At 31.5% G+C, this 112204-nt stretch overlaps 12 protein-coding genes across 21 annotated transcripts; 5 read left to right on the top strand and 7 right to left on the bottom strand.

Moving 5' to 3' along the window:
- The first annotated feature begins 2100 nt into the window (after nucleotides 1-2100).
- Nucleotides 2101-4728, top strand: LOC137821229 (putative receptor protein kinase ZmPK1). Its single transcript, XM_068625725.2, has one exon. It carries the CDS (start codon nucleotides 2198-2200, stop codon nucleotides 4613-4615), a length of 2418 nt encoding a protein of 805 aa, XP_068481826.2. The 5' UTR covers nucleotides 2101-2197; the 3' UTR covers nucleotides 4616-4728.
- An 8415-nt stretch (nucleotides 4729-13143) lies between these two features.
- On the top strand, nucleotides 13144-15810 carry LOC150025182 (putative receptor protein kinase ZmPK1). The gene has a single exon (XM_090295750.1). It carries the CDS (start codon nucleotides 13278-13280, stop codon nucleotides 15684-15686), a length of 2409 nt encoding a protein of 802 aa, XP_090151876.1. The 5' UTR covers nucleotides 13144-13277; the 3' UTR covers nucleotides 15687-15810.
- Nucleotides 15811-23228: 7418 nt separating this feature from the next.
- Nucleotides 23229-25747, bottom strand: LOC137821500 (putative receptor protein kinase ZmPK1). The gene has a single exon (XM_068626119.2). The coding sequence runs from the start codon at nucleotides 25745-25747 to the stop codon at nucleotides 23318-23320; it is 2430 nt and encodes an 809-aa protein (XP_068482220.2). The 3' UTR covers nucleotides 23229-23317.
- Nucleotides 25748-36271: 10524 nt separating this feature from the next.
- LOC137821307 (protein MRG2) lies at nucleotides 36272-41045 on the bottom strand. Of its 6 annotated transcripts, none has more exons than XM_068625827.2 (10): nucleotides 40626-40992; nucleotides 40489-40545; nucleotides 40374-40387; nucleotides 40145-40290; nucleotides 38260-38300; nucleotides 37940-38044; nucleotides 37689-37768; nucleotides 37096-37265; nucleotides 36707-36791; nucleotides 36272-36598 (listed from the first exon to the last, which is right to left on the bottom strand). In XM_068625827.2, exons 1-10 carry the CDS (start codon nucleotides 40836-40838, stop codon nucleotides 36517-36519), a joined length of 993 nt encoding a protein of 330 aa, XP_068481928.2. In that variant the 5' UTR covers nucleotides 40839-40992; the 3' UTR covers nucleotides 36272-36516. The 6 variants fall into 6 exon arrangements, 3 of the variants coding, with proteins under 3 accessions (XP_068481928.2, XP_068481927.2, XP_090151549.1); XM_068625826.2 differs by having other exon boundaries at nucleotides 38260-38309; XR_016515641.1 differs by having other exon boundaries at nucleotides 36360-36598; nucleotides 38260-38347.
- Nucleotides 41046-44159: 3114 nt separating this feature from the next.
- On the bottom strand, nucleotides 44160-45100 carry SLY1 (F-box family protein). The gene has a single exon (XM_068624270.2). It carries the CDS (start codon nucleotides 44905-44907, stop codon nucleotides 44380-44382), a length of 528 nt encoding a protein of 175 aa, XP_068480371.1. The 5' UTR covers nucleotides 44908-45100; the 3' UTR covers nucleotides 44160-44379.
- Nucleotides 45101-65872: 20772 nt separating this feature from the next.
- LOC137821155 (MFP1 attachment factor 1) lies at nucleotides 65873-66620 on the bottom strand. The gene has a single exon (XM_068625619.2). It carries the CDS (start codon nucleotides 66515-66517, stop codon nucleotides 66017-66019), a length of 501 nt encoding a protein of 166 aa, XP_068481720.1. The 5' UTR covers nucleotides 66518-66620; the 3' UTR covers nucleotides 65873-66016.
- Nucleotides 66621-67097: 477 nt separating this feature from the next.
- Nucleotides 67098-76183, top strand: LOC137821286 (WD40 repeat-containing protein HOS15). 3 transcript variants are annotated; one of them, XM_068625801.2, is made up of 14 exons: nucleotides 67098-67326; nucleotides 67800-67945; nucleotides 68080-68443; nucleotides 68551-68645; nucleotides 68725-68771; nucleotides 69530-69680; nucleotides 69988-70051; nucleotides 70175-70333; nucleotides 70429-70550; nucleotides 70733-70807; nucleotides 71421-71474; nucleotides 71554-71627; nucleotides 71962-72036; nucleotides 75780-76183. In XM_068625801.2, exons 1-14 carry the CDS (start codon nucleotides 67266-67268, stop codon nucleotides 75997-75999), a joined length of 1707 nt encoding a protein of 568 aa, XP_068481902.2. In that variant the 5' UTR covers nucleotides 67098-67265; the 3' UTR covers nucleotides 76000-76183. The 3 variants fall into 3 exon arrangements, 2 of the variants coding, with proteins under 2 accessions (XP_068481902.2, XP_068481903.2); XM_068625802.2 differs by having other exon boundaries at nucleotides 67150-67326; nucleotides 68072-68443; XR_016515579.1 differs by having other exon boundaries at nucleotides 67155-67326; nucleotides 69859-70051.
- A 2556-nt stretch (nucleotides 76184-78739) lies between these two features.
- On the top strand, nucleotides 78740-80884 carry LOC137822752 (putative cyclin-A3-1). The gene is made up of 8 exons (XM_068627743.2): nucleotides 78740-79136; nucleotides 79230-79462; nucleotides 79551-79626; nucleotides 79707-79783; nucleotides 79858-79891; nucleotides 79977-80126; nucleotides 80229-80363; nucleotides 80452-80884. The coding sequence occupies exons 1-8, from the start codon at nucleotides 78867-78869 to the stop codon at nucleotides 80515-80517; spliced, it is 1041 nt and encodes a 346-aa protein (XP_068483844.1). The 5' UTR covers nucleotides 78740-78866; the 3' UTR covers nucleotides 80518-80884.
- A 3796-nt stretch (nucleotides 80885-84680) lies between these two features.
- On the bottom strand, nucleotides 84681-86950 carry LOC137822851 (putative cyclin-A3-1). The gene is made up of 9 exons (XM_068627859.2): nucleotides 86512-86950; nucleotides 86208-86434; nucleotides 86037-86112; nucleotides 85866-85942; nucleotides 85748-85781; nucleotides 85502-85651; nucleotides 85284-85418; nucleotides 85040-85197; nucleotides 84681-84913 (listed from the first exon to the last, which is right to left on the bottom strand). The coding sequence occupies exons 1-8, from the start codon at nucleotides 86779-86781 to the stop codon at nucleotides 85135-85137; spliced, it is 1032 nt and encodes a 343-aa protein (XP_068483960.1). The 5' UTR covers nucleotides 86782-86950; the 3' UTR covers nucleotides 84681-84913; nucleotides 85040-85134.
- Nucleotides 86951-89206: 2256 nt separating this feature from the next.
- Nucleotides 89207-91889, bottom strand: LOC137822094 (cyclin-A3-2). Its single transcript, XM_068626998.2, has 8 exons — nucleotides 91352-91889; nucleotides 91015-91247; nucleotides 90846-90921; nucleotides 90659-90735; nucleotides 90546-90579; nucleotides 90306-90455; nucleotides 90086-90220; nucleotides 89207-89997 (listed from the first exon to the last, which is right to left on the bottom strand). Exons 1-8 carry the CDS (start codon nucleotides 91634-91636, stop codon nucleotides 89932-89934), a joined length of 1056 nt encoding a protein of 351 aa, XP_068483099.1. The 5' UTR covers nucleotides 91637-91889; the 3' UTR covers nucleotides 89207-89931.
- A 775-nt stretch (nucleotides 91890-92664) lies between these two features.
- LOC137821011 (DNA-directed RNA polymerases II, IV and V subunit 8B) lies at nucleotides 92665-95487 on the top strand. Of its 3 annotated transcripts, XM_068625399.2 has the most exons (6): nucleotides 92702-92783; nucleotides 93031-93092; nucleotides 93641-93779; nucleotides 94025-94158; nucleotides 94787-94878; nucleotides 95211-95487. In XM_068625399.2, exons 3-6 carry the CDS (start codon nucleotides 93707-93709, stop codon nucleotides 95326-95328), a joined length of 417 nt encoding a protein of 138 aa, XP_068481500.1. In that variant the 5' UTR covers nucleotides 92702-92783; nucleotides 93031-93092; nucleotides 93641-93706; the 3' UTR covers nucleotides 95329-95487. The 3 variants fall into 3 exon arrangements, with proteins under 3 accessions (XP_068481499.1, XP_068481501.1, XP_068481500.1); XM_068625398.2 differs by lacking the exon at nucleotides 93031-93092 and having other exon boundaries at nucleotides 92665-92783; XM_068625400.2 differs by lacking the exon at nucleotides 93031-93092 and having other exon boundaries at nucleotides 92671-92783; nucleotides 93647-93779.
- A 1527-nt stretch (nucleotides 95488-97014) lies between these two features.
- Nucleotides 97015-100535, bottom strand: LOC137821927 (agamous-like MADS-box protein AGL66). Its single transcript, XM_090295657.1, has 9 exons — nucleotides 100351-100535; nucleotides 99953-100006; nucleotides 99629-99644; nucleotides 99459-99520; nucleotides 99307-99337; nucleotides 99156-99217; nucleotides 98924-99023; nucleotides 97308-97444; nucleotides 97015-97228 (listed from the first exon to the last, which is right to left on the bottom strand). The coding sequence occupies exons 1-9, from the start codon at nucleotides 100533-100535 to the stop codon at nucleotides 97015-97017; spliced, it is 861 nt and encodes a 286-aa protein (XP_090151783.1).
- Nucleotides 100536-112204: the final 11669 nt, after the last annotated feature.

The following is a 112204-nucleotide window of genomic DNA, read 5'->3' on the forward strand; positions in this document are numbered from 1 at the left end:
AACTATCGATTTGTATGGTTTTTTTTTATCAGCAACATATATAAAATAAAATAAATAAATAAGAATCACTAAGAAGTGATCCAACTCTTATACAAAATTGCACATAAATAAACAACACTTTTCTTAGAGATTTTGTCACTAACTTCCTACTAGGACAAAAACTAGAACAAAGGCACACAAAGACCGAAAAAACAAGTTCAAGAACAAACTAACACCTCATCCCAACATGTCAAAGGATCAAGACACCAATCTGAATAAGAAAAGCAAACAAAGACAATTTTAGAAGTAACCCAAGACCATACCTTTAGTTGGAGCAAGGTGAAAAATTTAGAATGATCAATTACTACACCTTTAAAAATGACCTTATTCCTTTGACTCTAAATCTCACCAACAACTCCAATTCAGACATTTCATCAAACAACGTTGTATGGGTGGTTGTGACTTGAGTTGTTGTTGTTGTTGGGTAATGCTCATCCATAAAAAACCTAAACCCTAAGTCACAATAAACCTAAGTACAAGTTAGAATTGCTAATATGTTCACTTAAATTATTGAGCATCCACTACAAGAAAATCATTAAATATAAATCAAATTTACAGACAAAAAATAATTAGTCACTATATTAACTAAATTAGATACTAATTTAGAGACTAAAAAAATTATTGGTATCTGAAGTGGTTTCTATTATTAATAAAAATTTATAAAATAGTTTCTAAAAACTAACAGAGACTAATTTAGAATTTAAAGTAGTAATAAGTAGCTAAAGGTTAGATACCAATTTAAAAACTATTTATAAATTTTAATTAATAATAGAAATTACTTTAAAGATACCTATAATTCTTTTAGTTTATAAAATGGTTACTAATTTAGTCAAACAGTAACTAAATATTTTGGTATCTAAAATTAGTTTTTATTTAATGATTTTCTTGTACTGATTTGAGTTTTATATTTTTTGGATGTTGGTTATCACAGTTGTAAATTATCAAGGAAACTAAATATTCTAGACAACTTGTGTTTTTAGTTTTTTTTTGTTAGTTGATGCATGATGATGTGATGTTTTAGACTTTTAGTTATGTTTAAGTCATTTCATTCATACGTTGAATAGTATACATATAAGTTTTTGAGATAATATCTTGTTGGATTATATTTTAGAAACATTTAGTCTTTTTTATGTATATATGTTAGAAATTTTGTAATTGTCTTATTATTTAATGTAATTAGTTATTTGTAGATAAAAAAAATATTGAGCAGTATGCTCGTTTAGTTGTTGCTACTATTTATGTTCCGTCATTTTCATTTCACTACCAACTTCTTTTATAGGTGATGTTAGATATTTTTAATCAATCACCCTTTAAAAAAAAGTATAGTTTTGTCATTTATATAATATTTTGTTGGGAAAATAAGATGCGCATGAATATAAATTGTTCTTATATTTTGATATAATCACAAATGAATTTGATATAATTAATTCTTAAAAGTTATATTATACAAGAAAAAACCTTAACTTTATAACTAAAATCTAAATTTTATCAAATCCTACCTTTCTCAGCCTTGTTCTTTAAGAGAATATTAGATGTATGCAAAACATAGGGTTCATTTTAATACAAACCATACAATGAGTCTTTTTCAATTAGTCATACGTAATTCTTCCTACTCCCGGCATAATAAATTGAATGTATATCAATATCTAATATAGTTGTCAATGATGGAGACAAAAGAAGAGAAGGAAAGAATTTCACTACGTAATTATAAAACTAATATATATATATATATATATATATATATATATATATATATATATATATATAGTCATTAGAATGTTTCATATTTCATAAAAAAATGTGAAAATAAGACTATAAAACTTAAAGAAATATATAAAATAAATCCAATCTTTTACACAAGAATTATAGTTAAAATTCGTAGAAAATGAAAAATTAGAGTAATATATTTTTTATAACTTATGGATATATATTTGCGTACACTCATCAATCTTCTTTTCTCTATTCTTAACATTTGGGCACATGTAAAAAAATTTCCATTAAACAACTAAAATATAAAATAATAATAATAACAATTTTGAAAAATAAACACAATTGGATATTATCATATGTCAATTATTTTGATAAAGTCAACAAGAAAAACAAGGAAAAATAATTGTAGATGTATATAAAAAGGTAATATGTTAGTATGTATTAATTCATGCACCTTATGCTATCTAGAGCAATGCATATAAACCTCTTTCTCCTTCTCCTCTTCATCTCAACTTCATATGCAGCCACAGATACACTTCCAGAAGGCTCCTCACTTTCAGTAGAGAAACAAAGTGACACCCTTCTTTCATCCAATGGCGATTTTTCTGCTGGCTTCTTCCAAGTTGGTGAAAACGCCTTCTGCTTTTCCGTTTGCTTCACGCGCTCCAAAGAGCCCACCGTTTTATGGATGGCCAACCGTGACGAACCCGTCAACGGCAAAGACTCCTTCCTCTCACTCTGGAAAAACGGCAACCTCGTTTTGACGGATGCTGGAGGAACCGTTATCTGGGAAACCGCCACTCTTTCCTCCTCCAAACTTCATGTAAAGCTAAGAAACGATGGAAACCTCCTTCTCCTCACTTCCAAAGGCACCATCATTTGGCAAAGCTTCGATTCCCCAACCGACACCCTTCTTCCAACGCAACCACTCACGGAGCGAGTCGGCCTCGTTTCTTCAAGAAGTGCAACGAACCATTCCACGGGATTCTACAAACTTTACTACGACAACGACAACGTTCTTCGTTTACTCTACAAAGGTCAAACGTTTTCCAGTGTGTACTGGCCTCCATCGTGGCAGCTTCCAATTAACATAGGCAGATCCACCTACAATATAACCAAAACCGCTTTGTTAGATTCCCTTGGACACTTCACTTCCTCTGATGGGTTTCAGTTCCGCTCCACCGATTATCCCAAAAAGGTGTACAGGAGACTCAAGATGGATTCAGATGGTAACCTGCGTTTGTATAGCTTCAACGAGGAGCATAAGATGTGGGAGGTGACGTGGCAAGTTGTTCCCCAACCGTGCATGATTCATGGAATTTGTGGAGCTAACAGCTTGTGCAATCATGATCCTAATATCGGAAGGACTTGCTATTGCTTGAAAGGGTTTAAGATTAAGGATCCTAATGACTGGACTCAGGGGTGTGAGCCTGAGTTTTCTTCTTCTGATATTTCTTGCGGCAGTCGCGAGTCTTTGGGTTTTCTCCATGTTCCAACCGCGGAACTCTATGGCTATGACTGGAACGTGACACGCGTTAAGAGCTTAAAGGAATGCCAGAATATATGTCTGTCACTTTGTGATAAATGTGTAGCTGTTCAATTAAAGTTTAACGAGTTTTCTGACTATAATTGCTACCCGAAAACGATGGCATTCAATGGACGGGATAGTCCTAATTTCGATGGAGAGATCTATCTAAAGTTGCCGAATGCGATTTTGCGCTCGTCCACGAAGATTCTAAAGCATTCCCCGATGAATTGCTCCGTTGGTTTGTCTCAAAAGTTGAACAGGTTTTATCAGCCGCCAGAAAAAAACTCGACGTTGAGTTTCTTGGTTTGGTTCGCTTTCGGGGTCGGGGTGTTTGAGCTTTCCACCAGTTTCCTAGTCTGGTTCTTCTTGTTAAGAACAAGCAAGCACCCTGATACGAAGGATCAACAACACCACCTTCTTTCTGCCACAGGGTTTCAGAGGTTCACCTACGCAGAGCTAAAATCGGCAACAAAAGGGTTCAAAGAAGAGGTTGGGCGAGGAGCAGGAGGGGTTGTTTACAAAGGGACGTTATATGATAACCGTGTTGCCGCTATTAAACGCTTAAACGAAGCTACTCAAGGGGAAGCTGAATTTTTGGCTGAAATAAGCACAATTGGCATGCTGAACCACATGAATTTGATTGACATGTGGGGGTACTGCGTTGATGGGAAGCACAGGCTTTTGGTGTATGAGTACATGGAACATGGATCTTTAGCAGACAATCTCTTTGGCAACGCACTTGATTGGAAGAAAAGGTTCAACGTGGCAGTGGGCACAGCGAAAGGTTTGGCTTACTTACACGAAGAGTGTTTGGAGTGGATTCTTCATTGCGACGTGAAGCCTCAAAACATTCTCCTTGACTCAAATTTCCTACCCAAGGTAGCAGATTTTGGGTTGTCAAAACTTTTAAACAGAGACGAGCGTGGAAATTCTAGTTTCTCACGAATAAGAGGGACTCGAGGTTACATGGCTCCAGAGTGGGTTTACAATCTCCGTATCACTTCTAAGGTGGATGTTTATAGCTATGGGATTGTGGTGTTGGAAATGGTGAGTGGAAGAAGCCCTATGGCAATCCACAGTCTTGAGAACAGTGGGGACATTGAACAGCATCGGTTGGTGACGTGGATAAGGGAGAAGATAAAGCACTCACCCACTTGTGCGTTTTGGATGGAGGAGATAATCGATCCCAATTTGGAAGGAAACTATGACGTTTCAGAAGTAGAGGTTTTGGTCAAAGTGGCTTTGCAGTGCGTGGAAGATGGCATGAATGAAAGACCATCCATGAGTCAAGTTGCAGAGATGCTTCAGGCCAATCAAAATAAACTCCTCCCTCGTTAGTTATATTTCCTCTTTTAATTTTCTTATGCTTCATGTTTTTGTATTTTTGCCACAGCATCACTGCTGCTTCTTCTTTTGAAGGAAAGGATGAATTACAATGTGTTGCATTGCTACTCTTTCTTATTCATTATTATTTAAGTCTAATTATTGGTTGAGTTCTTTAGTCATAGAAATCTATATTTTCGTTATATTACTATTTTAAGATTGATTAATAATATTCATTATATAAATCTGAAGAGTGTTTTTAGATGGAATTTTATTATAATTTGTCACCTAAATACTTATGTAATATTTTGTTCAATAGTTAATTTGTGTAATGTAATACTAAACATCAAATGTGGACAATTTTTAATTTTAAATAGATTAAAACAAAATTGTTTTTAGAGGAAATAAAATCAAAACTTCCAAAATTTAAAAGAATTAATTAAAAATATATTTAAGCAATGTTTGTCCTTTTATTTGAACTTGTAAGACTTTTATGTTTGATTTAGTTCTTCACATAGAAAACTGTTTATGAATTATAGACAATTATTTCTTTGACGAAGGTTAAACAATATTGTTAATATGGAGAAATTAGAAAATAGAGAGATTCTGAATGGGGATTACAGATAAATATGAAAACAGCCAACAATAAACAAATAATATAATTAAAAAAATCCTCAATGGGCAATAAAAAAAGAATTTATTAGAAACGAAACTTCCTTGACAGTTGTAATATTAGAGGGAAGGATTCCACTCTACTATCTTGAGTTTTTATTTTCTTACATAATTTTCTTACTTCCTTTTATACTTACCGTCTTAGCTTAATGTATTTTCACAAATTTTCTCAACCCTGACTTGTTTTTTCAAAGATAATGTTTCTGAACTTGCGTGTGTATATTGCAATTTATCTGATATAAGATTTATTATCTTTGAGTTTCTTTCCTTTTCCAGTTTTCTTATATGAAATGTAAAGAAAAATTAGACAAGAATTATGTGAGTCAAATATTACTCCAATACTTGATGATGAGAAATCCGAGGTCCCACTATTATATGTCAAAGTTGAGTTCCCATTATTAAGCGCCATTTCTGAGTTCCAACCACAAAACTGTGTGATGGCTCATAGAAACGAAGACCATTGAACTAAACATGCACTGACAAATTTGCGTCAATCATGAATGCAAACCTATTTCATTTTCTATTCGTCCTCATATTTGTTTTTTAGTATTTTCAGCCTAATTTTATATAGCCGTCCTGAACTCAACAACCAATACAAATAATCCAATAACGACCTAATTGGCATGCCCTGTAGCAACTTGCCAAATGACAATTATTTATGCTTCAATGGGCGAGGTTGGTGAACTTCTTTTTTGGCTTTGGATAACAACTCGATAAAAAGAATTATAATGAAAGATAAATTTGATAAATTTTTAGTATCTAAAATAATATTTAATTTATTAATTATTTTTTATTTCTTGTTTTTCATGTAGTAGTGATGAGGTGTATTGAACATTATGCATCATATGAAACCATATTAATACATTTTTTTTATTTTCTAATATATTGTTAATCATTAATATTATATTTTATTTTTAAATTCCACATTAAATATATATAAAGTCAAATTATAATATATAAATTGAGTTAACATTCATTTAGGTTGAATTATTAATTAATTTGTTTAAATGGTATCACACTGTGTTTTAGTAAAATTTGTAATTTATAATATATATTAAACATATTCTTATTTTTTATAATAAAGTTAACTACCTAATTTTTACCAATGTTTTTCTGTTTTGAAGTTATGAATCGCCTTAAAATTAGAGATAAAAAAGAGTGTTTAATACAAATAGAAGGACTATAGAAATTTTTAAGCTATAATCATTAAGATACACTAACGGCTAGATGATACTAAAAAGTAAAAAATTAATTAAATTAAATGAAACACTTAATCCTTAAAAAAACACTACATAAAATTTATAAACAATCTGAATATAAATCTCCAGGATGCCTATCAAAAATCCATTTCTACTGCATCTTCCTTCATATAAGATTAATATAAGAAAAACCTCAAAAAAAACCTCCAAAAATTACAAGCCTAAAAATTAACTGTATATTTCCATTAAGATATTTATAGGGAAACCTCCAAAGATATTTCCATATATTTGCCTATTTGTCATTTTCATCCATCTAGTTTTCTACCTTTACCTCTTTTGTAAATTAACTGCAATAAATATTTGGGGACGATCAACAAAAATCTAATAACATAATAATAAACACCATCAAAATAAGTAAGCAAGTCATACTTTTACTACAAGACAGTATTTAAATAATAACCAAAAACAATAATTAAATAATAATCAAATTTAGAAGAAAAAAAATAGTTATTATATTTACTAAATTAGATACTCTTTTAGATACTAAAATCTTTTTGGTATCTAAAATAGTTTCTATTATTAATAAAAATTTATAAAATTATTTATAAATTAATATTTAATTAGTTACAAGGTTTTAGATACTAATATATTAGATTTTAAATTAGTTTATAAATGACTAATAAAGACTAATTTAATATATAAAGTAATTAATAGTTAAAATATTGGTAGTTAATTGTTAGATACCAATTTAGAAACTACTTTATAAAATATTATTATTAATAATATAAACTACTTTAGATATCAATAATTTTTAATTTATAAAACAATATCTAAATTAGTAACTAATTATTTTTTGTCTCTAAAATTAATTTTTACTTAATAATTTTCTTATAGTGAACTTTCTCTACTTTTTATAAAAAGGTTAGATATATTTTTCGTCCATATACTATAACGCGAAATTGTATTTTTTCCTTAATCCAAACTTTAGACCTTTTGAGTATTTATAGTAAAAAAACTATTGAAATGTGTCATTATTTTTTTGCCTGACAACTAGGTTTCCATCATAGATTATATTACAATATTGTAATATTCATGCTAATGACGAGTCAACAATATAGTTTTCTTACTACAAATACTTAGAATGTATAATGATGAGCATATATTTATTCACACTCACTAGCCTTATTCATAGATTATTGGACTATAATAATAAATAAATCCATTGTTTTAATTAATATTCTTATAATTGGGTTTATTTGGGCCTTAACTATTATTATTGTTAATTTTGTCTTTTTAGAGTAAATTATCCAGAGGAAGCATCTACCTTTGTGAATGGGCCAAATATGCAAAAGTCCAAGTTGCTTCTTGAACCAAAACAGAAAAAATATTCTGAGGAGAAGAAAGAGAAAATAAAAGCTACAAGATTCCAGAAACAGAATTGGAAGCAAATCTTCTGCAAAATAAAAAGAATTATGGAAAGTAAAACTGTTTACAAAATCTAAACTGCAATATTTTCCCAAGATCTTTGGAGCAGAAAAGCCTATAAAAGGACACAAGCATCAAGGAGAAAAGAGAGAGCTTCATAGGGTTTTCTTAGTTTATTTTCTTCTTAGTAATTCTTTTGTTTTGCCTCTGCATGGAAGGCTAAACCATTTTGGTTGATTCTTTTGTAATTCCCCATTGAGTTCTGAGGTTTTGTTCAATAAAAGTTTCGATTTTTAATTCTCTAAAGCAGTTGTTTTTATTGTCTAATCTCCTGGAAAACTGGTTTTTGTGAGAGGTTGTACTTGAACGCATGATTGAGAGTCTTCCTTATCTTAAACTTTGGTTTCTTACTTAGTTCGCATTGTTCTAATTAATTTCTTGGGCGCATGATTCAAGGGAGAGGAGGTAAGCATTCCCATGGAGTATATGCATGGAACAAAGTGGGTATTGATTAAACTAGTAGACGCATGCTTTACTGGTGAGTTTCAATTGAATCAGATCGGCGCATGTTCAATCTGGTTTAGCTCTGTTGGAGGATTGGAAAAAGATTAATCTTTAGAGAACCTATGAAGAATTCAATGGTGGAAGAACTTGGGGATCAACCGCTTTTTATTTTCTATTTTAATCTCTTTTATATTTTATGCACAACTATCTCAAACCCCCTTTTTCTCTTTATTGTTATTGCTAACTTTTTATTGCTTGCAGATAGATTTTAAACCCTGGTCAATTGATTTTACTATTGGATTCGTTGGGAGACGACTTGGGGACATTTGTCCACGATTATACTATCATCTCTCTAGTGTTAGACAAGTCTACGCTATAATCATATTAATTTGACAGCAAAACGACAGCTATCATATAAATTTTGGATTGAGAATAAAAAATAATTTAACATTTATAATACATGGACAAAAAATATTTAATTATTTATAAAAAAAATTAATTGTGATAAATAATTAAGAATATTAACATGAATAGAACCATAACATAACAATAAACAACATCAAAATATGTAAGCAAGTCACATTTTCCTTTATGATTGTATACTTTAAAGTGAGAGTAGCTAGTTTACGTGTACAATCATTTAAGAAATCACACTAAATTGTCAAAAGAAGTTTTGTTCTAAATAAAATAAAAACATATTCGTGGAAAAATTTGTAGTTTACGAATATGTATTAGAATTTACTGCTAAAGAAAATACTAAAAAAGAAATAAGATAAATGCTTGGAAAAGTTAGACTTACTTTAGAAATACAAATTAGACTTAAAGTTAGGGGTGACAAAGTCGGACGGTTCGTACAGGTCTGTTCGCGGCCCGCTGAATGAAACGCGGGGTGAGTTGTTTATTTCAACCCGTTGGCCCGCTTAGATCCGTCCTGCATAATTCACAGTCCGCGTGGGTTAAGTGCGGGGCAGGGCAGGTTGACCCGCATAACTTTAAAATATATAATTTTTTTTACACTCCCATATTTTCTTCATGTAGCCTTATATTTTACATTATGAAATTTTTAATAACATCTTACTACACATGTTTCATGAAAATAATATTAGGAGACCATTTACCAAATGCATCTAATAAAAAAATCAATTTTTTTATTTAAAAAATTATTTTTTTTAACAAATATTTCTTATGCAGGCTGACCCACAGACTTGTGGGCCAACCTTTATGCAGGGTGGGTTAGAAAAATCAGTCCGCAAATTTTATGTTGGGTGGGCCTATGCGGAGCGGGCGATTGCCACCCATACTTAAAGTAAGATAATAATGAATTTAGTAGGTTAAAGGCTATTAGAGAGGTACACAAATCAATATTCAAGAAGTTATTTAAACGTTTCGATGCACTCTTTAAGTAGTGAACAACTTTAATCAGAATAACTTTAATTCACAAAACATAAAACGTGTTGTTTTTTTGTCAGCAACAAGAAGAGATTTAACTATAAATATACCTATTAATTTTTTAACTATATATATATACACGAAAAATGAAATTAGATCAGAATTTTTTTAAATAATTAAAATATATTAAATTAATATTAATAATAAGTTATAATGTGATTTCAATAAATATTGTCAAGTTTTCTTTGAAGTTAATAATTAGATGTTAGTTAGATACATTTTTAGAGGTTTTAATAACCTCACCTAGTAAGCCTAGTTAAAAATAAAAATTAGTCTTTTTTTTAGAGTTTTAAGATAAATTATTATTTGTTTACAACTTTTATTTTTTATACCTTATGGTATCATGTATGGTGTGAGTGTCGTAGTGGACTTGGTCATATATTATCCATAAAAGTGATCTTGAATGATTTTTGAATAACTTAAATTGTATATTATCATCTTATATTTATTTATGTAGTTGTGGACAAATCTAAGAAGGTTGAAAGTATGAGATGTTGTTTATAAAGAAAATAAAATATTGACAAAGTAGAAAAAGCAACATATTGTGTATGGCTAGAATGTGCTTAGTACAAAAATGTTTAATCACAACTACGAATAACGACAGTTGATGAAACTGTTGTAGCAAAACGTGTGATAGCAATTTTATAAATAATTTGAATTTTCGGTGTTTTATAATGACAGTTATAACTATAATCATCGTTAATAATGCACATAGGAAGAAATAACGATGGTTCTCCCACCTAATTGTCATTATAAATGATTGTTGGGAAAAATAACAACGGTTCTCCCACTTAACTGTCGTTATACAGGTGATTTAAAACGAAAATTTGCCAGCGCGCTCTCAAACTCACTCTTCTTCTCCAACCCCGCGCCCTCACTTTTATTCTTTTTCTCTAGGGTTGAGGTTTGCACCCACTTATATACAATGAAAGGCTCTAATCTCTAGTCGATGTGGAATCTCCAACACACCCCCCTCACGCCAAGAGTGATAGATAGAAGCTCGTGCGTGGGACTATATATTTTGGGTGGTCCGATAGCGGTCCGATAGCGGGTGGCACGATAGGCCCAACACAAACACTCGCTAGGATAGGCTCGAAATGGCTCTGATACCATATTAAGAAGTGGACTTTAAGCCTAACTCAACCCCATAAAACCGGCTCAATAAGGTGAGGTTTGCACCCATTTATATATTATGAAATGTCCTTATCTCTAGTCGATGTGGGATCTCCAACAGATTTAATGGCTTGAAAATTATGTTTTAGTTAGTTTAAGTCTAATAGATGATGAAACTTGTTAGGAATGTAATTTTGACTAGAAAATAATTAATTATAAGTTTATAGTATTTTTAAATATTTTTTTCATGAAAATTTTATTTTATAGTAATTTTAGATATTTTGAGAAATTAATCTCTTATTTGAAAATTAAAATTTAGGTAGTTGAAGTTTAAATTTGAAATTCCTTTGGAATGTGATCTTGACGAGAAAATAATTAATTCAAGAAGACATTTGAAATCTGTGGCTCAAGTTAGTGTGGATGGATTGATAAGGAGATGATTCAGTTTGACATAGATCCTTAGGCTAAAATGTTGCTTTAACAGTTATCTTCATATTTTATTAGTAAGTTAGAATATTTGAAATTCAACCAATTTTGAGTTTTTTTTTTCTTGTGAAAGAACATTTTTTTTTATATAAAAAAAAGAAAAGTTTTCCTTCTCCTCAATTCTTTTATAGATATTTTTATTGATCAGTAATTTCGAAAAACTTGAAACCAAGTCCCTTAAGTGAATAAAGAAGTTTTAACTACTACACCATCGGACAAGTTCTTTTGTCATATTATGATTTTTATTATACTTATTATTATTAATATTATTAAATATTATTAAATATTATTAATATTATTAATATTGTCAATGTTATTAATATTATAAACACCGTTAATATTATTAATATTATAAAATGTTAATATTATTAATATTATAAATATTATTAATATTATAAACATTATTAATATTATAAATATTATAAACATTATTAATATTATTAATATTATAAATATTATTAAATATTATTATTATTATTACTATTACTAATAATATTATAATAATGATTATTATTATTAATATTTTTATTTTTATTATTATTATTAATATTAATAAAAATATTAATATTATAATTATTTAAAATATTTTGTAGGTAATACTTATATATTTGTATGTAATTATACTCGCTTCAAGGCGTCAAAATTACATATTAATTAAACTCGTGTGTAAATATTTGTATGTAATCATTTTTTGCTCACATACGAAAAAATCCGTATGTAATCATTTTTATTCTTATATATGGAAAAATCTATATGTAATACTTTTGTTCGTACATACGAAACAATCCGTATGTAATGTCTATTTACATACTGAATTAAATTCGTATGTAAATATCTGTATGTAATGCTCACTTTACATATGGATTTAGATCCATATGTAATAATCGGTATGTAAATATTTTTTGTAGTGAATTTTTTGTCACCTTCTTTTAAATTATTGTTTTTTATAAAAAAATTTCATGTTAGACATTACTATGCTACTTGATATTTCAGTTAGGCTGACACTTCAAGTAACAACAATCATTTGTCATCACATGAAAAATATATTATTATCTTGTAGTGTTTTTTTTTTAACAAATGTTTTTTAATTTTATCTTTATTAATATATCTTATTTTATTATTTTATTTTTAAAATTTAAAATTATGAGCAAAACATTTTGTCATTTCATATGAATCACTTAAAAATAAATTTATTTTTTAAATTATTGTTAATATGTAGTTTTTATGTACAAAGTCTTTCTTTTTCAATTACTCAAGCAAATACTAAAAAAATATTAATAAATATTAATAGAGATTTATTTTTACATTATCAAATATTAAAACTTCATTTAAGTTATTTATTCAATGTTGTGGTTTTCCTAATCAAACCATCCGTTAGGAACATGTTTAGTGAGTTTTTTTAAAATACCAAGAAAAACCAATATTTAATGGAAAATTTTCAAGAACCTTATAAAATTCCATCAATTTTATAATCTTTGTAAAATACAGTTTCAGAACTTATTTAAGAATTTCAAAACCCATGATATTAAAATAATTCTTTCTATTCTCCACATGATAAATAAAATGTGTATAGTATTGGTAATTCTGGTTTCGCACTATATTTTTTAGTATCTAAATTACAATTTTATAAATTATTATTTATTATAATTTTTATTATAAAATTCAGTTGTTAAGTTAATATAGATGAAATTGAAAATGTAAAAAGGACATTGTTCAAGATTGTGGGCCGAGGTTGTACAATTATTTTGATAAAGTGAACAAGGAAAAAACTCATTTTGTAGATGTATATAAACAGCTAACAGGTTAGTATGTATTAATTCAAGCCCTTTATGCTATCTAGAGATATGCATATAAACCTCTTTCTCCTTCTCCTCTTCATCTCAACTTCATATGCAGCCACAGATACACTTCCAGAAGGTTCCTCACTTTCAGTAGAGAAACAAAGTCACACCCTTCTTTCATCCAATGGCGTTTTTTCCGCCGGCTTCTTCCAAGTTGGTGAAAACGCCTTCTGCTTCTCCGTTTGCTTCACGCGCTCAAAACAACCCACCGTTTTATGGATGGCCAACCGTGACGAACCCGTCAACGGCAAAGGCTCCTTCCTCTCACTCTGGAAAAACGGCAACCTCGTTTTGACGGATGCTGGAGGAACCGTTATCTGGGCAACCGCCACTGTTTCCTCCTCCAAACTTCATGTAAAGCTAAGAAACGATGGAAACCTCCTTCTCCTCACTTCCAAAGGCACCATCATTTGGCAAAGCTTCGATTCCCCAACCGACACCCTTCTTCCAACGCAACCACTCACGGAGCGAGTCGGCCTCGTTTCTTCAAGAAGTGCAACGAACCATTCCACGGGATTCTACAAACTTTACTACGACAACGACAACGTTCTTCGTTTACTCTACAAAGGTCAAACGTTTTCCAGTGTGTACTGGCCTCCATCGTGGCAGCTTCCATTTAACATAGGCAGATCCACCTACAATATAACCAAAACCGCTTCGCTAGATTCCTTTGGATTCTTCACTTCCACTGATGGGTTTCAATTCCGCTCCACCGATTATCCCAAAGCAGTGTACAGGAGACTCAAGATGGATTCTGATGGTAACCTGCGTATGTATAGCTTCAACGAGGAGCATAAGACGTGGGAGATGACGTGGCAAGTTATTGCCCAACCGTGTACCATTCATGGAATTTGTGGACCTAACGGCTTGTGCAATCATGATCCTAATATCGGAAGGACTTGCTATTGCTTGAAAGGGTTTAAGATTAAGGATCCTAATGACTGGACTCAGGGGTGTGAGCCTGAGATTTCTCCTTCTGATTTTTCTTGCAAGAGTCGCGAGTCTTTGGGTTTTCTCCATCTTCCAAGGACGGAATTTTATGGCTATGACTGGGACAGGGAAGTCGTTTCCAGCATAAAGGAATGCCAGAATATATGTCTGGCACTTTGTGATAAATGTTTTGCTGTTCAATTCCAGTTTAACGAGTTTGGTACCTATAATTGTTACCCGAAAACGAAGGCATTCTATGGAGGGGATAGTCCTAATTTCTATGGAGAGGTCTATCTAAAGTTGCCGAATGCGATTTTGCGCTCGTCCACGAAGATTCTAAAGCATTCCCCGATGAATTGCTCCGTTGGTTTGTCTCAAAAGTTGAACAGGATTTATCAACAGCCAGAAAAAAGCTCGACGTTGAGTTTCTTGGTTAGGTTCGCTTTCGGGGTCGGGGTGTTTGAGTTTTCCACCATTTTCCTTGTGTGGTTCTTCTTGTTCAGAACAAGCAAGCACCCTGACACGCAGGATCAACAACAACAACTTTTTTCTGCCACAGGGTTTCAGAGGTTCACCTACGCAGAGCTAAAATCGGCAACAAAAGGGTTCAAAGAAGAGGTTGGGCGAGGAGCAGGAGGGGTTGTTTACAAAGGGACTTTATATGATAACCGTGTTGCGGCTATTAAACGCTTAAACGAAGCTACTCAAGGGGAAGCTGAATTTCTGGCAGAAATAAGCACAATTGGCATGCTGAACCACATGAATTTGATTGACATGTGGGGGTACTGCGTTGAAGGGAAGCACAGGCTTTTGGTGTATGAGTATATGGAACATGGATCTTTAGCAGACAATCTCTTTGGCAACGCACTTGATTGGAAGAAAAGGTTCAACGTGGCAGTGGGCACAGCGAAAGGTTTGGCTTACTTACACGAAGAGTGTTTGGAGTGGATTCTTCATTGCGACGTGAAGCCTCAAAACATTCTCCTTGACTCAGATTTCCTACCCAAGGTAGCAGATTTTGGGTTGTCAAAACTTTTAAACAGAGACGGGCGTGGAAATTCTAGTTTTTCACGAATAAGAGGGACTCGAGGGTATATGGCTCCAGAGTGGATTTACAATCGGCGTATCACTTCTAAGGTGGATGTTTATAGCTATGGGATTGTGGTGTTGGAAATGGTGAGTGGAAGAAACCCTATGGCAATCCACAGTCTTGAGAACAGCGGGGACATGGAGCAGCAGCGGTTGGTGACATTGATAAGGGAGAAGATAAAGCACTCACCAACTTGTGCGTTTTGGATGGAGGAGATAATTGATCCCAACTTGGAAGGAAACTATGATGTTTCAGAAGTAGAAGTTTTGGTTAAAGTGGCTTTGCAGTGCGTGGAAGATGACATGAATGAAAGACCATCCATGAGCCAAGTTGCAGAGATGCTTCAGGCCAATCAAAATAAACTCCTCCCTCGTTAATTATATTTACTCTTTTAATTTTCTAACTCTTCTTGTTTTTGCATTTTACCCACTGCATCACTACTTCCTCTTCTTTTGAAGGAAAGGATGAATTACTAAACAATAAAGTTTTGTTTATGCTTCATTGCTACCGTTTCTTATGCAATATTATTTAGGCCTAATTATTGGTTGAGTTATTTAGTCATAAAAATCTATATTTATTATTTTCGTTATAATACTATTTTAAGATATAGATTAAATAGAATTTCTAATCATGAACTACATACCTATTTTAGATTCAAAGTGACAGTATAACCAAATTATTAAATAACCATTAATTTTAAAAATAAAAAATAATTAATTATTATATTAACTAAATTATATATTATTTTATAAACTAAAAAAATATTGATATATATATATATATTTTATTATTAATAAAATATTATAAACTAATTTCTAATTTTAGCTATTAACGATTTTTGGTTCTAAATTATCTTTTATAAAGACTAATTTAGAATCTAAATTAATTAGTAGTTAAAATTTTGATAATTAATGTTAAATAGTATAAACTACTTTATAAATTTTTATTAATAAAGTGTCTACAACCACGTGCAAAACCTCTTTCGATGCAAAGGCTTTTTTCACGTGAACATTGACGAAAGCTTCTTCACCTTGCTCACTCAGTTCGAGACTAGGAGATTGTGTACTATTTGCGTTATATCCGTTGTATGACTGGTATGATCTTAATCGAATATAAATCCGATGTGAGATAATATTTGTTGTTAATGGTTGTTATGTTTTAGCTCGGTATATTCAACAGAGAAGCGAGTTTCTACTCCTTGTTTACTTTCTAGAATTTTTTTGAGATGTCAGAGATTCTTTATTTTATAGTTACATGGAGAAACTAACGAAATATTAATAAATGAGTGTATTTTATTTAGATGATTTTTATTTCTTATAAAATCATAAATTGATACATGAAAATTAAATATATGATTGTTACTGTTTGAATTTGTTGTGATATTATTTTGATGATAAATGATAAAATGAGAAGAGAAGAATCAATAAAACTATATAAATAGAATTTGGCCCCCATAAAATAATACAAATATTGGTTTAAGTAATTTATATTACACTAAATTTTATGTTTTTATTGACTTGATTGTAAGAGTATTGTCAACACGTGGAGCCTCTCTCATCTCATTGTGACTTACAAACATCCTGGAGTTACGACTACAATAAAAAATCATCTCAAATACCAACTCAAAACTTCGGACATTCAACTTAGTGAGAACACTATATAACTTACTCAATATAGTAATTAATTATTTTTTATATTTAAATTTAATTTTTACTTAATAATATTTTAATTTGAGTTGAGTGTCGAAATACATGTCAAGAAAACCAAAAAATAAAATCTGACTAGTTCACAAAGAAAAAACTTCTCGCAAAAAACTCGAGATGAAGAATTAATAATGCTCATTATATAAATCTTATGCTATATGAGGGATAGAGACATAGAGTGGATAACAATGATACTAAAAATGAGGTCCAGGGAATCTTAAGTATGTGAAATAAAGATTATTTTACATGTGAGAGTTACATCACTAACAAAGGATTCTTAGCTGTATATCTAATTTTAGTTTCGTCACTCTAAAAATAATTTACGATGTATATTATTCATAATATTTTTTACATACTTTATTACGGCTGCAAAGAAGAAAATCTGTGTTAAACAGCATAACTATGTTTTCCATCACGCCCAACTAACTCACCAAACTTAAATCAGAACTGACACCTCCTAAACTCTACTTTTTAATAAAATATTGTTTATAAAAATATAAAGGATAATTACTTCTTTAAACGAAGGTTCAGTAATGTTAATATGAGTAAAAAGTATATATAGAAATTAAAAGAGTCGCATATAACGATGAAAACAGTCAAGTAAACTAATAAAAAAACTTTTATACAAATGTTTTTAATAAAACTTCGTCAAAAGATTCCGAGTCAATATTTAGAGTTTACTCTCATTTGATCGGTGATATTAGATCAATGCACTGTGTATGAAAGAGTTTTTTTTTCCATTTCTTGCAGGTTGAAGACAAAAAGAAATTTTAGACATGTGGATAACTACAGTTGCAGAAATTTGGAAATAAAAAAATTATATTGTTTCTAAGAATATTAAATTCGTTTGAAAATTTTACACTTGCTTAACTAAGAGCTTAGTCATAATTAATTAATAAGGTAATATTTGTTGTGTTTTTATATTTTGATTGAGTTTTAGATTCATAACTTACTATTTTAGAAGGTGACTTATGATTAAGATATGTTGTTATTATATGGCATACATGTTATGAGCTCTTTAAGGACAAAATTGGAAAATCCATTCTAAATAATTTGGTATAGTACTTAAAAATGTAAAGAAAAGTAAGAGAGGAAATGGTGTGAGCAGAAGATTATTAGGAGTGAAAGTTGAGTTCCACTGCAAAGTTTTTGGGTCAATTTAAGGCAGCTGTGAGTTTGTTATAATAATGATAATTTAGAAATGGATTCTGTATTTGGTCTTCTACCTCATCATAGGAGTCAAACAACCAATATAATATGCACTTCTATTTTTAGCTATACTTGGCCCCTGCCTATAGCAACTTGCCAAATGACACTTATTTTAAGCTTCAATTAGTAGTGGGTTGCTGAAGTAGAAGTTTGTTTCTGCATACGTTCGCATGCCACGCCAACCATTTCTCCATTATTCGTTATTTTATTATTCTTGTTTTACGACAACTTGTCATTTTTGGTCAGACAGTGGCGTCTGGTACCATGTCTGTCACAGCACTTACAGCGTTCCTTCCTCTCTCTCCTTTTTTTTCCATATAGTCATTATGCTTAATTATAAAAAAAAACAATATTATTTTCTTACAATTTTTAAATGAAATCTTTACTGTTGAATAAAAATTACTACTTAAAAGTTTCACTAAACGAGAATTGAATTTATAGCTAGTTCATCATAACAGGAGGACTAAGATTCCGAATCCCGTTGCGGGAGTTATCCAAATTTAATGTTTAATCATGTCTGAGTCTACCAGTGGAAACAAACTTAAAAAATAAAAATAGAAGTTGTTATTTAATAAAATCTAGATAAATTTGATAAAATATACACCTTATATTTAGTTTTTTTCTCCGTAAGGAACCATGATTGCGCAAATTTTATCTCACTAATTAATTATACCAATAGTTTACAAAATTTCTTTTGCACTGGAGATTCAAAGTAAGTGATAAGGAATATCTAAAAAAAATACATTGTATAATTGAAATATAAAACATAATAGGCATGATTAAAGTGGTTTGGTAAAAGGTCTTGAGGCTAGAAAGGAGCATAGGCATGATTTTTTACTTTTTACTGGACAAGTGGCATGGGAAAAATTTGGCTAAGTCTTTTAAAAAATTGTAACAAAATTTGGAATAAAGACAGATAAAAATTATTACACTTAATAAACATGAATATTTATTTTTTATGTAATGCATTGATGGAGTGCGCAATTAAAAAAAAGTTTTGATGAATTTTAATTACAAATAAAAAAGACAATGAATCAAACGTAAAAAAAGAAAAAAAAATATATATAAAAAAAATTCTTATTTATTTATGTATTTAAAAGTAAAATACATTATGTATATATATAAAAAAATTAAAACTTAACTAAAAAAAAAGTTGAATCAAACAAATAAAATTCAATAAATTAAAACAGAAAAATTAAATATATTAAAAAAATGAAAAAAAAAATACGTGAGAATTGAGGTTTGTATGTTATAGGTACTTTTTGTTTAGGAGCAAAACTATTTTAACATGTATCTCTTGCTACAAAAGTGTAAAGCTACACATAAAAGCAGGTGGAAGGATAAAAATTCTTCAAGATTATTATTATTTTTTTACTTGGAGATTATTTACAAAAAGGTTGCATAACCTTAAGAGAATAAATGTGGTGTAAGGAAATGATGAAGTTGCTTTTATTTTACTTTAAATAAAACGAATTAACCTAACATATGTTTTTCATATGCATAAGGTTAATATTAATACGGAAATGTTCACGAAGACGGTGGACATCTTCACAGTAAAAGTCGAGAGACAAAGAAGATAATACCTGCACGAGAGAAAAAACCCAGAGAATCCCAAAACCTAGGATAAAAGAATGAGTAAGAACGAATGTAGAAAAGAGAAAAGGTGCAAGGAAGAAAACATCATCTACAAGATTCATTAGTAAGTGTTAGATGTTCACCAGACAAACACCTAGATAAAAGGGGAAATGCAAAACAAAAAAAGGGCCATAAGAATTCAAAGAGGCCCAAACAAAAAACCCAAAACAAACAAACAAACATAACAGGGGTACAGATAGAAGATAAAAAAAGAAAGCTAACAGGCTCAAAACAAACAGTTTATCAGATATCACCTTCGGATAAATGTTATAGGACTGTTTCTTCCTGCACCTCCATATCTTCTTCTGCCATCTCCATACACAAATTGAAAATATATTTTTATCCCTCTTATGTCACCCCATATAATAGTTTCCAGATTATGTAATTCAGAAACTAATTAAAAATTTGAAAAATGAATTCTGAATTATGTAATCTGAAATAGCATAGAGGGGCATTTTTGGAAATTTGAAAATATATGGAGGTAAGAGAAGAAGATATGGAGGTGCAGGAAGAAACAGTCATGTTATAGTTGAGCTAATGTTAAAACAATGTTATTGTTATTTTTTTTAAGTGATCATCAGTGTTGCTCTCATGTTTTATTTGAGGCTACTTCTTCTTGCACCCCTACATTTTCCTTCCTGCACCCCCACAAGGTTGCGCAAAGACAAATCTGTCCCTATATAAAATTGTAAATTTATTTTTTTGCATTCCGGATTATGAAATCCGGTAAATTTTCAGATTGACACTTCCAGTAAATTTTAAGATTGGCACGTCTGTTAATTTCTCGGATCAGTGTTTCCAGTAATACATGAATGACAATGTTAATCCAAAATAAAAAGAAATGAAAAACATCCATAATTGAAAAAACCATTCCAGATCCGCCAATTTGTAATTCAAAATATGCATTTTGGATTCAGAAAACCATAATTGAAAAAAATCATTATGGATTCACCAATCCATAATAGGAATTAGGCTTCTAGATTCAGCAATCCGGAAATCAATAATTTATGTAAATTTTGCTTCTGGAACACCCCCTCATCCAGAAAGCAACATGATTCACTTCCGGATTGATAAATCCGTAGCACACTCCCAGATCCCGAATTCAAATAAGTGACGAAGGTCAGTTTCAGGATTTACAAAATTGTGGGGATGCAGGAAGAAAAATGTAGGGGTGCAGGAAGAAACTGCCTTTATTTGATAATGCTGCTGACATACATGATTTTCAAGATATGGGCTTATGAAATAAGCTATTGGGCCTTAAGTTCTTCATTATCTGGTGACGCATTTTGAAAATTACTTCCCACAACTCTGCATTTTCTTCGTGCACTTCCTGCTTATAGTATATGACAAGAACAACTTCTTGAAATCCTTATATTTTCTCAAAAACATAATTTAAATATATTAAAATTTTCTGAATTACAGTTCCGAAAACATTCGAAAAATCGTGAGTTCTAAACTCTAATTAATTTAATGTTTAGATATATTAAATATATAAATTTAAATAGGTATGCAGAAATGATGGAACCTGTGTGGTAAAGATTTACCACAACAAATATTGAATGGGCCTTCATAGTGGAAGGTATCATTGCTACCTAAATTGATTAATAATCACAATTGATATCAACTTTGATTTGAAACAAGATTGAATGTTGTTCTGGACTGAAGAGGAGAATTGAAATTTGTCACGTGGGGAGATTTGAAGGTGATTTTAAAAATTTATAAATTAGTATATAAATTAACCACCAAAATTTTAACGGTTAATATTTTATATTATAAATTAATCCTTAAAATAAAAACTAATTTAAAATACAATATAGTAATTAAAATCGATTAGATATTAATTTAAAAAATATTTTATAATTTTTTATTAATAATAAAAATTATTTTAGATATCAATAATTTTTTAATTTATAAATTGATCTCTAATTTAATTAAATAAAAATTAATTATTTTGAATTCTAAAATTAGTTTTTTTTTTTATATGTTTTTTTATGCAATGTTAAAGTTGATAGTTTATGCTAGTCAAGATTTTTTTTACGACTATAAGATCTTATGTTAAGATTAATTATAGATCAATATTAATCAAAACTAATATTAAGAAAAATATTTTTTGGTAGTTTTAATTAAGGTTTTTTAGTCAGTGTGTAATGAAAATTATTTTTCTATTAACTATGTTGAGATTATTTATCTATTAATACACGATGAGTATGATTTTAGTTGACATTTTTCGTTAATGTTTAACAAGTTCTATTGAAGTCCTTAAATTTTTATCCATGTTTATATGAATTATTTTTTAATTAAAGTGACTTTATTTAGTTATAAGTTTAATATTTGATGACAATTGAAGCATTCCATCTAAATAAGAAAATTAAAATTCAATAAATTCAAATTATATGTTATCCAAATAAAATATTTGAAAATTAAGTAATTTGAAATAAAAATAACTCAAATTTAATATATTTAAATTTCTTATTCAAACACAAAATTAAAATATTTTGAAAGAAAAATTATTATAAGAGTTTGACTATTTTAAGGTGTATGTCATAAATAAATATTGTAACTTTATTGATAAGGGAACTCAGCTGATAAATTTACATTTGGTATTTAGGACTTAAAATTATTATTCTTGTGTGAATGAATACTACAATAAAATCATGAAATATAAACTAATTTGTAGAAATCAAAATAATTCATTGCAATAGTAACTAAATTAGAGATATTTTAGAAACTAAAAAGAAATTTGGTTTTTAAATTAGAATAATAAACAATAATAGAAACTAATTTTTTTTTTTAGTTTCTAAAATGCTCTTTATTTTAGTTTTTATTGTAACTAATTATTTTAGTCTCTAAAAATTAGTTTCTATTTCATGATTTTCTTGTAGTGGAACCATTCTCGTGAAATTTATTGAAATTTTTATAATTGTTTCTTTTCGCTATTTTCTTATCTTAATTATCATATAAAAATTATTTAGTCTATTTTGTTTTTCTTAACCTTATACGTAGACATTTTACTCTTTTGTATCCTTATCAACATAACAAACTTTATTGATTTAATCACTAGTAAGAAATTAACCCATCATAAAAAATTACAAGTGTTTCTATTGTGTAATTTTAATATTATAAAAATAGTAAAAAAAACTTATTTTTTGTAATTATTTGTTTAATATAATTTTTTATAACTTCAATATAAACTTAATAACAATTTTTTTACTTAAATAATTATTATGATAGTTAATTTTTTAATTATATGTTTTTATTCATCATTAAAAAGAAGATGGATACACATGGAAACACAACACCAGTTTCAAAATAAACAGAAGTGAAGACATGTATCTTAACCATCTAACACAATTTATACAATCACATCAAACTCTTAAACATTATTTTCCTGTACACAAACAATCTCCTTCACTTATTAAAATGACTTAGGTTCTGTGTAATCTGAGCATGGATACGATGAATTATGAGACGACACTGATTTGTGATGATCGTAGATAATCATATTGGCGGCTACATTTCTGAAGCGTTTCTAATACTTGACTCATTGTGGGTCTCTTCTCCTTTTCTTCCTCAACGCATTGCAGAGCCACTCTCACCAAAGCTTCCATCTTCTCTTCCTCATAAACTCCTTTTACATTGGGTTTCAAGACTTCACTAACCCAACCACATTCACTTTTCTTTTTATCTTTAAGCCACCCCACCATGCTGAGATGCTGTTTCTCCACTCCATTATCCCTGTCAACAACGTCCTTTGTTGCACTCTTTCCAGTTACCATTTCCAAAACAACAATTCCATAGCTATAAACATCAACTTTGGACGTGATTCGTTGGTTTAAAACCCACTCAGGAGCCATGTACCCTCTTGTTCCTCGTATCCGTGAAAAACTGGAGTATGTACTAGTATCATTTCTGTTTCGGAGCTTGGACAGCCCAAAATCCGCTACCTTTGGATGATAGTTAGAATCAAGAAGAATGTTTTGGGGCTTTACATCACAGTGTAGGATCCACTCCAAACATTCCCCGTGAACATAAGCCAACCCTCTTGCTGTACCTAGCGCAATGTCAAACCTTTTGGTCCAGTCCAATTCATCGGACTCCATATTTTGTGCTAGAGACCCATTTTCCATGTACTCATACACCAATAGTCTATGTTTTCCCTCAGCGCAATACCCCCACATCTCGATCAAATTCATATGGTTAAGCCTTCCAATGCTGCTTACTTCTGCGAGGAAATCTTCTTCTCCTTCGTTAGCATCCTTGAGTCTCTTCACAGCCGCAACTCTTTGATCCAACAACACACCTTTGAATACAACCCCTCCTGCACCCCTTCCTATCTCCTCGCGAAACCCTTTGGTGGCTTGTTTCAGTTCAGAATAACTGAACTTTCTGAAACCAGTCATTGCCAAATGATAGACTCCTCTATCCACACCAGAGTATTTTCGCTCCCTTGTTCTCACCACAAAAAAACAAATAACAAATATGCACAAAACTTCAAAAGCCCCCACTCCTCCTACAAACCAAAGCAAGAACTTAACGTATCTGTTTTCATGACTCATGACATAAGCTCTCTCAAGCTGCATCGTCCTCGAACTCGAAGAACAATCAAGACTGTGGTCATCTGTGGATCCTTCAAAAGAATATGAACTATTTGCTGGCAGTTTCAAGTACAAATCAGCGTTGAAATACGGTGTCCGATACGCATTCCGCAACTGCAACTTCGGGTAACAAGTATAAGTGCCACTGCCAGAGACATATGTATACTGAATACCTTTACAGTTGCATAATTGAAGGCATAAATCCTGACACTGACGGAGAGTGTAATTTGTCATAATCCCAGACTCATAGCCATATAACTCCACGTTGCTTATATACAAAAACCGAGACTCGTCTTTGTTGCAAAGCGTAGAGAATTTCGGTTCACATCCATAAGACCAATCGTGATCATTCCTCCACTGATACCCGGGAAGGCAAGAGCACTTCACACTAGAATTTTGATGATAAGAGCACAAACTGTTAGGGCCACAAATACCATGAATAGAACACGGTCTTGCTTTGGCTTGCCACGTAGTAGACCATTTTTCTCCACCGTGTCTGCGACTATAAACACGAATGTTTCCATCATGATCAAGCACTAATCTTCTTTGGATCACAGTGCCAAAATCAGATGTCACAAAAGATAAATCATCTGAAGAACTAAAATTGCCGAGTGTGTCCATAACCGCAACTCGACTGTTGTTGAAAGTGGAACGTCCAGCGTCCCAAGTGGCCAACCATGGATCTGGCCAGTAAAGGCCGGAAACTTCAGGACCATCGTAAAGAAGACGAAGAATGTTGTCGTTGTCGAAGAAGAAGGTGTAGAAACCGGAGGACTTGTTGGTCTCGCTCGTAGAAGAGACCAGTTTGGCATTTCTCGTGAACACTTGTTGAGGCAAAAGCGTGTCCGTAGGGAAATCAAAGCTCTGCCAGATGACGACACCGCCAGCCTTGGTTTCACGCAGAACGAGGTTGCCAGTGTCGTCGAGAAACAGTTGCACAGACGACAGTGAAACGGTGTTTGTGGACCAAACGTGGGATTCGTCAGCGTCCTTTAAGGCAAGGTTGCCGTTGTTAAGAAGGGAAAGCTTCGAGCCCTTGCCGTTTACGGGGTAGTCACGGTTCGCCATCCATACGACGGTTGCATTCCGGGTTTGGCAGTTGGGTTGGGAGAACCAAACTGCGAAGGAATATGCGTTTTGGCCAACGGCATAGAAACCGCCACAGAAGATTGCATTTGGTGAGAGCATAACATCATTGGGGTCCTCCACTGAGAGGGATGAACCTTGGTGCAGGATTTGTACTGCTAAAGATGAAAGTTGCAGAGACATAATAAGAGGGAGAAAGATGAACCACATGGTAACAACTTAGTGAAAAGTAATAATTCACCTTCATCACTCTCAATGTATATATATATTTCTTCTGCTTGCAATGCTGTCTATAACAGTCCCTTTCATCTGATGAGTTGACTATTTATTTAGCTTCATATATAAATAGTTGCTTCCTGGTTTTGGCATTGGCTTGGTTCTACTTCCCTGCGCAGTCTCTTTGACAAGGACATTTATATTCTCATTAAAGGAATCATAGGATATGTTCAGAATCAGTTTCAAAACTTACTCTTAATCAACAAAAAGAATATAATCCAGAACACATCATATTCTAACCGTCACACATAAAATATATCATCATGTTTAACGTTTTATTATTTTTGTCATACATATCACTGTCTTCTTTTCAAGACAACCATCAAGGAATCTTTTATTCTGGAATAGTCTCATGAACATGATCATACATAATCGCAAGTGAATGTATAATAATTAGAATAAATAGTTTGTACGATAGTGTAAGAATTTTACACTCTTATTCAAATAATGAACTGAAACAAATTTATTGACTTGACATTGATAATAATGATAATAACTGTTTTAAAGATTATACAAACCACAAATTTTAATTGACGACTTTTGATACCATGAAATTAGAGAGTATTCCATTACGTGAGAAAGACAAGGTGAAAAGAGGACAATGGACAGTTGAGGAAGATAACAAACTCTCCTTTGCAAACGGTGTCTCATCATCCCAAGAATGTTGGTGAGTCCCCCTTTAGATATTAAATTTTATTAATTTAACTTTAATATCATAGCAAGTTTTGGATAAATTAAACAGAATAATTTTATTAATTAATATAAAATATCGCATTTTTATTTATAGAAATATGTTTTGGTCTGCTTAGTAAAAGCTTATAATCTGCCTTTTGGGTTTTCCATGTTAAATATAAAATTATTCTAATTTAATTTTTGAATTATCTAAATTTAATATATAGTCATTGAATAAAACAACTCAAAAAGATTTTAAATTACTCTAATTAGAACACTGTTTAGATGATATTTTTTTCTATCAAGAGGATATTGTTGTGAAATATTTATCAGTAAGTCGTAGAGTTGAACTCAGATACTATTTTCTAACATAATTTATTTATATTCAAAGTTTAATGATTAAGATTTAAATACTATACATCATAAAAAGATTTAATAATAATAATAATAATCTACTTCATGACTACATTTAATAATAATAATCATCTTATTAAGATTAAAATACTTCATAGTTCAATAACAGTGAGGAATAATTGGGAGACGTGATAACCATATTCATGGTGATTTGTGATCAATTATTATGATCACGACATTTTTTAAAGAAATCTAGGTGAATGATTTCATAGTTTAGTTTAAATTTGTAAGTTTGTTAATCTCCATTTTCTATGTACAAATTCTCATATTGCATTCCATCAATTTAAATAAGCATTAATTTTCGAAAATAACTTTAATAACTCTTTTTCATTCAAACACAGGCTTAGTCACTTCAAAGACCAGAAACTTTGATATCAATATCATGAACTTTATTCTAGACAGTATCCAAAGGCGAATATACTTCGATCCGTGGGGGCCAATATGATTTTCATTCATATAAATAAATTTTATATATATATATATATATATATATATTAGATAATAAAGTATAATTGATATCATATGATATAATGATTAGTTATATGATAATTATTTTTTTAAAAATAATATGCTTTTCCTTTATAGTTTATATAAAAATAATAGCCTTCTTTTATATTTTAAACAAATATTTTTGTTTTATATTTTTTTGTAAAGACAATTTGTTCTTTCATTTTTTTTATTAACTATTTGAGAATTACTTATATTTTTTACGGTATTTTAAAAAAATAGTTATTACTATTTTAAATGTTATAAATTATTGCATGCGTGATTAAACACTTTACCTTTTTGTTTTATTTTGATCATATTTTAAAAAAAAACATCATAAAAAATATCATCTATCAACTATTTTGATTATATGTTACAGTTTAGACATAGTTAGGAATATTATATAGGAGATTAACAATTTGAATTATGATACACACCCACAATTATTATACACTCCTAGATGATGCATAAATTCAGATATGTTGCATGTAACTTTAGGTGAAATAAACCTATTAAAATTCGAAAAAAATATTTTCAAGGCAATGATAGCTTTTTTTTTTTTCTTATTTTCAACCATAAAGTGGAAAATTCTTCTTACATGGTTAATGATTAACATTATCATAAAGTATGAAATGATAATTAATTTAATATATTTTTTTAAACATAATTATTAGAATTCTTTTAGAGAGAAAAAGTTATTGGTAGCATAGAACACTAATTAGTAATGTTTATAATATTATTTTTAATATTTAATCTTATTAATAAATATACTTATTTTAATAAATTAATAATATAATTTATGTTTAATTATATTTATAAAAAAAATTATATATAATAAATTATTTTTATTTATTTTTGGTTACCCCATCTATTATATAGTCTGATACCCCTGGGTGGAAAGAAATGTTTGACTTACTAAACTTTCTCATTTTATGAGATCCCTAGAAGATATGGAATCGGGATTCTGTTTATAACACTTTCTCACTTTTCTTATCTCAGAAGAGGACATTACTTTTCCAATTACAAAAAAAAATGACTTTCTTTTTCATTTTGTTCTGAACGAAAACCCACGAATAGATAACTTATAACTTGGATTTTAATAAACTAAACTAAGGAAATTCTACTTACCCTTTTTTATCATACAAAATAACTATATACGAATATTTAAAAAATCTAAATTTTCAAATCTAATTCTTAATTATCCAAATTCATACTTTGGATTTTAAATTCAATTCATTCAAATGTACAATGGATTTGGATTAGGGTTTTTTCTTCCTGCACTCCCACAACTTTCTAAATCCCAAAACTGACCTTGACCTTTTATTTGAAAAAGGACACCATGGTTATCAAAAATCAGGATATGGGAGTGTGCTACAAATTCATCAATCCAGAACTCAATCATTTTTTTTTTCCAAATGAGGGGTGTAATGGAAGTAATTTTTGCATAAATTATTGATTTCTAGATTGCTGAATCCGGAAGCCTAATTTTGTTATGGATTAGTGAATCCAAAATGTTTATTTTTAATTATGGATTTCTGAATTCATAATGCATATTTCTGTTACGGATTGGTGGATCCAGAGTGTTTTTTGAAAGATGAATTTTTGAATGTAAAATGCATATTTGGAATTACGGATTGGTGAATCCAAATTTTTTCTGGATTCCATAATCCAAAATGCAAAAAAATAAATATAGTTCAAGTGCATTTTAGGGTTTTTAAAACATAATAGGGAGAGTTTGGTGTTTGCATAACATTGTGGGAGTGCAGGAAGAAACTGTTTAAGATTGAATGCATTTTTGGATTATCCAAAATAGATTAAGTCGACCCGGACTTACGTTGAGCTTAGTCAATCAAGGCCCAAATCGAGTTAAGTCGGCCCAAGCCCAAGTCTGGTCCACATTGAGCCAAGATGACATAGGACCAGGATCCATGTCGACCCGAGTCGGCCTGAAACCAGGTAGAAACTATTTAGCTCGTGCCCAGGTCCAGCCAAGTCAAGCCGACCTAGGTGGAGTAGATTTTGGTGTGTCGAGGTCAACCCTACTCAGCCCAAGCCCATAACAACCCGAGTTAGCCCAGGTCCTGGTGGAGCCGAGTCCACCCAGACCTATGTCGAGCCGAGTTTGTCCAGGCCCAAGTCAAATCGTCCTAGGCCCAACTCAAGTTACGCAGGCCTATGTCTAGGTCGAGCCGAGTTGGCAAAGACCCAGGTCGAGTCAGTCTAAATACATGTTAAGTCGATCAAATTGACTTGTGCCCAGGTCAAGCTAAGTTGGTCTGAGCCTAGATTAAGTCACTCAGGTCCAAGTCAAGTAGAGTCGGCCCGAGTCCAGGTCAAGTTGAGTCAGCTTGATCTAGGTCAAGCCAAGTCGACTTGAGATGTGTCGAGCCGAATCGGCCTAGTACCAGGTCAAGCCGTGTCAGACCCAGGTTTAACTCGAGCCGAGTTGTCCCGAGCCTAGGTCAAGACTAGTATGGCCAGGACAACCCAAGTCGCCCAAGGTTCTGGTGGAGTTGAGTCGACTTGGATCCATGTTGAGCCGAGTCTGTCCAGAACCAAGTCAAGTCATGTCGATCTAGGCCCATGTCAAGTCGTTTCAGCTTGGGCCCAATTCGAACCAGTCAACTCAAGCCCAGATCAAGCAAAATCAGCTTGTGCCCCAGTCAAGCTAAATTGGCCTAAGCCTATGTTAAGTCACTCGGATCCAGTTCAAGCTAAGTGGGCCCGGATCCAAGTCAAGTCGAGTCGGCCTAGTTCAAGTCAAGCCGAGTCGACTTAGTCCAGGTAACGCCGAGTCATCCTAGGTTGTGTCAAACCAAGTCGATTGGGGGCCATGTCAAGTCGAAACGGTCTAAGACCAAGTCAAGTCGTGTCAGGTTTGGGTTAAGGTCGAGTCGAGTCAGCTTAAACCTAGGTTAAGACTAGACGACCGGAGCCCGGGTCAAGTTGGCCTGGGCCCATGTCGTGTTGATTTGACCTGGACCCATGTTGAGCTAAATCTACCCAGGTTAAGCTAAATTAGGTAGGGCCCAGGTCGAGCCAAGTCGACTCGAGTCCATGTGGATGTGAGTAATCAGTTCGGGCCAAGGTCGAGTTAGTCTGGGCCCACATCAAGCCGAATTGACCTAGTACCAGGTTAATCAGTGACACACCCAGGTTTTGGTCGAGCCGAGTTAGCCCGAACCCAGATCGAGCTAAAGTGGGTAGGGCCTAGGTCATGTCGGTCAAGGTCCAAGTTGAGCTGAGTCGGATGGGATCCAAGTTGAGCAGAGTCAGCCCAAATCCAAGTTAAACTGAGTCAACCAAGGACCAGGTCGACCTAAATCGGCCTGGGCCTAAGTTGAGGTGGCTCGAGTCCAAATCGAGCCGAGTTGACCCGAGTCTAAGTCGAGCCAAGTTAGCCATAACGAACACAACTTCATGATCTTCCAAGTTCATCCTCATATACTTACAAAAAAAATTTCCAAGTTCAACATTGGAGTAAGAGTCATTTTGCAACTACCCACCATTCACAATATCGGTCATTTGTCGACCAGGTCTAGGTCAAGCCTAGTCAGTCTAGTCCATGTTAAGTCGAGTCAGCCTAGTCCAGATTAAGTCGAGTCGGCCTAGAACCGCTAAGCTCGACATCGACCCGGGACCGCTAAGCTCGACAATGGCCCCAGCCCGCACCAAATCAATATCGACTCAACATCAGCATGGCCCACTTGGCTCGACATCGTCCCGGGCTCGCTCGCCCCGATATCGGCACGGGTTCGCTAAGCTCGACATCAGCCCCAGCCCGCACGAATCAATATCGACCCAGGCCCAAATGACTCGACATCAGCCCTGATCGTAATAACTTGACATCGGTAGGGACCCGAACAACTCAAAATTGTCTCGAGCCCGCACGACATTGGCCTCAGCCTGCACGACTCGACATTGGACAAGGCCCGCTTGTCTAGACATCATCCCGAGTCCGCTCGGCTCGACATCAGCCTAGGCAACTCGACATCGGCCTGAGCTCGCTCGACTCGACATCGGTCTGGGCCCGCTCGACTCGACATCGGTATGGGCTCGCTCGACTTGACAATCGCCAGGGTCTAAACGCCTCAAAATTGTCCCAGGCCTGCACGACAGAACATCGTCCTAGGCCCACACAACTTGACATCAGCCCCAGCCCGCATGACTCAACAACAGTCGGGCCTGAACGACTCAACATCGGTATGGGCCCACTTGGCTCGACATCGGCCACGGCATGAACGATTCAACATCGGTCCGAGCCTGCACAGTTCGACATCGGCCCGGACCCGCACGACTAGACATCGATCTAGGCTCGAACGACTCAAAATTGTCCAAGGGCCGCACGACATTGGCTCGGGCCCGCTCGACTTGACATCGACCTGGGTGCACTTGGCTCGTCATCGGCTCGGTCCTGCTTGCCTCGACAACTGTCTGAGCCCACTCGGCTCAACATCGGCCCAGGCCCGCTTGTCTCGACATCAAACCGGGTCCGCTCGACATGTCATCGACCTGGGCAACTAGACATCGGCTTGGGCCCGGACGACTAAACATCGTCCTAGCCTTGCTCGACTTGACTTTGGCGCAAGCCTGCTTGGCTCGACATGGGCCTTACACTACTCAAAATTTCCCCAGGCCTGCACAAGTGAACATCGGCCCGGGCGCGCAAGACTCGACATCGGCCCGGTTCTGCTCTGCTCGACATCAGCCTTAGCCCGCACGAACCAATATCAACTCGACATCTGTCTGGGCCCACTTGGCTCAACAACGGCCCAGTCCCGCTTGGCTCTACATCGTCCAGACCCGCTCGGCTCGACATCGGCCCAGGCCCGCTAAACTCAACATCAATATGAGCCCGAATGACTCAAAAATTGTCTTAGGCCTGCGTGACTGAACATCAGCCCGGGCCAACACTATTTGACATCGGCCCCAGCCCGCACGACTCGACAACGATCGGTCCTAAACGACTCGACATCAACCCGGGCCCCCTCAACTCGACATTGGCCTTAACGACTCGACATCGACCCGGGCTCGCTCGACTCAACATCGGCTTGGGCCCACTTGGCTCGACAACCGCCCCGTCCCGCTTGGCTCTACATTGTTCGGCCCAAACGACTCGACATCGGCCCAGGCCCGAACGACTCGACATCGGTCAGGTGCCTGAATGACTTGACATCGGCCCAGGCCCACTCGACTCGACATCGGTCTGGGCCCGAACGACTCAAAATTGTCCTGAGTTCGCACGACTGAACATTGCCCCAGGCTCGCACAACTCGACATCGGCCTGTGCCCGCTCGACTTGACATTCGCCCGAGCATGAACGACTCAAAATTGTCCCAGACTTGCACGACTGAACATCGACCCGGGCCCACACGACTCTACATCAGCCCCAGCCCGCATGACTCAACAGCAGTCGGGCCTGAACGACTCGACATCGGTCTGGGCCCACTTGGCTCGACATCGACCCGGTTCCGCTCGGCTTGACATCGGCTACGACATGAACGATTCAACATCAACCCGAGCCCGCACAGTTTGACATCGGCCCGGGCCCGCACGACTAGACATCGATCTGGGCCCGAATGACTCAAAATTGTCCCAGGTCCGCACGACATTGGCTCAGGCCCGCTCGACTCGACATCGACCTGGGCGCACTTGGCTCGTAATCGGCTCGACAACTGTCTGAGCCCACTAGGCTCAACATCGGCCCAGGCCCGCTTGTCTCGACATCAACCCGGGTCCGCTCGACACGTCATCGACCTGGGCAACTAGACATCGGCTTGGGCCCGGACGACTAAACATCGTCCTAGCCTTGCTCGACTTGACTTTGGCGCGAGCCTACTTGGCTCGACATGGGCCTTAGACAACTCAAAATTGCCCCAGACCTGCACGACTCGACATCGGCCCGGGCTCGCAAGACTCAACATCGGCCTGATTTCGCTCTACTCGACATCGACTCAAGATTGCTAAGCTCGCCATCGGCCTTAGCCCGCACGAATCAATATTGACTCGACATCTGTCTGGGCCCACTTGGCTCTACATTATCCAAGCCCGCTCGTCTCGACATCAACCCGGGCCCACTAAACTCGACATCAATATGGGCTCGAACGACTCAAAATTGTCTTAAGCCTGCACGACTGAACATCAGCCCGGGCCCACACTATTTGACATCGGCTTCAGCCCGCACGACTCGACAACGGTCGGTCCTGAACGACTCGACATTGGCCTTGGCCTGAACAATTCGACATCGACCCCAGCCTGAACGACTTGACATCGACCCGGGCCCACTCGACTTGACATCGACCCAGGCCCGCTCGACTCGACATTGGCTTGGGCCCGCTCGACTCGACATCGATCTGGGCCCGAACGACTCAAAATTGTCCCAAGCCTGCACGACTGAACATCGAACCGGGCCTGCACGACTCTACATTGGCCCGGGCCCGCTCGACTCGACACCGGTCTGGGCGCACTTGGCTTAACATCAGCCTGGTACCGCTCGGCTCGAGATCACTAAACTCGACATTAGCCTTAGCCCACACGAATCAATATTGACTCGACATCGGCCTGGGCCCACTTGGCTCGACAACGGCCAGGTCCCACTTGACTCTACATCGTCTGAGCCCGCTCAGCTCGACTCGACATCGGTCTGGTCCCGAACAACTCGAAATTGTCCCAGGCCTGCACGACTGAACATTAGCTTGGGCTCGCACTATTCGACATCGGCCTCAGCCCGCACGACTCAACACCGGTCTGGTTCCGCTCGGCTCGACATCGGCTCGAGATCGCTAAGCTCGACATCGGCCTTAGCCTGCACGAATCAATATCGACTCGACATCAACCTAAGCCCACTTGGTTGTACATCGTTCGGGCCCGCTCGGCTCGACATCAACCCCATCTCGCAAGAATCAAAATCAAAATCAACCAGGGCCCAAACGACTCGACATCGGCCCAGGCCCGAACGACTCGACATCGGTCGGGTGCCTGAATGACTCGACATCGGCCTGGGCCAGCTCGACTCGACATCGGTCTGGGCCTGAACGACTCAAAATTGTCCTGAGTTCGCACGACTCGACATTGGCCCTAGACCGCACGACTCGACATCGATCGGCCCGAACGACTCGACATCAGCTCGGGCCCAAACGACTCGACATCGGCTCGAGCCCAAACGACTCAACATTGGCTCGGGCCCGCTTGACTCGACATCGGGTTGGGCCTACTTGGCTCGACATCGGCCCGATCCCACTTGGCTCGACATCGGTCCGAGCCCGCTCGGTTTGACATCGGCCCAGGCCCGCTTGTCTCTACATCCCGAGTCTGCTCGGCTCAACATCGGCCTGGGACTGGACGACTGGACATTGTCCTAGCCTTGCTCGACTTGACTTAGGCCCGAGCCTGCTTGGCTCGACATGGGCCTGGGCCCAAACGACTCAACATGGGCTCGGGCCCAAACGGATCGACATCGACCTGGGCCCACGCGACTCAACATTCGCCCGAGCCTGCTCAGCTCGACATTGTCCCGAGCTCGCTCGACTTAGTATCAGCCTTGGCCCGCCCAGCTCGACAACAACCTGGACCTCCACTTGCTCGGCTCGACATCGGCCTAGGCCAGCTCGACTCGACATTAGCCTGGCCCGATCGTCTAGATATCAGCCCGAGCACGCTTGACTAAATATCGAACCCGAAAGACTCAGCTCGACATGGGCGTGGACTGGCTCGACTAGACATTGGCATGGGCCAACTCGGGTCGACTCAATATCGGCCACTCAGCTCGACTTGGTCCAGGGTTGACTCGGCTCGACTTTGACCCGAAATAACTTGGCTCACCTTTGGCTCATACCGACTCAATTCGACTTGGGCTCAAGTCAAAATCCAACCCAAAATGCAATTTGGATAATTCAAAAATGTATCCAATCCATATCCAATTAAATGGATTGGATTTAAAATCCAAAAATATGAATTTGGATTTGAGATAAATTCATTTGAATGGATTAAAACTAATATGGATTTGGATAATATCCAATTAAATGGATTGGACTTAAAATCCGAAAAGATGGATTTGGATTTGAGATAAATCCATTTGAATGAATTAAAACTAATATGAATCCACGATTGACTCGGCTCGACTTTGACCCGAAATAACTTGGCTCACCTTTGGCTCATACCGACTCAATTCGACTTGGGCAAGTCAAAATCCAACCCAAAATGCAATTTGGATAATTCAAAAATGTATCCAATTAAGTGGATTGGATTTAAAATCCAAAAATATGAATTTGGATTTGAGATAAATTCATTTGAATGGATTAAAACTAATATGGATTTGGATAATATCCAATTAAATGGATTGGACTTAAAATCCGAAAAGATGGATTTGGATTTGAGATAAATCCATTTGAATGAATTAAAACTAATATGAATCCACGATTGACTCGGCTCGACTTTGACCCGAAATGACTTAGCTCAACTTTGGCTCATACCGACTCAATTCGACTTGGGCCCAAGTCAAAATCCAACCCAAAATGCAATTTGGATAATCCAAAAATGTATCTAATCCATATCCAATTAAATGGATTGGATTTAAAATCCAAAAATATGGATTTGGATTTGAGATAAATTCATTTGAATGGATTAAAACTAATATGAATTTGGATAATATCCAATTAAATGGATTGGATTTAAAATCCAAAAAGATGGATTTGGATTTGAGATAAATCCATTTGAATGAATTAAAACTAATATGAATTTGGATAATTATGGATTAGATTTTGTAATTTGGATTTTTTATCCACCCTTATTAGGAAGTTAGGAAAGTACAATTTGATTTTTAAGAGCATGGATTGAACTTTGAACCTACGGCCATTATTTGGAAAACATTAAAATCTGAAACAAAACTCAGAAAATCAACTGGTGTTTAAAATTAAGGATCAGTTAGCATTTTCCTTCCACGATTAGTACACCCTCCTACCCTCTAACAACACGATTTCCCAAAACAAGGTTTATACTTACCAAATCAAATTTCACATCATATTGGTAGAAATAAAGGCAAAGTGCAATTGTCAGAAACATTCTATACCAGCAGCAGCTCTGTGAAACTATGTACAAAGCAAAATCAATTGCTGCCGACAAGCCTAATCACCTTATTTGTTGGAGCTGATCTTAATATCTTCAGCAACATGATAAGTAGAAAGGAAAAATGTGCTCTGGTTTTTTTGCAAGAACCTGCAAACATAAAGTGGATACTTATGCATTAAAATTTGTTAGTAAGATGTCAACTCAGTCAACGGAGTTATTTTCTCGTTTAAATATATTAGGAAAGAACATTGGAACCTGAGAAAGTCAAGTAATTGTGCCTGAAGCCCTATCAACGTCTCCTCTTCAATGCTAGCGTGGAACAATAACTCGGGCAACTTAACTTCAAAATTCAATTTCAGAAAAAATGAGGCACCAATAATTAGAATCGTTAAGCATAATAATAATAATAACAACAACAACAATAAACATAATAAAGATCTACAAGATGCAGGTTTGACAGAAACATAAGCACATAGAAATAAACTTGTGTAAGGCTGAACCAAAACGGGCAGCATTTTGCTGTCCACTCAGAGCAGAATAACCACATCACCGTCTGTATTTCCATTACAACTTGATGAAACAATAAGCTAAACTTGAAACCCGTCATATAGTAAGTTTGTCTGGTGGCAGACAATCGAGCATACCAAAGAGGCGTAACAAATGCTCGGCCCCATATATAGCAGAAGGAAAGACATTGGCTGGACAAGCTTCTTGGTACTGTTGGCGCTCGGTCTTGTACAACAGCATCACTGGCAGTGCTTTATCAAAGTAACTACACAATCCTTTCATGATTTCTTCAACTGAATCAGCCATCCTATTTCAAATAGTAGCGATAAGAACAGTGAGTAAAAAATATAGATTGTAGTTGTACAAAAAAACAGAGAGCTGGAGTAGTAATGAAATTCAAGAAGCTAAAAAATTACAGTGCTTAAGAAGCAGATTGCCCACAGACTAATCAAACTGAAACCTTCCACTTCAATATGCATTGACCGGCCCAAAAATCAAAATTGTATTCCAAAAGAATACTTAAAAATAAGTGTAAATGATTAGTGAATAGGCTATGAGGAAGGGGGTTTATTCTAAATAATAGTAACTTAAAATATTGCTGGCTCCAGGTTTCCGTTCAAACTTGTTTACTGTTTGAAATAATTTTGCACACACTTCACTTCCCAAAATAGAAAAAAGATATTTCTACATCAAGCTTAAAGAATGGAGGGGTGTGTCAGCATAAACTTACGAGCCACATTTCTTCAATCTGTAATCAAAATAATTTTTCAATATGTCTTTCACATTAGGAGAACGAGGAAGTTTAACGAGCTGCATAGGAAAAAACATACATTCAACAATTTGAAATTGACTTCTCGAAAATAAAACTGTGTTCTGCAACTATTAACAAACTAAATATGCATATCCACTTGCTCCTAGAGAAAATGAAGCACTCAGTAATCGTCATAAATTATATTAATATATTCAAGATGATCTCGCTACCTTGCCGAGATGGGTAATAAACTCGCTATCATCAACTAATTGTTTCTTCAGTGTTGGAGGAATTTGAATGCTGACAAGCTTGTCAGGATCAAGAGCAGGTTTTAGCTACAAATAATCAAGCAATAAAATCAACTAAACTGATACTTCTAGGAAAAAATAATTGTGGAGAATCATCGCCTTACCTCCTCACGGGACAAAACATCAATAAAAAAGGTTTGCAATGAATAACACACGAATTCCAACTAATCTGACTAACAATTTGCATTGATGTTGAAGAGTTACGTAAACTTTATAAATTAAAATTTACAATGGGAGAGTACCTTGATGACAGATTCATTCCGTCGCTTCCTGCCTCTTGAAACTGCATTTTCTTTTCCCGAAACATCTCAGAAGTATTAGGAACACAGACTAAGTAAAAGTTTAATTTTACATATTGCATCAGGTCACAAACCATAAAAGTCCTTTTAATTTACAGCATAAACTACAATAATAACTAAATGCAAACAAGGAATGCAATGAGTATTACATCAAATGACAACCAACTTTTAAGTAAAGAGAAGATCTTAACACAGACACGAGGCGTTGCACATGGCCAGATCTATGTTGAGTTGTCTGTGTGATGGTCCAAACAAGCACAATGATTTGTTGTCATTGGCCCCAATATTTGCTTACAAATTCCTCATGGAATGCAATATTGTTAAAGATAAGTCATTATATTTTACATATTACCTAATTAGACGGGTAATATAAATTGTGTTATTTTGGAGATCACCCCACCAAATAAAGTGGCAGTGGTAACTATTAATGAAAATTCAAGAGAATTACTTTTCACAAATTCTTAGACATAGACTGCTTGGATGTTGCTTGTAGTAGTTTATTGAAAAAGGGCCTAAAATTATTTATTGTAATTAGTGAAAGTAAAGAGTCTAAGTGTTAGGATATAGGTATGGAACTTGAGACTTAATTGAAAGTATGGGATTCTAAAGTGGGGTTTACAAGGTCTTGAGCTCTCCAACTACAACAGTTAGCTTTTGTGGTGTGGTTCTCCCAATATTATTTTCAGTATGGTGTGATCCATAAGAAATAAGCTCATCGCTCTTCTATGCCCTTATTAACTCACCTTTATTGGGTATTGTGACTAATTCAAAACAACAAAGCCTTATATCTCTAACATGAGATTGACTAAATGAATCATACGATGTCATTCAATATATTACTTATCATGAGATTCCACAGGAAGACTTCGTCCATGTCCTTGGTATCTCTTTCCTCTTCACAGGACCACAAATCATACAATCAACTTTTCTCACCAGTATCTCTCGTGGCCCTCTTTGTATGTGTCTAAACTACCTTAACCAATATACTGACATTAAAAAAAGTCAAAGGGAAATAATATTTTCCTCATAGCAGAAATCTTTTTGGTTCAACTAGGATACTATAAAAAGTTAACTTATATGTGGGTGTAATTATGTATATAGATTGAGAAAAGAACAACCAGTTTGATGACAACCCCCAACTGCTCATGTTACCATCAAGTAATGTCAATTAATCCCCAATTCCCCACAGGCCCAAACATGAGAGGTTCCCAATTCCTGAACATGGTGAAGGTCCTCAACAAACTCTTTCTTACCATGCATATTGATTATTGTGTATAGAAATGCCTCTGTAGAAACGAATTAGAGAGCATCATTCAAGAACTACTTCGCTTCTAATCCTACAAAAAAAATGCATAAACTCGAAAAATCCTCATCATCAGCCTCATCCCAGTTAGAGAAATTAGTTGGTGGTTCTAGACTACTGAAGTTCCCGTTAATCTTTACAAGATACATAATCAAGTGTTATTAATTCTTTCTCATAAATTATAAAATTGAATATATACACAGACATTAGTTGGTACCATGAACAAGTGGTGTTCCAAACAACCAAATAATTTCTCCCTCGGCATACACAAAAGACATTGAGTAACCTGCAACTCATACTGCGCCAAGAAAACTATGATGAACCTTTTGGTAGGATTCCTAAATGGCAAGTCAGACAACATCAACCTCTGCACTCTCCTGCTGAGACAGCACATGCATAATCTAATTATAGTGCTATGTCTCTAATTAAGTTGACTTTTACACAGTCGCAACCTACACTAGAGACAAGAAACATGGGAAGTCATTGGGATTGAAGCAATAAAAGTGCAGAAGAGAACTGTCTGACCGTTAGTACTCTTGGATTTAGCCAGAGGACCACGTGGGGCTTTCGGATTCTTATCAATGCCATGCTTCTCATCAAGGGCATGTTTTTTGCGCATATTTTCCTCGGTGTGCTTCATCAAACGATCCATTCCAACCCATTCATCCCAACTGCAGCAAAAAATAAACACTTGAGAACCAAGCCAGAACCTCCCAATAGAACGTTGAACAAGACAATATATATTCACGCTCACCTTTTTTTCCAACCCTGAAAATAAAAAAGAAAAAAAAAATACAATTTAAGAGAAGAAATAAGATTGAGAAAATGTTAAGGGAAGAGTAAAGAGAGAGAAACATTGAGAAGATTACGAGATAATGAACGAGGAACTGCCATCCTTCAGTGTTGTTGTACTCAACTTGCCTAACCTTTTAAACAAGGCAAAGACTTGGGTTTCAAGAATGATACTTTTGAAATTTGGGGTAAAAGAGAAAAAGAAGAAGGAAACCTTGGCTATATAAAGATAATTAGAGTGAGTGGCTAAGAGCTTCTCTCCTTCGGCGTAGGGAGCAGGAAGGGAGATATGGTTGTCAGTTTCAGTCTGAGTGCTGCTGCTGCTATTGCTATGGCTGCTGTTGCTATTGCTATTGCTGCTATCGCTATTGCTGCTATCGCTATTGTCGGTAACCTCAGTGCTTGTCTTGGAAATCCCCATTTTCATTACTTCCTCTTTCGATCAGATTCAATGCTTTTCTTTCTCTCTTCTTCCCTTCCCAAAGAAAAAAGAATCAATTTCTTACTTTCTTTCCTTCCCCCTCCTTAAACCCAAACCCAAACCCAAAACCAACCAAGATATATTTTCTTTCTATTGGGTCAACTACGCCACACTTTATCTCAATCCAAATAAATTCAATGTTTTACCGTTGTTAACCTAAAATTAATCACAATTTGATTTAAATGCATTCTCTCCCATTTATTAAGCCCCACATATTTTATCTTTTGTTGCTATCAATTCATATATTCTCATTAGCAATTTTTTTTATAAAAACATTTTACCTTCAGCTGTTAACAACTTCCGCACACACATTAACTCATTTAATAAAATCTACACATTTAAGGTATTTTTTTTTATAGTAACTTGGTTTAAATATGTTTTATAACTTTAAATTTAAGCTTGTTTTTATCTTTGTATCTATAATTTGAAACGATCTATTTTAAGACAAATATATATATATGGTTGGTGTTATTATTTCATCCAAATTTAAAAATTTTACTTTAATAATATTAATAAAATGTATTGCATATGGCCAGATGAAATTAAAATATGATTAAAGATTAAACTAGTTCGTAGTAACTGAAGTTTTCTAAACAAACAACAATGTTGTGCTTTTGAAAAGGATTCAGTTACGTTGTTTAACGTAACTCAAATGCAAACATGTTTTTAGTCTTTCCCATAAACTCTTCTGAAAAAAAACAGCATGTGATAATATTTTAATGAATTAAATATGTTTTTCTTAATGTACTATAACCAATTTGATTTTCGTTTTTTATTTAAACTTTAAATTATTTAAATACTTGTAGTATAAAAATGATATAAAAAAACAACAAATTTCCAAAAAAAATTGATAATCTTTAAAAAATTAATAATCATTTTACACTGACTTATTTCAATTATTTTTATATTAATAAAATCAAATTTTATATTGGACGAAAAACATTATAAGAAATTTTATTATAATAATAAAAAATAAAAAAATTCTCATGTAAAGGGTACTTGCGGTCTGATTTAGTTCAAAATTTTATTAAAAAACCATTTGAAAAAACACATAAATCTGTGATTTAATTTTAATTTAATAAAGTCTTAATCAAAATATTATTTTATGAATTGATTGGATAATATCTATGATTTGATTGGATAATATCTATGATTTTTGTAATAAGAAATAGTTTTTAAAATTACTATAAAATTATCAAGAATTTTACAATAAAAAATTATTAAATAAAAAGATCTATCATAAATTTTATTTTATTTTTATATAACCATTATTCATATTCATAATTTCAACTTTAATTTATTAATAAATTACATAATCTTATACTTAAACATTACAATATAATTTTACTATAATGATTTAATGAAAATAAATAAACTACAATTCCAGTACCATCAAATCTTAAAACAACTGTCAATAATCACTTCCATGAATATTTGTTAATTGGGCCACAATAGAATTTTTGTTTTAGAGCATAGTTTTATTGAAATATATAATTCAGAAGGTATAATTTTTAGATAATTTGAATAATTTGTTTTAATATAACAAAAATTATACACTTATGTTATGAAAGAGAAAAGATGTAAAAATTGGTAATATTAGTTTTTAAGATATATAGTTAATATGTCTATTACATTCATTGTCGTCCAATTGATTTTAGAATGAGATGTGTTATTCCGAAGGTCTAAAACTAAATATTTTTTTTTCATGAATTTGCTAACTCTATTTACGGCTTTCGATTTGATCTCTCGGTCTGAGCTTTCAGTTTAGACTTGGTTAACTGTATTTCTTAATTCTCAGTTTTACAAGGCAATGTTAAAGTCAGAATCAATTTTAGATAATTATCCGATAAAATCACTCTACTTACCTCTTGGTTTGGTTATCTATTTATAATGCTCTCTTTATTGAGATTAAAACCTATTTGAATTTTTTCTTTTTGTACTTAATATTTATTAAACACATACTTATACTTTCGTTACAAGATGAATATTAAGTTATTTGCATCAGTTAATTTTATATTTAAACTAATTAACAATTACTGGGACATAAGAAAAAGTGAGTGAAACATAATTTGATAACTGAAAAATAGTTTATATGTTGAAAAAATAACATCTCCCAAAATAAAGTCATGAATCTGTGGAGAAGGTGTGGGTAATCCGTTGTTTCTTTCTTGTTGGAGCAAGTTCCCATGTTCGCATTCCCGGGTTCACCACATGGAAGTCATTACTTGGGTCTTTCTTCATGAGAACTGAGTGCAAAGTAAGCAAGTCCTGCACGCTGTTGGGTGACTTTCAGGCTGCTTCTGAAAGCTGGTGTCGGTTAACAGAGTCATTTGTTTTTTCATCTACTATTTCCAATTTCAATTGCGAAGTGCGTTCGGTTTTTTGCAACAATACAATCTAAACGATGTTTGAGCCAACATTAAACCAATTTTCCTTTTACTCTTTCATAGTTTTTTCCATCGTAAAAGATCATCATTACCGCTGTAAATTTTAGGAAAAAATATCTATGTGAACCTGTTAGGACACGGAATGATTCTGTTGCTATTGCCTAATGAGAAAGGAACATGGTTGTTCCTGGATAGTAATATTACCTAGTTGACCAAATTGTAGCACTCCTCCAACAAAACCGGTTTCATGATTTAGATTCTTGACCTTCCCAAATTCCGAATCTAATTCACTTGTTTAGTGGAAAAGTTTTCGTAAAGAGTGTAACTTAAACGTCCTTGTAAGAATGAAAAAAGCAAAGGTAAAAGTGGAGGAAAAAACAATATATTCGTCCAAGAGAGTCTGTCCGTGTTCAGTTCAGTGATCTAATACTACAATATTGGTACAGCATGAAAAAATACAGTGGGGGAAACAAATAATAGGGATCCCCGTAGCGACAAATATCGTCCCTCAAGAAAATTTTGGCTTTTGCAGAAGCAATAGAAGTGCAAACTCATTCGTGTGTCATTTACCCATTGGGCCGAAGTAAGAGCCAGAAAACATAGGCAGTAGCAGACATTTATTACAGAACAAGAAGACCTCAGCCTCTGTCTCCTTGTGCCTATTCGGAAAAAACACCCTCAGGACCGCCAATCACTCCTCCTTCCACTCCTTTCGGCAATTCCACCCCACCACACCCAATTTCTTATTCCGTACACTCCCAAATCCCCCTCTTTCCCCTCAGATCCAAACCCTAATCTATTCTTCCAACCCCCAAAACAAGAACTTTAAAACATCATCGTAATGATAACACTTCGGAGATACACATACATACTAATATTCATATATATATATATAATATATTATTAATGGAATCAAAGTACATACATACAGGTTACAAAACACATCCAGCTTAGACTAATTGCCTGAATTAAAAGCAGATCTGGCAACTGAAATCTAAAAATCGCACCAAATAAAAAAAAGGGTCGAAAGCCGAAATTAGGTTTAGAAAAAACAACACGTCGAATGGATTATGGATTATGGATAATGGAATAATGAGCAATCATCTGGTTCGGTTATTGAAATTCATCTTCTCGTAGTAGCGAATGGAGAGAAGTGAAAGAGAGAGGTGAACCTCGTCCTTCCCCAAACGCAGAGGCTTCGATCGAATGACCTGGGGGATGGTAGGGCCCCACGGCGAGGAGGAGGAGGACGAGGAGGAGGATGATGTCTGAGGCTTGGAGAGAGGGAAGAGATAAAGCGCGTGAAGGCGGCGGAAGCCACCGAGGGCAAGGACCACCGATCGCAGCTGTTGCTCCCCGCATCCAGTGTTGGCCCACTGCTTCGTGCAGATCAGTTCCCAGAGCCTCTCGTCCTGCGCCGTCTTGTGCCACTGCTTGTTCACACACCCCGCCATCGCCAGCGTACGCGCGTCCACGTGCTTCAACACCTCGAACAGCAGGTTGTCGTCGAAACGCCCCAACCCCTCCACGCGCTCCACCACGTCCTCCTCCTCAAGTAGCACCGCCTTGGCCTTCTTCATCTTGGTCTCCTCCTGGCGGGAGGTGGCGGAGGGAAGTGGACGCTTCATCGGTGTGAAAGGGAAAGAGGGTTTGCGGTTTGTCTGTGGCGGTGACAGAAAGTTAGGCGCTTGATGAAGGAAGAGGAAAGGGGTGCTAGAGAGGGAGAATAAATAAATAAAAGGGGTGAGAAGATAACGGTAACGGAATTGAGAGAGTTGGGATTTAGTGGGAAAGGATGGGGTAATGGGGCAGGTGAAGTAAAGGTTAAGGTTAGGGGGGTGCACCTGCTTTTGATGGTTTTCGAAGACGACAAAGAGAGAAATGAATGCGTTTCGATTCTTTTATGTGATGGACACTTTTGTCCTCATCCTTCTGGCTTTGTCTTTATGTTCCTATTCGCCTTCTAACCGGGGGAATCGATGAATTAATGAAAAGATAGTGGTGCTGTGGTGCTGTGCTTCTGCTGGTCGTGGTGGGTGGGTTTCAACTGTGAAGGTTAATGTGAATCTGAATCAACTATCATCTTCTCTCTACACTCTACACTCTTCCTCTTCCTAACCAACCACCCCCACACTTTCCTCTCAATTTCAACCTCCTAATAATATCTCCCTAATCTATACAAAATCTTATCCACAAAATTAACATCTTCTTTTACTCCAAAATATATATATATATACTCTTTCATTTAGTATATACAAGTCGTACGCAAAATTTGCATATCAAAAATAAATCCAGCAAAACTAATAAATAATGGAAAGAGACTTACTATTACTAAACGCGTTATATTTTTAGTTTATATGTAAATTATATTATTTATGATAAAACAGAAAAAATAATCTAAAAAAATGACCCAGGATCCAATTTGAAATAAAAGATATAACATAATGCTAGAAAACACATACGTGGTTCATTCAAAATTAAAAAACACATACCCGGTCTTCATTACTTAAAACAAATCATATAATGCTAGAAATGATTGAACATTAACATAAAAAAATAAGGTTCTTAGTCACAAATCCAAAAAATAATAACAATAATAAAAAGAAAGAAAGCATATAACACTATAAATAATTTGATTATTTCTCTTCATTTCATGTTTAAAAGGTCTTACTCGGTTAAATCTATTTGTGATATTAGGGAGAACTTATGAATATCATGATAGTTACCTTCTTCCCATAACAAGCAGGTGGAAAACACGAATTCGTTAGTTGTCAGCACATTTATTTTCTGCTAATGGTGAATTTTATCTACCGTCATCTATAAGAGCATTTTTTTGTTATTTTTAAAATTAACCCTATGTTTGACATAGTCTAATATTAATATTCATGAATTTGTTTAAGAAAAATTAAACGTTATTTATAATTACTTGATAGTACATGAAATCTACTTCGATATATCATTTGACTTTTCAAAATAGTACGTGGCATATGTGCATATTGCTTAATTTTCCGCTCCATAGTATAAAAAATAATTACTATTATATTATTAGTTAAGTTGTTCACCTTCTGTCCCATGTGGGTTTTCGTTAACATCACCCACAGATATCGTGGTGGATGAAAAAAGTTTTTGATATTTTAAGTGTCTTTATGCTTCCATATACTGATTAATAATTATCACAATGCGTTTGAATATTATCTTTTTTAATTTTGATAGACGAATTCATGATATATAATGATCGTATTCGAAGGATTATATGTTTTTAATTTCAAATTTTGTCATGATTTTAATCTTATAAAATATATCAAAGAATTAAAGAATAATAATTTAAATTAATTTGGTATAAACTCGTAAACAAAACCTCTAATCAAAGTCTAAGAGGAATGAGACTTCATTTTGAGAACCTTTCTCAATCTGTACAATAACTCAATTTATCTTGATGATTCCCTTTAAAGTAAGTTGGATTAAAAAATATGCTCAATTAAATCCAATTTTTATATTTAAGATTAATTCAAAGACAAGCCACAATAAATTGAACCATTTTACTACTTCTAATATAAATTAACCTACGATATAACATTAAGCAAAGACAAACTATATACATGCCACTTCCCAACATGTTAAATATAATTCCTACTAATATATCGGCAAATTTTCAAATTATAGTTATTGAGACTTATTTATAATTATTATTTTAATTTACATAGACAAAATTAGAGTTAAAAAATCATTTTAAAAAATCGTATTAAATAAAGCGTAATTTGAGTTTAAAAAATAGAGGCTTGGTTTATTTAATTAATTGTGTATACCAAATTTAATGAATCTAAAGTGGCCTTTTTTATTGAAAAAGTTTTTGGTCTAACCCTTTTGATCTTATTGGTCGAACTCGGGTAATTTTGACGCGCTTTCACTTCTTTCACTTTCAACTTATTTTGGGCACTACAGAGAGGAGCAAATGCAAATTATGTGGTTAGGACCAACTCCACGTTGGTAGGAACGTGCTTACCCTCATGCAATGGTTTAACAATGGCTCGCAAATCCCTACAAAAGTTTCAATTAATATTTAGAGAATCGCTTTTGAAAATGACTTCTTTGGCATTTTCTCAACAGCGTTCATTTCAACTTCATCTTCACTCGCTTCGCTCTTTCGGTTTAAATCTTTATATAGTTAAGATACCCATGTCATGCATCAGTTTTCTTTTCTTTTCTTTTCTATATTTAATTAATACTTTTTTGTTATAATAAATTCAGGACATAGAGTAACAACGTAAGTCAGAAAGCAAGACACTTTTGGACATTCATATACATTATGTAAGATATATATTTCTTTTATATTAATTGAATATTATAATAAATAAAAAATATAAATACATAAATTATATTTTTAATTTATATTGAAATACATGGTTGCTTATAATTATTGATGTTTTTAATAGAAATTATTAAAATTTAACGTAGAGGTATAAACAAGGATTTTAGTTTGATTAAGATAAAAAAAAAAAAGTAGTTTTATAGCGTTGATATATAAAAACATTATTGATGAGAGTGTAGTGTATGAAATACACATAAGAAAAAAAATACAGAAATATATAATTATGAGAATAAGTTTTCATTCTCCCCATTGTTTATTCAAATATATTTACACAGAGGGTTTGATTGTTTGATGATAATACTTAAAGAGAGATTCACCCTACTACAAAAACAAGTTAGATGACTTACTTTCAATCTTAAAATTAGTGTAATAGAGATATTTTATGTTTGTTTTATTTTATTTTAGAGATTTACCTCTCTTAACAATCTCATGTGAATAAAGGTAAAGTAATTTAAAGTAAATCTTTGACATCAAAACTTATATTTTAGATTAGATTAGAACATGGTTTGATGTAAAGTTGTAATAAAAAAATAAATTAAAAAGTTCAATATTTACGTTGGACCATGCACTGTTTGACTTCAATTTCTTTCATAAGTCTGATGTATATTTACGTCATAATTCAATTTAAATTCTGGACTTTCTTTTAATAAAATTGATTTTGATTTCATGTAATATTAATAATAATAATAATATTTTGGATTTTTATTTTATAATGTTTTGAATTTCAATTTGTAAACCAGTAAAAACTACTTAGATTTGAGAACATGTTGGAGAATGGAAAAAGTAAAAAGGTATTGTATATTTGAAATCTGAAAGCATTTTTTATTTTTTATTTTTTTAAGTTTTTTTTTAATTTTACCAATTGATTAATTAAATGTGATTTAAAATATCCACAATTTTTAAAAAGTAACCATGTTTTAATAATCATTCTCTATATTAAAGAGAACTTTAATTAAATACGATTTAAAATGTTTAGGGTCATACATTTTATTATTTAAGGTCATACTTTTTTAATGTGGTTTATTTTTTAAAAAAATATAATGATTTATATGCCATAATTACAAAAGTATTGTCTTTTTCCACTTTTAGGTCATATTTATATGTGTGTGACCACTTTTAAGTCACATTGTTATTGTTTAATCCACAACACTTAAAAAATGTGGTATAAATAATCAATAATTTTACAAACGTGGTATTTGGAAATCCTTCAACCACACTAGTAAAATTGTTGAATTTTCTATATGTAGGAAACGGTTATATAAGTGTGATCTAGTTTTATGTTGTCTAAAGTAAAAAATAAATACTAAACTTCAATATATAGAGGCAAATAAATGTGTTTGTAAAAGTCACTTAGGGCTTGTTTGTATCCAAGTGCGGAAAAGCAAAGAAAGAAAGAGACGAATGAAAGTTGGAAAAACGAGGATAAAAACATGAAAAACGATAAGATATTTTTGTTCAAAATTTTCTTTTCTCTCATGAATTGCAGAGAAAGAGAATTATATATTATTTTTTTCAAAAAGTTAATAAAATATATACTGATTATATATAAATTAAATTTTAATATATATATTTAACCTTTATAATTTATTTATTAATTATTAGTATTAACTTTCATATTATAATAAAATAAATAAAAAATTAATTTTAATTATTAATACGTATTTTATTAATATTTAATATTTATTTTTTAATTTTGAATTTATTTTAATTCTAATCTATATTTATAAATTCTTTTGTATTAATTTCTTAAATTTGTATACATTTTAAAAAATTTAAAAATCTTTCACAACATCACATCACTTCCAAACTTCAATAAACTTTCCTCACAAATCTACTTTAACATACCCCAATCCAAACAACCTCACTCTCCTCTCAAATCACTCTAAATCCACACCCTCAAATCTCCTCTCCAATCTAAACACACTCTTAATCATGTTTGCATGTATTGTTGGATCTAAATTTTTGTGTTTCCATATTTTTTGATGTATTGAGGCTTAAGAAATCCATATATTTCTTATTTGTCTTGGTCCACGCTTAATTATCCATATACCTAACACAATGAATTTAAGTTAAATGTAATTATTATAATATGAAAAACATAAACAACATTAAATTACTTATATGACCCTTAGTTGTATCACTAAAATGTTTAATATGAATATTTCCCCCAACAACCTCTAATAAAAGGAAAAACAATATTATTGATGTCAAATACTATGTTGTTCCAATGTAGTTGTAGTGGTTTCCTCCTCAACCTCGGTAGTATGGTTAAAAGTTGAGATATTGAATAATCTTCAACTTTTACCATGTAATCATCATCAGTAGATGGTGCTACCATGACCTGCTTATCATGTCAAATATGATCATAAACAAAGACAAAATATTACTTCAATATTGACCAACATCGTATCAGTAACAAGTAAATAGAAAAAACATAATATAATACATGTGGTCGTAATGATACTGACTTGACAATAAATGTAGGTCATGCCAAAAACACGTCTAAAGTCTCTCCCACCAATTGGACCTCTGTGTTGGATAAAGTCACTTGAGAAACAACATCTCCTACTTCATCAACCACCACTACCACTCAGTTGGATTGTAGAGATACCACTCAGTTGGATTGTAGAGAAATACCATAGATTATTAATTTTTCCTTTTTTGTCCAAATGCGAATAAACAAGGATGATTATATTCAACATATAACTCACATTGGTTTGATACATCAGTGTGAACATGATCCACAAGGAATTTACAATAGTAGCAACACAAATCCCTTTCGTGCTCACTCAAACAACCTCGGGAAATGTAGGTGTTCCTCGAGTCTATTGTTAATGATGAAGGAACTTTAACTTCTCATTGAACTTTCACTACAAGGATTCTCGAGTTTTTTTATCCAGATTCTCTTCAAATTGCATTTTCATCCTTTGCGAGACATTCTAATTACAAGAGTTGATAGTTGTCCATGATGGTGGACCAAAATATTTTTGAAGTCACCATAAACAACTAGTACCGCACACACGTTATAAGTGTTATAGTCTTTAAATGATCACCATTAAAATATCATCATTTCGATTACAGAAAACAAATGAATAGTGTATTTCCTACTCTACTAAGAAATCTTACAACATATAAATAATAATTAAACATAAACAATATCACTTCACCTATAAAAAAGCATAAATAATAATGATTTATATTTACAATTTTGTGTGTACAATTATATGAGTATAAGATTCTATTTTATTAGGTCAAATTAAGTTGGTAATATACACTTTTAATTCTCTATTAAAAGAAAATATCAGTATCTTTATGCAATGTATTTGTTATAATATTCTCTTTATTCTTCATTAATATGTATTTATCAATGAAATAATTATTTCATTATAATGAAGAGAATATTATAAAAATGTTTCTTGATAAAAAATTTACACTTTAGACAAAGATTCATTTTTTAAAAAGACCTTCCTTTTTCTTATACACTTACATTTTTATTAAATATAGTTACATTATAATTATTTTAAAATTTAACTATAATAACATTATAATTAGTGGATTTACAATAATTAAATTAAATATGAAAGTTTAATATAATATTATCAGTTTATTAAAATTGTTAAGGTATGTAATATTAATTTACGTTTTAATTGTTTTTTTTTTAATAAGCTAAACCTTAACTCTTTAAAACATTAATTAATATTTTTAGATAGAATATAATAAATAATGAAACATACATTTATATAAATTGTGTATTTAATTATTTTACAAGTATAATAATCTTTTACAAAAAATTATAAATAAAAATATTATATTTATTAATTATTAAAAATATCAATAAAATAATAATACCTTATATTTTCAATTAAAATAAATGAAAAATTAAACATATTCCTATTCAACTAGAATAAATAAAAATTAAACAATTATCTATTATAATTTTTTATGGTATAAAAAAAATATTAAAAAATTATATTTTGGTTAAAATTACATTTAAAAAAATATAGTTATATTATTAAGAATACATGTTGCATAGAAATTAAAATTAGGCATTTAAAAAATAATGATATAAATATATGTTTTACTATTTATTATATAGCTATCTATAAAAATTAATTATACTTGAAAGAATTAAAAATTATATTAAAAAAGATTAAATTTTGGATTATTAGAAAATTTAATTAAATATAAATAAATATTACAAAAGTTAATAATTTTAATAAACTCATAGTGTGATATTTGATTATTATAAACAGTATCTGTTATAATTTTAATGTTATAAATAGGTATATCCAAATATAGTTAATTGCAATATTATTATAATTAAATTTAAAATAGTTATAATGTAATTAAATTTAATATATATATATATATATATATGTATTTATAAAATAAAGTAAGCTCTCTTATAAAAATATTTGTTTGTATGGAGTGACCATCTTTTTAATAAGAAATATTTGAAGAAAGAGAGAGAATTTACAAAAAAAAGATATTAATGATTTTTTTTAAAGAATTTAATGCATCTATTATTCAGTTAATCTGAACAGTTAATTTAAAACAAAATAGAATGTTAAGATTAAGAGTAAGTAATTCCATTTATTCTGAGCATGTGAATCCCTACTTATATATATATATATATATATATATATATATATATATATATATATATATGAATATGATATTCAATTAAGAAAGAGATCAGCTTTTATTAATTTAAAATTTAGCACTTTTTAACAGCATTGTATAACATGCATCAATTTAAATCATTAAATTATATCTTTTAATTATTTTTATTGCTTATACATTTTGAGTGTAAAATAAATTGGTTGTCTAATGCCAATATTTTATATCAAGAGAAATTGAGTGACAAAAATCAAAATCATACAATGTTATGCATCAAATTTCAAATATTTTACTCACTTTAAAGAGATTAGTGAGAATACTTGCTTTCGCACGTATATGCATCTATATTTTTTATTTATTTATTTTATTATTATTATTATTATATATATATATTATATTTATTTAAATAAAACATGAATTCATGTGTATCTGAATGTATACATAGAATATGAGAGTTATGTTATTGGATTTAAGAAAAAAATTGATGAAAGAAAAATATAAAGTGAGAAAAAGAAAAAAAAAAGAATAATAAAATTCCAAAATTCAAAATGAAAAAAAGTAAACGATCGTAAAAATCAAATAAATAAAGATATATTTCAAAAAATTAAATTAAAAAGCCTGTTTTATACTTAAAATTGTTTTGATAAGTGTTTTAATATATTTTAAAAAAATAAAAATAACGTAGTGCCATAATATAATAATAAAATTAAATATTATTATAATAATATTTTTTTTTATATATAAGTATAGATAAAATTGTCCTATTTTTTTAAAATCTATTAGACTCTTTGATTTTACATTAAATTAAGTTGAACGTGGAACCATAATTTTTATTTCAGCTGAATTTTTTAATGATTTTAATTTTTCACATCGATACTACGAGACTCTAAATATCAAACTGAACATATATTAAAACACCTCTAAGTAATTGTTTTCATATTTTTTTTTTTAATTTAGTTAATGAAGTCGGTTAAAAAAACAAGAGAGAATCCAACATGAATATTGTTACTTTTTTTTATTTTAAAAAAGTATTATCCAGTTAAATACGATAATTAATATTTTTGGGAGTTTGAGAAACATGAAATAAATAAAAATATCTGATTCAATGTTAATTTTGTATATTTTGAAGAATTAGAAATTACACTTCAGTCATTTTTGTTATTCACTTTAACTTTTAGTTAAACTGTGTTTCTGTTTACTTTTTCTTCAAGCATCGACCCGACCCGTTCCGCGCACCATAAATCAAGTGAAAGATGCAACATACTGTGGTATTAAATATAAGTTGTTTAGTAGGTTACTAAACACATAAAATAAGACAATTCTCCACCAAATTATAATGGGATTTTTTTTTTAAATGGAACAATTTTGAAGATACTTTAACTGTTAAATAGAGTCTACATATTAAGAAATAACCAAATAAAATAATATTTTATTTTATTTATTTAATTTAATATAGTATTATATTATTAAAATGAGTTGGAAAATGAGTTGTAAAATGAGTGTTATTACGGTGTCATAGGATTTTTTTTTGTTTTAAAATTACATTCAACAAATCACAATTGTAAATTTCTATTAAATAAATACTATGTCTATTTGCTTAGAGTGCAATTCCCCCAACTGTTTGTGTTTTTTCTTACTTGGAATGGATCATAAAGCATGTTTCATTTCTTATAACATGGCCCAAATATTTTAGTCTTCTACCACTGACTCACGCAAAAATCAACAAATAGTGGCATAAAGTGATGTTATGATAATTATTATCCCACCACGATATTTCTTTTTAATAATTATTGTTGTAACTATTATTTATTTGACTATATATTTAATGTTTTTTGAAAATTATTTCTGAGCAGTTATTTTATGCAATGAATTGTTAGGGCCTGGGCCGTCCAAGATTCAAACACTTGGACTGGGATCCAAACTAAAATAACATAATAATTTTTTATCCGAAACTTACTATGTTTAAAGAACGAAATAAAAATATACATCTGATTATTTTAAGATAATGTAATATATGCACCCTATATTTTATTGAAAAATAGGAAGTAATTAAAAAAAAAATCATTTATGAACTTATTTTAAATGAAGTTTTCTCCCTCATCATTACCTTTTTGTGACGTGAAGGGTATATACTAGTGAACTATGTTTTGGGGCCCTTAAAAAGTCATACTAAGATTGGAACAACTGTGTTAATTAAGAACGGAGTTAGTTATGTGATTGCTCTAAACAACGATCCAATTATGATCTTATGAGAATCAAATTCGGCGCAGTATATATATTTGAGGGCCTTTTGGGATTTTAAATCTTTATTTTAAAAACCAAGCGAGAAGGAACAGGCAAGTGGCTGCACGCTTTCTTTTGTGGGGGCAGGGAAGGAGTTTTCCTTAAATTTTCTTAGCATTTGTAATCATGCAAAGTTTAGCCTTTTCCAAATTGGAATTCAATATATAAAAATAACTTTGAAAGAAATTAACTTCCTTTTTTTAATTGTAAGAGTGTATTTTGTAGGAGCTTCTCCATAAAATAAAATAAAAAATATAGAGAATTAGGAAGAAGAAAGAAGTGAAATTAAATTCGTCATAAATTACAAGATAAATATATATTCACAACTCTAATATACCAATCCATCTCTCTGTCTAAAATTTCAATTAGTATTTTTTTATATATCATTTCTCAAATTACAATTATTTTTTATATAAATTAACTTATAGGACTTTTTTTATATTATTTTTAATTTTTAATTTATATACATGAATTTTAACTTATGAAAAAAAGACCAGTTCACTTTTTATGTATTTTGTTTAAATTTTGTGTGAATAAACTTATTGAAACAAGTCATAATATCAGAAATAGCCTTTTTGTTCAACTAAGCAATTTGCCATTTATTTTTTGTTTCTCTATAAAAAAAAAGGTGTTTCAACAAAAGTTATTGTATAAACAGTTAGGTAGACTAAGGACAAAAACCAGAATGTAGCTATGAGATGGAGAAGAAAAACAAGCCGAAAATGCAGCATCAGATGGGTCCAGGGCAAATGGGGGGTGGGGGGAAGAAGATAAGAATCCGTGCATGATTTTCTACATTGATTATATATGCTTGTTTTTTATACAACAGCAACAAAATTTTGAACTTAAAACTTCTTACAAATATATTGGTTATAGATGATTTAGAAAATTGTACAGCAGACCTAATTTCAAAAACAAATGGTATTGCGTGTTTTCTTCTAAATCAGTTAAATTAATTATCACTTAATGTTGATGTGAAATTATGTATCACTAACCCTAACCCTTATTACATCAATGGGTTAAATAGTATGGGCCACATACATACAGCACCGTCCTGAACTTGAACTCAGAAAAGGCGACAGTTCAACGAAAGGAACACTGTTTTTTCCTAATTGACAGGTGGACAATAAATTTCAAAGGACATGTTCTTAGTTGTTAACTAGTGTGTGTAGCATGCAAAAAGGTACATAAATGTTTAAAAAATGAAATATGAACCCAACATGCACCGCGTAACAGATTGATTAGTTGCCAACACAACCAGGAGTCAAAACCCAGTGTGAAACTAATGGGTTGAACGTGATCATGCAAAAGCATACCCACGTAGACTACACACTTTACAAGTTAACCTTATTTTGCATTCTTTCGTTGTCACTGTTTTTTATTATTATCCTTCTCGAGCTGGGATGTGGACTAGTATGAGTAATTGTTGGTGAAAACTTAATGTTTGTATTTATTACAAGGTCAAATTTTGGAAAGGTTGAAGAAATTCAAAGCAAGTGAGAAAGCATAATCCCCACACGGGCACCACCAAAATCTTCAAGTGATGTCACCGGAAAGAAATAGCACAGCGTAGAATCAAAAGTCAAATAAGAATGCAACTCTTAAGGGCCCACGTGGAAAGCGCTTCACCGTCCTCACCACAAAATTTTCTGTATATAAACCAAGCATGGCTCTTGGTTTAGACCAAAACATACAATAGCTGGAAATACCAAAAAAAAAAACAAATAGGAAGAGGCCCTTGAAAATAAGGAATATTATTATTTTTCAAAGGGTTTGTTTCGTGAACAACGATGCTGATGAAGAAGAGCCTTTGCATTTCGTTGGTTACCGTAATGCTCGTGTTGTCATCACAGCTATGGTTGGTGCATAGCCGAGTTCTTCGATCGAAGGAGTTAACAGAGGTAGCTGGTCACAGTGTAGAGTTGAAAGGATCAGGTTCTTCTCTGTGGAAAGGGTTCTTTGCTGTTTCTTCCAACAATTCAACCACTCGTGTTTCCAAACGCAGCTTGGCTTTTAGACTAGCTTCTGGACCCAGCAAAAAAGGACCTGGACATTAACTAACTACATTAAATCAGTCATTACATTTTTTTTTTCTTTCGATTTTGGTTTTTACACTGTTTTTCCCCATGTTGTTACGATGTTTTTTTTTTTCAGAAGAAAAACTTCTCGCAGAGACACTGATCTGATACGTTTATGTAGTCTGTAGTTTGTAGAGTGTTTGGTGGTTGTAAAAACAAGGCGTGACAGAATACATGTTTGATGTTTTTAATGACTGTATATGCAAATTGTATCTTGAGTATTCGAGTTATTAGAATAAAAAGAGTATTTATATTTCTTTAGATTGGCTATTTAAGTGGTCTATGTGCCTGCACGGTTCTTATCATCATCAACTTATTCATTGTAAACAGGAGAGGAAGATGCGTTATGAATCTTAGAGTGCATTTTGAAAGGTGGTTGAGTTACTAAAAGTTTGTTTGCATTTTTAAAAGCACAAAAGGAAAAATAATATAAGTTTTTTTCATAAAAAAATATGCAATTTTGCCAAAAATTTATCAAAATGAACAATTTTAAAAAAAAATTACCATATGAGAAGAAGTCGTGCATATATCACGTCTTTGGTTATGTGAAAGTAAATTCACACTAATGTGGATTGATAGATGTTAATATTTTTATTTTACTTTAAAAGTTTTGGCACCACTTTAACAATTTTTAAATTAAACTAAAATCGTGTATCTTTAAACTAATATATAATTGTTTTATTAAGAAAAAATAACAAGAATCTCCTAATTACCAGCAAATATAAATGAGACTTGATGCGATAAACAATTAAATTAACTAAATGATAGTGTGATTGTGGATAATTTCAAGCTCTTCGATTGCTTTATTCTCGTATAATTGTTGTTTGTTTGTTTTGTCATTTACATCTAACGACATTTGTTTGTTCATTATACAGTTTTCATATATATTTATGAGGTCCAATTTCATCTACTTTGAAATGATGAGAATTATTGGTCTACTTACATAAGACCTAATTTAACACCTGAAACTAGATGTGAAAGATCAAATACCCAACGTTTTCATAACATATAACAGATGAACCAATTTCAAACAAAATGAAAAAAAAAAGTTAATATTCTTAGAACAAATGTAAAAGCATTATCCATATAATCAAAAATAATATTAAAATTAACTTTTAATTTATATATATATATATATATCATTATAACCTCATTTTTTCGCAGTATCACACAAAGTAATCAAATTATAATATATAATTGCACAAACTAAAAACCTAATTTCCATGTTATCTTAATCACTATCTTTATAATAATTTCTATAAACCATATGTATTAATATAAATTTTAAGATAAATAAAAAAACAATTCATGATCGTATAAAAGATATACAACTTCAATTTAATTTAAAAGCTAGTAAAGTCGTGTCAGCATCGATTAGTATTAATAAAAATAGTGTATATCTAAAACGACTTCATTCATTCGTACTAATTTACATTGGTGTTGATATATTAACACCTTTAATAATAAAAACATACGCTTCACATCTTAATAAATTAATATTTTATTTTACTTTATTTTTTAATTTAAAAATATTATTATATTATAATAAACATTATCAAATATATATTATTTACTGTTCACATTGTCAACAAAACTTTTTTTATTTACTTTATAAAATCAAAATTGTGTCATGCATGATGTCATGTTATGTTAACCCAACATATCAACATATCTATATAGGTGTTTTTTTAAAAAAATCCATCTATTTGATTTGTAAAGTTACACCATTTTGAAAAAAAAAACAGCATTGTTGGATAAAAAAAAAAGAAGAAAAAAAAACGTGGAAGTGATTCCCAAATACAAATCTTATTACCAAATCTCCTGAATTAAAGTCAAAGAAAAGGTGATGTTTGAATGAGAGGCAGTGCCTCAAAACTTGACCTTGTCTATCTGTCTGTATATACAGCATTACACTGCCCATCATGTATTATTTCATTTTTCTACACACACTTCTTTAAGATATCAATGTCCTATTTCACAAAAGGGAGGAGGGAAAAATATATTTAAGTTTTGATTTGAGATTATATTGTAACACTCTAAGACAGTCGTTCTAATAAGAGTTATTGTCAGATATTTATGTAAAGGGTTTAAAAATCCGAAGTAGTCTTTATTTATTTATTTATTTATTTTATTGTTAATAAAAAAAACATTCTCTTCCCACTCAATACAAATATTATTGACAATTTTATTTTAACAATTTAATAATATTTATCAATAATTTAATTAAAATAAAAAAATATTAAAAATATTAATATAATGGATTGTCATTGTTATTTTGTATGCGGCTCATAAAAATAAACTCAGCGTACTTTTGGGACTCGCAATGTGTCAAACTAGCAAATTCAGATTGAATAGAAACACAAATAATAAGTTCACTGAACATTTGGGTATTGTGGAATGTGACTTTTTTTAGCATTATTATGCATACTCAAATATAAAATATACCTTTTTACTGTTCAGCATTCCCTTTTTTTTTCTTAGAAAAATGTGTTTAGAATTTCGGATTTCACCACCCGAATTCTGAACCTTTTTCTTAATTTTCATTTTCTATTAACTTTTTAGATAGTTATAGTTATTTAGGGAACGTATATATTTTATTTTCAATAAATTTTTTTTTACTACCAAGACCGAGAAACTGAGAGAATATACCGAGAAGTTATGTCGAGAACTATATATATAAAGAATAAAATAAATATATATATAATCACCGGAACAAGACCCAAATTAATAAAGTGTCCAAATTAATGGGTGTGTATAAAATAATAAAGAGGTGCAGAAAGAAAGGCCCACACAATGTATAAGTCCAATAATCATCAACCCAAGAGGTAAGACAATATGATTTTTATCTTATGTAAAACTATTTATGACTTTGGCATCGGAGCGCCTTGCAGTATACACACATCTATGAGGAGAAACCGAAAGTCTAATTTGTGAGGAGAAGTCAAAAACCCAATCTGGAGAGAAGCTGGAAGCCCAAATCCGAGAGATCAACTAGAAAAATCTGAATTGTTAGCTTGTTTGAGTGTTTTCGGTCCTTTTTGTAAGAACAATTTTTTGTATGTAGTACAATTAAATATGCACTTTTTTGTTTTATTTTATTTTATTAATTATTATTTTGTGTTTCCAAAATAAAATATATTTATTTCATTTTCAGATAATAATTTAAATGTATTATTTAATATTTTTATTAAAATGAGATTATCTTAATCAAATATTACAAGTAAGTACTATATTTTAATTTATTTGTTTTATTAACTTTTTTAAGTATACCCAAAATCCAAAATAATACATTTGAATACAGTTAGTTAATTACACATAACTAAATCATTGTAAATAATATATGTTAGGAAAACTTTTCATTGATACTACAAATAGTAAAAAACAAACACTTGACAGTTTGTTATAATAATATAATAATATTTTAAATTAAAAAATAAAATAAAAATAGTAAAAATAATAATTTATTAGAATGTTAGGTTTATGTTTTCACTATACATAATATCAATATACCAGCTTCCTATATCTTAATACTCCTTTCGGTCCTTGACATAAGTCGTAGCTTTACATGTTTGATTTTATAAGACATTTATACTTTGTGAAACATTACTTATTTTTCCTATCAAATATTATAAATATGTTTTATTATTATTAAATATTTGTTTAGTACATTGATAACGTCATTATTATAAATTAAAAAGTTTAATTGAATTAATTTTACCATTTCTCCATATTATTTTTCCTATTACTTGTTCAACATTTAATTTCCTTAACGAAAATTTATTTCGCTACAAATTACTTCCAATGATTAAGGAGTCTTTCTCAGAATTTAAACACTTTATGAGCTTTATAAAACAACATTGCTTAATACTAAGGGAGGATTTTGGAGAATTAATTGAAAAAAAATAAAGAATAAGAAAAGAATGTTAATTCATCAAACAGTGCAATTTTATATAAAATTTACTAAAATAAAATAATTTTTTTAAATTTTTATGAAAACAGATAAATCGTGTTTGAAAATAAGAATTTGAATAGTATTTTCAAACACAACTTTTGTTTCCTTAATTTTTAAGATTTTAATTTAATTTTTTGATTATTTTTATGAAAATAATGCTTTTAAAAACGGAAGGAATTAAGAAAAGAGAAAACTTTTGAACTGATATATTCATTTTAATTTATTTCAATAATATATAATAAAATATGAATTAATAAAAAAAAAATATGATTTCCTATATAAATATACTTTATTTTCTGTGATATTTTTGACTTTTTTTATTAAGTCATGGAGCACGACTTTAACATATATATATTTTTTTTTATTTTTTTTTAGTTTCTTGAATTTTTTTTATTGAAATAGTTAGTTGTAACACGACTTTATTATAATATATTTTAGACATATTTTACTGAATTGGACTAAGTTAAATTCAAAAATTTTGTTTATACTATCAAATAAAATCACAAACACGTTGTATATTAGAAGAATGAAAAAACATATATTTGTACTCCACATGAAGGGCTATTTTATCCCTTGAACAAAACAAAATTTTCAATTTTTTAAAATTAGATATCGTTAATCAGAACGAACAAATGAAATAAGTATGTGACTTTCCTTAAGATCTATCATCACTGCGTTTATATATAATTTTTTTCTCTTAATCATGTATCAAACAATTATATTTGCTATTTTTTTTTCTGTCTTTGTTTCCAAAGTTTTTGACTAAAAATCAATGTATTTTGTTTGCCATTTCTGCGGCTCAACTAACTTAAACATCTCTCACTCTCACTTTCTTTGATTTGTTTTGGCTTACAATCAAATCCTTCCTTTTTCTTTGTGAATGTTGTTCCAAAACTCCAAACATCTCTCTCTCGCACCCTCCATCACCTCCGATTCCCCAAAATCTATTGTCCATTGTCCGATTCACACTTGGTGATGCCGTGGTATTATTGCGCTCGATGTTGAATTCAATCACCAGATAACTCTTCCTTCTGTTATGTCTATTCAGATTACTCTTTTTCCAAACCAACATGGATGGAAGAAACGACTAAACAAAATTTAAAAAAGGAGAAAGTCGTGCTTGTAGTGATAATTTTAGAAAAAAAATATTTTTATATAAAATCATGCTTTTAACACAATTTGCATTAAAATAATAAAAAGTAAGATAAAATATATTCTGACAAATTGATAAAACAAATGTGTTTAAAAGCACAACTTTTCATTTCAAAGTTCGTAAGAATTAATCCATAAATTTCAACAAAATTGCACCGTTTCAGTAAATTAGTCGAAAAGAATTGAAGCAGGATGATGGAGTAAAAACAAATCAATAGTAAAGAGAAAAAATCAAGTTAGGGAATAGGGTGAAAATTTACACAACTCATTGTCTTAATTCCCCAGTTGTATGATATTTTTTTAGAATAGAAATTTGTAAGTTTTACACCAATCACAAGTGATTGCGAATCAAAATCACAAGCGATTCTAAGTCAAAATGTCCAGTTAGAATATAACAAAAACGAAAACAATTCAGTCACCGAGAAAAAACTCACAATTCATAAATCACAATTTTCTTTTGAAAAATTATAGCTGACAACTTATGAAGTAAGAGTTGCAGACCATTTTTATTAGTTTAAATAAACTACTAATATCTCTCTTTTGTGCACACACATAAATGTAAACACACGTACCAGTTGAGGGGTTGACATCTTTCATCTGAAAATCCACATAAATGTAAATATCAGAGGGAAAAGAAAGTTATATTTATTTGGAAGCTTATTTCATATTCATGGCCATGGAATACAGATAACTGCATTTGTTAAGTACTGAACTGCATATCACCACAAACTGAAATAAAGAAGGGCAAATAACCTTCAGTAAACATAGGGCACTCAAAAGATTGACCTATCATCGAATGAATTGGTTTTTTAATGTAACAGCATTATTGGTTGTTGATTTCAAAATAGTTAAGAATCACATCATGTTAAACTCTCATGGTCAAAAGACAACCTCTACATAGAATTACCCAAAGCCAACAAAATATGCAATGCACTGTCAGTGACTCGAGGGAAGGAGGAACGGAATCACAATTCAAACAAAGCAAGTAGCACAAGATTAAGAGTTTTCATTCAGGGTTCTGATACTATTTTTCTCAGCTTTTCAGAGGAGAAAGTATAAGTAACTGTACTAAGCAATGCAATAAGGACACGAACGCCCGCCATTCTGCAAATTTGTGGGTAAGAGAACAACCATGACAAACCAACCCTTCCTCCACCATAAATCCGTGCTCATCTAAGAATATATAAAGATTTTTTTTTACAAGAGAAGCTGATAGAATAGAACATTATGCCCTCAAATTTTCTCTTTTTGCACATAACGATCCTAAGATTCCATTATATACAGCCGTGTTACATAGGACATCAAACAAGGAGGCCTATGCTATGATGTTCTAACAACAAACACAAAGCAGGGTATAATGAATGCCTTGCATCACTTGCATGGGAACCAGTGAGCTGCTCCTTATGACTACTCCAAAACTATATTTCATAATAGAAAAATAATAATGAAACAATTCAAGATACGAAGCATTATCAACTGAAGAGTCAATAATGAAACAATAAAGGATACACGATTGCTCTTATACTAAGTCATTATATACATTCTACTATTTAAGATCGACTATTTTCTCCATAAAATAGTAAAATACATGCAGTCTTATAAGAAAAAAGTTCAGTTTAGAATGATTATTCATTAGTTATATCCTTTTTCAACTAAATATAATCCCACAGGGTAAGTTCATATTTCTACGGAAAGTATAAGCTCAGAATGCAATGACTAGCAAGAGTAAGCAGTTAGTACAAAATGTGTTCATAACCAGCAGACATCATAGATAATACAGAAAATAGACTCTCTACAACTCCAAGAGAGATTATTAAAATATGAGATGCCTTCTCTAGTTCAGACTACCCAAGCTACAGGTGCACGATAGCATATAAAGCTCCTAATGAAAAATTAACCAAGGTAAAGTGTTATCTGAATCCACATAACAGTACTATGTTGTCCCAGAAAATTGCTCTAATCATTGAGCACACACAGAAATATATTAGTTCAATGGGTTCATCATCAAATTCATGAATCATAATTGCAACATCATATGGTACAGACAACTCCAACATACAACAAATACAGTCATTGAAGCACAAGAGATAATGATAGGCTCTCTCTACAACTCCATAAAAGATTATCATAATACGAGATGCCTTCTCTAGTTCAGACCACCCTAAGCTACTGGTGCATGATAATTTAAAAAGCTCCTGATGACATATTAACCAAGTATAGTTTGAATACACGGAATAGTACCATGTCCCAGCAAATTGCTCTGATCATTGAGCACAAATGGAAATATATTAGCCTAACAGGTTCATCATCAAATTGACGAGTCATAATTAGACAACTTCAATATACAACAAATAAACAGTCATTAAAGCATAGAGGGTAAATAGTTAGTTCAATACGATAAGTATTTGCATAACTTGTTTTTAGTACAATAAGAAAAAAAAATAGTCTTAGTACAAAAACTTTTTAATTTTGTTTGAACTCCGTTAATGGATGATGTAATTGAGCACATATTTGGTCTTTAGTAATTACCACATGTGTTTATTAAAGAAAGAATTAACATTAATATGCAATTAACCTTGAAGAGTCTTACAATTATTAAAGACCAAACATGTGCTCAATTATTTTATCTCTAATTCAAACAAAACTAATGAAATTAAAGTTATTGTACTAAGATTTTTTTTTCTTATTGTACTAAAAATGAAATATGTCAATACTTGTGGTACTGAGTTGACTATTTACCCAAACATATATAAAAAACTTTTAAGCTGCTCAAATCACAAATATAGCAAAGCATGCATGGGTCACAACATGATACATAGACTTAGCAGAAAAAAAGAAAGTAGAAGATTGACGCTCCAACTAATAGAAACAAAAGAGAATTTGTTTCTGAGAAACAAATGATAATTTAAAATTGAAACGACGTAAGTAGACTCAATCCAAAATTTGATGAATAGGACCATGAAATTAGAAATCAACACGACAATATAGTCACAGCACCTGAAAAAAGATGATACAAATATAACTGTGGGTTAAAGCACAATGAGAAATATTAATTATACAAGAAGTCATTAAAGAGTCATCATTCTATGTGTAGAAAAGTTTAATCTCAAGATTGTGGTTTTAGTGTCTAATAAATTGTCAGAAATGACAAAAGTTTATGCTCTTAGGAAATACTATTATGTTCATGATTAAATGGATTTAGTGTTTAGGGATCTGCACTAAATTAATATTAGCCTATGAAATAAGCTCTACTAAGCTACGTTGGCCCTAGTTGTACTAAATTCAATCTTTTAAAACAATGTCTCAAGATTGAAGGGGAGACTCCTCTAATGGTGACTAGTCAAGTTCCCTTAAGAAAATTAGAAATCGCAAAGACAGTAGATACTTCTTATCAAAATAAGAATCTATATATATGAATGATATGCAGACCTATGAACTACATTCTCTTAGAACATGGCAATTTCTGGGGTCCTATAATTATGTGTTCTAAAGTAAGTTTCATCAAAATAGTGAAGCCTTACCATTTATGAGTTAATCTTAATTATTCCTAAAGAAGGGCTGAAGGATACACCCTTCCCATCTGGGACTAGATAGAAATCCTGAAGTCTTTTCAGATTTTGATCTAAGGAAGTCCCTCCCACCCACACCCACACACACACCTCCAAACCCATGATCCCTTTCCAATAATACCACATTTCACTTTAAACCCCAGGTCTACATCACACATGCTTTGCTGTAACCTGCCACACAAGAATATAGAATTCGATTCAGTGGTAACTCTAACTTCCAGGAAATTTATCCTTTTTATAAATAAAACATCAGCATTGATTACTCATTACTCGCAGGTCACAGTTAACAACTCTGAACTACATTCCCTCGTTGTATATCTAATTCCAAATCACTACCAATATAAATAAGAAAACAATAAGCAAGCTAAAAAACAAAAAAACCATAGATGCATATGAGAGGAAAATACTGAAGCAGTTAAGTAACAAAGTTTAAGCATCCATAAACAGTTTCATGACTTGCATTGCAGGTGTACCAAACCAATGGAAGACGAGAATTAGCAACAACAATAAATACGCACCGAAGACAGAGACACACAGTAATGTTTGGAGGAGACAAAGAAAATCCAAAGATGTTCAAGGGAATATATATGATGAAAATTGGCTGCACGACAAATAAACTTAGTTTTACAGATAGAACATCATCAGAGTATATAACAATAAAATATAAACCCTCAGCAAGGGAACCCTAAGATAATATTCTATAATCCCGAATGATCAGGTTTCGGACTCAGCAGCAGCGACAGAATCGCCCTCCGCGGCGGGGGTAGGAGCAACTTCGGAGGTAAGAGTCTGAGCAACGCCGTTATCGACGGTGGGAGAGCCGGCGGTGGCTTTGGACTTGACGGTGTCGAGCATCCGTTTGCTGATCTCCTTGGAATAAACCTGGAGGATCTCGATCCCGTCGCTATCGGAGGTGGAGGAGCCGCCAGCGACGGCGAAGGCCTCGTCCTCGATCTGGTGCGCTGCAGCGGAAGCCTCGTCGGGAGGCATTGTCCCGTAGCGCTTGGAGAGGACGGAGGGGGAGGATAGGGTTTCGATTAGGCGGTCGATGACGGCTTTGCGCGTGCGCCCAGTGGGAGGCCATATGGTGAAGGAGACGCTGGCGGGGCCGAGCTTGGCAGCGGCGGCGAGGGGTTGGTCTTGGTCGAGCAACTGCGGCGTCGGGCTGGAGTCTTGCTCCGATTGGGGCGCGGGTGCGTTTACCGGGTCGGACATTTTGAGAGGAGAGGAGAGGGAAACAGTGGTATTGGATTGGAGGTCAGGCCTACTACTTGCGAAACTATTGGCTTTCTGGAAAGGACTTATTATTCATTCACCCAGCAAAAAAAAATCATCACAAATTAATCAACAATACAAAAACATTTCGTATTTCTCGTTTTAAAATATACAAAAGCTAAAATAAATCATTTTTAGGAGTAGAAATAAAAAAGTAAAGTTTGCACAACTAAGAAAATAAATAATGTTATCTAACTAATTGTTTTTTAAAACAAGCTTAATTAATTGTGTATTAAAGTCACGGTGACGAATTTTAGGACGTCTGATTGAAAAAATTATTGAGCTCATTTCGAATTATACCTTCTAAAATAAAATAAAACAAAAATAATTACTTTTAGTAATATAATAGATACTATAAAATTATGAAAAATATAAGTATTAAAAAACACTCTACAACACGTAATAAAAAACATTATATTCAGAATTTTACAACAGTTCAGACCACTTTGAAATAATGTTAGAAAGTTAAATTTAATATTTAAAAAATATAGAAAAGGAAAACGATGGGATGCCAGAAAAAGAAGCCCAAAGTTTAATGGTAAGAAATAGAAAAGCCCAAACGTGATTGCGACCCGGTATCCACCCAAACCCCAACCCACCAGCACCACCTCTTCTTCGACCATTTTCTCTGCATTTAACACTTGAGCCACTCAAGCTATTCCCTTAAACAAACTGATCCCCAATCACAATGATCTCAATCACTTCCACTGAATTGAACTACTTAGTCTTCCGTTACCTTCACGAATCAGGCTCGTCCTTTTCCTAATCTATTTCGTTTTTCTTTTAACTTTTTCGCTTTTTTCTCGCACATTACAAACTCATCAATATCAACATCTATCACGGAAACTTAGTTAGGAGGAACTCTTCCATTTTAGCTTCCATTCTCTTTGCTTCACTTTTGTGAACCGAAAACTTTTTATCATTACTTTTGTCAACCAGTTTAAATGAAGAGTCGTTTTAAATTCTCATTTGATATAATTTATTATTCGAAACCATGGTTTCTAGAAAGTTAGTGGATTCGGTTATGTTTGTGACATTAGGGTAATTATTATTTTACTATCGTGTCATCTCCGTAATTGCCGTTATTTCATAGTTACATATCATATCATTTTTCCTGTACTATGATTTGTTAACGAGGAAAAATATAATGAAGATAACGTGTCTCTCTCCCCCTCCCCCCCTGTTGAATCTTCTCATATTTTCTGCGGCTGCTCTGTTTCAGGTTTTACTCATTCTGCATTTGCATTCGGGTATGAAGCGGGGATTGATAGATGCAAAAATGATGATAATGTGGTTCCACCGGGTGCTCTTGTTACATTCATACAGAAAGGCATTCAATATCTTGAGCTGGAAGCCAACCTGAGTGGTGTAAGCATTTTTAATTTTTGCTGTTCATCTTAGTGATATGTTATTGTATGTTCAAGTCATTGTTACTAACATGAACATAGTGAATGCATTGCTCGAGGACCTTAAGCTGATTGGTGTTTGTGTTAGGTCTCCAGAGTGATGCTGACATGGATGAGGATTTTTCGTTTCTACAACCTCTGGATCTTATCACAAAGGAGCCCAATGAGCTGCACAATATAGTAAAAGCCAAAAAAGAAAATCTACGTCAACATAAATCCGAATCGAATAAAATAGTGAATGGCTCGACTCACGACAACGCAAGGAGGGAACATGTTCAGGAAAAAGAGAAGGAGAGGAAAGAAAAGGAAAATGAACAGAGACTGGAAAAAATAAGGTTAGAGAAAGAGAAGGAGCAACCAAAGGATGATTATAAAGAAACACAACATACCGATCAAAACCTTACAGAGAAACAGGAAGATAAGATTACTGTTGAAAATCTAAACAATAGAGCACATGGAGGTAAATATTGATGTATAATGTTTTATTTAGTTTTCTTCCCATCAGCTATCAATCTTTATCAATATATTATATTAGACAAGGGAAAAAGTAAAGCTTTTATGGCACAGGGCCTGAGCCAATGGAGATTTCACAGAGCCCCATGTCGTCGCCTAATGATACTCCATGTGATGATGTAAAAATTTTGAAAGGCCATACATCAGAGGTTTGTACTTATCTGTTTTCTTATCTTCCGTTTCTCCTCCCATTGTGAGGCTTATTGAAAGTTATTTCATTCCTGGCAGGTTTTTGCCTGTGCTTGGAATCCATCAGCTCCGCTTCTTGCGTCTGGGTGAGTACAAGCCACTTTGTAAAGAAAACACATTTTGTTCTCAAAAGTATCTTTTCCCTGTTAATCCATTCTATTTTGAAGACAATAGCTCTTCTTCTTTCTCTTCCTTTTGTTGCCTGCCCTCTATTCTTATATTCATGAATTGCTGGTTGTTTCCAAGTTTGAAACAGTGCTTTATAAGTTCCATATGACAACCTTCGTAATAGGATACATAATAATACTGTCTAGCTATCACGAATTTAAGATTTAGTTTCTTAATGTTTATAAGTCGAAGGAACTAGTGATGTATCAGTATACAATTGGACAGTTTGCTTGTTATGACAACCATTCTCTTGATTTTTAAGTTTTGACCATGGGTTTGTACTTCAGATTGATTGAAATTCGCAAATTCTCAAATTTTAATACTTTGATCCAGTGTTGAATTTGAGTCATATTTCATTTCTTTCCTAACATAAAAATAGGATATCTTATTTATACATTCAATAATACTATAACTTAAACCTACTTAAGAAACACAGAGTATGACAGTGTGATTTGGCCAGCAGCAACAATACAAGCTGTTTTCTATCATAAATTAATTTTGAAGTAAATATTTTATGTATTAAAATAATCTAAATGATGAAGTGGCTCAGTTTATGATGGTAATTATGCAGGATCAACACTTAGCAAACAGTATGAACAGCTATCCCTTTTTTCCTCTTATCAAATTTAGTTAAAATTAGCCAATATGTCAATGTTTGTTTGATTAACTATTCCAGATCTGGAGATTCAACAGCTCGAATTTGGAAAATTGCTGATGGACCTTGTGACTCTGGTGTGCAAAATGAACCAGTAAATGTTGTGGTGCTGCAGCACTTTAAAGAAAGCACCAATGAAAAAAGCAAGGATGTTACAACACTTGATTGGAATGTAAGTCTTTGTAGCATTATTGTGGTTGCATACTTACCGTGAAAATCTTTGTAGAATTAATTTTAGCTTTTCTGGGTCTTCCATCCCACCTTAGTTGAACACTATTAATTTTGTCTTCCACTTGTCTTTCAATTTTATTCCTCAGCTAATATCTTTCGCTATGCTTTTTATTACAAAGGGGGATTTCAACACTATTGGCAACTGGTTCCTATGATGGCCAAGCAAGAATACTATGAATTTCGTCTTCCACTTGTGTTTCAATTTTATTCCCCAGCTAATATCTTTTGCTATGGTTTTTATTACAAAGGGAGATGGAACACTATTGGCAACTGGTTCCTATGATGGCCAAGCAAGAATATGGAGTAGAGATGGTGAGCTGTTAGATATTTTATTTTATGAATATGCATTTCTTGGCATGATATTTGCATTATATGTGACCCTCGGTCTTGTACTCTTTGCTGTTAACTGACCTCTTGCTTTTTGAGGTTCATTAGGGGAGTTGAATAGCACACTAAACAAGCACAAAGGTCCAATATTTTCCTTGAAGTGGAACAAGAAGGGGGATTATCTTCTTAGTGGAAGTGTGGATAAGACTGCTATAGTGTGGAATATAAAGACTGGGGAATGGAAACAACTATTTGAATTTCACACTGGTAAGTTTGTTTTTTTGCTTATCTTCTGGTGAATAAAACTTTTGATTTCTTGTATGACTTTCCTTGTAATCTTAACTACTATCAAATTGGATCAGGCCCAACTCTTGATGTTGATTGGCGAAACAATGTTACATTTGCTACATGCTCCACTGATAAAATGATACATGTTTGCAAAATTGGGGAGAGTAGACCAATCAAAACTTTCTCTGGGCATCAGGTATCTCTTCCTAGTCAACCAGTCCACTGATAGATTTATTTTGTTAAACTACTAACTTTTAAATTTAAAAGACAGTGATTTTCCATCAAAAAATAGAATGATATGCTCATTGTATTAATCTATGAGCATATTCAGTTATGGTTATAATCTTTCCTCAGACATTCTGTAATCCTATGTTTCAGGATGAAGTTAATGCCATTAAATGGGATCCAACAGGTTCTTTGCTGGCTTCCTGCTCCGATGATCACACTGCAAAAGTAATCAACAGAAAACTATCACTTTGGTTCACTTGGTATTTATATAAGTCATAGATACATCAGTGAAGTGCAGATATACATTTTATTTTAAAAGAATTTATTATAAGGGTATAATATAGATAACGGTTGTGATGAAAAAAAATTGGAGTGGTTGTGCATAGATGCTTTTTGTTTTCATATTCATTTTATATTATAATAGTTTGGTATCAAGGCCTCTACTTCGTTTGAAACATCAATGCAAATTTTAGAATACTTATAGTAGAATATAAGATGGTCATTGGAGTATGCAAATGGAAAACTTCTTATGAGGAATATTAGAAACTATGTCGAGTGAGCAAGGGAAATGATACTGGGGCAAAGTAGAAGAATGATGAGATAAAATTGAAGGCCCTAAAAGTGAAGAACTCTCTATCTAGATTGATCTAAATATTTATGAAATTTAGTTTTTTTATAGAAATATATAACAAGCATCTCTAGGAAATGTCTTTTTTATTGCATTTTAGGACAAGAAACATGGCTAGAGAACTGTTTCTGGAAGGGTAAACATCATTGTCACTAATTATTTAAGTATTTGTCAGCACCCAATTGACTGTTTCATGAAACTATATTTCAGATATGGAGTTTAAAGCAGGATAACTTTTTGCATGATTTAAAGGAACATGTCAAGGTTTGGAGAGATGTTTCTTTGTGTGCCTTTTTCTTTCTGATCCCTTTATTCTCTTTCTAATAAAGCAATGCTCCTTTAGGGGATATATACAATTCGATGGAGCCCTACAGGCCCTGGTACCAACAGTCCCAATCAGCAGTTAGTGCTAGCAAGGTAAATATGCTTTCAATATCATGTAAAATCAGCAATAGTAGCAAGATATGAAACTGTATCTTTTTGAAAAAACTTTTGTTTTGAAAAAATGGTTTTGTTAACTTGTGTCCTGAGAGTGGAGGTTAAAAATTAAAAATATATACTATTAAATGAGAAGTACAAGCATTTAATATCTAAAATATCAATACTTTTTTTTATCTTTAACTCCTTAATGCGCATAATAAATGTTACTTGTCCTCTACCTATGTACACATAATCAAGACCATTAAAATAAACAAAAAATCTCATTATTTTGTATTCCCCTAATAATTTCGCTTATTGTTCTCTCAAACAGTGCCTCATTTGACTCAACGATAAAGCTATGGGATGTGGAACTAGGGAGTGTACTCTACAGCTTAAATGGCCACAGGTGAAGAAACTATAAACATGCTTCACAAGCAAAATACACACACAAGCACTCATGCATATGCATATGTATGAATTAATGGATGCAATTTTTATCCAGGCTAATGCATAATATACTATTAATAGGTAATGACCCAACTGAAGAATTGGAGATGATTTATAGGCATTTGCTAACAAATAGGAAATATTAAGCTATAGAGAGAAACCAAGAGGTCTATAAATTCAAATGTTTTGGCAGGTAATGAAGAACCAACGATAACTGAATAATCATAATCTGACTTTCACAAACTGTAATAACATATTGGATGTTTTTATACTCCCCTACATGGTTGGACTGTGGGGGAAGATTTCAAGGAATCCTGCATTGGACATAAGTGGCCTGGGCAAATTTATTACCTGAGCTTTGATGAGGGTATCTTCTTATTGGTGTTGGGATTTGGTCTGAACTATAGGAATCTATAGTAAACATGTTCCCAGATTAAATGGCAGTTAATATCTGTGTTTTGAGCTCTGATTGTGGTTATCATAGAAATCCATGACCATATCAAGAACTAACAACGACCTATTAGCTTCTTTGGTTATAATGTACTGGTAACACCCACCAAGCTCAGTACTTGGCTTTTGCTGAAAAGTGAAACACCATGGGTTACTTTTTCCAATTTGCAAGAGATCCATGCCTCTCAAAGAAAAATGCAGTATCTTCTATCAATAACTAACTTAAATGATATAAGTTACTTCTTTGGTTATAGCTTACTGGTAACATACACCAAGCTCTGTACTCGGCTTTGGCTGAAGAATGAAACACCATGGGTTACTTTTTTCAATTTCCAAGTGATCCATGCCCTCAGAAAAATGCAGTATCTTGTTGATTTCTTGGTCATTGAGCAACTAACGCAGTGCACATCTGCTGATGCAGGTAACTTTAGTGATAAACTGGCTTGGAAAAACTAACCTTGGTCTGGGACATTCTTTTAATTTTGTAGAAGGTGGCGGGCTATATTATTTGACATAAATTGGCTCAGCCTATTGACATCATACCTGATATAAGGTCTGAAGATGGTGAGGTACATTAAAAAGCCAATCAAGTGTTTGTACGTGGATATGTCAGTAACAGTGAGTTTGAGGTTGGGGTCCATGGAAAGAGGTAGTCTGAGAAGTAACTGAGGTGTGTATTTCGTTTGAGATAGGTGGATACTTTTGGATGACTCTGCAATTTCCAGTCCAAAGAAATATTTTAATTACGTATAACTTTCAACTTGAAAAGTTGTTGCAACAAGGACATCATGCTCTGATGAAATGAGGATTCAGGTTGCCAAGATTATGTCATCAGCATACAAGAGTAAGATGAAGAATAATAATCACTATTGGATTGAATGAGGCATGCAAACTAAGTTATAAAGGATACCTAAATGGGGTGGCCATATAGGCTTCCTCAAAAAGATCATTTAGAAAAACATTGGTGCCCCCATGGACCAGTGTTTGACAACAGTAATGAAGGGAAGGACTCCAATTGTAATTTTACAGCCAGGGAAAAGATGTAGTGTAGGGAAAGTCAATTCCTTCCTGTTCTATATATGGCTTTTGGCTATCAACCTGGCCTTATATCTGTGCAAGGATCCATGAACTTTGACATTAGCATTATTAATCCTTCTGCATCAGATTGCACTTATTGAATGTAACAGACAATGTAGTAGTAGGAACTAGGACTTTCAACTTAAAAAAATAACCTTTCACATAAACCATCATTTCCAATCATCCTTGGTTGTTCCAGGTCCTGAATGGCGAAAGTATGTGGGTTAAATGGTATAGAAAGTGAAGAATGCTACAATGCAGCAGTAACTGACAAGATGTATAGCAGAAAATTTGATGGGTAAAGTGAGTACATTTGGCAATATTAGATTAGGTGCAAATTTTTCAGTTTCAATTGCTTAAACTGTGACTTGGACTGGTTTTTTTAGAGAAGTGACAAATTTGTTTGATAAAGCAAGGTAGTCAAAATAAGATTATGGTTGAGATTGTGGAAGACTCACAAGATTACGTAAATATAATATATATTCTCATGCAAATAACAATCATAAAAAAATGTTGATCAGTTGGAGAACTAAAAATACTGCACTGGTTCTACTACATAATCCCTACTCCATTAAAACTTAGAAAATTGTAAAGACAGGAAAAATCAAGAAGACATACTGTCGCTGCTGTTTTGGAGAAAATGTTTGACTCAATAGGCAAGCTCTCAATGATCCGGAGCAAAAAACTATTCTTCTCTAAAATACGTAAAATCTATAACTACAGAGACCAGAAATTAAAGTTCATATATCTCCTTTCATAGGTAATAGATTACATTTATATAACCTAAAAACATACTAACTAAATAATAATTATTCTACAAATGTCATCATGTTAGGAAATTAAAGATATAAACTAATTATTTTAAATATTATTTTTAATATTTTAAGACTATCCTATAAAATTCTTGAACCTTTTTTTTTTTCTTTTGGGCGACTCCATGCCCATCCTATCACTCAATGTGGTTTATTGCGCAACTAATTTTATGAGAATGGAAGGTTTGTGCTTAGAGTAGAAGACGATTAAGTTTTTCAGGTATTACATCAGTGTAATGCATTATTCATCGAGAAATTGAGGTGACAGAGTGTCTTTCATGTTTTCATGATTTTTGGACATTGGGTTTTTAAAAAATTGCTTTGGGTGTTGGGCTTTTATGTTTTAACCTTTCAGAAGCCTCAAAAAGAGAAAATATATATGTCAATTTTACCCATGAAATAAAAACGCAGTGCTTGATTTCATGCTACGATTATACAGCTCCTGTTTTCTTTCCAATTCTGTGTAGGGACGAAATCCTTCTAGTGACAAATGAGAAGTGAAAAGATCTAGGGGGCATATACATGTGCACAGTTGCATGTGAATCTATAATCTAAGAACTAGGATTATTTTAAAATGATGTGTTTGTTGAGAAATGTACTAAGAACCAAAGCTTATGTAACTTGAGTCTGTAGCTGTTGCTGTAATAATTGATGATGTTTTTGAGTCAGCTGTAGAGAGAACTATTGGTGGATTATGAAACACATGATTAGAGACTGGATGAACTGCCTTTGTGCTGGTGGGAAAGACCCGCTATGTCTTTTTGTAACCAGGGAAAAGGCCATGGAGTTTATGGAACTTCTCCTTTCCATGGTCGAGAATCCTCCACATGCATATAAGAGACTGTCTTTTCCTTTTTTGAAATAATTGGGATCAATATTGCAAAGTGATGAAAAATTATTAAGAATGTCACACACAAGATACAAGTAAGATGGCTAAAATGATCAAAAGTGTTGGAAGCTAGTTCTGACCACAAAATACTGCTAAATTTAAGAGTAATTTTTATCAATTTGTTTATGATCATACACGTGCTCTGAAGATTTGGTCTTTGATAGAGTCGAATGGTAGTGTGATCCATGTATATGACACCTCTTAACGAGATCAGGCTTTTGTTGTTGGATAATCAACTTGCTGCTTTGGATCCATTAACAGGATATGTCCTCAGATTTAGAAAAAAGACACATTCACAATTTAGAAGAGTTCCATTAAAAAATATGACATGTTTATAATGGAAGTGATCAAGGATTCTAACAGTGACAAACAGATACACTAAAAAATATAGAAATGGGTGTAATTGTGAAATCATCAATGTTCCTGCATATTACATTTTTAGCATTTTAATTAATCCACTGTTTTCTGTTTCAGGGATCCTGTGTATTCCGTTGCATTCAGCCCTAATGGGGAGTATCTGGCCAGTGGCTCCATGGATAGATACGTGCATATATGGTCCGTGAAGGAAGGCAAGATTGTAAAAACATACACTGGAAAAGGTGGAATATTTGAAGTTAATTGGAGCAAAGATGGTGATAAAGTTGCTGCTTGTTTTTCAAACAATATAGTTTGTGTTTTGGATTTCCGAATGTAAAGTATAGGGGACATACTTCTAGGACTCTAATATTAATTTCCTGTGCTAGTTGTAACAGCATTTTTGTACAGGGTCATTTGCTACATTTCCCTACTTCCACTTTACTCGTATTTACTTGTTAGCCTTATTTACTGGATAGGTATTTTATTTCAAAATTATTAAAATGCTGCAAGATTTTAGTCAAGTTGAAATAGAGTTAGTACTTACTTACACTTGTAATTTCTGTCAAAATTTCTAAACTAAAATAGTGAGGTTTCATAGTGTCAATAATTGCAAGGTTTCAGAAAAATTTGATTACAACAATCGAAAATATTCTATTGCCAATGACGTAATCAAGTATTCAATCATGAAATATAATGTAAAAATTCAGAAATGTAGATTGAATATGGTATATTTTGGTTTTGTTTTCTAAAATATTTTATTTGACTTTTTTCTGTGAGTATTTTACCTTTTTTCTTGTTATTTTATTTTTATTTTGTTCTTTATAATACTTTATTGATTTTGAATTACTCTTTTTAAAAATAATTTAAATGGATTGAAACTAAATCATCTATATATATTATAAAAGTTTAAAAAGTAGTAAAACAACAAAAATAAAAGAAAAAAAACTATTTAATATTCTGCATTTTTTCTTACAAGCATTAAAAGTTAATAAAATGTTGAATTGAGTTATTTAATTAAATTATCAAATAAGAAGTTAATAAAAGTGGTTGTAGGATGGAAATATAAATTTTGAAAGCTTTCAACTTACCACATCCCAAAATAAAATAATAAGAATATAAGTTTTATAAAAAAATACAAAAACTAAGTCAAAATTGCTTAAGAAAAAAAAATAGATACTAAAAATAAATATAACTATATTTCAAGATCTAAAATCATCTTTAATTTTTTAGATATGAAAAATAAATCAATGAATATTATGGCTATTTAACGGAGAAAAATATAAAAACAAATAGTTTATGTGCATATTATTTTATATTTTAGTAAATTTTTATGATTGAAATATGGTGTATTTTGATTTTTTTTCCTAAAAAGATTTTATTTGACATTTTTCTGTTAGTATTTTACCTTTTTTCTTGTTATTTTATTTTTTATTTTGTTCTTTATAATACTTTATTGATTTTGAATTACTCTTTTTAAAAATAATTTAAATGGATTCAAACTAAATCATCTCTCTTTATATATATATATATATATATATATATATAATAAAAGTTTTAAAAGTAGTAAAACAACTAAAATAAAAGGAAAAGACTATTTAATATTCTGTATTTTTTCTTACAAGCATTAAAAGTTAATTAAACATTGAATTAAGTTATTTAATTAAGTTATCAAACAAAATTTAATAAAAGTGGTTGTAGGATTGAAATATAAATTTGGAAAGCTTTCAACTTATCACTTTCCAAAATAAAATAATAAGAATATAAATTTTATAAAAATTACAAAGAACTCAGTGAAAATTGCTTAAGAAACAAAAAAAAAAATATAACTATATTTCAAGAACTAAAATCATCTTTAATTTTTTATATATTAAAAATAAATTAATGAATATTATAGCTATTTTACATTAAAAAAAAAACAAGTACAAAAACGAATAGTTTTATGTGCATATTATTTTTATATTTAGTAAATTTTTATGAATGAAATATGGTGTATTTTTATTTTGTTTTCTAAAAAGATTTTATTTGACTTTTTTCTGTGAGTATTTTACCTTTTTTCTTGTTACTTTAATTTTAATTTTTTTTCTTTATAATACGGTTATTGATTTTGAATTACTCTTTTTAAAAATAATTAAAATGGATTTAAATTAAATCATATATATATATATATATATTATAAAAGTTTTAAAAGTAGTGAAACAACTAAAAGAAAAGGAAAAAAAACTATTTAATATTCTATTTTTTTCTTACAAACATTAAAAGTTAATAAAATATTGAATTGAGTTATTTAATTAAATTATCAAATAAAAATTTAATAAAACTGGTTGTAGGATGGAATATTTTTTTTTGAAAGGTTTCAACTTATCACATCCCAAAAGAAAGTAATAAGAATATAAAATTTATAAAAATTACCAAATCTAAGTTAAAATTGTTTAAGAAAAAAAATAGATAAAAAAACTAAATATAACCATATTTCAAGAACTAAAATCATCTTTAAATTTGTAGATATAAAAAATAAATTAATGAATATTATAGCTATTTTACGAAAATAAAAAACAAGTATAAAAACGAATAGTTTTATGTGCATATTATTTTATGTGCATAGTAAAAGTGGTTGTATGATGGAATATAAATTTTGAAAGGTTTCAATATATTACATCCCAAAATAAAATATAAAAAATATAAATTTTATAAAAATTACAAAAACTAAGTGAAAAAAAAAATTGTTTAGGAAAACAAAAAAAATATATAACAAAAATTAATATAACTATATTTCAAGAACGAAAGTCAAATTTATTTTTTTAAATATAAAAAATAAATTAGTGAATATTATAGCTATTTTACGTAAAATAAAAATAAAAATATATAAAACATTTGTCAGTTTCCACATGAGATTACAGCAGAAGGCGGAAAAGAAGCGCGCCCTTCCCGCCATATGAAAATTCTCTTTTATTCCTAAACAAACCCTAAACCACACTATACCTTTTGAATTTGGAACCAAAACGAAAATGTGAAATTTTCAGTCACTCCAAATCTCGAAATTTTCAGATACACTAATTCATTTTCGAAACCCTTTTTTTTTTTTTTCTACCCAATCTACATAAACATGGCAACAATCTCTCTTCCTCACCCAACACTCCAATCCCATCTTCTTCCATTGATCTGTTCTTTCCCTCACTTCCAAATTCACCTGACACAAGGAGCAAGATGGAAACTCGTGCAGCCGCAAAGAGAAAGGCAAATGGTGTGGTCTTGGTTCAAAAACAACACCCCAAAAGGCATAGGGTTGCCTTGGCTGAACTCCCCAATTTACCAAATCTTCTTGTCCCGGGATCTCAAAACACTACCAAAGAAAAATTGCATGGTGTGAAGAATCCCAATGTGAAGAAGCCATCTTCCACAATCAACCTCTCTTCTTACCCCCATATTGATGAATCTTTTGTTTTTGACATCTATGAGTATCTTCATGAGATGGAGGTAATCTTGATTTCTTGACATTAACAAATTCTTCATTTTGTCCTTTGAGAATATCAGGCATCTCAATTTTAATTTCGGTCTTTTTTTTCTCAGATGCAGAAAAAGAGGAGACCAATGGTTGATTACATTGAGAAAGTTCAGAAAGTAGTTACACCAACCATGAGAGCAATGTTGGTGGACTGGTTAGTAGAAGTAGCTGAGGAATACAAGCTTCTCCCCGACACTCTTCATCTCTCTGTTTCATACATTGATAGGGTTTTGTCGGTTAATCCTGTCACTAAATCGAGACTTCAGTTGCTGGGTGTTTCATCCATGTTCATTGCATCGTAAGGCCTATATTTTGTTTTTAAGTATTTCAATCTTTATTCTCTTTAATATGCTTCAAAATTAAAATTGCGTCTTTTTAATACGTAGCAAATACGAGGAAATAGACCCACCTGGTGCGGAAGATTTTTGCAATATCACTGATAACTCATATGACAAGGCAGAGGTAATGATCTTTGTTTGTGATTTGTCTTTTGTTTAACAATTTGGTTTTCATGGTTACTAATTATATATATAAATATGCAGGTTGTTGAGATGGAAGCTGACATACTAAAGTTCCTAAAGTTTGAAATGGGAAATCCTACTGTCAACACCTTTCTCAGGTAAGGGCTGAATATTGTGAATATGAATATTTAACCTCTGTTGAGATGAAATTAATTGAGTGTTATTGTTTCAGGAGGTTTGCTGATGTTGCTTCTGGTAACCAAATGGTGAGTTAAAGTGCTCCACTTACTCTCATTCACTGTCTTAAGAGTTTTATTGTGTTGTTTACTAATTGTTTTTCTTTTCTTCCAGACTCCAAATTCACAGATTGAATTTTTGGGCTGCTATCTTGCTGAGCTAAGTTTGCTGGACTACGATTGTTTGAGATTTTTGCCTTCTATTGTGGCGGCGTCAGTTGTATTTCTTTCCAGATTTATTATCTCGCCTGAAGTGCGTCCATGGGTCAGTATTTTCATCTTTTGAATAGTGTTATAAGTTGATGTTTAAAATAGTTAGACCTATTAACCATTATTCAAGATACTCAAAGTTGAGAACTTATTGCAGACTCCTTCTTTGAGTGAATGTTCGGGTTACAAATCAACTGAATTGAAAGAATGTGTTCTAATCTTGCATGACCTGTATATGTTGCGTAAGGCAGCTTCCTTCAAAGCTGTTAGGGACAAGTACAAGCAGCAAAAGGTGATTATTTTTGTATTTTTTTTAGCTATTGAGTACCTACATTCTCATTATAACAAATGGAGTGACCTGAAATCTTTCATTGGAACAGTTCAAATGCGTGGCAAGCCTGTCTTCTCCTCCTTATGTACCGAATTGTTACTTTGAAGACCAGTGATGCAGTGAATTTTTGGATGAAGAAATCTCAGTTATCTCTTAAATCATTTTTGATAAAGCATAGAACACATTTCAATAGTGTGGTTGACTTTTCTTGTTTTGAACTGGCCTGTCGGCTTTAGAAATTTATAATGTATAGATTTGTCTTTAAATTTCAAGAGAAGCAGGATTGCATAAGATACTGATGTTCAATTGCATTTTCTGATGAACAATCATGGAGACCTTTGAATATGGAAAGGGCTAAATTACCATTCTTTTTTGTTACCCATAGCATTTATTTATCTAAACGACTCTTTTCTAACACTTGTAATTGCGTATTGAATGGCTATTTAAGCCAAAGCTTTTAATAAAAAGTGTCATTTATTCTAGTTCTTTGTGCTTTTTGTTCTCATATTCATTTTATATTATAATAGTTTGGTATGAAGGCCTCTACTTCGCTTGAAACATCAATGCAAATTTTAGAATACTTATAGTAGAATATAAGATGGTCATTGGAGTATGCTAATTGAAAACTTCTTATGAGAAATATTAGAAACTATGTCGAGTGAGCAAGTGAAATCATACTGGGGCAAAGTAGAAGAATGATGAGATAAAACTGAAGGCCCTAAAAGTGAAGAACTCTCTATCTAGATTGATCTAAATGTTCTCTACACCATTAAGAAGAAAAACATTTCTAAAGAAACATGAGATGTGAGAAGTATGAAGAAAATGCATGGGTAGGAGGTCTCATTTTCAAGCTGTAATGGTTCCTGCACCAAACAGCCGCACAATATCCAATATTTTGATACAAAGGGAGAAGGGAAATCTGTTATAACCTACACTCCCTTTTATCCACAATTTCACCAATATATGGTTCTTTCAATCCGGAAAACATGCGAGAACTTTACAAGTGTGGCTTCTTTTTCCAACAGAATTATGGTCTTCATTCATTTTACCCGAATCACCATTTACATGTTCTTTGATGCCGTTTTCTGGACATTTTAACCATAATTTGAGGATAAAAGAGAAGATGCGTAGTTCATTTAGGATGTTTTAATCAGATGAGGTAATAGAACTATGTTAAACGAACTCAATGGGAGTATTCCAGAATTATTGTCTTGACCCAAGTCAATGTATGGGTAAGGCAATTGAATTTCTTTAAAATTTTCTCTATGAAACATAAGATAAATTATTCCAATTTTTCTATTTTTTTCAAAGATTGAATAAGTAGAAATGTTTATTAAATGTTTCCGCATAAGGAGAAGAAAATTTAATTCAAATGAGTTGAATGACTTTTTCAAAACAAAGAGGGATTGAGAGGTTAACCATTGCTTATATCTCGCAATAGAATAATGTTGGTAAATGAAAAAAGACAACAATTATGAATATGATTCGTTCCATGCTATCTAATAAGAAAATGTTATGAATAAAAAAAAACACACCCAAAGATAAACTAAGAACACAAATTCTACTGAATAATCTTTATATTATTATTTCTGCACTTTACACTCAAAACATCCACAAAGGAAACAATTATTCCTTTTACACATGACTTTCCCTGTCTACCAAACTGAATTAAAAAAATGTAACCCTCTTCACTAAACTAGTTGGTCTTTATTTAAAAACCACTAACCGCTACAAACCATTTTATTTAAAGACCACTAACCACACTAACCCTACCTTACAAACCACTGATTGTTACTTTACAAACTAATAACCGCTACCTTACCCTTTATTCCTTACATTTTTCTTATAATATACCTTCCAAGTTCTATCCTGATTTTGTGTCCTAACATTACTCCCCTCAGACAAAGCAACTTTGTCCTCAAGGTTAAATTATGAAAATTGTTCCTGAATGGTCTTCACATCTTCCCATGTCGTTGTGTCCCTATCCCCCTCATTCCACTTTATTAAGATTTGTGGGATGGATACTCCTTGGATGAATAGTTCACGTCTATCCAAGATCTCTATTGGATAAGAATTTCCCGCCGATCCTTGTAACTCTTTAGGCAACTCGGGTTGAACTTCGTACGACCCCACTGCCAACTATAGTTGAGACACATGGAACACCGAGTGTTTTCGAGCCGTGTATGGTAGTTGAAGTTTAAAGGTCACTGGACCCACCGCCACTACAACCGGAAAAGGACCATAGTACTTGGCGGCCAACTTCGAATGTAGTCGGTTAGGCATCGATAGTTGTCGATGTGGCCTAATTTTAAAATATACCATATCCCCACTTTAATTGAAGATGGTGTTCTATGGTGGTTGGCAAAATTGGACATTTGATCTTGCCCTCCTTAAATGAAATTTAAGTTGTGCTAGGGCCTCATCCCGGTTCATTAATCTTTGTATTATTGCTTCTACACCTTACACTCAGAACATCCACAAAGGAAACAATTATTCCTTTTACACAGGACTTTCCTTGTCTACCAAACTGAATTCAAAAAACGTAACCCTCTTCACTAAACCAGTTGGTCTTTATTTAAAGACCATTAACCACTACAAACCACTTTATTTAAAGACCACTAACCACTACTTTTCAACCCACTAACCGCTACTTCACTCTTTATTCCTTACATTTTTCCTATAATATACCTTTCAAGTCCTATCCTGATTTTGTCTCCTTACAAAAAAATTACATATATTTCATGAGAGGGAATGAATTGGATTATTTATGTCCTAAACAAGTGGCTTACCTTCTCGATAATCTATTTAACTTAACACTATGAATTTTTTTAAAAGATTTTTAAAACAAAACTAAAAAGATAGTTTAAACAAAATTAATATATTTTATTTGCCAAATTATACTTTCATTTAGGGGTGGGCAAAAAATCTAATTTTTTTAAATTACTACATTTCTTGCACTGCTCTAATCTATTAAAAATCCATTTATATAAATCCAATTTTTAATTTCATTCACATTTTATTATATTTTCATATCAGATTTCCATTTTGTTTATACAAATTTTAGAAATTAGAAAATCTAAATTTTTGGATGTAGTCTCTCTAATCATCTACCCAAACTACCTTTCTATACTTTTTCTCATTTAGGATTTCCTCTTTCTCTCTCCTGCCCCTCGCCAGCTCAGCTCTTATTCACTTTTTGAAATTTTATTTGCTCTCTTTCACACACATACATGGAGCAATCAAGTTTTATATATATTTTTTCATAATTTTATTTGCTCCAATATTTTACATATAATAAATTAATATAATATTTTCAAAATTTAATTAAAGTATTATAGGTAAGTGTATTTTAATGTTAAGAATTTATATATTATGTTATTTTTATTTGTTTTGGTATTATTAAATTATAATTCTATTATATTTTCTTAATATTTATATAATATTTAACTCTTTTACATATTATTATATTAATATTATGTTATTTTTTTTTAAAAATATAGATTTTGATTTAAAATACAATTAACTCTTTTTTATATAAAAAAATGAATTTAGATTTAAAATCTAATCCAAATATTTGAATTTAAAATTCAATCCAAATATTTGGATTTGGATTTTCAAATTATTTTTATAAAAACTATGAATTTGAATGATAAATCTGATCCAAATATTTGGATTTAAATTGGATTGTACATAATTCAATCCATGACCACCTTTCCTTTCATTCATCTGATCTCCCAACTTATAAGAAACCTTCCATTATACTGCTACTAAACACATAGATTCATCTTCCTCTTAAAGCAACAAGGTTTAACTTTAATAGATGAACAATTTCAATAGGATTTAATCCAAGATGTACTTAATGTATTTAGGTTATTATGGAGTTAATTGGTCAAAATAATGTACCATACTCATATGCAGAGAAAAAAATCAACTACTTTTGACTGTTTTCCCCCCAAATGATATAATTCAATTAGTGAAATTTGATATAACTAATTTTTTTCCCATTTTAAAAAATATAAAATGAAATTACACTATTTTGAGATTTTTTTTAACACCATTTAGAAAAATCGAACACTGTTTATTCCACTGTAAACTATAAAGATAGTATCCTCGTTATACAGGGGAAACTGATGCTGGAAAAGAATAAAACCAACCCTCAGATATTCATGCTAATTGATACATCATTCATTTATAGGACCTAAATCTGGATACTTCTAACAAAAAATTGATAATAATAAACTAAGAACAAACAATATAATTAAGACACAATTTTCAATCTAAGATTTAAAACAATATATTTATTTCTTTATTCTTATATATTACTTGTCATACTCAGTTCTACTATACATTACACTTAAATTTCTAAGGCTAAACCTAGATCTAATCCCTGATAATAGTTACAACACTAATTTAGTTCTGAATATCTTGGTCTTTGGCAGTACAAGAAGATCATCACATCAATGATTGGGTAATGGACTTCAGTCTCCGACAAAGCATACAATGTAAGATCCCTGCAATTCAAAGCAATGAAATCGTTAGTTATAGGTGAAGACAAAAGCTAAATAGAGCTAAGCATTTCCACCAAAAACCCATAATGTGCAAGAATTAACCAAATTTAAGAGATCCAAAGAATGTACCTATCAAGATAGGTTAATTGCCAAATACCGAGATTCTACATTAATAGCCATAGTGCACTTCAAAACAGGTTTATCAAGGAATTGTCACTCCATCACTAATCTTCAAAGTAATAACTTGGTACATGTGGAGGAGACGGCAGGTTTGCCACATACTTGAACTGTTCAAGTAGAAGATTTTTGTCGCTCAATTTGTCATAAGGAGAACTAAAGTATATTACAACAAAAAGAAATGCAAAAGTTCTACCTTGTGCTGCTTATATTTATCCCTAACAGATCGGGAAGATGCTGCCTTTCTTGAAAAATACAAGTCATGCAAAGTGAGAACACAAACTTTCAACTCAGCTGGTTTGTAACCTGACCATTCACGCAGGGAAGAAGTCTGCAATAGGTTCTCAAGTTCAAGTTCCTTGAAACAACAGTAATACTTTTCCTCTTTTAATGAGAAACAACATAAATACTCACCCAAGGATGCACTTCAGGGGAGATAATAAAACTGGCAAGAAATAAAGATGATGCTGCCACAATTGAAGGCAAGAATCTTATACAATCATAATCCAACAAACTTAGCTCAGCAAGGTAGAAGCTCAGAAACTCAACCTTCAAATTTGGTGTCTGACAGTTAAAAAATAAAATAAAATTAGAAAACAACACAACAAAAACAAAGTTTTTAAGATAATTAAGATGAATGGAGAGAGCAGATCCCCATACTTTTTTATTCACAGAAGCAACACCCAAACACCTCCTGAAACAATAATCATACCCATTTAGTCCAATTAATTTCATTTCAAAGAAGTTAGATATTCCCATTTCAGTATAAAGTTCATACTTTAGAAAGGTGATTGAAGTAGGATTGCCCATTTCAAAGTTTAGGGACTGGAGTATTTCAGTTTCCATCTTTACAACCTATGTCACCACCAATAACCATGGAAACCAAAGTGAGTGGAAAAACAAACAAATGACATATTGTAATAGCAGGAAAGACAAGAATAACATTTACCTCTTTCTTTTCATAGGTGTTATCAGTGATGCTGCAAAATTTCTCCACACGGGGTGGATTAGCTTCCTCGTACTTCCTGCAAATTTGGGGAAAAGATGTAATTGTGAATCTACATGTCTAGATAATGGAATAAAGAGAAAAATCTTCGCAGAACTAAAACCAGAAGCTTACGAAGCAATGAGCATAGAAGAAACACCCAGTAACTGAAGCCTCGATTTGGTCACAGGACTAACAGATAAAAACCTATCTATATATGACACAGAGAGATGAAGAGTTTCAGAGAGAAGCTTGTACTCAACAGCAACATCTACTAACCAATCCACCAATATTTCTCTCATGTTTGTGGTAACTACCAACTGAACTTTGTCCATGTAGTTAACCATTGGTCTTCTCTTTGTCTGAATATGATAAATGGTGAAAGAATTAAGCACTATATAATTTCAAGAAAGCAACAACCTTGAAATGTCAGAATTACCTCCATTGCACGAAGATACTCATCGATGTGGGAAGCATACTGTTGGTCAATCTGGAGAGAAGAAAGGGTATTATTTAGGGAATATAGTTTCTTGATATTGGAATTTTTCAGACACTGCCGTTTCTGTTTGCTCAGATCTTGAGTTTTGGGGACAATAAGGTTTGGTAAATTGGAGAGTTCACCCAATACAACCCTACGCTTCTTGGGGTGCTGCTTTTCCACCACCACACCACTTTCCTTCTTTCTCTTTGCCGCAGCCCGAGTCTCCATCTTCTTTCTTGCGTGTTGTTAATTTGAAAAAGATTGTCAAAAAACAAAGAAATGGAAGAAAAAATAACTAGAGAGGGATGAGTTAGCATAAGTTTGTATGATGAGTAGAGAAGACAAAGAGCGGTTTTTTGAAATGAAAATGAAAATGAAAATGAAAATTTCAGGATTTGGGTTTGGTTCCAAATTCAGATGTTTTATTTGTTTAGAGTTGAAAGATTTGTTTTCCCATGGCGGGGGAAGGCGCGCCACTTTTCAAACTCCTGGTTAAATTAAAACTAACTTATTTAAATGATTTATTATATATATATATATAATAGTATTGTACTGTATGTAATTTTATATTGTATTAATATTTTTAATAATATTAATATTAAATAAGAAAAAAAATCAAAACAGTGTTAACAAATGTTGTTTCATTACTTTAATACAATTTAAACTTTAATGAATGAAATCTTGAAAATTGTAATGGTGTTAACTACTTTTAAATAATTGAGGATTAAAATTTACAAATACTTACTGTGAATTCCACCATTTAAGAATCCTAATTATTTTTTTATTAATTAAACACATTTTAAACAGTAAATAATATATATTATATTTAATAAATTATAAAAATGTATCAAATTGTATGTCCATGTGTGCACGTCAGAAAGAGTTTAGTGTTTATTATAAAATTGTCATGAATGGAAAGTTTTCTTCTTGTTAATTACTTAACAAATATTATTAGAGTAAACTTTGTATACTGTAAACAAAAATAGATCAAAGTATGAATGGATATATTAAGATAGTATAGTGTTAAATCTACTTGTAATAATTAAACAATAAGGTATTTTAAGTATTATTTTTGTTTTGAGTTTTATTGAAAGAATCCAAATTATAGCTGAATAAATGTTTCTTGAGAAACAATAATTATTGTTGAGAACAAAAACTAAAAGTCAACTTTTGCTTTAATAAACACTAACAGTAAATGATCTCTATTAAACATGTATAAATAGTTGGAAAGTACCAATCCATTTAATTCTTATATTGTTGATGTTGAGAAACCAATCAAATAGATTTTTTTTAGTAAAGTTGAAAAGAAACTTTATAACATGATTTGTTACTTTGGAAATTTCTCTAAAAAAATTTACATTGCTTAGAAAGCTATATAAGTTAGTAATTCAAGGACTAAATATGAGCATATATAGACTTTATTTTTGTATTCATTTTATTATTTGTTTTTATTACTTAATTTTTTTTTCCTTTTAAAGTGAATGATAATTTTTTTTTAATTTTGCTATAATAAAATATAAATCTAATTACACAATTTTAATATATTTATAATAACATCATATACTTTCATCATATTTTCCTGTATATTCATTATATGTTTGTAAAAAAGGCATATTGTTCTTATCATATCATAAGAAATTGATGTTACATATATTTTATTTTATTTCTAACAAACTATCATTCACTACCACATCTTTTCCTACTGTAAATCAAAATACATTTATACTAAATTCTTGAATTTTTTTATAAATGTAATTAGACACATCTTTTTACAACATTAGGAATATTATTAGACTAGGAAGTAAAAATATCTGAATTATAATTTAGCTTGTTACTTTTTCTTATAGTTGGTCTAAATAATAAGATAAGAGCAAATATTTAAAGTTATTTAATTATGTATGTCAAAAATATAATTTTAAATCTATTATAGAAAGAATTTTATTTTTTATAAAAATATGTTTCTACAATATTATCTCTTATGCATACTCTTTAAATTTAAAGAAAATTTTGAGGATCATTACTCTGTCAACTTATTTCTTGATAGATTTGAAAGGATATATATATATTCTTGAGAAGTGTTCAATTCTTAAGTATATAATTTTTTATCAAGATTTTAATTTTTTTTTCTTCTCCTTTTTTATCATGATATATATATATATATATATATATATAAATATTATAGACATTAAATTAATTAATTAGAATTTTTTTACACCAATCCCATTTTAATCACCATTTTCTTTTGCACTCTTATTTTATTTAACTATTTTAATCTAATAAACTCAGTTTAAATTATTTCTAGCCATCCTTTAAATCAATTTAGGGTACTCAGTACATAAAATAAAATTACACATACATATAATATAGAAAAAAATATAAATCCTTTTAAAAAATATGTTTAAAACCATGGAAGTTGTTACATTGTTATTTCAAAAAACATATATTGAAAAAGAATTTAACTTAAAAAGAAAAGAAAGCATTTAAAAAATCATTACTATTCAATCGCATAATATCCTTTCTAAATATATATTTAACATAATTCTTGTTTATCATTATTACTATTGTTTTAGTCTAATCATGATTTGTCTTTTATTTATCTTAGTTTGATTCTTTATTTTTAATGGCATAATTTAATCATTTTACATATTTAAAGTGGTTTAAATTTGTCATTCCATCAATCTAAAATTAACTCTATTAATAATCTGTTAAAAAAAATATTACAGTGGAAACATCGAAATCTAGATCTCTTGGTATTCTGCTTGGAACCACCATAAGATGTTGGTGCTTTATTGGTTGAATCACTCTCTCCCTTGAGATTGCTCTTTCATCATGTGGATCAATGATGTGAAAAAAATTCTCAAATACCTTCTTTCACAAAGTGACTTACTTCAAGAGACATTTTCTCATGAAGACAAGCTGATATGTCCATTACCATCTACTTCACAGGAACAAAAGTTCTCTGGAATGAACTATATAATTTTCATCTTATACCAAAATTATAACAATAATATATACATGCAACTGTGTCCAGTATTATCCAGATCATGAATGTATGTCTTTTTCTTCAAGGCCTCATTGATAACAATATAGGTAAAAAGTCTCACATATTGTTATATCTGTAAAGAGAATTTGCCATGATAGTTCAACAGGAAAGGTGACTGAACATTGGTAGCTAACCTTGTCCAAGTGTCCTTGCGATCCAAAGACACAAATCTTGCCAATGGATTTTGTAAGAAAGATCCATCAAAATAACGGCCAAACAAAACGCACTGTTGATAGATGTAATGTCCAGCAAGATTTAAAAGACAACAGCTTCCATCAGATTAGAACACTTCACAATTGTGACATCTTTTCCAATTGAAGATAATCCCCAGAGCATCACTGAGTTTCAAAGTAATGACTTGGCACATGTGGAGGAGAAGGCAAGTTTGCTGCAAACTTAAACTGTTCCAGTAGGAGATTTCAAGTCACTCAATTTGTAAAAATCAGAATTGAAATATATTATAACAAAATAAATGAAAAAGATAAGTACCTTGTGCTGCTTGTATTTCTCCCTAATAGCTTTGAAGGATGCTGCCTTTCTTGACAAATACAAGTCATGCAAGATGATGACACATTCTTTCAGTTCAAATGCTTCATAACCAGAGCATTCACACAAGGAAGAAGTCTGCAATAGGTTCTCAACATTGAGTGCCTTGAAACCAACTACTAATTTATTGTATAAGAAAAATTGTATAACATAAAACATTTACCCAAGGATGAACTTCAGGAGAGATAATAAATCTGGCAAGAAATACAGCAGATGCTGCCACAATAGAAGGCAAAATTCTCAAGCAATCATAGTCCATCAAACTAAGCTCAGCAAGATAGCAGCTCAGAAATTCAAACAGTAAATTTGGAGCCTGAAACAATAAATCATGACAATAATTAGCAAAAGACACAATAAAGCTTTCAAGAAAATGGAAAACAATAGATAGATCTGTTTAACTTACCTTTTGGTTATCAGAGGCAACATCAGCAAACCTCCTGAAACAATAACAACACTCAATTTCATTTCAACAAAAGCTAAATATTCATACTAACATTTAGAGTATAAATCTCGTACCTTAGAAAGGTATTTACAGTAGGATTTCCCATCTCAAACTTCAGAGACTTAAGTATGTCAGCTTCCATCTTTACAACCTATATATTACCATCAATCATGTAAGTCAAAGTGCAGGGCAAAGAACATAAAAATAAAATATCATAACAAGATTTTGTGCTAAGAATAAGAGATAAAAGAGGGTATTTACCTCTTTCTTATTGTATGTGTTATCAGTGATACTGCAGAAAGCTTTAACACGGGGTGGGTCAACTTCCTCGTACTTACTGAGCATAAAAAATGAATGCAATTGTTATGTCTAAACACCTTAAATTGAACATTTGTTGCAAAATTAATTAAAAGAGGTAATGAAATCTTACGCAGCAATGAGCATGGACGAAATACCCAGTAACTGAAGTCTTGACTTACTAACAGGATTAACAGATAAAAACCTGTCTATGTATGAAACAGAGAGATGAAGGGTGTCGGATTGAAGCTTGTACTCTTCAGCTACCTCTACTAGCCAATCCACCAATATTGTCCTCATGATTACAGTAACTTCTCTCTGAACTTTCTCGATGTAATCAACCATCGGTCTCCTCTTCCTCTGCATCTGAAAATCAGATATTTAAAATTTGAGACAGACCCCAACAAGACCAAGTTGCCCGCTTCGAAAAAAAATTAAAACTTTGTTGACAAAGAAAGAATGAGAATTACCTCCATTGCATGCAGATACTCATAGATGTCGGAAACATAAGGTTGGACAATCTGGGAGGAAAGGGGAGTGGAATTCGCAGGAGAGGGTTTCTTCAAATTTGGATTCTTCCGACATTGCAGTTTTTCTTTGCGTTGATTTTGAGTTTCGGGGACAATAGCATTTGGATAATTTGAAAGTTCACCCAAAACAACACGCTGCCTTTTGGGGTGTGGCTTTTCGACCACGACCACAGGGGCAACAGCCGCGGTTGCCTTTCTCTTTGCTGCGGCGGCGCGGGTCTCCATCTTGTTCCTTGAGTGTTGTTAGTTTGGAAGAAGGAGAAAGAAGAGATCAAAGGAAGAAGATGGATTGGGGGTGGTGGGCAAGGAAGAAAGATCGGCATAATGTTTATGTATATATAATGGGTAGAGAATTGAAAGAGCGGGTTTTCAAATGAAAATGAAAATAATTTGGTGTGTCTGAAAATTTTGAGGATTTAGCTTTCGTTCTAAGTTCAAACATTTAGTTTTAGTTTGGCGAATGTTTTAGATTGAAAGTGAAAAAAAATTGAGAGTGAAAAAGTTTCTTATGGCGCGCAACCCGGCCAGGCGGGCTTCTTTTCCGCCAAGTCGTGTAAATAAAAAGCTCAGTTTTTTTTATCGGCGCCTAACCTAAATTATTTAATTTTTTCATTTAATAATAAATTTTGTTTTAATTATTAATTTTAAAAATCCTTTTCAATGTCCATAATTTATAAGCTTTTCTTGGTCCCTTGATTAAATATGCACACAATTGTTCAGGTAACAATTTATTTTTATTATCAAATATTTTATGCATATATTTTCTATCTAAACATTCATGTGAGTATATATCGGTAAAAGATTATGGATATAATTTTTTAAATTATAAAGATTAAAAGTAAGAGTTAATTATCTTTTTATTTCTTCTACATTTATTTAAAAAATAAAATCAAACTTTATAAAACAATCCACGTCAACTCCAATAAATAAGAAAGTGAGGGAGCAAAAAATTAAAAAAAAAAACATATTATCACACTTTTTAAAAATAAGTGACTTAATTGAATATTTTATTAATAAAAAGATTAAATTAAATTAAATAAATAAATAAACTAGAAAGTAATTAAACCTAAAATCAAATATAAATTTAAAGATAAAACACATTTTAAGTGAACAATATAAAAAGAATAGAATAAAATATATATTGCCTATATATATATATATAAAGAATAAAATAAAATAAATAACTGAAAAGGGTAAATATACTTTAAATTTAAAGATACAAAATATTTTGAAGTTAATAATTACATATTTTAGCAAAAGGAGCTTAGATGAAAATCTCTGTATCTTGCTTCACTGGAACACTCTTTCTTCACAACAGCGGACGCAGATCATTGAACTGCCTATAGCGTCTCTTCTAAGAAGCCTATTCTTGGTGGGTCTCACACAAATCACTCTTTGTTCTATCTTTTGATTTTATCTTGTATAGATTTTCTTTTGAACCACAGAGGCTGAATAGAATTTTATAATCAACCTGTATAAAATGAGTTATGGCTTGTGAAATTTCTATTATGAATACAATTTTTCTATTATGCTATGACATTACAATTATGACTCTTTTTTTTCATTTGTTTTAAAATTACATTTATATTGCTTTTATGCATATGTACAAGTTTTTTTAGTAGGAGAAGGTAGGATCATAAGATCATGCAAGTCAGGAGTTTTTGCCACTTCTTGATCCTAGGTAAGAATCCATTGATGCCCTTATGCATGAGTCAGCCCTTACCCTAAGATGATAAATTTACTATGTTTTTGTAAATATGTGCATCAAAACAAGTAAGAACATTAATCCTAATCTGAATTCCAAAAGAACAATTCAAGAACCTCATTCCTAAATTTTTTTCAATTTCAGAAGTTGTGGATCTAAATAACAACTGTTGTTTCAGTGCATTATATGTTGTTTGTTAAGAGATCAAAGATAGGAGAAAGCTGGAAAGTAATGGTACACTATAATGCACTGTCTTCAGAACTGTAATTAGGAATTAATTATGATACTGGTGTGGAAGTTGGAAGATTAAATTATCAATTTGTAATTATTGAAATGTTTTACTATTTTCCTTAGATGAATCATGCCATCACATATGAAATGTTGTGTCTTAGATGTTAAGAGTTTGGATATCACAGTAGTGCTACTGTGGTTTCTTTAATGTCCATACATTTAGAATTTCAGTTAGGCATAAATAGTATAGTGTTCTTCCTTTAAATTCTTAGTGCTAATCTGAACATGCTCAGTGTCAGGCTGCTGTTCTGCTCTGGAGTTCGAATAACTGAAACTAATTGGGATTGAAGGAGGAGAAGATGGGTGAACTTCTTTTTGATGATATTTTCATGATTGAGAATCTAGACCCAGATGGTAAAAAGTATGACAAGGGTAAGCGCACCTCTCATTTCTTTGTATCATTTTTATTTAAATTTTTTTAAAAATCAAACTGCTTTATAGTATGGTTGCCTTGTGTATGCAAAGCTATCTTATAGAGTTGATAATGTGATATTGGCTGAAGTAGCGCTGTATGATTTTTAACTTGAAAGTTGCCTCAACATGAATAATTGATTATTAGAAACTATGGCTCTATTCTGTTTATTAATAGGGCCAGTTTCCTGGGTATTTTCTTGCAGTTTCTCGGATTGTGGCACGGAGTGAGAAGAGTGACATGTACATGCTTCTAGATGTAAATACTGAGATTTATCCTATAAAGGAAAAAGAAAGATTTTTGATGGCTTTGTCTCCTTCACTTGTTTTGAATACTAAGGTAAACTAATTCATTTACAGTTCCCTGCTTTACTGTGGTTTTAGACAATATGAACATAGTTCTCTTTACTCAACAATTTATTTAAACCTTTTACATAGTTCAACTGTAATATAGGTTTTGTTGTGTGCCTGATATTTTGTGAAAATTGGCTCATTGTCACTCGGTCACATTATGGGGAGGTGCTTTCTGATGGTGCTAACTAAACAACATGAACTGGTTCATGTAGATTCAAAATGAAAAGGCAGAGTCAAATGGAATTAATGTGTTACATACATTGAAAATATAAGTCATTTTGTAGTTGATTGTGGAGAAAGGTCCACAAAATGACTGTTGAAAGTCTCTCAGAATGTTACCCTAAGATTATCTTCTTGCAAATGCATTTATTTTGAAACTGGAACAAGCAGTTCTAGTGCCTGTATGGGATCAAACAAATTATAGATGGTTAAGGATTTCTTAGTGTCACAATAAATAAAGAGAAGTTTAGGAGGGTGTTTCAAGCTGAACCTATCATATTACGTTACTTACTATATTACTTATGTCAAAGGTATCTGTTAAATTAAATTCAATGATTTCTATTTGTCACAAAAGTAGTGAATGTTGGCTTCACATTGAATTGATCTTTCTCCAGGATGGCTCTGTGTCAATTCAAGACAAGTTTGAATACATCATGCATGGAAGGCTGTATAACATTGAGGAATGTTCAAAACCTCAGTTTGAAGTGTACGTACATTTTTTCCATATTGGTGTTTTACTCCATTTTGTTCTCGTTAGCAGTATCATCTAGGAATCTTTGATGTTTAATCAAATCGTCCTTTACATGCAAATTGAGTTAGCAGAGAAATAGTTTAGCGGCATATTTGTAAGCGTTATGTTTCTCTACTTATTTCATGGAGTTTGATTAGAATATAATTTACATTTTGCTTAATGGAGTCATCTTTCTAATCACAGTATGATGGTGCACATTTTTTCTTTCATAGTTCTACCTTCTGAGTTTATGCTTTTATTCTTGAGATTGGTCAATTCTCCAACCGAGTTCTTTTTTCTTGCACCAGGGAGGTATACGCATCATTTGGTGGGCTTCAGTTGATGCTGAGAGGACATCCTTCTCATTGTGTTAAGTTTGCAGTTGATCAGAAGTTGTTCTTACTAATGAGGAAGATTGAAAGTTGAATCTGATGGTGGTGGTGGCCTAAAAAAGAAAGACTCTAACATTATGTTTAAGCAATTATTTATGATATTGGATAAGTAATTTGCATGAACTATTTAGAATTCTTTGAAGAATGAACCATGTTTTAATGTTTATTGAAGTTGTTTTTTGGCATATTAAATGTGTTTGAGATAATTGCTAAATTAAATTATTCTTATAATCGATTATAATCAGAATAAGTTTTTATTTCTGTATATGGTTGCTGTTGGTGGCTGCGCTTGTTTGCTATGTAGGTAAGTGTAAAAATATGAATTTCGAAACAAAACACACTGTTAATGGTTGCTGCAATTGGTGTAATGGCGATTTCAGGTAATATTATTTGGAAAAGACATTTTGGAATTGAAATAAATGATAAATTTCTATGTTATGATAATATATTCTAGATATAACAAAGAATGCGTTGAAGTTGGTTGCACAGATTTTGTAGGTTAGATCATGTGACTCTGATTCTCTCACTTTCTTTAAAGACAACAAAATTTTCCCAAATTTTTCATTGCTTAATCTGTAAAAGTATTTTATATTTTTTAATTTAGGACCTTATTTTGAATTGACTAATTCGGATAAATATACGAATCAAATTTATTTTTGCCTATGAAAGAACCCAATATACCTTTCTGGATTATCCCCTTTATGATATGTTTTTGAATATTCCCATTCAATACATGATGTAACATTTATAATGTGTTAATATATATTTATCATTTTAAGAGAGTAATTCCTAATTCATCTTTTATATATAGGATTTGAAATCCTTTATGAAAAATATGTTTTCTGAAAAGATTTTTTTTAGAAAAAATAAAATTCTAGAATTTTTCTAAAAGTAATTAGATTATTTAAAATTAAAAAAAAAACAAATTTCAAAACAAAGTAATAATTTCAAAATCTTCGTGTTTTTAAATTCATAAAAAAAATGTATTTTTTTTTCAATCTTATATAGGTTGGAATGTTGTCGATTTGAGCATCAAGATATTATTTAAATAATTATTTTTTAATTTATGTTGATATTAGTAGGAATTATTATTTAATTTAAATTATTATGATTATTTTTGTTGTTATTAATATTATGAATTATTATTATCTCTCATTTGATATTAGCCAAATATTAGGGAGATTTTTTTTTTTATAGATATAAACTAGATTCTTTTCAGTTAATGTTGTCGTGATTACTTTGTTATCGATGTCAGCAATATTGTTATTTTATTATTGACACCACTATTAATTTTTGTCAGTGTTATTTTGAAAAAAATTAAACTCACATCAACGGATAACTTGGCAAAAGATTTCTAACTAAAGATATTAACTTAAATAATTAACATCAATTAAATAATTAAAATTTAATAAATATAAATTATTTTATTTCAATAAAACATTTTAAGCGATATATGTTCAAATTTAAGATAAAATTCTCTATCCCATCTCAATATTAAAGTTTTTCCTATAGCTATTTGGCCAAATTAAAATAAAGTCCATTACAAAAATATTTTATCTAGAACAATGAGAACTAGGGTTTGCATTGCTTAAGCTAACTTAAATTACAAGAATGTAAAGAGTGAGTATATATAAAGCAAGGGTCTAAACAATCCTTAAGAGAAACTAAATAACAAAACACATAGAAAGCCAATAAAAGGCAATGAAAACTAGAAGATTATCTAACACCAGTAAGTACCCAAAGGATGAAGATGCTCCCAAGATGACGAATTCATAAGAGTAGTTTGTTCAAACTGAGGACACAGTATTGTATTATTAATGCCAACGTCTAAACTATTCCTTGGATTCATTTCATCATTCTGATGCATGTTTGCAGAATACACAAGTCTCGAAGTTGGTGTTAACACACCAGCAATGCTATGTGGTTGTTGATCTCTGAGTTCAAAGAAAAGGGATAAACATTAATTTGACGAAAATTTAGTGTGAGAAATGGATTAATGACAATAAAAATTACCTGGTAGGAGCAGGGTCATAAACATTCTCAAAGTTCAGAGTTCGAGCATGTGGATTTCCATGTGGAAACCAGTCTACTGGGTTCTTTGAGGCGCTGGTGACAAAATTATTTACATCTACACTTTTTGCACCATGTACCTAATCATCATAATATAATTAGATTATTACTTGCTAATAAAAAATCATAGTTACAATTTGTAACCAATAAACGGCTGAAATCAAAATATGTTGTATACCTAGTTCCAAATTTTTAAAAAATGGTCACAATTGTTGAAAGCTGTAACCCTGTGACAGACTGTCTAGTAACTAATTTATTATTATCCAACATATAGTAAATGAAGCTTAAACTTAATTAGGGTTTTGTGTAAATTACCAAATTCTCTAACTAATTAATTAAAGTGAATTTACATATCCAACGTAGAATGAAAATACATCAAACAAACTTCTTATTGGTTAAACTATTTAAGAATACATCGGAATGATGGTATGTTAAAAGGCAAAGCCTCAAGAAGAGTGTGGCAACGAATGCAACACTGTGGGTGGAATACGTGCATAACAAAACTTGAGCCAGAGCTTTTTGCTGCATAACTACGGATAGCTACATATTTGTGAAGTCCTGGAACTTATAGTATGCTTTTATATCCGTTTCTAAACCAGTTATTGCAGCTGCAATTGTGGTGGCGCATAAAGGTCAGCTGGGAATGTTTTAGTCACCTTTTCAGGTCCTACGTTGGCGCATAAAGGGTGATGGGCAGGGGGAAGATGGTTGGTTTTCTCTGTATGCTGGTGCATGAGTTTTGTTCTATGTAAAGCTATAAAGAAGGGTGCTGCAGGTGCAAGGCTGGTTATCATGTAGATTTATGCAGCTGATGCAAATTTATTGCTGGAAAGTTTGCTACTGGTTCAGTTTTTTGGCAAATTTGTGTCTCTAGTTTGTATGCTCCTATAGGTGTTATGCAGGCTCAATGAGACAGTAGAAGCCATACAACCTGCTCCTTAATTTTGTCCCCTTCCTTTGAGACTCTTCGGCATTCAGATGTAAATATAGGATCAAGGAACCCTCAAGGGGAAGTACAAGGCATGCATGGAAGCACCTAAAAATATGTGCACTTACAAATCAAGAGTTTTTGGAGTAGGATTCCACGCAGTTCAGAATGCTTTGGTGGTTTTTATGGGAATCATTTGTATGCAAGGCTTTTCTCAACTTCAAGCTTTTTTTGGTGGTCTTGGTTGTTTTTATGGTAGTTGAGTAGTTTTATCTCTTAACAATTACATGTTTATGGTAATTGGTTTTGATTTTTGTACATGCGTTGGACACTCCTAAGTGTATCATTTTAATTAATTTATTTTTGTTGATAAAAAAAAACTGGAATGGTGGTTATTAATTATTGAAATGTGAGCTTAATGATATGTTTACGTACCTGTGGGGAATGAGAGGCTTCGGAATTATTCTCCTCCAAAACACACTGCAAGACGAACAATAATTTGTCTTTTAATTTGAAGACATTTCAAAAGATTAACTCATTATTTAATTAGTATGATGTACTTAAAAAAATAGCAGTACTAAATATATTTGTGGCTGCAAGTAATTGACTGTGCTTAAGCAAATAGACTAACCTTTCGTAATTGCACTTGTTTGAGAGTTTGACGAAGGACATATTCACGATATTCAGCCTCTCTCAGCGTTGTGATCTCGGAAGGATCACCTTCAAATATCCTAAAAAACAGTGAAACAATGGTCAGCATGCTACATTAATTCCCTCGTCAACATACCAGAATTTGGTTTTGGTTTTGGTTTAGGTTAAATTGTTGATAAATTGTAAGCAATGACAAAGTCAAAGGAATCTACCTTAGTCGTTCTTCCATCTCTTTCAATTGAGACTTGCAAGTAAAAATTTCTCTTCGAACCTCCTGAAGGTCGCATATCAGTCAAGCACATATATAGCACCTTTGAAGTTGGAAAAAAGATTATATTTAATGCTAATTTGTTGACCAAATACCTCAATTTGGGAAACTGATGAAGTCATTGGGCTGCATTGCAACACGATAAAATTGTAAGTAATCAAATGCAGATTGTATTCAAATTTATTGTAAAAGTTTAATAACAAACAAAATAAACAGTAGCTATATAGAATAGAAATAAAAAAAATACCTAGGGACTTGACCTGTTTTATCAGCTTCATCTTTCAACTTACCAAGCAACTTCTGAACGTGCTACAACACAATGGCAAATTGTATTTTCAGAATAATATTCCAAAAACTTCTAAAATCGATGTCATGTTCAAAACTTTATGTGATGCAAGACTAATTAAATTCATTTACCTCTTGGTTATGCATCCTTTGGAGTTTCACGACAGCGTACAAGAGCACATTCACGATACATCAAAGGTTGCAACATTAATTAAATCAAGTATATTAATTAAGCATAATAAGTTATACATACATCATGTCAAAAACAAGTTAAACATGATTAAGAGTAAGTTTAGTAACAAACTAAAAATATAAAAATAAAAGTATTTTTTAACAGAGAAGCTATTTTTGTCAAAACTCTAAAAAATTCTTACAATTTTCTGTATCCGGATAGATTCTAAAATATTTAAGAAACATCAACACAAATTATCTCGAAGTTTGATGAGAGGTTCTTACCTTCCGTGTTCACCACTCTGAAGGTTAACATATCGTTCTAGAATTTCTTCAATGCTTTAAAATATATATTTAAAAAGAAAAACAAGTCATTAGATTTTCAAATGAAGATCAAAGTTTTAAAATAGAATAGATAAAATCAAGGAACGAATTATTTTCTATATCAACTTATTATATTCAACTCCACCAAATGAAGAAGAAATTTTTAACATATAAAAAATTGTAATATATACGCATAGTTAAATTAAAATATATTATAAATTTCATTTTACAAAGACACCTTATTATCCCGTAATTGATCTTGTAAATTTAACTCATTTTAAATTTACGATTGTCCAATAATTTATGAATTAGTTTTGACCTTGAAAAAAAAAACTAGGGTTAGATAGAAATGAGCAAACCTTTTGTTGCCAGAAAAGAAACTGGGTCTTCCAGATGGGGAAAACATGATGAGAGCCACATCAACATCACAAAGAACAGAAAGTTCGTAAGCTTTCTTGATGAGTCCATTCCTCCTCTTGGAGAAAGTGACTTGCCTGTTTGTGGTGTTCTCAATCTTCTTGATCTGAAGCTTCACTCTCCCCATGTTTCACCCTTCTCACACCACCTTAGAAAGCCTATAAATATACAGGAAAAAGGAAATAATCAACCCCTCATAAAAATGAATGAAAGAGGATTGAATAACCGAGCCACACGTTAACCCATGTGGAATACATCTGGAGACAAAAGCGGTGAAAAGAGAAGAAAACAAGAGAAAAAGAGGAAGAAATGATGGAGATGAATTTTGTCTGTGTCTGGCCATTTATAAAAGGTGACGCCACAGAGCTAAGATAGTGGCAGTGTGTGTATATACGCAGATAACTTGAAGACCTTGTTAAGCACCTAATTAACATGTTTATTTTCTCACCTTAGTGCAGCAACATGTATAAAACACCACTTTTAACTATTTTATCCCATAATGTTATTGTCACTAATGATATTTACGTTCGTTTCACTTCCTCTTTTTGTACTAAATATAGGAGAAGAGTGAAGTTTGTCCCAGATAACATACACATGTCACTAGTGCAGATAGTAAAATTACAAACTCATGCAGAGAAGCAAATATGAACCAGTTTTGTTTTTTTTGTTACTAGTTATTATGAGTTATAGGTGCCAGAAGTGAGGGTGGCTAAGAGGATAGAGAGATCAAGCTTGCGGTGGTTTAAAGCGTGATAAAAGATGGAGGACTGTTGCGCGTAAGCAATGGAAAAAAGTACAAAAAATGAGTGACTGAAGAAGCTAGCCATTGCCACCTCTTCAATTCTCTCCCTCTTCTTTCAATCTCACTGACTCGGATTCTATTCTCACATTTTCCCACGACTTTCATTACCCTTCTATTATTTATTACAAATAAATTAGTTTAACAACCGGAAATTTGATGTGCAGGATACAATTGTCTATCCGAAGAAAATAATAATATTTTAATTGATGTGTGGAGTCCATAGCCTGTGTTGGAAAATGGAAAAAATTTGGTGGTTCTGATTTTAGGTTTAGTGCAAATTTAGTTATTCGCTTAAACTTTTTTTTATGTAAATTTTACAACTGTTATAAAAAGTTCATATTAACTTACTTTTAATCATCATAAAAATTTTATTTTTTATATTAAAATTATATCCACCATAAAAAAATTACTTTATATGTTTGTAACATATAATATTTTAACCGTTAATACAATATTTTATTTTATATAATGATTAAAAACAAATTAATTATAAAAAATAATATTTTTTTAATTTGGTGTTAGAAATGTCACATCGACCACTTCATAACATTTGGCTTAACCCATAATCTCAAAAACAACTTAAACCTGAAAGGAACACGTGACCGATGATTTTGTTTGTGTTCCCTTCAAGAATTACATATTAACAATTAACAAACAATTGTTATATTTATTATTTAATGCATGAAGAAGAAGCATGTAGATCTTGTTGATATTTCTTTATCATCTCACTTTTATTTTAATTCTCTTTTATATATTTTCTTATTTTTTATTTTTGCTTTTAGTTAAGATTGTTTATTTATTGATATATATTTGAGTAATAAAATTAAGTTTTTTAATATCATATAACGAGAATTTGTTTCATTATTATTAGTGCAAAAATAGGAATTAATGACAAGATACTATGACAGTTGTGTTATAGAAAGTAATATAATGACAGTTTTGTAATAATAGGAATTAATGACAACAGTTTTGTAATAATTAATATACTTATTATATAAGTTCTTCCAGATTTCAAACTCTCTTTCTCCGACTACAAACCCTAATGCAAACCTAATTGTGCGAGAAGCGCACGAAGAAAGAAATCTCGTCCCCCACCATTGAAATCAGTGGATCTGAACCTCATCACCGACGAAGCACCTCAAGAACGAGAATCGGAAGAATGGCGATCTAAAGCGCTACATCATCTTCTAGCTCCCCGAGCCATGTTTCCACAACCTCCTTGTCTCCACACGCCTCAACAAGATCTACCTCCATGGCATTGTTGCTGGAGCTCTCGGTGGACTTCCACTGGAAGATCAAGAACGTCTTTCGTTGCTAGTGTTGTGCGGAATGACTATAGTGACTATATTTTTATGTATAATGATTTGATCTGGTGTTGAACGGATGAATGCATCCGTTTGTTTTTCTTGTTGCTTGTGGTGATTTAGTATTGTTCCATAAAAATCTACAACTGTCGCATTTTTACTATTTTTTCTTACTCTAATTCAAGCTATTTGTTCAATCATCTCAAGTATTTTGAGGACAAAAAACTACAATACATTATTTAAGCTTTATGCTATATTAATTGACGGGGAAAAATTATTAGATAAAAACATTATTTTATTCCACCATCCAGTACATGTGCATTGTGACATGGGCATAAACTAAATCTTTTTACTGCAGTTCATTATTATATTATTGTGTAAAGAATCTGAACCAGAGAAAATCTTGCAACAAACTGATATGTATGCTTATAATGCCAAATTATGCTTCCTACACCAGCTGGTAATGAAACGCTTTGGATTTCGATTATCACTGGACAAAATCGAGATTCTCATTTTGATCAGGAGGTATTTCTTTCTTCTTGAAAGTAATGCTTGTTTCTTTTGAATATAAGATTCAGTTAGTCTCACCCACCTACAATTTAATATCTTGTTATTAATTCAAATTTTATTAACCTTAAATTTTGATTATTAATTCAGATTTTATTATCTTAAATTATTTATCTTTAATATTACATTTTACTGTTAGTTAATATTTTTTTATAATTTTCAGTATTTATAATTTTATTATTTATATTATTGAAGAAAGTAAAAATAAAAAATGTAGGTATCAATTCAACCGTAATATTGTGCTATTACATTCCATCATTCATTTAATATTTTCTATTTTAAATTCATTTGATCTTTAAAAAATATATTGGTATACAATGCTTTATAAATATATCATATAAAGTCCTTTGATTTATAATTTTTTTTAGAATTATGATTTATTTATTATATTAATCTTATTTTTAGTAACTCTCTACTTACATTTATTGTATATTTTCTACTGTACCAGAAGATGAAGAGTTGTGCCGTAATTCAGCTGTTATTGTGTCCCTGTCAGGAACCAAGATTCAGGGATATTCACGTAAGATCTTTTAAGAAGACTTTATTCCTTTCTTTGAAGTCAAGGATATGGAATAATTAACTGAATTGCCCGTTTTCATAGACAAGAACTCTAAATTTAGGGATATAAAATACATTAGGAATTCAAGTTGAAATTTTCATGCTCCTGCAGAAAGAAGTAAAATAAGATTATTTTGATTTTTTTTAAGTTAAAACTGATATTTTGTTGTTGATAGTTGATTGGTGTGGAATTTTTATTTTAAAAACATTATTATATAAAAAGGTATGATTGCTTTTGATGCGAAGTTAAAGTTGGTGAAGAATCATCATTTGAATTTTTTTTATGAAATGATAAAAATTCCTTTAAAAAAGAGTTATGGATAAAAATACTTTTAGACTTTTTTTTAAAAAACGTTTTTGTATTTTGGATTTTAAAGATTTCAAAAGATCTCGAGGGAGGAAGAATTTGGCAAGCAAACAGCATAAAAGAACCAAATTGGCTTGAACTTAGACACCATTCTGGTTTTGCGAAGAACAACGTCAATGGCCACTTTGTTAGAAAGTCTCCATTATCTGTATTCTACACTCTCTCTGTTACCTTCATATTCCTAAACTATCCTCCTCCATTGACATCCACCTCCGATCCTCCTCCTCCTCTTTTTTGATGGCACCAGCAGGTTCCAAACTCACTTTCTTTTCATTGTTTTGCTTCAATTTTGCGATGCCCAAGTCCTTACTTTTTTTAACATTTGTTTAGGTTGAACATCAATTATGATTTCCCCCATGCAGAGCGTGTATAGATAGCTAGGAGCTACAAGGTTCTTTCTTGTTCTGTCCTCTTTCTTGAATAATCTTTTCATATATTTAATTATCATGCTGGCGACTGAAACTAAAGGGGCTACAAAACAAGATCGATTTGATCCCTATAAACCTTCAAGACAGGCCAGCTTGGTATAAGGTGAAAGTGAGAAGTAGGCACTCACACATTAATTCTCTTTTTTTCCTTCATGGCCTTTCATCTTTTGTCGGTTGGAGTAGATTAACGAACTTTAAGTTGAAATTACTTTTATGGTTTGTTTGGATTAGAGAGTGAATTTGAGATGATTTGAAGGAAAAGTATGAAGAAAATTGTGTTGTTTGGATTAAGGTGAATATAGGAGAAAGTATACACTACAAGAAAATCATCAAATAGAAATTAGTTTTTAGAGACTAAAATAATTAATTGCAATAGTAACTAAATTAGAGACCATTTTAGAAATTAAAACAAAAATTGGTATTTATTGCAACTAATTATTTTGGTATCTAAAAAGGTTTCTATTTCATGATTTTCTTGTAGTGATAGGAAAAGTTTATGAAAGTTTGTGAATGATGTGATAGATGTAATTAAAATTGAATTTTTTTAATTGATAAAAATATAATTTTACAAAATTAACCTTATATTTAAAAAATATTAAAAAATTAATTTAATTTATTTATCTATAAATTATAATTATTTTAATTAAAATATTATTTTTAGTGATTGAAATATTATTTTGAATAATATATTAGAACTATTTGATAAAAATATTTAAATGATATAAGTTTTAATAAAAAAATCTATAAATATTTGATAAAAAATATTTCTATATTAAATAATATTATTATTTTTATCTTTATTTTTTATAATTAATATAATTATTATATAATTTATATATTATAAAAAAATATTTATTATTATTATTAATTATATTATAATAATTATTGATTATTATAATTATTCTGACATAAACTTATTTAACATTTAGTATTTTTATTTTTTTAAATATTATTATATTAAATTTAATTATATAATTTTATTAAAAATAAATAACAATTTAAATTTAAAATGAAAAGGTTAACAATTTATAAATAATTTAATATATATACATATATATCTTTCTTCGCATATTTGAGAAGAAAGTTTTCTACACAAAAATAATCTTGATTTACGTGTTATTCTAAATATATTCTCTTGATTTGTGTGTTTCACCTAACCACAGTAAATCTTTGTTATTCTTTGTCTTTCTCTCTATTGAACCAAACGGACCCTTAGGATCCTGCCAAGAAAGAGTTCCGTGAACAATTGACATCCCATGTTGATGGACAACGCTCTTGGTAAATTTGATTATGGGCCATTCTTGCTTGGTCAATTCAGGCTGGTAAGTTGAGGGTGTGAAAAAGTGAGAGTGTGAGAAGAAAGTGTGAAAAAAAGTGGGTGTGTTTGGATTAGGATATCTTATAGTGGATGTGTGAAGAAAATTTATTGAGATACGTGAGTGATGTGATGGTTGTAAAAATATTTTAAATTATTTTGAATAGTATAAATTGTAAGATTACAAATTTACCTTTATATATAAATTTTTTTATATTAATTTTGTGCATATTTTAGTTAATTAAAATAATTTAATGTTTCATTTATAAATAAAAGAAAAAAATGTAAAATTCAAAGAAATAATTAAATATAATTTTAAATGTAAGTATAATTTTATTATATTAATTTAAATTAATTTTTTTACTTAAGCTAATTTATTTAGATAATTTTAATATTATTTATAATTATTTAAATTATGTTATGTTATATATATTCACAAAATTATTAATAATAATAATTTTCATTATTAATATTATTATATGAGAAAGTAAGGACACCATAATCTTTTCATCTCATTCTACTCTCATTTCTCTTTAATTATGAGATGATCCTAAATATCCTTAAATTCTTGTATTTCTAGCCAATTATCGTGGTTTATGTGAATTATCTTATGATATCTTAAATTATCGTTTTAGGATCAATTTCTCATTTCCTCTTTATTTTATCAGGATTTGTTTCCTTAATTAGAATTATGATTAGCATAAATAAGACTCTTTTTTTTTTTTTATAAATTTCTCCTTAAAACACTTAAAAAAAATAAGATAAATTTATCTAAGTTATATACACCTATAAAATAAGATTTTTTTGAAAAAGTTATAATGAGATAACTATACAAAACTATCTTATATATAAACTAATTTTAACTTATAAAACAACTTATTTGTTCAACTTCTTATTTTCTTATAAAAAAATTTGGACTCTTACTATACAGTTTATGAATACAGTAAATCTATTAAGATATTAATTCATTTCTATAGTTCGTAATTAATATCAATTAGTATTTTCATCATCTTTTTATATCTCTTCCTCCCTCTATCTAAACATCAAATTTTCAATATGATGAAAGGAAGAACACATGGTTTAATCCAAAAGCAGTATATTGGTGTAGTATTTGATAATATCAATATTTGATAATTATCAATATTTGATTAACGAATTTATTACTGTTAAAAGTAATTTATTTATAGATTAAAGTATTATTAGTTTAAAAAACTGTATTTATAGGATTCATAATATTTTTTTATACAATATTTAAAATTATTTTAAATACTATAAAAGTTGTTTATCAATAGAAATATTATTTTAATTGATTCACGAGTTAATTACTAATAAACATAATTATTTATAGATTAAAATATTATTAGTTCTAAAAATATGTATTGATAGGTTCATAATATTTTTTATAAAATATTTAAAATTACTTTAAACATTTGTATATCTTTCCATAAAATTATTTGTTAATAAAAATATTATTTTAATTAATTAAAAAGTTTATTATTATTAGCAGAAATATAGTTTATGTCTGTGTATTAATATTTTTTATTTTTATCATGTATTTAGATTTATTAAAATGAATTATAAATTTATATTATAATATTTTAATTTATTAAAAATGTATGTATATTGATATTTTTTTTAATTTTATTATAAACTTATGTATATTTACTATCTAATATATATTTAAAAATTACATATACATATACTTTTTGTATCCATATTTTTTAATTTAATTTTATTATGTTATGTTGTGTATAAGATATTATGTGTATTATATGGTACCATTTTAATTTTAAAAACAAGAAACTATATTATATATATTATCCATATATTTTATTTTTATCTTATTTTTTTAGATATTTTCCATGTTGTGTATTTCTGCATATAAATTTAAAAAATGTGAATACAGTTATATAAATTTATGATAAATTAGAATAACTAAAAGTAATGCATAGAACCACAACTTGATTTTTTTCACAAATAGTGTAATTACGTTGTTCAGAAAAATTTCAATATAATTTTTTTTATATAAAAGCTCGATTTTTTTATTTTAAAGTTAGGTATGGAATACACTATATAATTTTATGATGAATTAAAATAATTAAAATTAACGCATACAATCACGACATGAAAAAATATATTATTAAAAAAAAGAAAAAATAATATTTACAAAATATTCATAAACTTTAAAAAAATTGGTTAGTAGTCTAAAATAGAAAGAATGGTTTGACGGCTTAGGTAAGTAATAACAATTCTAATTGTAAAATTCATACATTAACTTTGTCAGCTTTTTGAGAATAACTCATTTACATTTCTCTGTTGCCTTAAGATCACCATATCAATAAAGAGTAAAATTCACTTTATATAAATATAATTTAAACATAACTATTTACAGATTAAAGTGTTATTAGTTGTTAAAATATCACTAAAAATAGGTTTTAACGAACTTATTTAGTGGGGATTAACCAAAAATTATGTTAATTAATGGGGATTTTTTCAAATATCAATAAATAAATAAATAAAAAAATAATTTTAATATATTTTGATAACTAAATTCTTTAAAGTTTTTTAAAAGTGTAAGTTTAGACATGTAAAACCTTTTAAAAATATTCTTAATCTTAAATATTTATTTAATCAAAACTAATTAATTAATTTTTTTGTTTATTTTACATAAATATTTTTATTAAAAATTATCATAAACTAAAAATATTATTAATTATATTTTTAATACAAACTAAAAAAATAATGATTTTAAGGACAAATTAATATAATCTCAACAGTATATTTAATTAAGGGCGATTACCAAATATTTATTTCAAAACCTGTATCAAAAGTTGATTTGAAAATCTCAATAAAAACTTATAATTATTTGATGGAATAAAAGTGTAAAAAGAAACAATCCTAACGTTTGTAAAAAGTTTGGCGCATTCTCACCAACCAAATAAGGTTGTTTTCTTGAATGCACCATCTTCCTCCATCAGTCTTCCTTTTCACCATAGCAATCTCTTCCCTTTTTGCATTTCTTCGCACCTGCAATGGAATCACCGTAGGTCCTGGTTTTATTTCTTTCGTCGTTCCTTTTCGTTACATTTTGCGATAATGTGTTTGTCAGTTTGCGATTCTCGCACGGTGCCAGGTGATGAGCACGAGAAGAGAACGAGTTTGTGTTTCGTGGCTTCAGTTCGACGCCTTTGTGGTCTCGTTAATTAAGGTTTGCTTCAACGTTGCATGTTGCAGGTTTATGATTTTGATTTTCATGCATTCGTTATTGAAGTTTCTGACAAAAAAAACACTAAATAGAATGCAACCAGTTCTCATGTTCTTGATTCATTTTTAATGAAACAGCTTTGAACATTGAGAAAGACTTGTTCTGAATTCTTCAAAAGTCATTTTTCTTCTGCTGAAGTGTGTAGTTGCATTTGCTCCAAATAGGTAAACAAATTTTCGTTATTTTTTTGACTGTTCAAGAGCTTTGTGGTTGAAGGGTTCAACTCACGTTCATTGTTGTCTTCTTTAATTGCCTTTTTAATGTGGTTTTATTTTGTGGAAGGGATACACTGGTTAACAATCTTTTAAGTGCTTTTAACTAATTGGGTTTTGGATTATATAGGACTTTGAATTTGAGTGATTTTGTATTTAAAATTTGGAGAGGATTGTGTGGGAGTGGTGTGGAAAGGGGATTTTGTTGAAATCAGTTTCTGCAAGGGGTTGTGAAAATTGGGGTTCTTTAGTGTGTTTATCTCTATACAGGACATATCCTGGAAAAGATACTCTTCTTTGGGAGTTCATGGTTGCTATTCTGTGAATCTTGTATCACTTCATTAGTCCCTACAAAGTTTCTCCTCCAAAGATTTTTTTCATCACTACTTACTTTAGTTCATTATAAGGACAAATATAATGACATCTTAGGTTTTTTAGGGCTAATAAATATATTGAAAATTAAATATCAAGGACTAATTTGGTGACAAAATCTTTGGAGGACTAATATGGGCAGTTTACATCATCGAGGGACTAATTTGGTGACTGTAATTTTGGAGGATCAAATGGAGGCTTTTGTCAATGTTTTTTTGTCACTTCTTGTAGGAGCCACGTGTAGGATCAAATTCAAGGTTTTTCCTATAATAATTAGCTTTTGAGGGTAGTTCCCGTGTACTTGGATGCTTATCACTTTCTGTACACATTAAGGTTTTCTGTGGCCTTTGGAATGAATTGGAACCTACAATTCTTAATTTCTGGCTTGGTATATATTGTAAAATCAAAATTTCAATTGCTGATAGCATTTTCAAGGAATTGAACTATCACTAATTGAATATCCCTTCCTTCATTGTTTACGTCAATTTATTATCTCTGCATCCACTATAATTGTTACTGCCACCATCACCACTACTCCCATTGATGTAACTCTCCATTAGCTAAGTTCAAGGAATGTTGAAAAGTAGATCATTAGTTTTGGGAGTAACATTGCATTTGGTCCACATGAATATTTTATTTTGTTAGTTTTGTACTACCTTTCCTTTTCCAGTGAAATATGTTGTTGATGGTTTCACCTGCAGGGAAAAGAGGAAACCGAAGAAACCGAAAAGAAAGAAGGAGAAGATGAAGATGGAGATGGAAATGCAAAAGAGGAGAATGAAGATATGAGTGATGATGATTATAATCAGGTTTCGCTATAGCCATTTCTTTGATGTGTTAAATTTTCCATTTGTCTTTATGTTGTAATAATACATTTTAATCACAAAAACTTACCCAGCAAAATTTTCAAATTGAAGACAAAGGTAAAGATGGAAAAAGCTAAACCTGCCCAACTTTTGACCATGAAAAACTTGCATTTATATGGTTTCATGTGTCTAACTTAAAACCTTTTTGTTGAATTAAGTCAAGGTTAGAGCATTACCTTAATTTTTTAACTAGATATACTGATAACACATAAGTTGATAATGGAAGCAAGCTTTTTAGCTGTAGCAGCATATCATTTTTTATATTCCCCCTTCTTTGTAGGAGAAACTAAGTGTCTCCCATTTGCATAAATATAATTGGAAAATTGTACGTTAACCGTATTTGGCTTTTATTTTTCTGCTAATTTCTCTACCTCCTTGTAAATGTTTAGTTTAAACAAGTTACTTGACCAGAAAGAAATTTTGTTTACAAAAAACATGTAAAAAAGAGGAACTATTTTTTTAGTAATGTGTTAGTTTTTAATCTACTTGAGTATCTTTAATCCTGTTATGTTAGGTTTTCTGAGACCAAAACGAATGTCACATTTCTCATATTATGACTGATATAATCTCGTTAAACATCAGCTTGGTAAGTAAGTCTTTTGTATTCCAAACTCTTTTTTTCCTTTTTATAAATACTAAATCTTTTTTAAAAATTTATACCTTTCTTAATTAAATATATTTATTCATAATATTATAATTATTTTATATATGTTAAATTATTTTTTCTTAAAGTAAAATCACTCTAAAATAATTTTCTGAGATGTTAAAACTTTAAATTGTAAAACAAATATTTATAAAACATATAAAATAATAGTTATAACATATCGAGTTAGATCAAGACCATTGAGCCTAATTAGACTGGAATGATATCGAGTCAAGTCAGCCCGTGTCCATGTCGAGTCACGTCGGTCCGGTACAATGTCGAGCATAGCCGACATGGACCAATGTTGAACGGGGTCGGCCTGGGCCAATGTTGATCGGGATCAGCGACGTCAATTGGAGTGAGCCCAGACCGACTGATGTCAAACAGAATAAACCTGTGTTGATGTCAATCGAAGTAGGTCCAATTCGATGTCGAGCAAAGTTGGCCTGGGTCGATGTCGAGTGGACTCAACCCAGGTCGATGTCGAACAGACTTATCTCGGATCGATGTTGAGCAGAATCAGCCCGGGTCGATGTCAAATGGAATCAACTTGAGCCGATGCAAGTCAGAGTCAGCCCAGGTTGATATCGACAAGAGTCGGCACAGGACGATGTCGACAGGAGTCGGCACAGAACTCCGTTTAGCGTTGGCCTGGGTCGATTTTCAAAGTCGACCCAGGCCAATGTCGAGCAAAGTCGTTATTAGTGGATTTCGAGTGGAGTCGGCCCGAGCCAATGTCGAGCAATGTCGTCTTGAGTTAGTTTTGAGCAGAGTCAGCACAAGCCGATGTCGAGCGAAGTCAGCCCGGGCTAGTGTCGATCGAAGTCGGCCTAGGTCGTTGTCAAGCGTTGTCGGCCCAGGTTAATGTCGAGCAATGTCGTCTTAAATCGATTTCAGCGGAGTCAGCAAAAGCCCATTTGTCTTGAGTCGGTTTCAAGAGGAGTTGACATAGGTCGATGTCGAGCGGAGTAAGACCGGGCCGATGTCGACTGGAGTTCGCCCAAGTCGATGTCAAGAAGAGTCGGCACAGGACGATGTTGATCGGAGACAGCCCGGGTCGAAATCGACCCGGATGATGCCGAGCCGAATCAAGCAAA

Source organism: Phaseolus vulgaris, chromosome 9 (assembly GCF_051622355.1).
Source record: "Phaseolus vulgaris cultivar YP4 chromosome 9, ASM5162235v1, whole genome shotgun sequence".
NCBI classification, from domain to species: Eukaryota; Viridiplantae; Streptophyta; class Magnoliopsida; order Fabales; family Fabaceae; genus Phaseolus; species Phaseolus vulgaris.

Bases quoted from the DNA above. Each gene is read 5' to 3' on its own strand.
- LOC137821229 (XM_068625725.2), top strand. From the start codon at position 2,198: ATGCACCTTATGCTATCTAGAGCAATGCATATAAACCTCTTTCTCCTT.
- LOC150025182 (XM_090295750.1), top strand. From the start codon at position 13,278: ATGCTATCTAGAGATATGCATATAAACCTCTTTCTCCTTCTCCTCTTC.
- LOC137821500 (XM_068626119.2), bottom strand. From the start codon at position 25,747: ATGTGGTTCATCTTTCTCCCTCTTATTATGTCTCTGCAACTTTCATCT.
- LOC137821307 (XM_068625826.2), bottom strand. From the start codon at position 40,838: ATGAAAATGGGGATTTCCAAGACAAGCACTGAGGTTACCGACAATAGC. The intron at 38,045-38,259 runs GTACTCTCCCAT...GATTATTTGTAG, and splicing joins GGAATGAATCTGTCATCAAG to CTAAAACCTGCTCTTGATCC. The intron at 37,769-37,939 runs GTAGCGAGATCA...TTTCCTATGCAG, and splicing joins TTATTACCCATCTCGGCAAG to CTCGTTAAACTTCCTCGTTC.
- SLY1 (XM_068624270.2), bottom strand. From the start codon at position 44,907: ATGAAGCGTCCACTTCCCTCCGCCACCTCCCGCCAGGAGGAGACCAAG.
- LOC137821155 (XM_068625619.2), bottom strand. From the start codon at position 66,517: ATGTCCGACCCGGTAAACGCACCCGCGCCCCAATCGGAGCAAGACTCC.
- LOC137821286 (XM_068625801.2), top strand. From the start codon at position 67,266: ATGATCTCAATCACTTCCACTGAATTGAACTACTTAGTCTTCCGTTAC. The intron at 70,334-70,428 runs GTAAGTTTGTTT...AAATTGGATCAG, and splicing joins ACTATTTGAATTTCACACTG to GCCCAACTCTTGATGTTGAT. The intron at 71,475-71,553 runs GTTTGGAGAGAT...ATGCTCCTTTAG, and splicing joins ATTTAAAGGAACATGTCAAG to GGGATATATACAATTCGATG.
- LOC137822752 (XM_068627743.2), top strand. From the start codon at position 78,867: ATGGAAACTCGTGCAGCCGCAAAGAGAAAGGCAAATGGTGTGGTCTTG. The intron at 79,463-79,550 runs GTAAGGCCTATA...TTTAATACGTAG, and splicing joins TCATCCATGTTCATTGCATC to CAAATACGAGGAAATAGACC. The intron at 80,364-80,451 runs GTGATTATTTTT...TCATTGGAACAG, and splicing joins ACAAGTACAAGCAGCAAAAG to TTCAAATGCGTGGCAAGCCT.
- LOC137822851 (XM_068627859.2), bottom strand. From the start codon at position 86,781: ATGGAGACTCGGGCTGCGGCAAAGAGAAAGAAGGAAAGTGGTGTGGTG. The intron at 85,943-86,036 runs GTAAATGTTATT...GTGGTGACATAG, and splicing joins ACACCTATGAAAAGAAAGAG to GTTGTAAAGATGGAAACTGA. The intron at 85,419-85,501 runs GTGAGTATTTAT...AACCTATTGCAG, and splicing joins CCCCTGAAGTGCATCCTTGG to ACTTCTTCCCTGCGTGAATG.
- LOC137822094 (XM_068626998.2), bottom strand. From the start codon at position 91,636: ATGGAGACCCGCGCCGCCGCAGCAAAGAGAAAGGCAACCGCGGCTGTT. The intron at 90,922-91,014 runs GTAAGATTTCAT...TTTTATGCTCAG, and splicing joins TCGTCCATGCTCATTGCTGC to TAAGTACGAGGAAGTTGACC. The intron at 89,998-90,085 runs GTACTTATCTTT...CTACTGGAACAG, and splicing joins AGAAATACAAGCAGCACAAG to TTTAAGTTTGCAGCAAACTT.
- LOC137821011 (XM_068625398.2), top strand. From the start codon at position 93,707: ATGGGTGAACTTCTTTTTGATGATATTTTCATGATTGAGAATCTAGAC. The intron at 93,780-94,024 runs GTAAGCGCACCT...ATTTTCTTGCAG, and splicing joins TGGTAAAAAGTATGACAAGG to TTTCTCGGATTGTGGCACGG. The intron at 94,879-95,210 runs GTACGTACATTT...TTCTTGCACCAG, and splicing joins TCAAAACCTCAGTTTGAAGT to GGAGGTATACGCATCATTTG.
- LOC137821927 (XM_090295657.1), bottom strand. From the start codon at position 100,535: ATGGGGAGAGTGAAGCTTCAGATCAAGAAGATTGAGAACACCACAAAC. The intron at 99,024-99,155 runs GTAGATTCCTTT...ACTGTTTTTTAG, and splicing joins GAGATGGAAGAACGACTAAG to GATATTTGAAGGTGATCCTT. The intron at 97,445-98,923 runs GTTAGTCTATTT...TATGATGATTAG, and splicing joins AACAAGTGCAATTACGAAAG to GTACATGGTGCAAAAAGTGT.